Source organism: Accipiter gentilis, chromosome W (assembly GCF_929443795.1).
Source record: "Accipiter gentilis chromosome W, bAccGen1.1, whole genome shotgun sequence".
Taxonomy (NCBI): Eukaryota; Metazoa; Chordata; class Aves; order Accipitriformes; family Accipitridae; genus Astur; species Astur gentilis.
The window spans coordinates 8,820,568-8,963,247 of record NC_064918.1 but is presented as its reverse complement, the minus strand read 5'-3'; the positions used below and the strand labels follow the sequence as shown (position 1 = coordinate 8,963,247).

Genomic DNA, 142,680 nt, shown 5'->3' with positions numbered 1-142,680 from the left:
ATATGCTCAAAGGCTTGTTGTTGTTCAGGGCCCCATTCAAAATAGTTCTTTTTCCGCGTTACTCGATAGAGAGGGCTCACAAGCTGACTATAACCTGGAATATGCATTCTCCAGAACCCCACAAGGCCTAGGAAAGCTTGTGTTTCTTTCTTGTTAGCTGGTGGAGACATAGTTGCTATCTTGTTAACCACATCCATAGGGACATGACGGTGACCATCCTGCCATTTTATTCCCAAGAACTGAATCTCCTGTGCAGGTCCCTTGACCTTGCTTTTCTTTATGGAGAAACCAGCTTTCAGAAGAATCTGAATTATTCTTTTTCCCTTCTCAAACACTTCTTCTGCCTCGTTGCCCCACACGATGATGTCATCTATGTATTGTAAATGTTCAGGGGCATCGCCTTGTTCCAGTGCCATTTGGATTAATCCGTGACAAACGGTAGGGCTGTGCTTCCACCCCTGGGGCAGCCGATTCCAGGTGTATTAGACACCTCTCCATGTGAAATCAAACTGTGGCCTGCACTCTGCTGCCAAAGGAATGGAGAAAAATGCATTGGCAATATCAATTGTAGCATACCATGTGGCTGCCTTTGATGCCAGTTCATATTGGAGCTCTAACATGTCTGGTACAGCAGCACTGAGTGTTGGTGTCACTTTGTTCAGGCCGCGATAATCTACTGCTAACCTCCACCCTCCATCAGACTTTTGCACTGGCCATATAGGACTATTAAAAGGTGAATGAGTCTTGCTGATGACTCCTTGGCTCTCTAGGTGATGAATCAGCTCATGAATGGGAGCCAGGGAGTCTCGGTTTGTGCGATATTGCTGACAGTGCACTGTCCTGGTAGCAATTGGCACCTGCTGTTCTTCAACTTGCAGCAATCCCACAGTAAAGGCATCTTCCGAGAGGCCAGGCAGGGTAGATAGCTGTTTGATCTTCTCTGCATTTACAGTGGCTACACCAAAAGCCCACCGGTACCCCTTTGGGTCCTTGAAGTACCCTCTTTTGAGGTAGTCTATGCCAAGAATACAAGGGGCCTCTGGACCGGTCACAATGGGGTGCTTTTCCCACTTGTCCCCTGTCAAGCTCACTTCAGCCTCCAGTATAGTCAATTCTTGGCATCCCCCTGTCACTCCAGAGATCCAGATGGATTCTGTGCCCCTGTATCCTGATGGCATCAGTGTACACTGTGCACCAGTGTCTACCAAAGCCTTATACTTCTGTGGGTCTGATGTGCCAGGCCATCGAATCCACAACTCACATCATACATTATTTTTCCCTCAAGGTTAAATGTCCTTGAGGCACACACTGGGTCTCCCCATCCTGCCCGCATTCTCCACCAAAAAGACTGTGATGGGTTGACCCTGGCTGAACACCACGTGCCCACCAAAGCCGTTCTATCACTGCCCCATCCTCAGCTGGACAGGGGAGAGAAAAATATAACAAAAAGCTTGCGGGTTGAGATAAGGACAGGAGAGATCATTCACTAATTACCGTCACGGGCAAAACAGACTCAGCTTGGGGAAAATTAACTCAATTTATTACAAATCACCAGAGTAAGGTAATGAGAAATAAAACGAAATCTCAGAACACCTTCCCAACCACCCCTCCCTTCTTCCCAGGCACAACTTCACTCCCGGATTTCACCACCAAGCCCCCCCAGCGGCACAGGGGGACAGGGATGGGGTTTATGGTCATCACACGTTATTTTCTGCCGCTTCACCTCCTCAGGGCGAGGGCTGATCACACTCTTCCCCTGCTCCAGCGTGGGGTCCCTCCCACAGGAGACAGTCCTCCATGAACTCCTCCAACGTGGGCCATTCCCAGGGGTTCCAGTTCTTCACGAACTGCTCCAGCATCGGTCCATTCCACGGTGTGCAGTCCTTCAGAAGCATACTGCTCCAGCGTGAGTCCCCCACGGGGTCACAAGTCCTGCCAGAAAACCTGCTCATTGGGCTCCTCCCTCCACAGATCCGCAGGTCCTGTCAGGAACCTACTCCAGCGCAGGCTTCCCGCGGGGTCACAGCCTCCTTCGGAAACCCACCTGCTCCGGCGTGGGGTCCTCCACAGGCTACAGGTGGATATCTGCTCCACCGTGGACCTCCCTGGACTGCAGGGGGACAGCCTGCCTCACCAGGGTCTTCACCACGGGCTGCAGGGGAATCTCCGCTCCGGCGCCTGGAGCATCTCCTCCCCCTCCTTCTTCACTGACCTTGGTGTCCGCAGGCTTGTTTCTCTTACATGTTCTTACTCCTCACTCCAGCGGCTGTTTCCTCTCCATCCCAACTTTTTTCCTTCTTAAAAATGTTATCACAGAGGCGTTACCACTATCACTGATTGGCTCGGCCTTGGCCGGCGGCGGGTCCGTCTTAGAGCCGGCTGGTATGGGCTCGCTCTCTCTCGAACACAGGGGAAGCTTCCAGCAGCTTCTTACAGAAGCCACCCCTGTAACCCCCCCCGCTACCAAAACCTTGCCAGACAAAACCAAAACAATTATTTAAAATCATTATAAATATATAGATACATATTTTTAATAATACAAATAAAATTAAAATTTAATAATAATAAAATATTATCTACCATTTCTAGGTAAAATAGCATAGATACTGCCTATAATATATGATAATAGTGAAGATTCAAGTGCAAATACCATATTAACTTATTTGAGACGTACCTGAATTTTCAGCCAAAGTAAGCAGCAGAAGAATATTTATCCAGGTGACAAGGAGTTGAAGAAGATTTTAGACAGAAGGGACCAAAAATAAATACATAAATAAAAAGCACTACTGAGGCATTCGGGTTTTTTAGTATATAATAATTCAGGACCTCATTTTCAAATAACCTACATTCAGTGAATAGATAACTTACCACCTGGCTGACCATGAAAAGGGCTAAGCTCCCCAAGTAATGAAGACTGTACAACATATGTTCCAATTGCAAATTTGTGTTTAAAATTATTGACTTAAGCATGGGCTGAAGAATCTTGATGAATCCATGCCTGAATTAGGAACACAAAACTATGTTTTCTGAATGAAGAGTTCTGCCTGAGTAGCTCTAGAAGACCTGAGGCCTCCTGGCATTGTGTGTGGTTTGAATGCCACAAACCTGCCAATCCTCCAGCAGCAAAAGCATCTGCATTTATTTGTTGGACTTCTTGACAGTGACTAAAGTCTCCCTTTCCAGCTTTAAATTGACAAAGTGTCTATCATACCCAGCAGATTGCTTCCTAGCCTGATTTTCCACCTGAAATTGACTGTCTGAGCACTGTGCATGCTGGCATTTCCTTCCCACTGACGTGCAGAAAACAGACTCCACAATCAGTGAGATTGTAAAGTAGCTATGTTCATTCAGCGCTGGGCGGCACGGGGGGTAGTCCCACCAAAGTCGTGCGCGCGTGACTCGGCAGTTCGCCTCAAGTTTATACAGTCAGGTATTACATATTTACAATACGCCTATACATATGCATGACCTATCCCCGCTCCATATTAAAATTAGCTCCAAGAGGTCATTTCCATAGTCCCCTCCCAACTGCGCCTGTGCAGGGCCTCTTTATGGTGGTCGTCTGGTGGTCGCAGAGATGAAGATAGATGACTCCTCTTCATCACCGCTAGTAACCTCTTTCCTTGCGCAGGCTCAGTGATTTCTTGGTATTCACCCAAGCCACAAGACCAGTCTTAGCTGGCTCTTGGGGCCTGCTCCTGCTTCTTATCAAGGACTGTCTTTACCTCATTGGCTGGTTCTTGGCACCAGCTCTTCTTATCAAGGACTGTCTCTACCTCAGCTAATTTCAACAATGTAAGCACTAAACATCATCTTTCACCCCCCTTTATTATGTCTACTGAGATTCTTTTGACTCCCCTTGTCTCAGTCCCCCCTTTTCTAGAAAATAGTAAATTCTTTTACTATATTTAATCCTAGTACTTCTAATACATTATTTCCCTATCTAGCATCCTCTCAAAGTATTTGTTGGTCTCGAGTTTTCGTCGTAACTGATTCTTTTTCCATTCACTCTAAGAGTCTCCTGTACTCTTACAGCACAAAAGGCCACATCGAACCACTATGCAAAGGACCACAGACAAGAGAATGATGATTATTATAGTGACAAACAAATGCTTTAACCATGTCAAATTTGGCAACCAGGAGGTTAATTTTTCTAATATGCCTGTCAAGCCCCAAGAAGTGTCATCTTGGGAAACTTCATGTAGTATTTTAGTCCTTTCCCATATCTCCTCAAGATCTGTTTCAATTCGTTGGTTTTGATTGATATAGGTACAGCAAGTTCGGTTTATAACTACACATAAGCCCCCTTCTTTTGCTAAAAGCATGTCCAATCCCATTCTATTTTGGAGCACTACTTTACTTAGGGATTGTATTTCCAGTTGCAACCCTCGAACTGCATCAATTGTAGCACTTTCTATAATCTCTAATGTAGCAGATATATTCACGATAGCTTTCTCCAACTCGCTTACCCCTAAAGAGGGGATTAACCATCGGACAAAACTATGGTACCTAGTACCTCGAATAACTAGTGGGTTTTCAGCCCGTTTTACACGGAGCCAAGGTGTTCTCAAAAACCTTTGGGGAGGCGAAGCTCCCTCGAATACACTGGCCTGAGGTGCAAGGTATCCTCGAACACAGTGTCCCTTCCAGTTCTGAGGTAAACTCTTCCTGGCCCTGCCATCCCCACAGAGCCACCAGTATCCTGGCCCTGTGTTGCATCTTGGACCGAGATGCGTCTCCCTTCTGTCTTGCTCTTGCCCCTTCTTTCCTGGCCCACCCTTTGGTTTCCGGATATAATAGAAAGTGATACTTAAGTTTAGCCCAAGACGTTCTAATTTTCCTGTATCAAAAGTTCCCAGACTTTCCGCAAGGCTACAATTATCCATATCTCCCCAAATATTATCAGTAATATTTAAGCAACGGCCAGTAATTAAGAGCTCTTTAGGGTTGGGCACCTCCAAATCAAAGTTGGGTCCCCGCTGGGTATTTCCCTTTCCATGAGGGCATGATCCATTCCTGTCTGGCCCGTCTTTAATAAGAGATGTCCAATTTGTGGTCGGGATTCCTAAAAAGGGAAGTTCCATGTTCCCTCGAGGAAGGGGATTACATACCCAACAATCTGATAAATTTAGTACTTTTGAGATACTCTCTGTCATATTTAAATAAGTATTTCGATCCCAAGCCTGCCCCTTGGACAAGGTCCAACTCAGGAACATAACAATCAATGTCTCACAAATTTTAGCTTCAAAGGTCCTTTTTCTTGTGAAGTCCATTGTCCTTTGGGTGCCTTCTTCACCCTAGCGTGATGGATCCAGGCGTTCTGTTCCTTGATCTTAATCGCGGTGAAGGAGGTAAGTAGTACTTGAAATGGTCCTTCCCACTGCGGCTCCAGAGTTTTTTCTGTAAGAGACTTTACATACACATAATCTCCTGGTTGTATATTATGCACAGGCCCATCCAAACCTCTCCCTCGAGTCCCTACCGCATGCTTCCTGATTTTATTAAGTTGCTTACCTAATGCCACCATGTAAGAAGTCATAATTTCATCCCCTGCTTGTACAGACACCCCTCTCTGTATCCCATAGGGTTGTCCATACAGAATTTCAAAGGGGCTCAGTCCTTCTTTCGCCCTTGGTCTTGTTCGTATACGCAGAAGGGCTAAAGGGAGAGACTGAGGCCATGTCAAATTTGCTTCTTGTCCTAATTTCACAATTTGCTGTTTGATTAAGTGGTTCATTTTTTCCACTTGACCACTCGACTGGGGGTGATATGGAGTATGAAGCTGCCAATCTATACCCAAGTGGCGGCTAATTTGTTGTACTATTTTTGAGACAAAATGTGGTCCTCTGTCAGAGGATATGGTTGCTGGAACCCCAAAACGTGGTATTATCTCTTGTACCGGTATTTTAGTTACCTCCCGAGCTTTAGGTGTTCTTGTTGGGAATGCTTCTGGCCAACCTGAGAAGGTATCAGTTAATACCAATAAATATCGATACCCCCCTTTTCTTGGAAGTTCTGTAAAATCAATTTGCCATTGTTGTCCAGGCCCATTGCCTTTTCCAATCTGGCCCATTTCCAGCTTGGGGGTATTCTTAGGATTAGTCTGGAGGCAAAGATCACACTGTTGTGTCACCTGTCTCACCGTGGTATATAAATTTCTAGCCACAATTTCTCTTATCAAATGATTATACAGAGCTTCTGTTCCCCAATGTCTTTTTCTATGGTCCTCCTGTATCAAATGCCACAGTAAGCAAGAGGGAACAATTAGCTTGCCCTGTGGGGTATGAGCCCACCCCTCTTCATTATATGACCCTTCTAAATCTGTAATGAGCTTTTGATCTTCCTTAGTGTATTCTGGCTTACCTTTTAGGGAAATCTGCCTATCAGGAATTAAGGCCCCTTCTGTTTTTACCTTTGTTTTGGCCACTTGTTTTGCTTCTCTGTCCGCCAGCTCATTCCCTTTTTCCAAATCTGAGCTCACTTTCTGGTGTGCCTTAATATGCATAATTGCTACTTTCTTAGGGAGCTGGACAGCTTCCAGTAACTTCAGAATTTCTTCTGCGTGTTTGATATTTTTCCCTTGAGAACTCAATAGTCCTCTCTCCTTCCAAATTGCTCCATGTGCGTGTACAACTCCAAAGGCATATTTTGAGTCTGTATAAATGTTCACAACTTTGCCCTGGGCCAATTCCAGGGCACGCATTAGAGCAATTATTTCTGCCTTCTGTGCGGAGGTGTTCATGGGCAAAGCCCCTGATTCTATTACCTCTTGGCTGGTGGTGACGGCGTATCCCGCGTGTTGATTACCGTTCAGGACGTAACTGCTTCCGTCTGTGAACCAAGTTTCCCCGTTTTCTATGGGGCTGTCTTTCAGGTCTGGGCGACTGGCGTATGTTGCTTCGATGGTTTCCAAACAGTCATGATGTACCGGTTCTCCTGTGTTCCCACTGAGAAAAGAAGCTGGGTTGACAATGTTAGTGACTACAATCTCCACGTCATCCTGCTCTACCAATATAGCTTGATATCTCAGGAATCGTTGCGGAGAGAACCAGTGTCCACCTTTTGCTTCCAGTACTGCTGATACTGTGTGAGACACCAAAACAGTCATTTTCTGGCCCAGAGTAAACTTTCGGGCTTCCTGTATATTCAGTATCACAGCTGCAACCGCCCGCAGGCATCCAGGCCAACCTTTTGCAGTCGTGTCTAACTGCTTAGAGAGGTAGGCAACTGCCTGTCGATATGGGCCCAGGTTTTGTGCTAATATTCCCAGGGCAATGCCCTGCTTCTCGTGGGAGTAAAGAAGAAAAGGCTTACTCACATCTGGGAGTCCTAAGGCCGGGGCCGACATCAAAGCCTTTTTCAGTAGCTCAAAGGCTCGTTCGGTCTCCTTATTCCACTCAAGGTGTTTCTGTTCAGTGGCTGTCAGCGCATACACTGGTTTAACAAGCAATCCATAATTATAGATCCACAATCGGCACCACCCTGTCATTCCCAGAAAAGTCCGTAACTCTCTTACTGTCTGAGGTCTCCGAGTTTGACATATTGCCTCTTTACGGGCCTGTCCCAAAGTTCTCTGTCCCGCACTAATTTCATAGCCCAAATAATTCACTTTGCGTTGCATTACCTGTGCCTTTTTCTTGGATACCCGGTACCCCTGGAGTCCCAGGAAATTCAACAGACTCACCGTCCATGTCATACAATCTTTCTCTGTTTTGGTGGTGATCAGGATATCATCCACATACTGCAACAGCTTCCCCTCCTCAGACGGGGCTTCCCAGGATTCTAAGTCTTTTGCAAGCTGATTGCCAAAAATGGTAGGACTATTCTTAAATCCTTGTGGCAACACCATCCAAGTGAGCTGGGTCTTTCGACCACTCTTGGGGTTTTCCCATTCAAATGCAAATAACTTTTGGCTGGCTTCATGGAGAGGGAGGCAAAAGAAGGCATCCTTCAAATCTAAAACAGTAAACCAAGTCAATTCAGGTGTTAACACGGTTAACAGGGTATACGGGTTCGCCACTACTGGGTAAAGATCTTCAGTTATCTTATTCACTGCCCGTAAGTCTTGGACCACCCGATATGATCCATCGGGCTTCCGAACAGGTAATATAGGGGTATTGAATTCAGAGTCACACTCTTAATAATCCCAACTGCAAAAATTTTTCTATCACTGGCCGGATTCCTTCTCTGTCGTCTTTCTTTAGGGGATATTGTTTAATTCTTACTGGCTTTTGGCCTTCCTTGATCCTAACTTCAACAGGTGGAGCACTTTTCGCTCTTCCAGGTGCATCGGTAGCCCATACCCCCGGATACACTTGGTTTAAGATGTCCTCGTTAATGCTTCCTTCTAGGGGGAGACTGGTTAGGGTTAGGCTTAATATTTGAATATATTGCTGATCTTTTACCTCCAGAGTAATTTCTCCGTTTTCAAATACAATTTTTGCTTCCAATTGTTCCAACAAGTCCCTTCCCACAAGTGCCTTTGGGGAGTTGGGCATATATAAAAATTTATGAATGCCCCACTGTTTTCCTAATTTGTATTCTAAAGGTTTACAAAAATATGCCTTTTTACTTTGGCCAGTCGCTCCTTTCACCATGACATAATCATTTCCCAGGGGCATCAAAGCCTGATTCAGAACCGAGTATGTTGCTCCTGTATCTACCAAAAATTCTACCTCTTGTTGTGTTTTCCCTAGCTTAATTATAACCAGTGGATCTACTAGGGTAGATTCCCCAGGTTCCCGTCAGTCTCCCTTCACATGGGCTACCATTCTTGCTGTTTGAGCCCTCTGATCCTCCTTGTTCCTTGGGCATTGCCTTTTCCAATGACCAAATTTCTTACACAAAGTGCATTGATCCTTGCCCAGTTGGGGCAAGTCTCGTCTAGGCCCTCTTCCTCTTTCTTCCTGAATAACAGCCATTAATTTCCTTTGCCCTTGCCTATGTCCTTCTTCTCTGTTACTAAATACCCTCCATGCTTCATCCAACAATATTTCTAAATTCCTACTCTCTGTAGGGCGTAATTTCTGAAGTTTGCACCTTATATCCCCTGTAGACTGACCCAAAAAAAAGGACACTAATTGTTGTATTCCTACCTCTGACTCAGGATCCAGCGGTGTGCTGCGGCACATTACATCCCTCAGTCGATCCAGGAATTCGGATGGAGACTCGGAAGGACTCTGTTTAACTGCATATAAAGCTGACCAATTTATAGTTTTGGGGATCGCTCTCTCCATTCCTTTTATAATCCACTCCTGATACCCCTGCAATCTTTCCATATGTGCAGATCTATTAACATCCCACTTTGGGTCTTGGAGAGGGAAATATTCCTTAATGTCCCTTCCTGTGATCTTATAATGATCTTCAGCAAGGTTCCCTGCTGTTTTTAAAATCAGCTTTTTCTCTGTCTCGGTCATATATTCCAATAATAGCTGTATATCCTTCCAATCAGGGTTATGCTGTTTTACAATAAATTGGAAATGCTTAGCTACACTTATCGGATCTCTCCTATAATCTTTTGCAACCTTTTTCCATTCCCCTAGGTCAGCAGTAGAAAAGGGTACTTTAATTAACATCGTCCCACCATCTGGCCCCACCGCCTCTCAGAGAGGTACTTGTAAAGCTGTTGAGGTAGTTTTCTTCCTAGTACGGGAAGATACAGGACTGCTCGGGCGGGTCGGAGTTCTATCCGAGTCTGCATCCTGTTCCTGTGGTTGAGGGGGAGGCTTAAACAAATCAGTTAGATCTTGTTCTGGTACCTGATGAATTTTATTTGTCTTTGTACATCTTTGTCCAATACTACATGCCGAACAACACCGCCTCAGTTTACCTCTAAGCTCCTTGTTGTTCTCTCGCTCAAGTGCAAGCACCATGGGGTTCTGTGGGGGTACCATTCCACAGTCCCTTTGCCACTCCGGGTGATTTCGGAGGGTGAAAAACATGTCTGCATACGAAACCTCATCCCATTTTCCTTCTCTTTTTAAAAACAGCATTAGTTGTAATAGAGTATTATAATCTAGTGACCCATTAAGTGGCCACTTAGCATCACTTTCTAACTTATACAACGGCCACCATTGATTGCAGTATTTAATAAGGTTCTTTTTACTTTCCGTACCTCTGGTCCCAACAAGATCTTTCCAGTGGGCAATTACACAACCCAGAGGACTTTTCCTCAATATTCCTCCTTGATTGTTTCCCATTTTATAACTCCTCCTAATGATTCTTAAGTCTGATCTTGGCTTCTCCTTTTAATAAGCTTCCATGCAAATTGTTTCTTACACTTCTGTTACAGTCTTCCCCAGTTTTCCTCCCACACGTCCCAAATTTCTGGAATTAAATTTTCCTTTACACACCAATCTCACTATTTCGGATTCTTAGTGAGCTCTTTCCCAATCATAAAAGTGTGGAATTTAGAGAAAACACTCAAGGCAGTCTGGTTTCCATCTGCTAGATGTACAGTACCAGCTTCTCCCCCAAGATTTACACTTCAACAAAACCCAGGCTGAATGCTAATTATTATATAGTCCAGTTGCAAGCCCACATACAAAGCAAGGAATCACCCCTATCGATACATAAGGACATTCACACATTAACAAACATACATACACCTATAAATTTCAACATATCATTTCCACACACCCACACAAATTCTTTAACATAAATTTCCAAGCATTCACATCATACAAGCATCACTCCAGTTGACAACCTTCAGCAGCTGCAAAAATAAACCAAGCACAATTGCAAGGGAGTCCACTTACCCCATAAACCGAGTGCAATTGCGAGGGGGTGCGCTTACCCTTCTCCTGCCTCTTATATACCAGTCATCGACAGGTCTGTCCTGGCTCCCGATACTGGGATGCAGTGATCACCCCGGATTTGCTCGATCTACCCCCAAGATCACTAGCGGCCACTCTATTGGTCAGCAAATCCCCCCATACAGGGTACCCTCCTCCCATACAGGGACTACGCTGCACGCCAGACGTCTCTGTGCGATTTACCAGCTGCCCCGGCCCATACTTTTACAGGCTCCCCTTGTAAAACATACCGTTTGGTCCACGGCTCCGCAGGAGGTTGTTGTCTGCTCCCGCGGTGAGCGGCTGGCAGCGGAGGCTCCTCCGAGGAAAGTGCTTGGGGCGCGCCGAGGGGCGTCCGCTCCACAGTCGGTCCCGCAGCCGAGCAGAGAGTCTCCTGGCTGGCTCGCCAAACTGACATGCGGAAAACAGACTCCACAATCAGTGAGATTGTAAAGAAGGTATGTTCATTCAGTGCTGGGCGGCACGGGGGGTAGTCCACCAAAGTCGTGCGCGCGCAACTCGGCAGTTCGCCTCAAGTTTATACAGTCAGGTATTACATATTTACAATACGCCTATACATATGCATGACCTATCCCCGCTCCATATTAAAATTAGCTCCAAGTGGTCATTTCCATAGTCCCCTCCCAACTGCGCCTGCGCAGGGCCTCTTTATGGTGGTCGTCTGGTGGTCGCAGAGATGAAGATAGATGACTCCGTCACCGCTAGTAACCTCTTTCCTTGCGCAGGCTCAGTGATTTCTTGGTATTCACCCAAGCTGCAAGACCAGTCTTAGCTGGCTCTTGGGGCCTGCTCCTGCTTCTTATCAAGGACTGTCTTTACCTCATTGGCTGGTTCTTGGTACCAGCTCTTCTTATCAAGGACTGTCTCTACCTCAGCTGATTTCAACAATGTAAGAACTAAACATCTTCTTTCACCCCCCTTTATTATGTCTACTAAGATTCTTTTGACTCCCCTTGTCTCACCACCACCAAAGCTTTTCGTAAGTACCAAGTAACCACTTTAAAGCATGAGATAACTAATAGCAGTGGTAGTTCACTGGCTTTTGCCTGGCTTGCTAGACTCTAAAACAGCTTCTCTTTGCAAATCTAATTTTATAGCATTTTTACCTTCATTCTTGCAAGCAAACAGGTGCTTAGTGCTAGCTCCATGAAGTGCTCTGGAAATCTTGCAGATGTCTCCCATATCAAATATAAGCTACTTGCTTTTCCCTTCAAGATCAATGAGGGACATTAATCATATTACTTCGCATCCTGCCCAGCATCTCTCATCCGTTAGCAAGAATTTGACTCCTGCATCTGATCGGCCACTTCCTTAATGTCCTCTGTGGGCCTGTCATGTTTCCAAAAGGCAGCATTGTGCCTTTGCCCAAGCCCCTGCATTTGTAAGAAGTCCATAAAAATTTCCATATAATTCTCTGAAAACCTGTCTTTCAGAAATCCCCAGAGCAGACAAAGCTTTGCTTGCTGGAATGATGGCCTTGTTGACTAATCTTCCCTCTTCAGACCCTCTGATATTTCTATCTGCCTGTCTTTATCCATCACTCCAAAGACACAACTCCATTGCCTCTCACTCCAGTCCAGAGGTGTACCATTAAGCAAGCAGTGGAATAAAAGGAGAAGCACAACCAACATTTCTTCTTTGTGTGACAGAATTTTGAAAGACTGACTGACCTGTACTCTTGTTTGGAAAGAAAGAGCAGGTGCAGCACAATCCAGAAGGCATTTCAGGGCCATGAACCATGAGCTGAAGGAAGTATTTTTCTTGAGACCCACATGAAGACATCTCTGTCCTGTAGTGAAATAATAATTAAGGTGCAATCCTGACCTCAGTGCATCCTGGTGGCTAACTTGGAGAGTTCCTAATGCAGAATGTTGGCTGAGGTTAACTGAAGTTGGCTTTCATTTTCAGCAAACAAGAAATTAGCATGCACATGAAATTAAAATGGAACTTCAGGAAAAGTAACACCTTGAGAAAATGGCAAATATTTATGAACAATTAAAAAAACCAGAGGGGGCAATGTAAAAACCATAGAATTTTTTCATTTTTACTTATTTTAAATTAGCTGTTTTATTTCACCCTTTCTAATACTTTTCCTGTTTTCTTCCTGAAATTTTCATTTTCACTTTAGTGGGCAAAAAAGGCATGAAGTAAATGTTAAGTAAATGTTGACAGTTTATGTCTTTCATTTAGTCTCAAAGTGAAACATTGAAGTTTTGAGACAAAGAAGATTTTTGTTTGAAAACTCCAAAGTTTCTGCTCTGACCTAATCAATTTCTCAGTTCAACTTACCAAAACAAAAAAATCCATTTCTGATCCAGTTTTATGGTTAGTCCAAATCTGAGGCATCTAAATCTTCCTACACAGTCTGTTGAGGCTTTGCAACTAATGTTTTACCTCAGATGTAGCCGCCTTCATCTGTGCTGAGCACAACTGTAATTTAGAACAGAATTTATGAGCTCGGCCCAACTTTTGGAAAAGTTTAGCAGTATACTTTAATTACTGGGTTTGGGATAAGGTGATGGATTTCAACAAGGCATAAGAATTATGCAGGGATAAATATAGACTCTCAGGAAGAAAATACAGTGTTGGAGCGGCGGAGGAATGCACATAAGTCGACCCAATATGAGTGATAGAAGTGATTCAACTTTATTTGCACGGATAGCTCATATTTATACAGTTTGCGATAATTATGCCTACTAGTCCTAATACGATTGGTACATTGCTAATGTTTATTCATTACTAAAACACACCCACTTGTGGTTGGCAGCTACGCGTGTTCAGTAACTTTCTCATGAGAACTTCTTCAAAAGTGACTTGTGAAGTTATGCCAAGGTCACACCGTCCCTGTCTTTCTCCTGATAACAGCGAGACCAGCTGTTGTTTTTCTCCCAATATCAGTAAAGCCAGCTATTTTCAGCCAAGGCCTAGTCTTGTTGCTCAAACTGACATTCTTTCACACAGAACTCTGCTCGCACAACTTTTCCACAGGCTCATGTCCTTTTTCAGCAAGCCACTTCCCAACAATTCCCCCTTTTTCTTTTTGTGCGAGTAGAGCTTGGTGTGTCAGCTTTGAGACTCCTCTCATCATGTACCCATACGCAATTCTAACTATTACACAGATTAATATCAATATACCCAGCCATCGTAAGGCTTCCTTAATCAATGACATTAGCCATGGTGTTATCCCACCGAATATTGACTGTAACACCCCATCAAACCAATTAGTTTCTTGCTGGATCTTTGTGTATGTTTCTTCAGCCAATTTATCTGTTTGTGAATAGATTGAGGTAAAATTTTAACACCTGCTGTATTGCCCTTTGCAAAGATCTGTGAACACAATTAATTAAGCACAGTAAAAACAACATTATACCTAATAAAATACATAAGCACACAAAACCAGATTTGATTAATAGCTTTAGCTAGTGACACCCAAACATTCTTACTGTCCCATGGCGTTAACCGATGTGGATCAATCACCGGTGTCACTGTCATGCTGCTTACTACAGTCAGTGTGTTCCATATCAATCTCAGCATAAGGTTTCAAATTTATGGGTAAATCAGGAATGTATCTGCCAGACATGGAGGATGTGATTTTTTGTCCAATTGCTGTCAAGGCTTGCCGTCCCGGTGCACTTAGTTGTCTTGTAGAAGTTAAGCTATCGCTGCCCCTCAATAAATCCAGCAGCGGCTGTAAGTCTGTATTTGTAATACCACAACAAGGTCGAATCCACTGTAGGTCTCTGTTTAAATCTTTCTCCCTCTTTTTGTTTTTGAGCAATCCAGGCTTACTTAATAACTTGGGATGCCATTTTCCTTAATAAGCGGAACAAGGTAAAACTATTACAATAGCTACAATCACAGTAACTACAATAATGCCCATAATTCTTTGAGCCAACCCGTTACCCCTAATGACCCAGACCATGAGGACTATGAGGAAAATGAACCATCCATACATTCTTGTGCCATCTTGCTCCACGAACTCAGCCCAGCAATCGGTAGGTGCCAGCTTTCCGTGGGCGTCCCCACAGAGGCAACGATGGCCTCACCGTACACCAGCCCGATGCTCTTCGGAAAATCCCGGTATTTATACATTTGCAGAGGAACGGGTTTTAGCACACGTGGCCAGCGGGTGCCAAAAGTCCGCCTCGGTTGCAATCTATGACGCATGCGCTCGCTGGCCAGGCGCGCTGCACGAGTCATAGCCATCTTGTCTATTGGTTCGTGGGCTTTACGATACAGTTGCGATGCACAGAGAATCCTGACCTGTTATGTTAGCCAAGGTGACCTGTACATTAGTTTTTGGCTGAGGTGGTATTCATATTGCCACATCATCTATGATGCTCCAGATGATGATGGTCGTGCAAATTGAACAGGAGTCCGTCGTGGGCCTGTATCTGTGGAAACACAATCAAACTCGTTCCCAGGTTATTAATGGAAATAGACCTTACCCCTGATTTTGGCTTTAACTAACTTTTATGTTTACCCCACACTGTCTTCCCGTAATCACACTATGTTTAATCAAATTATGCTTAACACACTTTTTACCTAAAGCAAGTTCTATATACAATAAGGCACGCTGTTCTAAAAACCTCTCTGAAGGACTCGGTGTCCGCTAGTAATACTCTAATCGTTAGAATCTGTCGGATCAGTGGCTTCAGCACCCGCCGGTGCCGTGCCAGTTGCCATTGGGACAATTCTGGGTCCAGCATCAGTGCGAAGCCATGGCTTGACCCACTTAGCCGGGATCTCCCAGTAAGTTTTACTTCTGCTGATCCGCACCATTTCCCGGATTCTGGGTCCTTATACATTACCATGATTCCTGTACTTTGTTGCGTCCTTTCCGCCTGTAAAAGAACATGATGCACTACCATTGGTGGGTCTTTGTGATCACCTGTCAATCTAAGATAATTTAGCACAAATAAGTCTTTGGCCAATCGTTCCTCTGGGAGTAAGCCCTGGGTTCCCCCCTTTTGTTTTTGCAGCATGTTCTTTTAGGGTTTGGTTGGCCCATTCGATAATAGCCTGTCCTGTGGGAAGATGTGGAATACCGGTACCATGATGAATTCCCCACAAATTACAAAATCGAGCAAATCGTGTAGAACCGTAGGCTGGGCCGTTGTCCGTCTTGATTTCCTTAGGCACACCCAGTACTGCAAAAGAAGCGTGAAGATGTCATTCACTATGTAAGGCCTTTTCTCCAGTTCGTGCCGTGGCCCACATGGCAGCAGGATAGGTATCAATACACACGTGCACAGAACGCTTTGCACCAAACCACGTGACATGGGTGACATCCATTTGCCACAACTGCAATGGCAAAAGACCTCATCGGTTAACCCCACGGCCCAAGCCCAGCCCTTCCTTTTGACAATCAGGGCATGCTTTAACGATACCTTGGGCATCAGTAAGTGGTAAGTCAAATTGCTTTGTTAACATCCTAGCGGGTTGGTGCAAGAACGCATGTGATTGCCGTGCTTTGTTGAAAACGATTCCCTGGAGGAGGCTCCCGTGGCGCTGCAACCAATTGGTCAACTCTGTCATTTCCCGTTTCTCATCTGCACAGTGTTCTCATACCCAAGAGTTCTACCAGAGGCGTCATATTGCCATTAGTGATACCGCAAAGATTCCGCACCCACTGGATATCTCCCACAAGCTTCTGGACATCATGTAACATTGAAATTTCTCATGTTATTTGAACCTTCTGAGGTTTAACATTGCTAGCATTTATGTGCCACCCCAAATACTTCCAAGGTGCTGCCTTTTGCACCTTTTCAGGAGTGATTATTACTCCGCGATGGCTTAAGATGTCCTGAATTGAGTTAAAATCTCATCCTGTGGCAAGTTACTGAGGAAACTGCTTTCTTACAGGCTCTGATGCCCAGGCCACATACACCTGACACATCGTGGGGGAATTGCGCATTCATTGCGGTAACACGACCCAATGGTATCTCTTATAGGGATCTGCCTTGTTAATCGATGGTACCGAAAAGGCGAACCGTTCAGCGCCATCTGGGTGCAAACTTTTAGATTTATAATTAACAAATCCCATTCTTCTGGAAGCATAACTGGAGATGGCAAACCTGGCTGCAGGGCTCCCATACTGTGCATCACCACATTCACAGCTCTGAGATCATGTAACAGTCTCCATTTCCCACTTTTCTTGGGAATGGTAAATATTGATGTATTCCATGGACTAGTAGAAGGAACAACATGTCCCGCTCTCAATTAGTCTTCAACTAACCCTTGTATTTTTAGCAGCCTTTCAGAATTTAGCAGCTACTGATCAATCCAAACAGGTTAATCTGTTTTCCAGTTACTTTTCAGAATCGGCTACCCCTCAGTGACCGCTCCTAAAAAGAATGCGTCACTAACATTGCCTTCATTTGGCTCAATAAATCATGGCCTACGAGGCCAAACAATTCAGTTGGGGTAGTCATGACATACGGACACATCGTAATGTGTTCACCATCGGGGAACACAAATGTAATCGGTAGCTGACTTACTAAGGTGGCTTGTGTGCCCCCTATCCCTGCAATACCAAAGTTCGGATTGATCAATGGCCATGATAGAGGCCAAATGCATCGTAAAATAATCGTAACATCAGCTCCTGTATTGATTGTCATCGGTTTCTTGACGACAACTCCATTGGGCCCTTCCAATTGCACTACCTTTTCTGGTTTACCTCTTGTTGTGTCCATGGCAAAGTATACCTGCGGTTTCCCTGTGGAGCCGAATCCACCATCTCCACGTTGTACTTCACCTGGGTTCGGAACACACGACCTGAATGGAACTAATTGTGCTATTCTGGTACCTTTAGGAATAGAAACAGGAGGGATTACAACATGGATCATAATTTTCACAGTCCCACAATAATCTGCATCAATAAGCCCTGGGAGCACCAGAATTCCTTCTAGAGCTGTTGAAGATTGCCCCATTAAAAATGCACTAAGTCCAAACCCCAATGGTCCCTTTATGTTGACTGCGGTTTCCAGATCCACTCTGGAGCTTCCTGCAGTGGCGGATCTGGTGGTTGCAAGGCTGCCTGAGGGCTGGCAGCTCAAGCCCCTTGCATTCGTGTCGTCGCGCGAGGGGCCTTCGCAGTCGGTGTAAAGTTTCCCTTCTTCCTGTATTCTTGGTGGTATGGTTATCTTTCTTACACTTGTTGCAGCACTTACTGTTAACAGTACCTGTACATTTGCTCCTAATGCGTCCACATTTGCCACAGTTAGAACACTTGACCAAGGGTGTCTTACTGGCCTTGTGTTTCTTTGTAGCTCCTTGGAGAGCTGTGGCAGCATAGGCTACTTTCTGTGAGTCCACTGATCGATCCGTGTATTCTATCATATCAACGACGTCTGCATTTTTCGGCAAATTACACAATGCTTTGCGTGTCTTTTCAGTAGCATTTTCAAAAGCGAGTATTGAGGTATCAGCGTATCAGCAGAAAAAATGAATTGCAGTATTTGGTGAGTTAACGCAAATTTGATTCCGTACTGACTCACAGCATTCCTTAATTTCTCAATGACCTTCCAGTCAAACACCTCCCATTTTTTCTGTCCATTTGATGCAATAACTGGGAATGCTTGGAGCATAGTCCCTTCTATAATGGCATCTTTTATTACACCCCTCCAATGTCTCTGCCTTTCTTCTGCAGTGGCTATTACAAGCGGCTCCGCATCTATCACGGGTGCGGTTGGTTTCCCCGTCTCTTTTCCCCATTTCCTTTAACAATTCTAACATTGTCTCTTTTTGTTCTATTATTAGAGTAGCCAAGTCCTTGTTTGCATTATTTGAATCAGGGTGTATGCTAGGTATAATTTGTTCATGTTGAACGGTGGTATCTGAGGGCTGGTTTTTCGTAGGCAGATTTTTACTCACTCCCTGATTCTGTAGGGTTTCCTTTAATCGTACGGTTAGGGAGGCTTGGGAACTGTCGGATGGCTGATTAATATCGGCAGTCCCAGGGAGTGGAGCAGAAGTCAAGGGCACGAGAGTAGGCGAACAAGCTCCAAAAAGTCTCTCTCGCTGCATTATGTTTTTCTCCCCGCTTTTCCCTTTCGCTTGCGGTTGGAGAGAGAGAGCAGCAAAAGCAGACGCAGACGCTTTATGATCTCCTTTCATTTCTTACAGAGTTGTCTTAATCAATTTCCATAAAGTTGCAAGACCTTTAACTTCTTTAGACCCGTCACTAATTTCATCCCATAGGGAGGTTCCGATAGCATTCCAGGTACTAAGCTCAAAAGCTGTACCCACACTAATTGAAAGGTTTCTGTCCTTGCTTCATTAGTTTTTTAGCTGATTTATCATCGTCAGTTACCATATCCCATAATACGTCTCCTAATCTACACCATTCACTCTCCTCAAATAATAAATCCGGATTCTTAAAGCATCCCTTAACACGACCTAAAGCAACTAATCCCAAAACTTGCTTAACGCAATTTACCCCCCGCTTTTCTAAAAAGCACTGTAATAATTTTAGGGCTACCTCTTGATCCATTGCCGGCCGGCTTCTTGATACTCCTTGGTGCTGCCTTGATTAAGGCACCTCGGTTAAAAAGTCTTTGCAGCCTTTTTCCAGTAGCCCTCACTGACGGCGAACCCCTTTTGGACGGTCCAGGCACGAGAGTTAACACACCAACCAAGACGATCAGCGTTCGGTTAATCTTTTGCCCCCCGGTCGCTGCTACCGGTGCTTCTCAGTGTCCGTCGCTCCAATTCCCCTTTCTTCGGTCCCCGTTCGGGCGCCATTTGTTGGAGCGGCGGAGGAATGCACATAAGTCGACCCAATATGAGTGATAGAAGTGATTCAACTTTATTTGCACGGATAGCTCATATTTATACAGTTTGCGATAATTATGCCTACTAGTCCTAATACGATTGGTACATTGCTAATGTTTATTCATTACTAAAACACACCCACTTGTGGTTGGCAGCTACGCGTGTTCAGTAACTTTCTCATGAGAACTTCTTCAAAAGTTACTTGTGAAGTTATGCCAAGGTCACACCGTCCCTGTCTTTCTCCTGATAACAGCGAGACCAGCTGTTGTTTTTCTCCCAATATCAGTAAAGCCAGCTATTTTCAGCCAAGGCCTAGTCTTGTTGCTCAAACTGACATTCTTTCACACAGAACTCTGCTCGCACAACTTTTCCACAGGCCCATGTCCTTTTTCAGCAAGCCACTTCCCAACAAATACAGAAGTATGAGAGGTTATTAAACTTACAATGAAAGGTCTAGGAGCAAAAGACATGGTAAGTGATTTATCCTACAGCTAACGAGCATACTTTTTGTCTAGCACTGATTATCTCTGTACCTCTTTGAATGCAGAACTTGTACCAAAAAAAGTGAGGATTTTTTCACTTTCAAAATATACTCCTCCATAATACTTGAGAACTACTTAGGATGTATTTATGTATAGTTTAATTGTTGGAAATTTTTTTAATGCCTAAGAGCTCGTAAACATTTTAGAAAGAAAATCAAGAAATGGAAATCCATTTTAAAGAACTGCCTCTCAAGAAACTGCCAGGAAAACAGGTATATTAGAGTAAAAGTTATTTTATTTTATCAGTCTAAAGAGGAAGGATAGATCAAATAAAAAACATGAAGTGTAGAAAAGTGGAGTCACTTGTTGGTCTTTCTGGTTTACTACCAATTTTATCCTCATTAAATAGGATGCTGAAGGTGAAGTATATCTTAGAAGGCTATTTACTCAGAAAAGGAACGCTTTCTGACTGGAAATGAGAGTATTGCCACAGAAAGGACAGGAGTGGAATACCAAATGGTCCATTAGACCAAAGAGATAAAGATGTTTCTACCCTCAGCTATAGTGGGAGGTGTAAAAATGTAGCTGCCTTAGGCAAAGCATGGAAACTACAAGCATGGAAAAAAGCTTTTACAAAAAGATATCCTGCATTTTCTGGCTACTCCAAGCATCCCAAAATGACAAATCCAGTGACAGTCCTTATGACAAATAAAGTTTTGCTAGATTTTTTCATTACAACAGGTGACTTTTGTCTTCTTTTGTGAAGAGACCTTACAATAGACATTGAAGTCCTACTAAAGAGTGAGCACCCAGAAGCAGGGAGGGAGTTAGCTGCATGCCTGATGACAGGCATGGTAGAGTGTCAGAGAACCTGAGCCACCATGCTGTGCACAGCTTTTCAGTGGTCCAGGCACACCGGGGTATTGCCCACTACGCACCAGAAATTAAGAAGCTGAGAGTCAGATGAGAATAGCGGGAGTCACACCAAGAATTAGTACAGTGATCTTTTATGAATGAAAATGCAGCAAAGGAGGAATGTTCTCAACAGGACATACAAGTAATCTGTGGAGCAAACAGGTCTTCCCTAGCTCTCTATAAGGCAGAAGGAAGAAGAATGAAAATTAATTTCCTTTGACACACATAAACACACATAAACGTAGCCATATATGGCTATTCTCTGCTTGACTGATTTTTTTTCCCAACATTTTTATGCCATTGCTCTTCTTTCTTTGCAAGCCCCAGTTACTTGCAATCTGCCAAGGCAATTCACCTGATGTTTTTCTTGGGAGTCCTTTGAGAAAGAGCTGTGAGGTGGATGGATCTTTCTGTTGTCAGCATTAGCATGCACTTGGCTACTGTCTTTCCTGGGGAAGTCTGCCCAACCAGGTGATGGTATTTATCAATTGACATGGTAGCCTAAACAACCCTGGAAAAAACAAATGCTAATAATAACCATCAACTGGGTGGTTGCTTGTGACAGAAGAGTTCATCACATTCACAGTCTGCTCTCTGCACTCATCCGAGGACTGTTTGGGAAAGAGGGAAGTGGAGAGTGGACAGCACAAATTGCCACAGGGGCACAGCCCACAGTTTTCATAGCCACTATTTCATCCCTACTCAGTCTTGGGCAGGGAGTGAATACTGGGGATCAAGAATCCCTGGACTTATAGCAGATGATTGGGTTGACTGCACATCTCATGCATATTTGGTATCACCATATAACAGAAGAGGACCAAAGTGTACACTCTTGGTCAGGAAGGCTTTAATTGCACTTTTATAACAGTTGTTATTTATGTGTGGTTTTGTTTGCATGCCTTCCAGAGTGTGCAGCTATAACAACCAGACCATATTGCTCACCTAGACTTGGACTCTAACCCAGCTCACCAGAGGGAAGTCTCTGCCTAACAAAGTCATGCATAATAAATAAAAAGCCAGACAGGCTTCACAGTGCTACCATTTGGTTGACATAAAGAACGAGTACATTTCTTGTTCATGATGTAAAGGCCTATTCCAGACACTAACATAAACTCTCTTAATCATCAGAAGCAAAAATTTCTCCTGGATGTACAGGATAGAATTTTCATTCCAGTTTTCTGCAGTAAAAATTCAAGTGAGGATATGACATCACATTGCACACGTTATAAGGTATCACATGTTACATTATGTATAACATGAAAACTCCAAATTGTGAATGTATGATTGATATAGCCATTAGCAGAATTGCAATTAGAGGACATTTTAGAAGCCTTCACAACCAACAAAAGTTGAAAAAAGTCTGATAATCCCCATGTGCAAAATATTCCATGTGTGATAGCATGAAAGGAAGGGCTAGCCGTCAAGCAGGCAGAATTGCAGTATCTAGAGACAGGTCTCTATCATATCTCAGCCAACCCTTCAGGCCTTACCTCAGTTACCTTCAGAGCTGTTCCTCCTTGAAGCAACACTAGAGCGCAAAAGTAAGGGACAAATTCACCCTCCTCTCCTCTGTTTCTGTTTCCTTCCCTGCTTTTTATTTCTTAGAAAACAGTGCACATTCTTTACAAACAGAAAGATTTTCACATCAGGAAAGGGGCAATAACCCTGGGAAAAGAACTGACAGTGTATTTTCTAAGCCACATAGCTATAAAATCTCACTGGTGAGTTGGAGAAGAACAAAAGTTAACCTAGGAAATCAATGATGCTGGAAAACAGTAGGATTCTGAGCATCTCAAAGTTTAGAACAGTGATCTCCTGAATAACATCCATGAGGTCCTACTATTCAATATAAAATTTGTAAATACTACCTGTGCTCTCTGAATGAATACAGATTGATGCAGAAAGAGGTATTGCTTTCTGGAAAAGAAAAACCTGCAGTAAGCAAAGTGATAGAAAAGATGTTCCACTAAATTCTATTTTAATTATTTCATCAAAATACTCACAGCCTTGAAAGCTGGTCCTGCTCCATGCACATATTTAGTGACTCTTCAGAAAATATATGAAGTTATTTATGCAACCAAATGAAAATGGCATGCAGTTATATTAAAAACTTTTATGAATGAGAAATATACTTGGATAGGAGTAAAGCTATATATACAGAAACTACACCTGGAAACTATCTATTAGCTTGTAGTTTTACTTCATTCAAGCAATGGCCCCTGTTGTTTCTATCAGGGGTATCCTTTGGACTTAAAATAAACCAGGGAGGAGACCTTCTTTGCTCTTTAGAAGGCACATCTGAATCTGATGATTTTATTTATGTAATATGATACTGCTACAGTGGAGCAACATCACTGTGGTAGGTCTACTTTCAGTCTGTACCCACAGTTCAAGTCAGAAGTTGAAGTAGTAGATATATCTGGGTACCTGGGGCAACTGACTTGTCAAAAGACATCATAAAAGATTAGAAGTCCTCAACAAATTTTGAGATGTTCTATAATTTCCCTGAATTGCCCTATGTATTAAAAAAAAACAAGTCCCCATGTAGGGTTCAGTTATATGGAAGTTAGTTATTGGACCTGAAAATAGCTCATGGTCACAAGATTGTTCCAGGCGCCTTTAGAAGGCCTTGAACAGAATAAATAAGAAGATAGAAGAAGAAAGATCCCAATTAGGAAAACACAGGTGCACATTCCACGATAAAGGGAACTTGGCACAAACAACCTCAATTCAGGGGCTTATCTTGACCAATTGGACTAAGACAAGTCTTGTATGCTCTAATTAACACAACCAATTATGTCTTATGTTTGTGCGCGTGGACAGTACCGATGTAACCAATCACCGCTTATGCTTGTGCGTGTGGACACCAAGTGCTTGCATGTAGTAGCCAATCAAAGTCTCTCAACAACTTAGAGAACTGTATAAAAATGATTAGCTAAGCTCAATAAACTGGCGACTTTAATCATCACATTGGTGTTCCGTCGTCTGGGCCCCGCATGGATTAATCCCTAAACCTTACATCCCCAAACTTAAACCTCAAAAATTCTGTCTGATGCTTACTGCTTAGGGTCTTTGAAAATTATAAGCACATTAAATTGTTGGTCTAGTGTTTTTAAACTAATAATTCATTTTTATTTTACAGTCCATGCTTTAGAAAAGCTTTATGAACTCTCAACAGTTTTCCAAAGGCTGGTTACTTAGCAGGGTAGCTCATACTGCCTCATTATTGCAAAAAATGGACAATTTTTTGTAAAGTATTGCTGACAGCAGTTTTGTATATATTATTAGTAAACTGAAACTGAAGAAGATACTGGTTTTTTATGTCTTCCTCGAAACATTTCTTCATTGTTGCCACCAATGGGTATTGAGTTGCACAACTAATTAGTTGTACTAAAACATTCTGCTGTACGAGTTACTTCACCTTCTCTCCTTGTTTGTCATCCACCTGTTACAGCTTGTGTTTTCAAACTGTGCATGCTCTGTGACACAGGCTGGCACACACCATATGTTTGTGCAGCATCTACTACGATGAGGCCCCAACCTGGCTGAGGATTACCTGTGCCAATATTCTTTTGAATAATTATAAACCCTAGGCCTGTGAGAGTTCTTCAAAACCCAAAAATGTGCTATAGCAAAAGATGTAAATATTTTCCTCTGCTTCATTGATGGGATTTATTTAATCAAATGGTGCAAAAATTTGCATAGGCAGCACAGTTTATAAGACAGGTGCTTTTGTAAGAAATCAGAGCATCAGCTTAGAACATGAAATTTCTTTCTTGGGGAAATCCCAAAGATTTTATAATTGCTTGTGCTTCAACAGTGAAAAATTAATATTTCTGGATATTTTTCTTCAGGTGGTATTTGAAAAAAACATGTTATTTAGGAATAGAGAAAATATTTTTAATTATCTCAAATGGCAGCATGCATATTAACTGCATGTATGTAATTTAAAATAAAATGTTACTATATGGAAAAGTTTAATTATCACACTTTCATTAAATCAAGCAGATATAAACACAGAGGTCCTTGTTTTTCCAGCAAAAAATAATTACAAACAGCTCTGTCATGAAAGGTTTTGACATTCGCAAACTTCATTTCTGATCAAGTAGTGTAAAAATCTGAAGACGGAGACAGAAACAAGATACATCTCTCCTGATTTAATGACTAAATGAAAATAATCTAGGTGGTTCAAGGGGCATGTAAATTGATGCAAATGTTTGAACTTTAAGATTTACAATTGAGTATTAACTTTCTGCCTTTTGCTTTAGCAGAAAATATTTCTTTTGATCTGAAAAGGTCCTAGAAAGATGGGAAAAGACTGTGTAAAGCACCACCACATTTTCCCTCGCTGTGATGCTGATGTGTATTAGGTTTTGCTTCCCAGCCATATACATTTCATGTATAATTTTGTGTTAAGCCACAGCTCCCCTAGCTGCAGGTTTTGTAAGATTAGGGTTTTTTATTCATGGGCAGTCTTACGTGGTGAGAGCTGGAATTTCTTAAGGATTACTTTAATTTGCATAAGCTTTGGTTACCAAAGTGATATATGTTGGGAATTGGCTTATGAAAAAGGACATGGGTCTATAGAAAAGTTGTGCGAGCAGAGTTCTGTGTGAAAGAATGTCAGTTTGAGCAGCAAGACTAGGCCTTGGCCGAAAATAGCTGGCTTTACTGATATCGGGAGAAAAACAACAGCTGGTCTCGCAGTTATCAGGAGAAAGACAGGGACGGTGTGACCTTGGCATAACTTCACAAGTAACTTTTGAAGAAGTTCTCATGAGAAAGTTACTGAACACGCATAGCTGCAAATCACAAGTGGGTGTGTTTTAGTAATGAATAAACATTAGCAATGTACCAATCATATTAGGACTAGTAGGCATAATTATCGCAAACTGTATAAATATGAGCTATCCGTGCAAATAAAGTTGAATCACTTCTATCACTCATATTGAGTCGACTTATGTGCATTCCTCCGCCACTCCAACAGAGATCATCCAGTATTTTCTGGATTTCTTCCTTTAAACAGTCTCCTAGGCAGTTTCCACGAATAAGGGACAGCTGTGTGGAAAATTATTTTTTTATTTAGGAAAGTTTTTCTTAGATATATCTTATCTTTCAGCCAAAAAGGAGCAGTATCATACAAAGTCATTTTATACTTGCATAGTAAACATACCTTTGGCATGTGTGCTGCACTATAGATTGGCCCACTGTGAGACCATCTGATTTACTGGGGTTGATATCAGACAACCAGGTAGGTTTGACACATTTTGTCACAAACAATGCAAGATTGTCTAGACAAAGATGCTATCTCTGGCTCAAAAACAGTGTTTGCCTGTAGATCCTTGAGGTGCAGTGTATGCTTGTGTCTAAGCATATGTCAGCAGTGTGTGCTGGCATACTGGACTTTATTAACAAAAACACAGCCAAGGAAAGTGATTATTCATCTTTATCTGGTACTCATTAGATCACATCTTGAATACTGCTCCCAGTTTTGGTTCTCAGTACAAGAATGACATTGGTAAACTGGAGTGAGTTCAGTGGAGGCCACCAGAATGGTCAGGGCTGGACCACTTGCCCTATGAGCAGAAGCCTCAGGATCAGACCTGGTTCAACCTGAAGACAAGATGGCTTTGGGGGCACCTAACAGCAGCCTGGCCCTATCTACAGGGAGGTTAGCAAGAATACAAATCCTTGTTATGGAGGTGCGTGGTAGACGGACAAGAGACAACAGTCCCAGACTAAAAGAGAGGAAGTTCCAACTGGGTCCAAAGAAGCAAGTTGTCCAAGACTGTCCATGAGGGCAGCCAAGCATTGGAACAGGTTGCCCAGAAACTTGTGGAGTTTTTGCCATGGAGGTTTTAAAGACCCGACTCAACAGATTCCTGAGCAACCTGGTCTAAATGCTGAATTCACTGCTAACTCTAGTTTAAGCAGGATGTTAAAGCAGATGCCCACCTGATGTCCCTTCCAACCTGGAAGATCCGATGGAAGGCCATCTTCCAAGTTCTCATATGCTTAGCATTGGGTTATGCGAGCCACTGAATATTTGTCATTTTCTTAAGGAAGGTTTGAGTGCAGAATAAGTCCATGAAGAGTGTTGAAAATTATAATGTGGAAAAATACAACTTTGATTCCAAAATGCTAATGTTGAATGGATTAATGTTGAGGATTTCTTGGCTGGGTGAGGGCATGTGAGCAATCCAACCTTTAGCTGGGAACGAAGCATAAGTTTACAAAGTGCTGGAGCAGACAAGGACGCTGTGTCCTTGTACGCTGGGAAAAAGGAAGATAAGAAGAGCCTGACAAACAACTCCTGGATGCCGAAGAATGAGATAAGTAACTGCTGGACACCTCGTGAAGAAGCTTGCACAGCCAATAGAGGATAAGATAGTGTCGCGTGAACCGGGGTATTGTACCAATTAGAGTATTGTATAAGGCGCGTGCACAAGCACATAAGGTATATAACTGTGCTAAAAGTTGTAGTAAATGGACTTCACTTGATCACATTGGTCTGTGCGTGATTTCCCCTGTGGATCCTCCACAACAGATTAATAACAGGATGTCTTGACTGATAGCAGGAAGACTTAAGATTATGACTTTCAGAAGATCTCCAGCTCTTTTGACAGTCAAATCACATTTTGTTAGGAGCCAGTGTTGATTTAAGATTCTAACAGGAATGGTCCAAGTCTTAAAATTTTGGCCTTAAGTTCACATAGTCCATATTTTCATTTTAAAGGGCTGTATCTGATTAGTCCATCATGCATTTTCCTGTTTTTTTCAAATGTTTAATAATAGATGATGGACAAAGCTGCGTCAGATTAATTAGTCTTTTTGAGTGTGTGTGTGTGCATTAGCATTACTGAATGGTCTGTTACTTCTTAATTAATCCTACAACATACTTCTTTACATTGATTCAGTATCATGCAGGTGTTCCAAGTTCAGCTATTCAAAGTTATGATAGACATCCAAGTCAGATAAAAATCAGAGGACCAGAGTTAAATGCCTAGTTTCCCTATATAATCCATGAATAAAAGTAGATACTTCCATGAAAGGCAATCAGAACATCATTAGCTCATCTATATTAACTTGTTTAGCTTATTAGCTACCACCTAGCTGACATTTGTCATAACCCATTTCAGAGGATAGCTAATGTTACTGCTCTACATGGTAGCAAATGCCCCAATTAGAACAGGCCAGGAATTTTCCAATTAAATGGAATAGGTGTGAGAGGTTTTGCTGGAAAAGTGCCATATACTTGATGAAAATCATCAGGCTCAATACTCTTTTTTTCCCCTGAAATACAGCAGGAAGCCCTTCCACATAGAGGATCAGTACCCTGCAAACCTAATGAAAAGACAAAAGTCATGACTATAGGCAACATGATTACAGGGACTACCTTACTGGAGGACAGACATCTGCTAGCAGGTTATATACCCATAGCTTCCATTTCACCCAGAAACCAGTTCATGCTGATAGAGTGTGTATATTTTCCGCAAACTCTGGAGGTGTGTTTCATCTCAAGTATCTTTAGACACCTGCATGTATCAATATATCAGAGCTGCTCTGTTAGACTCCCTTCATTGTCAGCAGGGAGAAGCAGGGACCAAGAAAAATGATTGACCTGACCCGTCTTAGAGATCTGCTGAAGGACGAGATGACTCATACTTCAACAAAATTGTATTACTCTCCATGGATAAGAAAAAAAGTTTAGACAAGTAGCCCAGATGCAAGTAAATCCCACCCAAGAAAACAACACTGATCTATAAGTCTGGAACTAATAGAAGTCTTCTAAGAAAAGGGACATACAGCCTCATTCCTACAGAAGAGCCAGATTTGCAGTGCGCCTACTTGCCTGCTTCAGAGATTATTAAAACAAAACCCCCAAAAAAGCAGTATCATGGTACTATGATCAAAACCACAAGTCATACATTTGAAAATCAAACTTTTCTATGGGTTGAAGGTCTTCTTACATTGGTAAAGCCACAGGAGATAAGAAAGATAATATCTTTTTTCAAAATCTTTATATACCTGAACAATATTATATTAGCTCAATATCCCTGAACCTTTATTTGGCCACCAACCAGTGCAGCCCCTTCTGAGTACTATCAACTTTCCATTAACATGCAAAAGTATAGCTTGTGGCAAAGTAGGCAAAAAGAAGGAAAACATCTTTGGAGCTCCCCTTGCTTCTCTCTGGGGTGGTAAATTTTCTCCAAATCTGAAATTTGAAGGGTGCCACTCTAAGGACCAAAGAGTTCACAGCAAGTTCACAGCCATTCTTTCCATTCCTGCTATTTCATCATTATAGGTAACTGTATTTCCTAGAGCCTTTCTTGAGGAGTTATATAATTTGGTGAAAAACTGTCTTGATCTCTGCCTCCTTTTCTGTCTTCTTTTTTTTTTTTTCTCCAAATGAAAAACTTAGTTTTCTCTCTGATGGCTGTAGAGGAAAGTTAACAAACTTGATTGGGAGAAAGTGCTCAGTCACAATTGAAAGAAACACGCCCAGAAGTCCCATAGCTGCCCTGGTGGCCTATAAGGCTGCCAGGCAGTCTCCCAGCCCCAGAGCTCAGCAGCACGGCTTGCCTAAGCCCTCTGTCCTCCTTCCATAGTGCTCAGCTGCAAGATTAATTCCAGCTGCACAGAGTGATGCTCAGGGTCATCATAGCCTCAACACCACATCATGATGAAGGAAGGGACATGAAAGGAGTAGGTGGAGGTTGCAGGGGGAAATGCATACACTCCAAAAGAGAAGGGAAGCCAAAATGGTAGGGATGGACAATCTGACAAAATAACAGTGTGGTCACTGAACCAAAACATGACACAGTATGCACAGAAAGCTGGGGAGGAAAGGAAAAAAATTGCCCTGGCTGTCTCCATTTAAGAAAAGAGTAGAAGTTCAGGAGCCCTGGGTGCAACAGAGGAAGCGCAACAGCCACGTGGAGAGGTCATTACCTTCTCCACAGCTGACAAGAGTAACCAGAAAGCACAAACATTCAGCAAAAGGGAGGTCAAAGCTCCTAGCAGGTTCAGCCTTTCAAAAGATTATGACAATGACAACATTCAGCACTGCAGGCTGGTCTAGAAAAACAGCAGGAAGTTTCTCAATGATGTCTTCTGGATCTTCTTAATAAAGAGAAATTAAGCTTCTTTTTGAATACTGTAGTCACAGAAGAATGATGAAGAGTCCCCTCCTTTCTACAGGATTAAGTAAGGGAGAAAAATCTATTGGTCTTGTTTCTCACAAATTAGCTCACAGACATCAAAATAACAATGCAAGCACCTGCAAAAGTAATTACTCTTTTTCACCTGAGTGGCTAATCAACATATTGAGGCTGTGGTCACATATCCTGATCTGGCTGTAGCATAGCCAAGTGAAGAAGCTGCCACCCCCAGCTTGTTCCCAGATATCTGCCACCACCACTTTGCTGAAGGTTACTGATTTGTGGACCTGCTGGCATAACTATTCAGACAAGCACTCTCTGCCTCAATAAAAACAAGCCAGATGAGCTGAATTGCCATAAATACTAGGTCTCTAGGCTGGACTATTGTAACTCAGCTGGGTCCTGAGGTGATCACCTGGGCAGTCACACCAGCAGTGCTGGGGGTCTCGAACCTCAGCTACCTCTGGTCAATGACTGTTTCTGTATGGCAAACAGAGACCAACCCTTTCCCCCTCATGCTGCTGGATTCAAACATCTCCAAGTCTCTTCCCTGACAACACTATCCATACAAACTCTGTCTCTAGGGCTTTCCCAGGTGATATTAAAAATCTTTGTCTGACTCTCTGCTGCCTTGGCTGTCAGCTTCTTTGGTGTTTCTGCTGCCTCCAGCCTGCTCTCTCCCTGGTAGCTTATACCATCCTCCGGCAGAACCCTCCTCCCATGTAGCTCAGATCCCTGCAGCTGCTGTGCATTTTGAGTCATAGTTCCCAGTGCCTTGGTTGTCTTGCTCAGTAAAGGAGCTTAACTCCTTTATGGCAGGGTAGCAAAGTGCATGGGTTCTTCAGGGAAATAGTAAATTAGCTGGTCCTTACTCTGCATTGAAACTAGGCACAGAGAATTACTGTAAGGTGGAAATTTAAGTAAGTCTCTAGTCCAGGAGGTACAGTGGGATGGGTTTTGGGAAGGGACACTGAGAAATGTGCATGGGGCATTCCTGTGTTTAAGAAGTCTTTCCCATCCTTCCTGTGGTCTCATCCCCCAGCCACTGATGGCCGGCCTGAAGAAAAACAGACCATTTTTGCTCTCTTGTCTGAACTGTTCTTTCCTTGTGTCTGAAATAAAGCCTCATGGCTGAAACACAGTGTCTGCTGAGCCTGCTGGCACCCATCAGCCTGAGCCCACCAGTATGGGACCAGCCTGAACAGGGTTCCCCCAGCTCCCAACACTATAGTATAAGTTTCTGGCTCGTGATTTCACTTTCAAATGAGATACACAGTATAGTTAGAAGTGACAGTGAGAGGTATATATCCTCATGGAGGTGCATGCTGCTAAGTATTACAGCTGATTTCTCCCCAAAATTTTTCAGCACGTGCTTGCTGAGTTGATTGTTGTATCTTGATCGGTATGTTTTAATTAAGAAAATCCATACAAAACCCATACTGAATGTACACACTTGTAAATGAGGTAGAAATCAATAATACTGGTTTCTTCTAATTTTCTGACATGTTTGTATCTCCTGGCCTCAGTCCATGTTTAGTGTGAGAGGCTCCATGATTGTATTGGGTTTGTGTGGCAAGGTTTTAGTAGTGCTGGGAGCTACAGGGGGTAGCTTCTGTGACGAGCTGCTAGAAGCTTCCCCTATATCCGATAGAGCCAATGCCAGCTGGCTCCAAGATGGACCTGCCGCTGGCCAAGGCCGAGCCCATCAGTGACGGTGTTAGTGCCTCTGGGATAGCATGTTTAAGTGTTGGGAAGTGGCTTGCTGAAAAAGGACATGGGCCTGTGGAAAAGTTGTGCGAGCAGAGTCCTGTGTGAAAGAATGTCAGTTTGAGCAGCAAGACTAGGCCTTGGCCGAAAATAGCTGGCTTTACTGATATCAGGAGAAAAACAACAGCTGGTCTCGCTGTTATCAGGAGAAAGACAGGGACGGTGTGACCTTGGCATAACTTCACAAGTCACTTTTGAAGAAGTTCTCATGAGAAAGTTACGGAACACGCGTAGCTGCCAACCACAAGTGGGTGTGTTTTAGTAATGAATAAACATTAGCAATGTACCAATCATATTAGGACTAGTAGGCATAATTATCACAAACTGTATAAATATGAGCTATCCGTGCAAATAAAGTTGAATCACTTCTATCACTCATATTGAGTCGACTTATGTGCGTTCCTCCGCCGCTCCAACATTTAAGAAGGGGGAAAAAAACCAAACCACCTGTGCCATTGCAGCCAGACAGAGGAGTGAGAATATGTGAGAGGAACAACGCTGCAGACACCAAGGTCAGTGAAGAAGGAGGGGGAGGAGGTGCTCCAGGCGCCAGAGCAGAGATTCCCCTGCAGCCCGTGGGGAAGACCACAGTGAGGCAGGCTGTCCCCCTGCAGCCCAGGGAGGTCCATGGTGGAGCAGATATCCACCTGCAGCCCATGGAGGACCCCACACTAGAGCAGGTGAATGCCCAGAGGCTGTGATCCTGTGGGAAGTCTGTGCTGGAGCAGGTTTGTTGGCAGGACCTGTGGACCCGTGGAGGACCCATGCTGGAGCAGTCTGTACCTGAAGGACTGCAGCATGTGTAAGGGACCCACCCTGGAGCAGTTTGTGAAGAACTGCAGCCCATGGGAAGGACTCACATTAGAGAAGTTCATAGACGACTGTCTCCCATGGGAGGGACCCCATGCTGGAGCAGGGGAAGAGTGAGGAGTCCTCCCCCTGAGGAGGAAGGACTGGCAGCAACAAGGTGTGATGAACTGAACATAACCCCCATTCCCCGTCCCCCTGCGCTGGGGGGGAGGGAGAGAAATAGGGAGTAAAGTTGAGCCTGGGAAGAAGGAAGGGGTGGAGGGAATGTGTGTTTAAGATTTGGTTTTATTTCTCATTATTCTACTCTGACTTGATTGGTAATAAATTAAACTAATTTTCCCCAAATCGAGTCTGTTTTTTGCCTGTGACGGTAATTGCTGAGTGATCTCTCCCTGTTCTTATCTCGACCCACGAGCCTTTTGTTATATTTTCTCTCCCCTGTCCAGCTGAGGAGTGGGAGTGACAGAGCAGCTTTGGTGGGCACCTGGCATCCAGTCATGGTCAAACCACCACAACAATGCAGCACAAGGGGACACGGATAGAAAGCACTGGGCCTGTCATGACTGAATCTTCTGCGATGAGATTTCTTGCCCAGTTTCTCAAGTTCATATAGAGACTGAGGTGTTACCTGAACTTTCACGTTTTCTCAGAATTGAATGAAATTTCTCAGACTTCTGCAGTGCAGTCATCATTATTCTTTGTCATTGTGTAATCCCTCTTTGCTGAATGCAGCCCTATAAAGCTGTTCACCTCTAGTTCCCATTTGTTTTCATAAAGCCTATTTTCTTGAAAGGTTTCCTTGTATTGACAGCATATAGCATTTTCTCCCTGAGATCTTTTTCATTCTGACCTGAAAACTTAATGCTCATCTCTCTGTTTTTAATCTTTCAAGCTATATCAATGGAACATTCTCACGTGCTTTCCTCAGGAATTTTTTTAACTATTTGGTTTTGATCTTTCTGTGATTTTTATAAGATCAGGGCCAGGAAAACTTCAAACAACATACGGTGGTTCAGTGGTTTGAAACAGAGCTAAATTAGAACTGTATTTTTAAATACACAGATTGTGTGAGTTTCAATGAAGCTCAATGAATTTTACTTCTATATTTGTTTACTTTTGTTTTTATTTCACTAATCAACTCATGAAAATTTTTACTAAGCACAGGTCAATAGCTAAACTTTTTATGCGTCAGGTGTAAAAATGTAAAATCAATATAATCACTTTCTTGCTATCCTTCTCTTATAAAAGCACAGAGGGAATAAACATAGTGGAAAAATATAACAAACAGCATAGAATGTACAGAGGGAGTGGGAGCCAGTGTGTGATTGTTTGTTTTCATGCACTAAAAGCCTTTCTTCTTTCAGCTTCTGCTATCCCAACTCTACAAGAGTAACTTGTCCCTCTAGGGTTGCTCTTAAACTATGGCAAATGTGTGGCCACATGCAACTAGCAGGAAGGCTGCAAGTGAGAGACTCTATTCCTGTTGGGGGGAAAAGAGTGGTGGTGCTCTTCAATCTAAAAGGGAGTACTTGAGTGAAAGGACAGCTGACCCTAGGCTGAACTAACTCGTCAGTGTGAGTGGGTACTCACCTGAGTAAAATGTCTCTCATACTGGGCTCAGCTCTAGCAACTGATTTCTGGTGGAAATCTGCAAAAAACATAGCCACGCCTGATGAAGTCTGGCAACAGCATGCTCAGTCCTTCAGCATACACGTTGTCCTCAGGTAGTTACCTATGGGACAGAGGGGTCTCCGTAGACCCACACCTCCAGTGGTGTTGCTGGTATTAGTGTTTCTAGTATTCTTCGGTCATAAGAAGTAGCCTTGATAGGAGTCAGCATTAGTTTTTATAGAGCACTTGGCCACTGTCCAAGCCTACTATTTGTTTCTTTCCTGCTAGGTAAAAATCTTCCTCCCACCCTCAGCTTAGAATATCACCACTACAAGCTTCACATTAATTAATTTGATTTTGTAACACACCTAGTTTTTCTTCCAATATTCACTATCCTTCAGTGAAATGTTTCTGACATGGATTTCTTTTGGGGCGTTAACCTGACATCAAGAAATCCAGATAAGCACATAATAACTTGGCATGCTTTAGATCAACCTTACTTTCAACCTCTAAATTCAGCTAGATATCCCCATCTACTTTATGAATCAGTTCTGGGGACATTAATCTTTTGAACACAACCACAGTGCATAAACGTCAAGCACATCTGCACTGACATGGTCATGTGTTTGCTTAGCTCACCCTCTAAAGTGTTCACAGCACCCAATTTGCACATTATGCACATACCAGTCTATCAAGGCAGGATGACTCCATGCTTGAAAAATCCCAGGCTGCTGTCTTGCAGGAGCCAGTATGCCTGATGCACATGTATATTTTCCTAATTCTACCTATCCACTGGGCTTGTAACTGCCATTGAGAAGAGTTAGGCAGAATGAAAGAAGCATGGAGTACAAGGGAAGCAGAGCCTCTGAGGGCTGCTAAACTTTTAGCAGCTTGTAAGGTATCTCTGCAAATCAGTACTGGATGTGTGCTGAATAGGGTGAATAAACATTACGACACATTGAGCACCTTAACTACCATGCAGGATCTTCTACGTAGAGTACACATCACACATGAGAAACATACCATTTAACACAAGCTCTATATGTGATTTATATGATCTCTGGCAGATACCTTTCACACCAGAATTTAAGTTGCTGTTACAGATTATGACATGGAAATATAAAGTAATATAATGTTAGCGTAAAGATCTTGGCAAGATTAAAAAAAATACAGGTGTTTGTATTTTTACTATATTACTTCATTAAATTGTTAGTAAAAGTTCTGACATTATTTTGTTTTCCATTAAATCACTTATGATACTAAGATATTGCTTCTCTCTTATTTGTTTGTACTGTGGTTTTTTCTTCATTTCAGGCTCATTCTAAAAATAGAATTTCTTTCACTAGAGGGTTTCAGGAACAGGTTAGACAAATATCTGTTAGAAACTTGCTAGGTAGAAGTGATCCATTGCAGAGGGTTGCAATAGAAAAGTGATTGCCGCAACAGAAAAGTGATAGCCACCATAGGAAAGTTTCATCCAGGCTTTACTGCTACAACTTTTCTGTATCTCTGCCCCTCTCCCATTGCTTCACTGTTCCTCTCCTCTTTTTTTTCTTGCCCTGGGTTTGCTGCTACTCACTCCCTGGCCCCTACCCAGTTGCTAACACTGATAACACCAACTTTCTAGTCAGTTCTGGGATTCCTGCATCCTTGCCCAAAACCTAGATTCCTGCCACTACCCCCGGTCCTCTGCCTTGGCTCTTGCCCCCTCTTCACACTCTCTTTTCCTCATCAGTTTGTTTCCACAGGCACAGCAAGGGCCTGAGTTAAGAGGCCTGCATGGACCCAGCTGACTGCAGCCTGAGCTACCTGTGCTGGCATGTAGCTGAGGTCCAGCAAAGTCAACTAGTCAATGCTTCATGCTTCATGCCTCCTAAATAGGAACTGCAGGAGCTGGGTGTTGGGAAGTGGCTTGCTGAAAAAGGACATGGGCCTGTGGAAAAGTTGTGCGAGCAGAGTCCTGTGTGAAAGAATGTCAGTTTGAGCAGCAAGACTAGGCCTTGGCCGAAAATAGCTGGCTTTACTGATATCAGGAGAAAAACAACAGCTGGTCTCGCTGTTATCAGGAGAAAGACAGGGACGGTGTGACCTTGACATAACTTCACAAGTAACTTTTGAAGAAGTTCTCATGAGAAAGTTACTGAACACGCGTAGCTGCCAACCACAAGTGGGTGTGTTTTAGTAATGAATAAACATTAACAATGTACCAATCATATTAGGACTAGTAGGCATAATTATCGCAAACTGTATAAATATGAGCTATCCGTGCAAATAAAGTTGAATCACTTCTATCACTCATATTGAGTCGACTTATGTGCATTCCTCCGCCGCTCCAACAAATGGCGCCCAACGTGGGGCTGAAGAAAGGGGAATTGGAGCGACGGACACTGAGAAGCACCGGTAGCAGCGACCGGGGGGCAAAAGATTAACCGAACGCTGATCGTCTTGGTTGGTGTGTTAACTCTCGTGCCTGGACCGTCCAAAAGGGGTTCGCCGTCAGTGAGGGCTACTGGAAAAAGGCTGCAAAGACTTTTTAACCGAGGTGCCTTAATCAAGGAAGCACCCAGGAGTATCAAGAAGCTGGCCGGCAATGGATCAAGAGGTAGCCCTAAAATTATTACAGTGCTTTTTAGAAAAGCGGGGGGTAAATTGCGTTAAGCAAGTTTTGGGATTAGTTGCTTTAGGTCGTGTTAAGGGATGCTTTAAGAATCCGGATTTATTATTTGAGGAGAGTGAATGGTGTAGATTAGGAGACGTATTATGGGATATGGTAACTGACGATGATAAATCAGCTAAAAAACTAATGAAGCAAGGACAGAAACCTTTCAATTAGTGTGGGTACAGCTTTTGAGCTTAGTACCTGGAATGCTATCGGAACCTCCCTATGGGATGAAATCAGTGACGGGTCTAAAGAAGTTAAAGATCTTGCAACTTTATGGAAATTGATTAAAACAGCTCTGTAAAAAATGAAAGCAGATCGTAAAGCGTCTGCGTCTGCTTTTGCTGCTCTCTCTCTCCAACCGCAAGCGAAAGGGAAAAGCGGGGAGAAAAACATAATGCAGCGAGAGAGACTTTTTGGAGCTTGTTCGCCTGCTCTTGTGCCCTTGACTTCTGCTCCACTCCCTGGGACTGCCGATATTAATCAGCCATCCGACAGTTCCCAAGCCTCCCTAACCGTACGATTAAAGGAAACCCTACAGAATCAGGGAGTGAGTAAAAATCTGCCTATGAAAAAACAGCCCCCAGATACCACCGTTCAACATGAACAAATTATACCTAGCATACACCCTGATTCAAATAATGCAAACAAGGACTTGGCTACTCTAATAATAGAACAAAAAGAGACAATGTTAGAATTGTTAAGGGAAATGCGGAAAAGAGACGGGGAAACCAACCGCACCTGTGATAGATGCGGAGCCGCCTGTAATAGCAGCTTGTAATAGCCACTGCAGAAGAAAGGCAGAGACATTGGAGGGGTGTAATAAAAGAGGCCATTATGGAAGGGACTATGCTCCAAGCATTCCCAGTTATTACATCAAATGGACAGAAAAAATGGGAGGTGTTTGACTGGAAGGTCATTGAGAAATTAAGGAATGCTGTGAGTCAGTACGGAATCAAATCTGCGTTAACTCACCAAATACTGCAATTCGTTTTTTCTGCTGATACGCTGATACCTCAAGATATTAAACAGCTAGCACAGTTGATTTTGACTCCCGCCCAAATGTTAGTGTTTTTCCGGCAGTGGGAGAAGCTCTGTGATGGGGAACAAGCAACATCACGACAACAAACAGATCCCCTATGGGGAGTAACCACGCAGATGCCGATGGGTACTGGACCCTTTGCATCAGGGAACGCTCAGTTACAATGTGTCACTGAGGTTCATCATCTATCACAGATCTTGGCGTATCAAGCTTTTCTTACCATACCAGACAATATGCACAGCCATGCTTTTACCCAGGTGAAACAGGAGAATACAATTTATGACCACCCTGACATGAACGAGGGCATGAAAGAAAACATGTTCAAAATACTCGCTTTTGAAAATGCTACTGAAAAGACACTCAAAGCATTGTGTAATTTGCCGAAAAATGCAGACGTCGTTGATATGATAGAATACACGGATCGATCAGTGGACTCACAGAAAGTAGCCTATGCTGCCACAGCTCTCCAAGGAGCTACAAAGAAACACAAGGCCAGTAAGACACCCTTGGTCAAGTGTTCTAACTGTGGCAAACGTGGACACATTAGGAGCAAATGTACAGGTACTGTTAACAGTAAGTGCTGCAACAAGTGTAAGAAAGATAACCATACCACCAAGAATACAGGAAGAAGGGAAACTTTACACTGACCGCGAAGGCCCCTTGCGCGGCGACACAAATGCAAGGGGCTTGAGCTGCCAGCCCTCAGGCAGCCTCACAACCACCAGATCCGCCACTGCAGGAAGCTCCAGAGTGGATCTGGAAACCGCAGTCAACATAAAGGGACCATTGGGGTTTGGACTTAGTGCATTTTTAATGGGGCAATCTTCAACAGCTCTAGAAGGAATTCTGGTGCTCCCAGGGCTTATTGATGCTGATTATTGTGGGACTGTGAAAATTATGATCCATGTTGTAATCCCTCCTGTTTCTATTCCTAAAGGTACCAGAATAGCACAATTAGTTCCATTCAGGTCGTGTGTTCCGAACCCAGGTGAAGTACAACGTGGAGATGGTGGATTCGGCTCCACAGGGAAACCGCAGGTATACTTTGCCATGGACACAACAAGAGGTAAACCAGAAAAGGTAGTGCAATTGGAAGGGCCCAATGGAGTTGTCGTCAAGAAACCGATGACAATCAATACAGGAGCTGATGTTACGATTATTTTACGATGCATTTGGCCTCCATCATGGCCATCGATCAATCCAAATTTTGGTATTGCTGGGATAGGGGGCACACGAGCCACCTTAGTAAGTCAGCTACCGATTACATTTGTGTTCCCTGATGGTGAACACATTACGACGTGTCCGTATGTCATGACAACCCCAACTGAATTGTTTGGCCTCGTAGGCCATGATTTATTGAGCCAAATGAAGGCAATGTTAGTGACGCATCCTTTTTAGGAGAGGTCACTGAGGGGTAGCCAATTGTGAAAATTAGCTGGAAAACAGATGACCCTGTTTGGATTGATCAGTAGCTGCTAAATTCTGAAAGGCTGCTAAAAATACAAGGGTTAGTTGAAGACCAATTGAGAGCGGGACATGTTGTCCCTTCCACTAGTCCATGGAATACATCAATATTTACCATTCCCAAGAAAAGTGGGAAATGGAGACTGTTACATGATCTCAGAGCTGTGAATGCGGTGATGCACAGTATGGGAGCCCTGCAGCCAGGTTTGCCATCTCCAGTTATGCTTCCAGAAGAATGGGATTTGTTAATTATAAATCTAAAAGATTGCACCCAGATGGCGCTGAACGGTTCGCCTTTTCGGTACCATCGATTAACAAGGCAGATCCCTATAAGAGATACCATTGGGTCGTGTTACCGCAATGAATGCGCAATTCCCCCACGATGTGTCAGGTGTATGTGGCCTGGGCATCAGAGCCTGTAAGAAAGCAGTTTCCTCAGTAACTTGCCACAGGATGAGATTTTAACTCAATTGCAGGACATCTTAAGCCATCGCGGAGTAATAATCACTTCTGAAAAGGTGCAAAAGGCAGCACCTTGGAAGTATTTGGGGTGGCACATAAATGCTAGCAATGTTAAACCTCAGAAGGTTCAAATAACATGAGAAATTTCAACGTTACATGATGTCCAGAAGCTTGTGGGAGATATCCAGTGGGTGCGGAATCTTTGCGGTATCACTAATGGCAATATGACCCCTCTGGTAGAACTATTGGGTATGAGAACACTGTGCAGATGAGAAACGGGAAATGACAGAGCTGACCAATTGGTTGCAGCGCCATGGGAGCCTCCTCCAGGGAATCGTTTTCAACAAAGCACGGCAATCACATGCGTTCTTGCACCAACCCGCTAGGATGTTAGCAAAGCAATTTGACTTACCACTTACTGACGCCCAAGGTATCTTTAAAGCATGCCCCGATTGTCAGAAGGAAGGGCTGGGCTTGGGCCGTGGGGTTAACCGACGAGGTCTTTTGCCATTGCAGTTGTGGCAAATGGATGTCACCCATGTCACGTGGTTTGGTGCAAAGCGTTCTGTGCACGTGTGTATTGATACCTATCCTGCTGCCATGTGGGCCACGGCACGAACTGGAGAAAAGGCCTTACATAGTGAATGACATCTTCACGCTTCTTTTGCAGTACTGGGTGTGCCTAAGGAAATCAAGACGGACAACGGCCCAGCCTACGGTTCTACACGATTTGCTCGATTTTGTAATTTGTGGGGAATTCACCACGGTACCGGTATTCCACATCTTCCCACAGGACAGGCTATTGTCGAATGGGCCAACCAAACCCTAAAAGAACATGCTGCAAAAACAAAAGGGGGGAACCCAGGGCTTACTCCCAGAGGAACGATTGGCCAAAGCCTTATTTGTGCTAAATTATCTTAGATTGACAGGTGATCACAAAGACCCACCAATGGTAGTGCATCATGTTCTTTTACAGGCGGAAAGGACGCAACAAAGTACAGGAATCATGGTAATGTATAAGGACCCAGAATCCGGGAAATGGTGCGGATCAGCAGAAGTAAAACTTACTGGGAGATCCCGGCTAAGTGGGTCAAGCCATGGCTTCGCACTGATGCTGGACCCGGAATTGTCCCAATGGCGACTGGCACGGCACCGGCGGGTGCTGGAGCCACTGATCCGACAGATTCTAACGATTAGAGTATTACTAGCGGACACCGAGTCCTTCAGAGAGGTTTTTAGAACAGCGTGCCTTATTGTATATAGAACTTGCTTTAGGTAAAAAGTGCGTTAAGCATAATTTGATTAAACATAGCGTGATTACGGGAAGACAGTGTGGGGTAAATGTAAAAGTTAGTTAAAGCCAAAATCAGGGGTAAGATCTATTTCCATTAATAACCTGGGAACGAGGTTGATTGTGTTTCCACAGATACAGGCCCACGATGGACTCCTGTTCAATTTGCACGACCATCATCATCTGGAGCATCATAGATGATGTGGCAATATGAATACTACCTCAGCCGAAAACTAATGTATAGGTCACCTTGGCTAACATAACAGGTCAAGATTCTCTGTGCATCGCAACTGTATCGTAAAGCCCACGAACCAATAGACAAGATGGCTATGACTCGTGCAGCGCGCCTGGCCAGCGAGCACATGCGTCATAGATTGCAACCGAGGCGGACTTTTGGCACCCGCTGGCCACGTGTGCTAAAACCCGTTCCTCTGCAAATGTATAAATACCGGGATTTTCCAAAGAGCATCGGGCTGGTGTACAGTGAGGCCATCGTTGCCTCTGTGGGGACGCCCACGGAAAGCTGGCACCTACCGATTGCTGGGCTGAGTTCGTGGAGCAAGATGGCACAAGAATGTATGGATGGTTCATTTTCCTCATAGTCCTCATGGTCTGGGTCATTAGGGGTAACAGGTTGGCTCAAAGAATTATGGGCATTATTGTAGTTACTGTGATTGTAGCTATTGTAATAGTTTTACCTTGTTCCGCTTATTAAGGAAAATGGCATCCCAAGTTATTAAGCAAGCCTGGATTGCTCAAAAACAAAAAGAGGGAGAAAGATTTAAACAGAGACCTACAGTGGATTCGACCTTGTTGTGGTATTACAAATACAGACTTACAACCGCTGCTGGATTTATTGAGGGGCAGCGATAGCTTAACTTCTACAAGACAACTAAGTGCACCAGGACGGCAAGCCTTGACAGCAATTGGACAAAAAAATCACATCCTCCATGTCTGGCAGATACGTTCCTGATTTACCCATAAATTTGAAACCTTATGCTGAGATTGATATGGAACACACTGACTGTAGTAAGCAGCATGACAGTGACACCAGTGATTGATCCACATCGGTTAACGCCATGGGACAGTAAGAATGTTTGGGTGTCACTAGCTAAAGCTATTAATCAAATCTGGTTTTGTGTGTCATTGGCATTACCTGAACAGTCTTTTATTCTTATGTATTTTATTCTTACGTATAATGTTGTTTCTACTGTGCTTAATTAATTGTGTTCACAGATCTTTGCAAAGGGCAATACAGCAGGTGTTAAAATTTTACCTCAATCTATTCACAAACAGATAAATTGGCTGAAGAAACATACACAAAGATCCAGCAAGAAACTAATTGGTTTGATGGGGTGTTACAGTCAATATTCGGCAGGATAACACCATGGCTAATGTCATTGATTAAGGAAGCCTTACGATGGCTGGGTATATTGATATTAATCTGTGTAATAGTTAGAATTGCGTATGGGTACATGATGAGAGGAGTCTCAAAGCTGACACACCAAGCTCTACTCGCACAAAAAGAAAAAGGGGGAATTGTTGGGAAGTGGCTTGCTGAAAAAGGACATGGGCCTGTGGAAAAGTTGTGCGAGCAGAGTTCTGTGTGAAAGAATGTCAGTTTGAGCAGCAAGACTAGGCCTTGGCCGAAAATAGCTGGCTTTGCTGATATCAGGAGAAAAACAACAGCTGGTCTCGCTGTTATCAGGAGAAAAATAAAAACAGTGTGACCTTGGCATAACTTCACAAGTAACTTTTGAAGAAGTTCTCATGAGAAAGTTACTGAACACGCGTAGCTGCCAACCACAAGTGGGTGTGTTTTAGTAATGAATAAACATTAGCAATGTACCAATCATATTAGGACTAGTAGGCATAAATATCACAAACTGTATAAATATGAGCTATCCGTGGAAATAAAGTTGAATCACTTCTATCACTCATATTGGGTTGACTTATGTGCATTCCTCCGCCGCTCCAACAGCTGGGAGCAGGTGGATGACCATTTTTCCTTCCATGGCTACAGAGTGCTGTATGTGATAGATGAGGTAAGAGTTTATGAACTCAGCATGGCATTCCTAGTTCAGCAGCATTCAATATACTTTTCTCCTATTCTGTATAGAATGGCATACCCATTTCATAGAAGGTATCTCTTGGAAAAGTATAGGACAAGGGCAGCACACAGCTTCCAAAACTTACCAGGTCTAACTACTTTTTAATTCTGGTTTTGTCATCTTGCACTTTTGTGTCATGATATTATGCTTTTTTTTCTGAGCTCCCAGTGTCATGTAATAAGACGTAAAAAATAAATAAATAAAAAAATCAAGTCCTCCTGATTGAAGTCAAAACTCACTTTGAAGACTCAAAAGTTTGAAGATGGATTATAACAGATGTTTTATTATTGCAAAGATTCACTATTTTTAAGCAACGCAGAGATCTTGGCAGGCCCAACATGAACAATTTTGCAGGGTTTAGGTTTGACAGAATTGTAATTCCTCTTTATACACTTACCTGAGGGACTGGCACCCATAACACTTCTCACAACCCCAGGAAAATGAACTGTCCTGTAGAAGTGACAACTGTAGTAGCTAGAATGACCATTTTTCCTGGTGCTTTTATCTTCCTGAAAAGCTCATCAGTGTCATCTACAAAGCAGCGCTAAAGCTTCCTTCATATGCTGCCTTCATACTTTCACCCCAGTTGGTTGGAATTGGAATTGTCTTTTGACTATATGCTTGCATGCGGGAGGCTTCTAGCTCAAGGACCAATCACAGTAAAAATAGATACTAATGGTAAAATAGTTCTTTATGATCAAATATGATATTGACTTTTAAGTTTTATATGACTGATTGGACTTAGGAAAATAAATCATATTCTCATCTTCATATGGAAAGTGGTAAAGGACCATTAATCTACCTTATGCACGATGTCATTCCATTGCATTGCTTCTCTATCACAGCAATTGACTGCATATCTAGCATCCAAGATTAGATAATTTTTCACTTAGAAACTGAATGTTTAGAAGGATATGCATGACAAAATTATACTTCTCAGCAGGCACTTTTCATATACAGAGGCTATAATCCTTATTATTTCAGTACAACTGAGTGTATTATTTACACTGAGTGTATTTATTCAACTGACTGTTGAAAATTGTAGAGGATAAAGACATGATATGGAAATTGCCATGATAAATTATGACATGTCTTTAACCAAGGACTCATACCTTCTCTTCTGCTCCCAAGAGAATTGCAAGATGAAAAACCTATCTTTCAATGTAATGTAATGTAGTGAAATGCAATGTTTCCTCTATTTAGGGGAGCCAGTAGCTGCAAAGTCATTGCAGAACCACCTGTTTCCTCACTATAATTTAGTTGGCAGCTGTGTGCAGAGCTCCATGGGAGTAAGGTTTGTTTGGGCTACTGACACGAAAGGGATTCAGCAAGTGGGTTCATACACAGCATGAATCCGCACACCAGAGCACTCTTGAAGGGGAGAAACCTAAACAATAAACCTCACCCATTAGATGTGTACTGTGAGTAACAGAAACAGTCCTCAGGTAAACAACATTTGCACAGTGGAACAGGAGCTACCCAATAACAACTGTTTTTTCTATGCACAAAGTCACTCTGTTTAGCCTTTCTTACTCTCCCAACAGTGCTGAAGGAAAGGTTATTACTAATAAAAGTAAAATTACTAGGGCCATGTGAGCAAACACAGGAACAAATGCATACCCATATGGAAAGTCAGCACTAGAGCTGAAAGCTTATGAAAACACCTGCATCTAAATTTTGACCTTAGACTTTTCTCCTTGTTATATTTCCCCAGGCTTAGCCAAAACCTGCAAATAAACACTCCAATCAAACTGCAGGACTTCTCCAGGAATTCACCGTGTTCATCTGTTTGTGAATCAGTTACAGGCAGAATCAAGTAAACAATAAATACATGAAGATACAAATAATTAGACTTTACTGGAGGAAAAAAGGGCATAGCTTCTCATGCCAGGAATGTGGCGTATATTCTAAAACTGGAAGCATTTTTTACATTTATTCTGGGTGAAGGAAAAAAGGCAGCAGCTCAGCAGGCTTTCTGTGATTTCTTAACAGACATTTCATCATTTATTGTTTATTCCCTTTGTATTTCTTCCATAGAGCAGAATTCATGTAACTGTTCTTTATGTTATTATAATTTCCTCCTAGTCTGAATGTTCACAATGAAAGGGGTCCCATGGAGTTTAAAAGAAGATTCTTAATTCTGTCTGAAAAGTTGTTTGCTATTACTATTAAAAGAAACATTTTTGAGGACATACTCAAAGATTTTGAGGGGATTTTTAGGGTGAAGAAGACTAAAGGAAGAAAATCTACAATTATGTTAAAAAGTTGCTACAGCAAAGACATATTTTTATCTTGGTACCACTGAGGATGCTACAAGAAAAAGTTTAAATTTAAGCAAAGGGAAAAATTTGGTTTTGTATTTGTTCACATTATGAATTTAACAGCAGCTGGGGTATCATCGCTGCTTTCTCTATGTAGCCACTTTTATCCTGCTGTTCTCAGGAAGGGCTCTTTTTCTGCAATTCATCTACTGCCAGGTTGCTCCTTCTTCCACGTGCACGCCCAGAGACATTCTTCATTTCCCAAGCAGTCCCAGCCATTTGTGCTATTCAAAGGCAGCTCAGAAGTGTAGTTACACTGAAATGTTTTGTTGTGTATGAGGGCAAAGCAGCTGAAGTAGAAGGCAGTACAATTAAATATTTTGATGGTACTGAGAATGGAAGGTACTGTTGGGAAGGGATGGTGAAAAGGAGTTTTGTATGGGTGAGATTTTGATGGGGAAGGAAGTCTGAAAACTTAAGCAATAGACAGGATGAAGGAAGACAAAGGTCATTCTCAGGCTTTCAGGGAAATTGTGTGGGACGGGATTAGAAGGTTTTCTCCTCTGAGATGCTGTTAGTGGAGACAGCTTCCTCTCCTCATCCCCTCAGTCCTTCAGTATCACCCATATAGACAGCTTTCCTAGCACTGCAGGGACTCCCCATTCCCAGTCTAGTGTTCCTTGAGGGTCCCCCAGCCATCCTATCCTCTCAAGTGTTCTCTTTCCTCAGTTTCCTCACTTCTTCCATCTCCTATGCATGTTAAAGAAAGCTTCCTCTCCTCTGAGAAATCTCAGTTTTCCCGTATCATCCACCCAGCCCACCACATGACTTCAGACTAGGAGAAAATGGGCCATCTCCAAATGTGAGGTTGGGACACAATCTCCAATGTTGCTGTTCCAGCCCCTTCTAAGTACTGTGATGTTTTCCCAGCAATAGCTATTGTCCTACGCACCCTGATACCACCCTCAGCTTTAGCAACCAAGGGCTCTGAATACACAATGTGAACACTGACTGTTCAGATTAAGAAAATATGGTGTATAAGAAACTAGCATAAGGTATACACTCAGTTCATTCAAAATTGCATTCAAAGAGCAGTCAACAAATTTGTAACATTACCTAACTAGAAGGGTGTATTGGATGGGTCTCTAAAGGGTCTATTCTAAGCATAGCTCCATGTCACAGTCATGTCTGCCTTGGAAGAGAGAATAGCAAGTATGATCATCACATTTGCAAGCAATCTTTCCCATGTGAGGAGTGGTTACAAGCATTTCAAAGAACTAAAAAATTAAATTATCTAAAATAGCAGCTCAATAGCCTTATGTAGGAACAGTTGACTGCATGAGTATACTCATGTACTATATATGAATAAAGAAACAATAAAATGAGCAGATTAGGTGTGAAAGATTATTTAGCTTTTTTTTTTTTCTTCTTCTTTATGTCACTGTGGATAATATAAAAAAGGCCTTAAAGTTAAGCAAAAGAAATTCAGGAAAATATTTTCCAGTGGCAACTGTAGCTAGGTGCTGGAAGATGTACTTGGGGAGACCAAAAACTCTCCACCACTGGAGGTGTTTTAGCCATTGTTTGCCTCTGTTGGACAGAGGAAGAACAAGATAACCTCTCAGCGTGCCTTCCAGCCCTAATGTCCATCATGGTATGATCACAGTATTAGCAGAAAGCACAGCTTGCTGCTGCTTGTGAAATGCACCTCTCTTTCATACAATATTACAGCTCAGGAGCAGTGGGTTTTAAGTTAAATGCTAGTGTTTCAATTTCATATTCTTACCAGAAAGACAAAGTCAAGACTGAGACCGTGCAATCTGGAGAAAATTTATCTTCTGCAATCCTGCATAATATAAATGGTTTTATTTATCTGAACAATAATATAACATGATTAATTAAAATCACTCAAACCCTTTCAATAAATTCTTTTTGTTTATCATTAACAGTTTCAGCCTGGTTTAAGCTAGCAGGCTCCATGAACAAATCTCAGGCATGGTTTGCCAGTCAGTGTGGTCCAGGGACCATTCCCAATGCACAGTTTGTATGCAGCCCTCTGGTTTGGAGGTTGAGATGGTTTGTTAGACATGAGCCAGTCCATGGCAGTGGATCCCCATGCCCAGTAAATTAAACTTTTTTGTTAGTATGCCTTGTATAAATGTCCCTGATGTCTTGGCATAGTCATTGGCTTGAATGTCAGCTGATGCCTCTAAGTGTAAATACAAAAAATCAACATCGAACAAAACAAAATATACAATGTAAAGGGTTAGGTGTTGAATTTCACTACAGCAGCAAGTACAATAATCTCCAAATAATCTGCCTCACCATTTCTCCTACCATGGTTCCAAAGAATCTTCACAGTTCTGTTTATTTTTTAAATCCCACTCTTATGAAGTGCATCCACTCTCATGAAGAGATTATGAACAAGCAACCACAAGCAAACTTCCTAGATTTGCCTTCAGATTGGAATGTTTTGGCCATCTGTACATAACGGCTTTAAGGAACATTATTCAGCATCTTACTTAACAGATATTTTTAGAAAGACACATCAACAAAGGCACCCACTGAAAGTATAAACATTAGCTATGACGAAATGTATTTCAATACCCAGGCTCATGAAAGAAATGTCAGCCCTCACAATGTGGCTAAATGCACCATAGTCTTTAGGAATACTGCCCACAGCAAAGTACAGAAGCTGGTGGAGCCAGGACTCATCTGAGGGTCAGCTGCAATAAGCCTGAGCAATTATCCACTACATGCGAGAACATCCATGAAGAGCTTAGGCTGTGAAAGGTGTCTTCCTTGGGGGAACAACCTATAGATTGAAAGCTGCACTCTATATAAAGTCACTGTTCTCCACTTCATAGTACAAAAAAAAAAAAGAAAAAGAAAAGAAAAAAAAAAAAGAGGGCTATTTCATGACATTGAAAGGTAACGAAGGGATATTTAATGGCATTGAAAGGTAACAAATTCAAAACTGGGGAAAGGAAATGTCTCACAGTCTACAATTAGACACAGGAGGTGCCACAGCAGGTCACTCAAGCTATAAGACTACCCATATTCAAGAGGGAAGGTGACGTTCAAATAACCTTGGACATCCTTGTCATCATACTCTATTAACAAAAAAATTAGTATCAAACCACCTGCCTTGAGGTTTACATATATCTCTGTCTAGTCAACGTTGGGGTAAAACTTAATGCTGCAGAGCAAATTACCCCATGTCTAGGTATTGCCTGGTTCTTATATTTTCTTCTGAAATATTCATTCCTGGCCATCATCATGATGATGGACCAAATGGATATTTCTCCAAACCAGCACAGAAAAGCTTAATTTCTTCTGTCAGGAAACATATTTATAAGTCCTGTCACAAGTAAAACAGTCAATACGTACTATTAGGAACAAGAATTTTGTGGCACAGAAAGAAAATCTTCTAAATATGCTTTATATCTGTACTTCAGGTATATATAAATAATTATTCTGTTAGACACAGAAGATACAAATGCTAGCTTTCACCCTGATACATTTAATATGTTTCTGATTAAATAACCTGTCTACCATAATTGATTTTGAAATATAAGCAAACATTTAAAGTAAATAACTGAAGCCTGCACATTTCTAGGACACCCATCATCATGGTTTTTGTTGGCTGTAGACAAGACTATCCATGGAAATGCCATTATCATATTACCCTTCTGCAGTCTGCTTCGATTACCATTACCAAGCATTTTGCAAACTTTCAGTATAATATGCCACTGTGTAGCTTTGGAGAAGGATAAAACCTTTTTGTTACTCCTCCTCCCACAGTGTATGAAAAACTTCCAATTCTCAACAGGAGGAGCAGAAAGGATTACAGGCCACCATTACCTAGAAGTGAAATATTGATTCCAAGGATTTTGCTTTGATGAAAATTTGTGGTTGAAGTGCTTGGAAAACAAATGTCGTGACTGGCTTGCACATGACAAAACAAAATATCATGATTGGCTTCCTTCTCAGTGAACCCCAAAGGTTACATTGGACTAAATGTGCATGTAGTGAGAGACGCAGGAGAAAAGGCAGAAAGGATGTATCTTAAGCTGTAGGTCAAAGCTTCATTCACCAATGTACTGGTGAGTGAAGTTTTGCATATGTTCACACCACTCAGGGAAATGTGCTGGTCTCCATAGGCTCCCTGTATAATCAATGGAAATCAATCAAAAACTTAGCACTATACCAGCTACTAGGAAGACAATTAACTCTATCCCAGCAAAAACCAGGACACTTTCTGTAGTAGTTTAACCCCAGCCAGCATCCAAGCACCACACAGCCACTCACTCACCTCCCTCACAGTGGGATGGGGGAGAGAATCGGAAGGGCAAAAGGGAGAAAACTTGTGGGTTGAGATAAAGACAGTTTAATAGGTGAAGCAAAAGCCACAGACACAAGCAAAGCAAAACAAGGAATTCATTCACCACTTCCCATTGGCAGGCAGGTGTTCAGCCATCTCCAAGGAAAGCAGGGCTCCATCATGCCTAGTAGTTACATGGGAAGACAAATACCATCACTCCGAATGTCCCCCCCTTCCTTCTTCTTTCCCCAGCTTTATATGCTGATCATGACATCATACGGTGTGGAATATCCCTTTGGTCAGTTGGGGTTAGCTGTCCCTGTGCCATATATGTTATATGTATAACATAACATAATGGCAGCTCTTTCCTCCAGGATCCAACTGAGACTCCTCCCAGGCATCTCCCAGAGTCTTTTGGCCTCTGCTTTATGTACCTAAGATCTCAGGTAGCAGCCCGAGACTCCTCCAAGGAAGCTACCCTTGAGGTTTTTTTTTTTCTTTTTTGGAGGAAACTCCACTCTCCAGGATCGACCCATAACTCCTCCCAAGCATCTCCCAGAGTCTTTTGGCCTCTGCTTTACATACCTAAGCTCTCAGGTAGCAGTCCCAGACTCCTCCAAGGAAGCTAATCTTAAGATGTTTCTTTTTTAGAGGAAGCTCTGCCCTCCAAAATCCAGCTGTGACTCCTCCAGCAACTCCCAGAGTCCTGAGCTCTGGCGGCGGCCGCTCCATGGCCGGCTGACACACGCAGCGGCGGGCGGGTGGGGGGTTGGGCGGCGGGGGGAGGAGGGAGGGCGGGGGTGGTATCTTCTGCACCAGCGACCTGGCTGGTTATAGGCAAAAGCTGTGTCTGTGCAGGCGTCTCAGCATTAGCAGAAATGGATGCTTCATGTTTAGAATATAGCAAACGTCAGGCTAGTTCTCGCACAAGGAAGGTGCCAGCCCTGAAAGCTGATGCTGGTCTTCGCCATCCCTGTGCAGCCTATTTGCAGGAACAACAGCCCTGCGATCTGAGCATTCCCAATATACTAAACATCTTTTTGCTCCTGTTTACGGCAGTACCCATTACTGAAATAGCAAACGTCCAGCTTGTTCTCCAAGAAGGAATTTGTCAGCCCTTAATGTTGATGCAGGTCTTCACCATCCCTGTGCAGCCTATACCCAGGCACAACAGCCCTGGGATCTGTGCTTTCCCAAGAGACGGAACATCTCATCGTTTTCCTTCTCCGCAGTGTCAGTTTCCGAAAGAGCAAACATCTGGCTAGTTTTCCCACAAGTAAGGTGCCAGCCCTGAAAGCTGATGCTGGTCTTCACCATCCCTGTGCACCCTATACCCAGGCACAACAGCCCTGGGATCTGTGCTTTCCCAAGAGACGGAACATCTCATCGATTTCCTTCTCGGCACTGACTGTTTCCCTCGAGCATCAGATAGGTATAGCGACCCTATTCCTGAAGAGTCAGGTAATGAGCATCAGGTAGGGATACAGGGACAATCCCAGAGGGTGAGGTATGGAGCGTGGGTCTAAATTCAAGTGCGGGTAGGGAGAGCAAGTGTACTCGGAGCACCAGTAGGGCTTCCAGTACTAACCTGGAGCACCGGTGGGGATACCAGTACTACCCCGGAGTACTAGTGGGGTTCCGCGAGTACCCCAGAATATCAGTGCTGTTCCGGTAGTACTCCGGAGTACCAGTGGGAGTATAGGTAGTGCCCAGGAGTACTAGTGGGGGTACCGGTACTAGTCCGAAGGGGACGACAGGCCTACCCCGGAGCATCAGGTAGCGATAGCAGCCCTATCCCTGAGGGGCAGGTAAAGAGGGCGGGTCTACCTCTGCGCACCCATCGTGACAGTAGGTGTACCCCCAATCGCCAGTAGGGGTTCTGGCACTACCCCAAAGTACAGGTTGGGATACCAGGCATATCCCGGAGGGTCAGGAAGGGAGTGTGGGTCAAACCCCGAGCTATAGTAGGCACAGCAGGTGTACCCCGGAGCACCAATAGAGGTTCCAGTACTACCACTGAGTATCAGTGGGATTCCGGCAATACCCTGGAGAACAACTAAGGGTTCCGGTACTACCATGGAGCATTAGGTAGGGATACCGGGCCTATCCGGGAAGGTCAGGTAGGGAGGGCGGGTCTAACCCCGAGCGCTAGTAGGGACAGCAGGTTTACCCCAGAGCAGCAGTAGGGCTTCCGGTACTACCCCGGGGTACCGGTAGTACCCCGGAGTAGCGGCGGGGTTCCGGTAGTACCCCGGAGTACCAGTAGGGGTTTCAGTACTACCCTGGAGTATCATTGGGTGTTCCGGTACTACCCCGGAGCATCAGTAGGGGTTCTAGTACTACCATATAGCATTAGGTAGGGATACCGGGCCTATCCGGGAAGGTCAGGTAGGGAGAGCGGGTCTAAACCCGAGAGCTAGTAGGGACAGCAGGTGTACCCCGGAGCACCAGTAGGGCTTCCGGTACTACCCCGGAGAAGCAGGTGGGGTTCTGGTACTACTCCGGAGTATCAGTGGGGGTTCTGGTACTAGCTCGAAGTTTCGGAAAGGGACGACAGGCCTACCCCTTAGCATCAGGTAGGGATAGCAGCCCTATCCCTGAGGGTCAGGTAAAGAGGGCGGGTCTAACCCCGCGTGCCCGTAGTGACAGCAGGTGTACCCCGGAGCACCATTAGGGGCACCGGTTCTAAACCGGAGTACCGGTGTGGGTACTGGTAATATCCCGGAGTATCAGTGGGGTTTCAGGTACTACCCTGGAGTACCAGTAGGGGTTCCGGTACTCCCCCAGAGAATCATTGGGATTCCGGCAGTACCCCTGCGCACCATTAGGGGCACCAGTACTACCCCGGAGTACCAGTGGGGGTACTGGTAATATCCCGGAGTACCGGTGGGGGTACTGGTAGCACCCTCTAGCACCATTAGGGACATCGGTATTACCCCGGAGTACCGATGGGCGTATCGGTACTACCCCGCAGCACCAGTGGGGTACAGGTAGTACCCCGGAGTACCAGTAGGGGTTCTGGCACTACCCCGGAACATCAGTAGGGGTTCCAGTACTACCACGGAGCATCAGGGAGGTATACTGGGCCTATCCGAGAAGGTTAGGTAGGGAGGGCGGGTCTAACCTGTTGCACTAGTAGTGATAGCAAGTGTATTCCGGAGCAGCATAAGGGGCACCAGTATTACCTCAAAGTACCGGTGGAGGTACCGGTACTACCCCAGAGCGTCAGGTAGGGACGCCAGGCCTACCACGGAGCATCAGGTAGGGACGCCAGGCCTCCAATGGAGCATCAGGTAGCGTTACTAGGCCTAAGCCAGAGGGTCAGGGAGGAAGGGTGGGTCTACCCCCGTGCGCCCGTACGTACAGCAGGTGTACCCTGGAGCACCAGTGGGCATACTGGTACTACCCCGGAGTACTAGTGGGGGTAAACGTACTAGCCCGAATGTTCGGAAAGGGACGACGGGCCTACCCCGGAGCATCAGGTAGCGATAGCGGCCCTATCCCTGAGGTGCAGGTAAACAGGGCAGGTCTACCCCCACGCGCCTGTAGGGACAGTAGGTGTACCCCGGAGCACCAGTAGGGGTTCTGGCACTACCCCGGACTACCAGGGTGTGTACCGGTACTACCCTGGAGTACGGGTGTGCGTACCAGTACTACCCCGGAGAACCGGTTGTGGTACCGGTACTACCCTGGAACTTCAGGTAGGGATGCCAGGCCTGCCACGGAGCATCAGTTTGGGATACCAGACCTATCCTGGAGGTTCAGGTAGGGAGGGTGGGTATAACCCTGAGCGCTAGTAGGCACAGCAGGTGTACCCCAGAGCACCAGTAGGAGTTCAGGTACTACCCAGGAGTATCAGTGGCATTCCGGCACTACCCCAGAGTACCAGTTGGGGCACCGGTACTACCCCGGAGCATCGGTTAGGCATGCCAGGCCGAGCCAAGAGCATCAGGTAGGGATACCAGGCGTATACCGGTGGTTCAAGTAGGGAGGAAGGGTCTCACCCTGGGCCCTAGTACGTACAGCGGGCGTACCCTGGAGCACCAGTAGGAGTAGTGGTACTATCCCGGAGTATCGGTGGGATTCTGGCACTACCCCGGACTACCGGAGGGGGTACCGGTACTACCCCGGAGCACCAGTAGGGGTTCCGGTACTACCCTGCAGCATCAGGTAGGGATACCAGTCCTAACCCAGAGGGTCAGGTAGGGAGTGCGTGTGTAAGCCGGAGCATGCGTAGGGACAGCAGGCGTACGCCGAAACACCAGTGGGCATACCGGTACTACCCAGGAGTGTCGGATAGGGACGCCAGGTCGAAGACGGAGCATCAGGTAGGGATTCCGGGCCTATCCCGGAGGGTCAGGTATGGACGGTGCGTCTAAACCCCGCACGCACATAGGGACAGCAGGTGTATGCCGGCTCACCATCCGGGGTACCGGCACTACCCCGGAGTACCAGTAAGGTTAGCACTAATATCCCTGAGTACCAGTGGGTGTACCGGTAGTACCCCGGAGTACTGGTGGGGGTACCCGTACTACCCCCCCTCTCCTCTGCGTGCCCGCCGCAGCGTGTCTCAGCCGACCATGGAGCGGCCGCTGACAGCCGTGGCCGTCGCCGGTCCTCGGGCAGCACCGTCCGCACCCCTGCCACAGCCCTTTAATCCATACAGCCTCTTGAAACTGGAGACGGTGGAACTCTCCACACCACCCCCCTTTAATACATCCTGCCTCTCTAAGCCAAAGCCATCCGCGCCCGAGCCGCCTGTAATAGCCGCACAGATCGCAGGGCTGTTGTTCCTGCAAATAGGCTGCACAGGGATGGCGAAGACCAGCATCAGCTTTCAGGGCTGGCACCTTCCTTGTGCGAGAACTAGCCTGACGTTTGCTATATTCTAAACATGAAGCATCCATTTCTGCTAATGCTGAGACGCCTGCACAGACACAGCTTTTGCCTATAACCAGCCAGGTCGCTGGTGCAGAAGATACCACCCCCGCCCTCCCTCCTCCCCCCGCCGCCCAACCCCCCACCCGCCCGCCGCTGCGTGTGTCAGCCGGCCATGGAGCGGCCGCCGCCAGAGCCCCCGCCGCCGCCGGCCCCCCGGCAGCACCGTCCACGCCCCCGCCCCCGCCCTTTAATGCATCCTTCCTCTCGAAGCCGAAGCCATCCGTGCCTGTGATAGATGCGGAGCCGCCTGTAATAGCCGCTGCAGATGAGACGGAGAGGCACTGGAGGGGAGTAAACAAAAATGCCCTTGTGGAAGGGACTATGATCCAAGCAGTTCCAGTTGTTGTACAAAATAATGGACAAAAAAGATGGGAGATGTTTCACTGGAAAGTCCTTGAGAAATTAAAGACTGCTGTGAGTCAGTACGGAATCCGCTTATTGATAAAGCCAGTAAGAAACCCTTGGTCAAGTGTTTTAATTGTGGTAAACTTGGACACATCAAGAGCCAATGTAGAGTTTCTGCTAACAAAAAGACGGTGCAACAGTTGTAAGAAAGATAACCATACCACCCAACAATGCAGGAGGAAGGGAAACTTTACACCGAGTGCAAAGGCCCCTCGCGCGACGACACAAATGCAAGGGGTTTGGGCTGCCAGCCCTCAGGCAGCCTCGCAACCACCAGATCCACCACTGCAGGAAGCTCCGGAGTGGACGTGGAAACCGCAGTAGACATTAAATTGGTGGATGCAGGAGTCCGCTTGGTGGATAGCAACATAAAGGGACCATTGGGGTTCAGGCTTAGTGCATTTTTAATGGGGCGATCTTCAACAGCTCTAAAAGGAATTCTGGTAGTCCCAGGGCTTATGGATGCAGATTATTGTGGGACTGTGAAAATTATAATTCATGTTTTAATCCCTCCTGTTTCTATTCCTAAAGGTACCAGAATAGCACAATTAGTTCCATTCAGGTCGTGTGTTCCGAACCCAGGTGAAGTACAATGTGGAGATGGTGGATTCGGCTCCACAGGAAAACCGCAGGTATACTTTGCCATGGACACAACAAGAGGTAAACCAGAAAAGGTAGTGCAATTGGAAGGGCCTGACGGAGTTATCGTCAAGAAACCGATGACAATCAATACAGGATCTGATGTTACGATTATTTCACGATGCATTTGGCCTCCATCATGGCCATTGATCAATCCAAATTTTGGTATTGCAGGGATAGGGGGCACACAAGCCACCTTAGTAAGTCAGCTACCGATTACATTTGTGTTCCCCGACGGTGAACACGTTACGACACGTCCGTATGTCATGACTACCCCAAAGGAATTGCTTGGCCTCATAGGCCATGATTTATTGAGCCAAATGAAGGCAACGTTAGTGACCCATCCTTTTTAGGAGCGGTCACTGAGGGGCAGCCAATCCTGAAAATTAGCTGGAAAACAGATGACCCTGTTTGGATTGATCAGTAGCTGCTAAATTCTGAAAGGCTGCTAAAAATACAAGAGTTAGTTGAGGAGCAATTGAGAGCAGGACATGTTCCTTCTACTAGTCCATGGAATACACCAATATTTACCATTCCCAAGAAAAGTGGGAAATGGAGACTGTTACATGATCTCAGAGCTGTGAATGCGGTGATGCACAGTACGGGAGCCCTGCAGCCAGGTTTGCCATCTCCAGTTATGCTTCCAGAAGAATGGGATTTGTTAATTATAGATCTAAAGGATTGTTTTTTCACCATTCCCTTGCACCCAGATGACGCTGAATGGTTCGCCTTCTTCGTACCATCGATTAACAAGGCAGAGCCCTATAAGAGATACCATTGGGTCGTGTTACTGCAATGAATGCACAATTCCCCCACGATGTGTAAGGTGTATGTGGCCTGGGCATTAGAGCCTGTAAAAAAGCAGTTTCCTCAGTTGATTACTTATCATTATATGGACGACATTTTGATAGCAGGAAGGAACTTGCCACATGATGAAATTTTAACTCAATTACAGGACATCTTAAGCCATCGTGGAGTAATAATCGCTCCTGAAAAGGTGCAAAAGGCAGCACCTTGGAAGTATTTGGGGTGGCACATAGATGCTAGCAATGTTAAACCTCAGAAGGTTCAAATAACATCAGAAATTTCAACGGTGCATGATGTCCAGAAGGTTGTGGGAGATATCCAGTGGGTGTGGAATCTTTGCAGTATCACTAATGACAATATGGCCCCTTTGGTAGAACTCCTGAGTACGAGCGCACGCGCAGACGAGAAACGGGAAATGACAGAACAGAAAAGAGCCTTTGAATATATATCAAAGAAAATTGCATTTAGCTTTGCATCCAGATGCAATGAGGATTTACCAATAATATTGATGATCATTAATACAGGGGACTCTCAGAGACAACACCCTTATGCAGTAATTTGTCAGTGGGACACAAAGCGCTCAGATCCCTTGAGAATTTTGGAATGGGTCTTCTTAGCCATGTGACCGGACAAATGTGTTGTAACCTGATTGGAATTATTTGCACAACTGATCATTAGGGGAAGAACGAGGATTGTAGAGATTGCAGGGACGGAACCAGAAATATTGCTAATACCTCTGGTAAAATGGTATTTGGAATGGGGAATTCGGCATTCTGTAGCGTTACAAGTGTCAGTGGGGTTTGGAGGTATGATAAGTAATCAAGATCAAAAGCATAAGTTGTGGTCACTATTGGAACAGCAAACCTTTGAGCAAAAACCATGGAGATCGGAAACACCTGTACACAGGGTAACAGTGTTTACTGATGCTGGGAAAAAGACAGGTACGGCTGCCTGTACGTGGAAAGATGCTAACAATCAGTGGTGTGACCATGTTGAAAAGGGAGAGCCTGGGGATTCTTTACAGATGTTAGAATTAAAAGCGGTGATTTGAGCACTGCAGCATTGGGCTAAGGAGCCGCTGAATATCATATCTGATTCTCTTTACGTAGTTGGGGTGGTACAAAGGATGGAAAGAGCAATGGTAAAGGAGGTCACAAACAAAACATTGGGAATGCTGTTTTTGTCATTACTACGCTGCTTGAATTCTCGGAGTGTAGATTATTTTATAATGCATGTCATCAAAAACTACCAGGTTTGTCAGAGGGAAATGACAGAGCTGACCAATTGGTTGCAGCAGCATGGGAGCCTCCTCCAGGGAATTGTTTTCTAACAAGAACGGCAATCACATGCGTTCTTGCACCAACCCGCTAGGATGTTAGCAATGCAATTTGACTTACCACTCACTGATGCCCAAGGTATCGTTAAAGCATGCCCCGATTGTCAAAAGGAGGGGCTGGGGCTGGGCTGTGGGGTTAACCCATGAGGTCTTTTGCCATTGCAGTTGTGGCAAATGGATGTCACCCATCTCACGTGGTTTGGTGCAAAGCGTTATGTGCATGTGTGTATTGATACCTATTCTGCTGCCATGTGGGCCATGGCACAAACTGGAGAAAAGGCCTTACATATTGAATGACATCTTCACGCTTCTTTTGCAGTACTGTGTGTGCCTAAGGAAATTAAGACGGATAACGGCCCAGCCTATGGTTCTACACGATTTGCTCGATTTTGTAATTTGTGGGGAATTCACCATGGTACGGGTATTCCACATCTTCCCACAGGACAGGCTATTGTTGAACAGGCCAACCAGACCCTAAAGAGCATGCTGCGAAAACAAATGGGGGAACCCAGGGCTTACTCCCAGAGGAGCGATTGGCCAAAGCCTTATTTGTGCTAAATTATCTTAGATTGACAGGTGATCACAAAGACCCACCAATGGTAGTGGGTCATGCTCTTTTACAGGCGGAAAGGACGCAACAAAGTACAGGAATCATGGTAATGTATAAGGACCCAGAGTCTGGGCAATGGTGCAGACTCGCAGAAGTAAAGCTTACTGGGAGAGGGTATATCTGTTTGCTTACAGATTGAGACATTCGTTGAATCCCAGCCAAGTGGGTCAAGCCATGGCTTCGCGCTGATGCTGGGTCCGTAATTGTCCCAACGGCAACTGGCACGGTACCGGCGGGTGCTGGAGCCACTGATCTGACAGATTCTGACTAACAGAGTATTACACTTTAGAGGACTAGCGGACATTGAGTCCTTAAGAGAGGTTTTTGGCTAAGGCATTATAAGGAAGTATATGATTTACTGCTTGTAGAAGACTTAGGACAGCGTGCTTTATTGTATATAGAACTTGCATTAGGTAAGAAGTGTGTTAAGCATAATTTGATTAAACATAGTGTGATTACAGGAAGACAGTGTGGGGTAGACGTAAAAGTTAACTAAAGCCAAAATTAGGGGTAAGGTCATGATTTTAGTTAAGAATCTAGAAATAGGGCAATGGGAAGGTCCATTTCCATTAATAACCTGGGAACAAGGTTATGATTGTGTTTCCACAGATACAGGCCCACAATGGACTCCTGCTCGATTTGTACGACCATCATCATCTGGAACATCCTAGATGGTGTGGCAATATGAATACTACCTCAGCCGAAAACTAATGTATAGGTCACCTTGGCTAACATAACAGGTCATGATTCTCTGTGCATTGCAACCGCATCACAAAGCCCATGAACCAATAGACAGGATGGCTATGACTCGTGCAGCGTGCCTGGCCAGCGAACACATGCATCATAGGTTGCAACTGAGGCGGATTTTGGCACCTGCTGGCCACATGTGCTGAAATCCATTCCTCTGCAAATGTATAAATACCAGGATTTTCCAAAGAGCATCGGGCTGGCGTACAGTAAGGCCATTGTTGCCTCCGTGGGGATGCCCAAGGAAAGCTGGCACCTACCAATTGCTGGGCTGAGTTCGTGGAGCAAGGTGGCACAAGAATGTATGGATGGTTCATCTTCCTTATAGTCCTCATGGTTTGGGTCATTAGGGGTAACAGGTTGGCTAAAGAATTATGGGCATTGTTGTAGTTATTGTGATTTTAGCTATTGTAATAATTTTACCTTGTTTAGCTTATTGAGAAAAATGGCATCCCAAGTTATTAATCAAGCCTGGATTGCTCAAAACCAAAAAGGGGGAATTGATGAGGATTTCTTGGCTGGGCGAGGACATGTGAGCAATCCAGCCTTTAGCTGGGAACGAAGCATAAGCATACAAAGTGCTGAAGTGAACAAGGACTCTGTGTCCTTGTACGCTGAGAAAAGGAAGATAAGAAGAGCCTGACAAACAACTCCTGGATGCTGAAGAATGAGATAAGTAACTGCTGGACACCTCGTTAAGAAGCTTGCGCAGCCAATAGAGAATAAGATAGTGTCGCATGAAATGATATATTGTACCAATCAGAGCATTGTATAAGGCACGTGCATAAGCCCATAGGGTATATAATTGTGCTGAAAGTTGCAATAAATGGGCTTCACATGATCACATTGGTCTGTGTGTGATTTCCCCTGTGGATCCTCCGCCGCAGTCTTGCCCTCCCTACCTGACCCTTTGGGATAGGCCCGGTATCCCTATCTGATGCTCCGGGGTAGGCATGGCGTCCCTACCCCAAGCTCCGGGGTAATACCTGTACCCCCACTGTTACTGCGGGGTAGTATGCGTACCCCCACTAGTACTCCGGTGTACACCTGCTGTCCCTACGGGTGCTCGGAGTTAGACCCGCCCTCCCTACATGACCCTCTGGGTTAGGCCCAATATCCCTACCTGATGCTCCGGGGTAGGCTTGGTGTCCCTACCTGAAGATCCAGGGTAGTAGAGGTACCCCCACTGGTAGTCTGCTGTAGTACCGGAACCCCACTGATACTGCAGGGTAGTACCGGTACCCCTACTGGTTCTCTGGGGTACACCTGCTGTGTCTACTAGCGCTCGGGGATAGATCTGCCCTCCCTACCTGACCCTCCGGGATAGGCCTGGTATCCCTACCTAATGCTCCGGGATAGGCCTGGCGTCCTTACCTGATGCTCCAGGGTAGTACTGGTGCCACAACCGGTACTCTGGGGTAGTACCAGTACACCCATCAGTACTCCGGGGTAGTACCAGTGCCCCTAATGCTGCTCCGGGGTACACCTGCTGTCCCTACTAGCGCTCGGGGTTAGACCCGCCCTCCCTACCTGACCCTCCGGGATAGACCCGGTATCCCTACCTGATGCTCCAGGGTACGCCTGGCATCCCTATATGATGCTCCCTGGTAGTACCTATACCACAACCGGTACTCCAGGGTAGTAACGGTACTCCCACCCATAATCTTGTGTAGTACCGGTACACCCACCGCTGCTCCGGGGTAGTACTGGAACCCCTACTGGTGCTCCACGTACACCTGCTGCCCCTACTAGCACTCGGGGTTAGACCCTGCCCTCCCTACCTGACCCTCCGGGATAGGGCCGGTATCCATACCTGATGCTCTTGGGTAGGCCTGGCATCCCTACCAGATGCTCCTTGGTAGTACCTTTACCCCCACTGGTAGTCCGGGGTTGTGCCGGAACCCCCACTGATACTCCAGGGTAGTACCTGTACTCCCATGTGTGATGTGGGGTACGCCTGCTGTACCTATGGGCACACGGGAGTAGACCCCCCGTTCTTCCCTGAAGCTCTGGCTTAGGCCTGGAATCCCTACCTGATGCTCTGGGGTAGGCCTAGCGTCAGTACCCAACACCGGTACCCCCACTGGCACTCCGGCGTTGTGATGGGTTAACCCTGGCTGAACACCAGGTGCCCACCAAAGCCGTTCTATCACTCCCCCATCCTCAGCTGGACAGGGGAGAGAAAATATAACAAAAGGCTTGCGGGTTGAGATACGGACAGGAGAGATCATTCACTATTACTGTCACGGGCAAAACAGACTCAGTTTGGGAAAATTAACTCAATTTATTACAAATCAACCAGAGTAAGGTAATGAGAAATAAAACGAAATCTCAGAACACCTTCCCACCACCCCTCCCTTCTTCCCGGGCACAACTATACTCTCGGATTTCACCACCAAGCCCCCCCAGCGGCACAGGGGGACAGGGATGGGGTTTATGGTCATCACACGTTATTTTCTGCCGCTTCACCTCCTCAGGACGAGGGCTGATCACACTCTTCCCCTGCTCCAGCGTGGGGTCCCACCCACGGGAGACAGTCCTCCACAAACTCCTCCAACGTGGGCCATTCCCACGGGCTGCAGTTCTTCACAAACCGCTCCAGCATCGGTCCATTCCACGGTGTGCAGTCCTTCAGGAGCACACTGCTCCAGCGTGGGTCCCCCACGGGGTCACAAGTCCTGCCAGAAAACCTGCTCCATGGGCTCCTCTCTCCACAGATCTGCAGGTCCTGCCAGGAACCTGCTCCAGCGCAGGGTTCCCACGGGGTCACAGCCTCCTTCGGGAACCCACCTGCTCCGGCGTGGGGTCCTCCACGGGCTACAGGTGGATATCTGCTCCACCGTGGACCTCCATGGACTGCAGGGGGACAGCCTGCCTCACCAGGGTCTTCACCACGGGCTGCAGGGGAATCTTCGCTCCGGCGCCTGGAGCATCTCCTCCCACTCCTTCTTCACTGACCTTGGTGTCCGCAGGCTTGTTTCTCTTACATGTTCTCACTCCTCACTCCGGCGGCTGTTTTCCTCCATCCCAACTTTTTCCTTCTTAAAAATGTTATCACAGAGGCGTTACCACTATCACTGATTGGCTCGGCCTTGGCCAGCGGCGGGTCCGTCTTAGAGCCGGCTGGTATGGGCTCGCTCTCTCTCGAACACAGGGGAAGCTTCCAGCAGCTTCTTACAGAAGCCACCCCTGTAACCCCCCCCCGCTACCAAAACCTTGCCAGACAAAACCAATACAGGCGTACACCTGCTTTTCCTACTAGTGCTCGGGGTTAGACCCTCCCTCCCTACCTGACCACCCAGGATAGGCCCATTATCCCTACCTGATGCTCCGGGGTAGGCCTGGCATCCCTAGCAGATGCTCCAGGGTAGTACCGGTACACCCACTGGTAGTTTGGGGTAGTACCAGAACCCCCACTGATACTTCAGGGTAGTTCCCGTACCCCTACTGGTACTCTGGGGTACACCTTCTGTCCAAACGGTCGCGCAGTGGTAGACTTGCCCTTCATACCTGACTCTGGTTAGGCCCAGTTACCTTACATGATGCTTTAGGGTAGGCCTGTCATCCCTTTCCAAAACTTCGGGCTAGTACCGGAACCCCCACTAGTACTCTGGGGTAGTACCGGTATGCCCACTGGTACTCCAGGGCATTACCGGAACCCCACTGATAGTCTGGGGTACTACTGGAATCCCACCAGTACTCCAGGGTAGTACCGGTACCCCCACTGGTAGTCCGGGGTAGTACCGGAATCCCTACTGGTGCTCCAAGGTACACCTGCTGTCCCTACTAGCGGTCGTGGTTAGACCCACCCTCTCCACCTGACCCTCCGGGATATGCCTGGTATCCCAACCTGATGCTCCGGTGTAGGCCTGGTGTCTCTACCTGACGCTCTGGGGTACACCTGCTGTCGCTATGGGCGCGCTGGGGTAGACCTGCCCTTTTAACCTGACCCTCCGGGATAGGGCCGCAATCCCTACCTGATGCTCCGGGGTAGTTCTGTGGTCCCATTCCGACACTTCGGGCTGATACCGGTAGCCCCACTAGTACTCCAGGGTAGTACCGATGTGCCCAGTGGTACTCTGGGGTACTACCGGACGAGCACTGGTACTCTGGGGTACTACCGGAACCCACTGGTACTCCGGGGTAGTACCAGTACCCCCACTGGTGCTCCAGGGTACTACCAGAAGCCCTACCAGTGCTCTGGGTACACCTGCTGTCCCTACTAGTGCTCGGGGTTAAATCCGTGCTCCCTACCTGACCCTCCAGGATAGGCACTGTTTCCCTACCTGATGCTTCAGGGTAGGCCTGGCATCCCTACATGATGCTCCGGGATAGTACCGCTACCTCCAACGCTACTCCGGGGTAGTACCGGTGCCCCTAATGGTACTCCGGGTTACACTTGCTATCCCTACTAGCGCTCAGAGATAGACCATCTCTTCCTACCTGCCCCCCCATGATAGGCCCAGTATCCCTATCTGATTCTCCCAGCTCGGCCTGGCATCCCTACCCAACGCTCCGAGGTAGTACCTGTACCCCAACTGGTACTCTGGGGTAGTGCCGGAATCCCACTGATACTCCGGGGTAGTACCAGAACCGCCACTGATACTCTGGGGTAGTACCAGAACCGCTATTAGTGGCCTGGGTACACCCGCTGTCCCTACGGGTGCACAGGAGTAGACCCGCCCTTTCTTCCCTGGCCCTCTCACTTAGGCCTGGTATCCCTACCTGATACTCCGGGGTAGGCCTGGCATCCCTACATGACGCTCCAGGATAGTACTGCTACCCCCACAGGTAGTCTGGGGTAGTACCGGTGCCCCTAATGGTGCTATGGGGTACACCTGCTCTCCCTACTAGGGCTCGGGGTTAGACCCTCCCACCCTACGTGACCCCCCGGGATAGGCCCTGTATCCCTACCTAATGCTCTCGGCTCGGCCTGGCGTCCCTACCCGACGCTCTGGGCTAATACCTGTACCCCAACTGGTACTCTGGGGTATTACCGGAACCGCCACTGATACTCTGGGGAAGTACCGGAACTACTATCAGTGCCCCGGGTACACCTGCTGTGCCTACGGGTGCGCAGGAGTAGACCCGCCCTTTCTTCCCTGGCCCTCCTGCTTAGGCCTGGTATCCCTACCTGATGCTCCAGGGTAGGCCTGTTGTCGCTTTCCGACACTCCGGGGTAGTACCGGTACACCCACTGGTACTCCGGGGTAGTGCCCGAATCCCACTGAAACTCCGGGGTAGTACCGGAACCCCTACTGGTACTCCGGGGTAGTGCCAGAATCCCACTGACACTCCGGGGTAGTACCGGAACCCCTAGTGGTAGTCCGGGTAGTGCTGGTATCCTACTGATACTGTGGGGTAGTAACGGTATGACGACTGGTACTCCGGGGTACTACCGGTACCCCAATGATACTCCGGTGTACTACCGGAACCCCACCGCTACTCCGGGGTATTACCGGTGCCCCCGCCGGTAATCCCGTGTACAACCGGAAGCCCTACTGCAGCTCTGGGGTACACCTGCTGTTCCTACTAGCGCTCGGGTTTAGACTCGACCTGCCTACGTGACCTTCCCGGATAGGCCCGGTATCCCTACCTAATGCTATATGGTACTACCGGAACCCCTACTGATGCTCCGGGGTAGTAACAGTACCCCCACTGGTAGTCCGGGGTAGTACCAGAACACCCAGTGATACTCCTGGGTAGTACCAGAACCCCTACTGGTGCTCCAGGTACACCTGCTGTCCCTACTAGCGCTCTTGGTTAGACCCACCCTCTCTACCTGACCCTCCGGGATATGCCTGGTATCCCAACCTGATGCTCCGGCGTAGGCCTGCCTTCTCTACCTGACGCTCCAGGGTACACCTGCTGTCGCTACAGGCGTGCGGGTGTAGACCTGCCCTCTTCACCTGACCCTCAGGAATAGGGCCGCTATCCCTGCCTGATGCTCTGGGGTAAGCCTGTCATCCCTTTTGAACAATTCGGGCTATTACCGGTACCCCCACTGGTACTCCAGGGTAGTAATGGTGCCCCTGATGATGCTCCAAGGTACTGCCGGAATCCTACTGATACTCCGGGCTATTACCAGAACCCCCACTGATACTCCGGGGTAGCATCGGAAACCCTACTGGTGCTCTAGGGTATTACCGGAACCCCCACTGATGCTCCGGGGTAGTACTGGTGCCCCTACTGGTTTTCCGGGGTAGTGCTGGAATCCCACTGATACTCGGGGGTAGTACCAGAACCCCTACTGGTACTCCAGGGTAACCTGCTGGGCCTAGTAGCGCTCGGGGTTACACCCACCCTCCCTACCTGACCCTCAGGGATAGGTGTGGTATCCCAACCTGATGCTCCGTCTTAGGCCTGGCGTTCCTACCTGAAGGTCCGGTGTAGTACCGGTACCACAACCAGTACTCCGGGATAGTCCCAGTACCCCACCCATACTCCAGGATACTACCGGAATCCCTACTGGTGCTCCAAGGTACACCTGCTATCTCTACTAGCACTCGGGGTTAAATCCGCGCTCCCTACCTGACCCTCCAGGATAGGCACTGTTTCCCTACCTGATGCTCCAGGGTAGGCCTGGCATCCCTACATGACATTCCGGCATAGTACCGCTACCTCCAACAGTACTCCAGGGTACTACCGGTGCCCCTAATGGTACTCCAGGGTACACTTGCTGTTCCTACTAGTGCTCAGAGATAGACCATCTCTCCCTACCTGCCCCCCCATGATAGGCCCGGTATCCCTATCTGATGCTCCCGGTTCGGCCTGGCGTCCATACCCAACACTCTGAGGTAGTACCTGTACCCCAACTGGTACTCTGGGGTAGTGCCATAATCCCACTGATACTCCAGGGTATTACCAGAACCGCCACTGATACTCCGGGGTAGTACTGGAACCGCTATTAGTGGCCTGGGTACACCTGCTGTCCCTACGGGTGCGCAGGAGAAGACCTCAGGGTTAGGGCCGCTATCCCAACCTGATGCTCCGGGATAGGCCTGTCGCCCCTTTCCGAAAATTCGAGCTAATACTGGAACCCCACCGGTACTCCAGGGTAGTACTGGTACACCCACTGGTAATCTGGGGTAGTACTGGAAGCCCTACTGGTGCTCTGGGGTACAACTGCTGTCCCTACTAGCACTGGGGGTTAGACTTGCCCTCCCTACCTGACCTTCCCGGAAAGGCCCAGTATCCCTACCTAATGCTATATGGTAGTACCGAAACCCCTACTGATGCTCTGCAGTAGTAACGGTACCCCGACTGGTAGTCCGGGGTAGTACCGGAACACCCACTGATACTCTGGGGTAGTACCGGAACCCCTACTGTTACTCTGGTGTACTGCCGGAATGCCACTGATACTCTGAGGTAATACTGGGACTCGTTCTGATACTCCGGGGTAGTACCGGAACCCCTACTGGTACTCCAGGTACACCTGCTGTCCCTACTAGCGCTTCGGGTTAGACCAACCCTCCATTCCTCACTTTGCGGGATATGCCTGATATCCCAACCTGATGCCCCGGGGTAGGCCTGGCGCCTCTACCTGATGCTCCAGGGTACACCTGCTGTCCCTACGGGTGTGCAAGGGCAGACCTTCCCTCTATACCTGAACCTCAGAGATAGGGCCGCTATCCCTACCTGATGCCCTGGGGTAGGCCTGCCGTCCCTTTCCAAAACTTCGGGCTAGTACCGGTACCCCCACTAGTATTCCGGAGTAGTACCAGTATTCACACTGCTACTCCGGGGTAGTACCGGTGCCCCTAATGGTGCTCCGGGGTAGTGACGGAACCCCACTGATACTGGGGGGAAGTACCGGAACCCCTACTGGTACTCCGTGTAGTGCTGGAATCATACTGATACTCTGGGGTAGTAACAGAATGCCAACTGATACTCCGGGCTACTACCGGAACCCGACTGCTACTCCGGGGTAGTACCGGTACCCCCGCCGGTAATCCCGTGTACTACCGGAAGCCCTACTGCTTCTCCGGGGTCCACCTGCTGTCCCTAGTAGCGCTCGGGTTTAGACCCGCCCTCCCTACCTGACCTTCCCGGATAGGCCCGGTATCCCTACCTAATGCTATATGGTATTACTGGAACCCCTACTGATGCTCCGGGATAGTAACGGTACCCCCACTGGTATTCTGGGCTACTACCGGAACACCCAATGATACTCTGGGGTAGTTCCGGAACCCCTACTGGTGCTCCAGGTACACCTGCTGTCCCTACTAGCGCTCGGGTTTAGACCCACCCTCCCTATCTGACCTTTTCGGATAGGCCCGGTATCCCTACCTAATGCTACCTTTCCGACAATTCGGGCTAGTATCGGTACCCCCACTGGTACTCCGGGGTAGTACCGGTGTCTGCAATGATGCTCCAGGGTACTGCCGGAATCCTACTGATACTCCGGGGTACTACTGGAACCCCACTGATACTCCAGGTTAGTACCGGAACCCCCACTGAAACTACGGGGTAGTACTGGTGACCCTACTGGTGCTCTGGGGTAGTGCTGGAATCCCACTGATGCTCTGGGGTAGTACCAGAACCCCTACTGGTGCTCCGGGGTACACCTGCTGTCCCTACGGGCGCGTGGGGGAAGACCTTCCCTCTATACCTGAACCTCAGGGATAGGGCCGCTATCCCTACCTGATGCCCTGGGGTAGGCCTGTCGTCCCTTTCCGAACTTCGGGCTAGTACTGGAACCCCCACTGATACTCCGGGGTAGTACTGGTACACCCACTGGTACTCCAGGGTACTACTGGAACCCCTATTGGTCCTCCGGGGTAGTACCGGAACACCCAGTGATACTCCTGGGTAGTACCAGAAGCACTACTGGTGCTCCAGGTATACCTGCTGTCCCTACTAGCGCTCGTGATTAGACCCACCCTCTCTACCTGACCCTCCCGGATATGCCTGGTACCCCAACCTGATGCTTCGGTGTAGGCCTGGCGTCTCTACCTAACGCTCCAGGGTACACCTGCTGTCCCTACGGGTGCGCTGGGGTAGACCCGACCTTTTTACCTGACCCTCAGGGATAGGGTTGCAATCCCTACCTGATGCTCCGGGGCAGGCCTGTTGTCCCTTTCCGACAATTCGGGCTAGTACCGGTACCCTGACTAGTACTCCAGGTTAGTACCGGTATTCACACCGCTACTCTTGGGTAGTACCGGTGCCCCTAATGGTGCTCCGGGGTAGTGCTGGAACCCCACTGATACTGGGGGGAAGTACCGGAACCCCTACTGGTACTCCGTGTAGTGCCGGAATCCCACTGTTACTCCAGGCTACTACCGGAATCCCACTGTTACTCCGGGATACTACCGGAACCCCTACTGCTACTCCGGGGTAGTAACGGAACCCCTACTGGTGCTCCAGGTACACCTGCTGTCCCTACTAGCGCTCGGGTTTAGACCCGCCCTCCCTACCTGACCTTCCCGGATAGCCCCAGTATCCCTACCTAATGCTACCTTTCCGAAAATTCGTGCTAGTACCGCTACCCCCACTGATACTCTGGGGTAGTACTGGTGGCCCTACTGGTGATCCGGGGCAGTGCTGAAATCCCACTGATACTCGGGGCTAGTACCAGAAGCCCTAAGGGTGCTCCGGGGTACACCTACTGTTCCTACGGGCGCGCGGGGATAGACCCACCCTTCCTCCCTGACCCTCTGGCTTAGGCCTGGTATTTCTACCTGATGCTCCAGAGTAGGCCTGGCGTCCCTACCTGACCCTCAAGGATAGTACCGGTACCCCTATCGGTACTCCGGGGTAGTACCGGAACCCCTATTGGTGCTCCAGGGAAGTACCAGAACCCCCACTGATAGTCTGGGGTGTTGGGAACTGGCTTGATGAAAAAGGACATGGGTCTATGGAAAAGTTGTGCGAGCAGAGTTCTGTGTGAAAGAATGTCAGTTTGAGCAGCAAGATTAGGCCTTGGCCGAAAATAGCTGGCTTTGCTGATATCAGGAGAAAAACAGCAGCTGGTCTTGCCGTTATCGGGAGAAAAATAAAAACAGTGTGACCTTGGCATAACTTCACAAGTAACTTTTGAAGAAGTTCTCATGAGAAAGTTACGGAACACGCATAGCTGCAAACCACAAGTGGGTGTGTTTTAGTAATGAATAAACATTCGCAATGCACCAATCATATTAGGACTAGTAGGCATAATTATCGCAAACTGTATAAATATGAGCTATCCGTGCAAATAAAGTTGAATCACTTCTATCACTCATATTGGGTCGACTTATGTGCATTCCTCCGCCGCTCCAACAAATGGCGCCCAACGTGGGGCTGAAGAAAGGGGAATTGGAGCGACGGACACTGAGAAGCACCGGTAGCAGCGACCGGGGGGCAAAAGATTAACCGAACGCTGATCGTCTTGGTTGGTGTGTTAACTCTCGTGCCTGGACCGTCCAAAAGGGGTTCGCCGTCAGTGAGGGCTACTGGAAAAAGGCTGCAAAGACTTTTTAACCGAGGTGCCTTAATCAAGGAAGCACCAAGGAGTATCAAGAAGCCGGCCGGCAATGCATCAAGAGGTAGCCCTAAAATTATTATTTTTAGAAAAGCGGGGGGTAAATTGCGTTAAGCAAGTTTCGGGATTAGTTGCTTTAGGTCGTGTTAAGGGATGCTTTAAGAATCCGGATTTATTATTTAAGGAGAGTGAATGGCGTAGATTAGGAGACGTATTATGGGATATGGTAATTGACGATGATAAATCAGCTAAAAAACTAATGAAGCAAGGACAGAAACCTTTCAATTAGTGTGGGTACAGCTTTTGAGCTTAGTACCTGGAATGCTATCGGAACCTCCCTATGGGATGAAATTAGTGACGGGTCTAAAGAAGTTAAAGGTCTTGCAACTTTATGGAAATTGATTAAGACAAGTCTGCAAGAAATGAAAGCAGATCATAAAGCATCTGCGTCTGCTTTTGCTGCTCTCTCTCTCCAACCGCAAGCGAAAGGGAAAAGCGGGGAGAAAAACATAATGCAGCGAGAGAGACTTTTTGGAGCTTGTTCGCCTGCTCTTGTGCCCTTGACTTCTGCTCCACTCCCTGGGACTACCGATATTAATCAGCCATCCGACAGTTCCCAAGCCTCCCTAACCGTACGATTAAAGGAAACCCTACAGAATCAGGGAGTGAGTAAAAATCTGCCACGAAAAAACAGCCCCCAGATACCACCGTTCAACATGAACAAATTATACCTAGCATACACCCTGATTCAAATAATGCATACAAGGACTTGGCTACTCTAATAATAGAACAAAAAGAGACAATGTTAGAATTGTTAAAGGAAATGCGGAAAAGAGACGGGGAAACCAACCGCACCTGTGATAGATGCGGAGCCGCTTGTAATAGCCGCTGCAGAAGAAAGGCAGAGACATTGGAGGGGAGTAATAAAAGAGGCCATTATAGAAGGGACTATGCTCTAAGCATTCCCAGTTATTGCGTCAAATGGACAGAAAAAATGGGAGGTGTTTGACTGGAAGGTCATTGAAAAATTAAGGAATGCCGTGAGTCAGTACGGAATCAAATCTGCATTAACTCACCAAATACTGCAATTCATTTTTTCTGCTGATACGCTGATACCTCAAGATATTAAACAGCTAGCACAGTTGATTTTGACTCCCGCCCAAATGTTAGTGTTTTTCTGGCAGTGGGAGAAGCTCTGTGATAGAGAACAAGCAACATCACGACGACAAACAGATCCCCTATGGGGAGTAACCATGCAGATGCCGATGGGTACTGGACCCTTCGCATCAGGGAACGCTCAGTTACAATGTGTCACTGAGGTTCATCATCTATCACAGATCTTGGCGTATCAAGCTTTTCTTACCATACCAGACAATATGCACAGCCATGCTTTTACCCAGGTGAAACAGGAGAATACAATTTATGACCACCCTGACATGAACGAGGGCATGAAAGAAAACATGTTCAAAATACTTGCTTTTGAAAATGCTACTGAAAAGACACTCAAAGCATTGTGTAATTTGCCGAAAAATGCAGACGTCATTGATATGATAGAATACATGGATCGATCAGTGGACTCACAGAAAGTAGCCTATGCTGCCACAGCTCTCCAAGTAGCTACAAAGAAACACAAGGCCAGTAAGACACCCTTGGTCAAGTGTTCTAACTGTGGCAAACATAGTCACATTAGGAGCAAATGTACAGGTACTGTTAACAGTAAGTGCTGCAACAAGTATAAGAAAGATAACCATACCACCAAGAATACAGGACACCGACCGCGAAGACCCCTCGCGCGATGACACAATGTAAGGGGCTTGAGCTGCCAGCCCTCAGGCAGCCTCACAACCACCAGATCCGCCACTGCAGGAAGCTCCAGAGTGGATCTGGAAACCGCAGTCAACATAAAGGGACCATTGGGGTTTGGACTTAGTGCATTTTTAATGGGGCAATCTTCAACAGCTCTAGAAGGAATTCTGGTGCTCCCAGGGCTTATTGATGCTGATTATTGTGGGACTGTGAAAATTATGATCCATGTTGTAATCCCTCCTGTTTCTATTCCTAAAGGTACCAGAATAGCACAATTAGTTCCATTCAGGTCGTGTGTTCCGAACCCAGGTGAAGTACAACGTGGAGATGGTGGATTCGGCTCCACAGGGAAACCGCAGGTATACTTTGCCATGGACACAACAAGAGGTAAACCAGAAAAGGTAGTGCAATTGGAAGGGCCTGATGGAGTTGTCGTCAAGAAACCGATGACAATCAATACAGGAGCTGATGTTACGTTTATTTCACGATGCATTTAGCCTCCATCATGGCCATCGATCAGTCCTAATTTTGGTATTGCAGGGATAGGGGGCACACAAGCCACCTTAGTAAGTCAGCTACCGATTACATTTGTGTTCCCCGATGGTGAACACATTACGACGCGTCTGTATGTCATGACTACCCCAACTGAATTGTTTGGCCTCGTAGGCCGTGATTTATTGAGCCAAATGAAGACAATGTTAGTGACGCATCCTTTTCAGGAGCGGTCGCTGAGGGGTAGCCAATTCTGAAAATTAACTGGAAAACAGATGACCCTGTTTGGATTGATCAGTAGCTGCTAAATTCTGAAAGGCTGCTAAAAATACAAGGGTTAGTTGAGGACCAATTGAGAGCGGGACATGTTGTTACTTCTACTAGTCCATGGAATACATCAATATTTACCATTCCCAAGAAAAGTGGGAAATGGAGACTGTTACATGATCTCAGAGCTGTGAATGCGGTGATGCACAGTATGGGAGCCCTGCAGCCAGGTTTGCCGTCTCCAGTTATGCTTCCAGAAGAATGGGATTTGTTAATTATGGATCTCAATCATATGCGTTCTTGCACCAACCTGCTAGGATGTTAACAAAGCAATTTGACTTACCACTTACTGATGCCCAAGGTATCGTTAAAGCATGCCCCAATTATCAAAAGGAAGGGCTTGGCTTGGGCTGTGGGGTTAACCGACGAGGTCTTTTGCCATTGCAGTTGTGGCAAATGGATGTCACCCATGTCACGTGGTTTGGTGCAAAGCGTTCTGTGCACGTGTGTATTGATACCTATCCTGCTGCCATGTGGGCCACGGCACGAACTGGAGAAAAGGCCTTACATATTGAATGACATATTCACGCTTCTTTTGCAGTACTGGGTGTGCCTAAAGAAATCAAGACGGACAATGGCCCAGCCTATGGTTCTACACGATTTGCTCGATTTTGTAATTTGTGGGGAATTCACATGGTACCGGTATTCCACATCTTCCCACAGGACAGGCTATTGTAGAATGGGCCAACCAGACCATAAAAGAACATGCTGCAAAAACAAAAAGGGGGAACCCAGGGCTTACTCCCAGAGGAGCGATTGGCCAAAGCCTTATTTGTGCTAAATTATCTTAGATTGACAGGTGATCACAAAGACCCACCAATGGTAGTGCATCATGTTCTTTTACAGGCAGAAAGGACGCAACCAAGTACAGGAATCATGGTAATGTATAAGGACCCAGAATCCGGGAAATGGTGTGGATCAGCAGAAGTAAAACTTACTGGGAGATCCCGGCTAAGTGGGTCAAGCCATGGCTTCGCACTGATGCTGGACCCGGAATTGTCCCAATGGCGACTGGCACGGCACCGGCGGGTGCTGGAGCCACTGATCCGACAGATTCTAACGATTAGAGTATTACTAGCGGACACCGAGTCCTTCAGAGAGGTTTTTAGAACAGCGTGCCTTATTGTATATAGAACTTGCTTTAGGTAAAAAGTGCGTTAAGCATAATTTGATTAAACATACTGTGATTACGAGAAGACAGTGTGGGGTAAATGTAAAAGTTAGTTAAAGCCAAAATTAGGGGTAAGGTCTATTTCCATTAATAACCTGGGAACGAGGTTGATTGTGTTTCCACAGATACAGGCCCACGATGGACTCCTGTTCAATTTGCACGACCATCATCATCTGGAGCATCATAGATGATGTGGCAATATGAATACTACCTCAGCCGAAAACTAATGTATAGGTCACCTTGGCTAACATAACAGGTCAAGATTCTCTGTGCATCGCAACTGTATCGTAAAGCCCACGAACCAATAGACAAGATGGCTATGACTCATGCAGCGCGCCTGGCCAGCGAGCGCATGCGTCATAGATTGCAACCGAGGCGGACTTTTGGCACCCGCTGGCCACGTGTGCTAAAACCCGTTCCTCTGCAAATGTATAAATACCGGGATTTTCCAAAGAGCATCGGGCTGGTGTACGGTGAGGCCATCGTTGCCTCTGTGGGGATGCCCACGGAAAGCTGGCACCTACCGATTGCTGGGCTGAGTTCGTGGAGCAAGATGGCACAAGAATGTATGGATGGTTCATTTTCCTCATAGTCCTCATGGTCTGGGCCATTAGGGGTAACAGGTTGGCTCAAAGAATTATGGGCATTATTGTAGTTACTGTGATTGTAGCTATTGTAATAGTTTTACCTTGTTCAGCTTATTAAGGAAAATGGCATCCCAAGTTATTAAGCAAGCCTGGATTGCTCAAAAACAAAAAGAGGGAGAAAGATTTAAACGGAGACCTACAGTGGATTCGACCTTGTTGTGGTATTACAAATACAGACTTACAGCCGCTGCTGGATTTATTGAGGGGCAGCGATTGCTTAACTTCTACAAGACAACTAAGTGCACCGGGACGGCAAGCCTTGACAGCAATTGGACAAAAAATCACATCATCCATGTCTGGCAGATACATTCCTGATTTACCCATAAATTTGAAACCTTATGCTGAGATTGATATGGAACACACTGACTGTAGTAAGCAGCACGACAGTGACACCGGTGATTGATCCACATCGGTTAATGCCGTGGGACAGTAAGAATGTTTGGGTGTCACTAGCTAAAGCTATTAATCAAACCTCTTTTTGTGTGCTTATGTATTTTATTAGGTATAATGTTGTTTTTACTGTGTTTAATTAATTGTGTTCATAGATCTTTGCAAAGCGCAATACAGCAGGTGTTAAAATTTTACCTCAATCTATACACAAACAGATAAATTGGCTGAAGAAACATACGCAAAAGATCCAGCAAGAAATTAATTGGCTTGATGGGGTGTTACAGTCAATATTCGGCGGGATAACACCATGGCTAATGTCATTGATTAAGGAAGCCTTACGATGGCTGGGTATATTGATATTAATCTGTGTAATAGTTAAAATTGCGTATGGGTGCATGATAAAAGGAGTCTCAAAGCTGACACACCAAGCTCTACTCGCACAAAAAGAAAAAGGGGGAATTGTTGGGAATTGGCTTGATGAGAAAGGACATGGGTCTATGGAAAAGTTGTGCGAGCAGAGTTCTGTGTGAAAGAATGTCAGTTTGAGCAGCAAGATTAGGCCTTGGCCGAAAATAGCTGGCCTTGCTGATATCAGGAGAAAAACAACAGCTGGTCTCGCTGTTATCAGGAGAAAAATAAAAACAGTGTGACCTTGGCATAACTTCACAAGTAACTTTTGAAGAAGTTCTCATGAGAAAGTTACTGAACACGCGTAGCTGCCAGCCACAAGTGGGTGTGTTTTAGTAATGAATAAACATTAGCAATGTACCAATCATATTAGGACTAGTAGGCATAATTATCGCAAACTGTATAAGTATGAGCTATCCGTGCAAATAAAGTTGAATCACTTCTATCACTCATATTGGGTCGACTTACATGCATTCCTCCGCTGCTCCAACAAATATCAGCAGTCCCAGGGATTGGAGCAGAAGTCAAGGGCACAGGAGCAGGCGAACAAGCTCCAAAAAGTCTCTCTCGCTGCATTATGTTTTTCTCCCCGCTTTTCTCCTTCACTTGCGGTTGGGGAGAGAGCAGCAAAAGCAGCTGCAGATGCTTTACGATCTGCTTTCATTTCTTGCAGTTGTCTTAATCAATTTCCATAAAGTTGCAAGACCTTTAACTTCTTTAGACCCGTCACTAATTTCATCCCATAGGGAGGTTCCGATAGCTTTCCAGGTACTAAGCTCAAAAGCTGTACCCACACTAATTAAAAGGTTTCTGTCCTTGCTCCATTGTAGAAGACGCTTTAAACAAGCTTTATCATATTTTTTTGCCTCTCTCTGAGAGTATATGTTGGGGGAGCTTAACTACCACTTTTTCTTCTTCTTTGGAAAGCGTAGATCTCATCTCCTCCCCCAACCGCTCACCTCCTTTACAGGCGAGTCCTTTTTAATATCCGTCTCTGTTTTTTCAACCAGCCTCATAAACGTCTTTATGGCTGCCTTTCCCTCGCAGATGCTGTGAAACCCATGGTGCCTTTTATGACATAAGCTTATGATTCCTGCCTCTCTCAAGCAGCCCAGCGCTTTTCTTGTAAGCCCACTGGCATCCGCGGCAATTTCCCCCGCCTTTTCAGTTAGCATTCCCCTCTTGTTCCTTACCGGATCACGTCGGAGGTCGCCAAATGTAGGGAAATTCCATGTGGGGACGGATGACAGGACACCAATATGATGATCAAAGTCACCAGTTCATTTAGCCTAGCTGATCATTCTTATACAATTCTCTAAGTTGCTTAGAAGCTTTGATTGGCTGCTGCATGCAAGCATTTGGTGTCCACGCGCACAAGCATAAAATGTGATTGGTTATATTGACACTGTACATGCGCATAAACATAAAATACAGTTAGTTATACTCACTCTGTACACGCACATAAACACAGGACATAATTGGCTATATTAACTAGAGCATGCGAAACTTGTCTCAGTCTAATTGGTCAAGATAAACTGCCGAATTGAGGTTGTTTGTGCCAAGTTCCCTTTATCGTGGAATGCGCACCTGTGTTTTTCTAATTGGGATATTTCTTTTTCTGTCTTCTTGTTTATTCTGTTCAAGGCCTTCTAAAGGCGTCTGGAATGCTCTTGCGACCATGAGCTACTTTCAGGCCCAGTAACTAAGTTCCATATAATTGACCCCTAGACAGTGTGACCACCACCCCCCTCCACCCCCAGTATGGCCCAGTCCATCCCAGTATAACACCCCCCACGCATTGACACCCCCTCCGCAGTGTGGCCCTGTGAGACCAAGCCGACACCCCGCGCCTATACTGGGAAGAGGTGCTGTGGGCGTGGCCCAGGGGACTCGATGGGCGGGGCCCGGCGCTGTTGGGCGGGGCCTGTATGTGTGTGCGGGCCCATTGGGTATAACACGCCTCCGCCTCGCCCCACTTTCTGTTCCTCCTTTTTGCGCTTGCGTGCCGGTCCTTCACCCTTCCTCCCCCCACCTGCCCGTCCGCGTCGAGTCTTCCACTGTCCCGTCATGACCGGCGAGCGCCCGCGGCGAAAACGGAAGTTGCGTCGACTGCCTGAGCCCGGTACTACCCTTCCGCTTCTGGCGGCACCTCTAGTCATGGCGCTCTTCGAGCAGATGCGGGCTAACGTGGGTAAACTGTTGCGGGCATCGACCGGTACCAGCGAAACGGGGACGGGGGGCAGCTTAGGTGGACGGGGGGCATCGACCGGGGCCGGGGGGGGGGGGGGGGTGGGTTGTGGGGTGTGGGCGTGTGGACCGGGCCCCGGGGCCGGCTCATGGGCCGGTAATGACGGAGGGACCGGAGGGAGGATGTGGAGGGGGTTGGGGGTGACCGGGAGCGCTGAGGGGACCCCGGGAACAGTGTGTTGGGGTCGGCAGGGCTGAGGGTGGTCCGCGGGCCGGTAACGGGGGTCGGGTTTCCTGGTGGGGTGCGGCCGCCCCCTCCCCGCAGGTACGACCCGGAGAACCTGGCCACGCTGGAGCGCTACGTGGAGATGCAGGCCAAGGAGAACACCTACGACCTGGAGGCCAACCTGGCTGTGCTGAAGCTGTGAGTGGGGCCGGGAGGGGGACCCGGGGAGGCCCTGGGGGGAGACATGCCATGTCATTGAGACAAGGGGAGTCAAAGAATCTCAGTAGACATAATAAAGGGGGGTGAAAGATGATGTTTAGTGCTTACATTGTTGAAATTAGCTGAGGTAGAGACAGTCCTTGATAAGAAGAGCTGGTCCCAAGAACCAGCCAATGAGGTAAAGACAGTCCTTGATAAGAAGCAGGAGCAGGCCCCAAGAGCCAGCTAAGACTGGTCTTGTGGCTTGGGTGAATACCAAGAAATCACTGAGCCTGCACAAGGAAAGAGGTTACTAGCGGTGACGAAGAGGAGTCATCTATCTTCATCTCTGCGACCACCAGATGACCACCATAAAAAGGCCCTGCACAGGCACAGTTGGGAGGAGACTATGGAAATGACCTCTCGGAGCTAATTTTAATATGAAGCGGGGATAGGTCATGCATATGTATAGGCGTATTGTGAATATGTAATACCTGACTGTATAAACTTGAGGTGAACTGCCGAGTCGGGCGCGCACAACTTTGGTGGGACTACCCCCCGTGCCGCCCAGTGCTGAATGAACATACCTACTTTACAATCTCACTGATTGTGGACTCTGTTTTCTTCACGTCATCATTGTCCCCCTTTTCTCAACACACACACACACACACACATCCCTTCCCCCCCACAGGTACCAGTTCAACCCCACCTTCTTCCAGAGCACCGTCACTGCCCAGATCCTGCTGAAGGCCCTGACCAACCTCCCACACGCTGACTTCACCCTTTGCAAGTGCATGATTGACCAGGCCCATGTATCTGCCCTCCGGCCGGGGGATCTTGAACACCCCTGCCCCCAAACTCCCTCCCTCCTCCAGCTCCCTCTGTTCCTCCCCACTGGTGGGGTTCACCCCACGGGACCCCTCATCATCTGCCTGTTGACCTGGAGAGGTGAATTTAGGGGCTTGGGGGGGGGTGCTGATTTGGGGGAGCAGCTGCAATGGGGGGGGCACAGCTCCAGGTCCCTCTCCCCACATTTTCCTTGACCCCCCCCCTGGCCGCAGCAGGAGGAAAGGCCCATCAGGCAGATCCTCTACCTGGGGGAGCTGCTGGAGACCTGCCACTTCCAGTCCTTCTGGGTGATTCTTGCTCAGGGTGGGGGGCACCCCAAATCTAGGAGGAGTTGGGGCACTCCCCAGCTCTTGTTATCTGGCCCCCCCCAGGATTTTAACAACACACACACACACCCCTTCTGCAGCAAGCTCTGGCTGAGAACATGGAGGTGCTGGATGGGATCACTGGCTTCAAGGACCCTGTGAGGGAAATGGGGGGGGGGAGGGGGTTGGCAGCTGACATGGGGTCTCCTTCCGCAGTCATCTGCCAAATGGTGGGGATCACCTACCAGCACATTGACTGCTGGCTGAGATGCTGGGGGACCTCTTGGGTAAGGGGGTGACCAGAGGGTTTGGGAAGGGGGCTGGGGAGATGGCATGGGGACTGAAGCCCCACCTCCAGAGGCTTAGCTGATGGTTTGGATGAGCAAATACGGGTGGATGGAGCCGGAGCCTGGGTGGATCTTCATCTGCAACCAGGAGGAGAGCATCAAACCCAAGAACATCGTGAAGATTGACTTTGACAGTGGGTGTTGGGGAATGGGGAGACACCCCACACACACACACACCTTGGGGAGATACCCAACACCCCCCTCGCTCTCCTTCTGCAGGTGTCTCCAGCATCGTGGCATCCCCCCTCTGAGCCCCTTGTTTTTACCATCCTGTCCCCCCCTGTTTTAACTTTGGGCTCTGCCAGTAAAGGAGAAGCCTCCAGGGAGCTGTCGTCCATTTGGGGGAGCTGGGGGGTGACATCCCCCCTTTCCCTGGGGACACAGCTTGGTTTGGGGGAACATGGGGGGGCAAATTTCCCCCCTCTATAGGGTGGGAGCACTGTTGCTGGGAGAGGCTGTGCCCCCCCATGCCTATTCATCTGTGGTTACGCCCATCTACAAATATTAATGACCCCACTGTTTGCGTGGGGTGGGTCAAGTCTCCATGTGTGTACACAGAGGGGTTTGATTCATGAATATTAATGAGGGCGTCGGCCCTTATGGGTGTGGCTGCTGAAAGCGAGTGGTGCCAGCATCATGAATATTAATGAGGTTGCCCGCCCACTCGTACGTATTCAGGCGCGGCCTGGAGGTGTGGTGGGCGTGCCAGGAGGGCGTGGCGTGGAAGCTCGGTGGGTGTCTCCTATGGAGGGCGGGGGCGAGCGGCGCATAGCGCGCAGCGGTGGGCGTGCCGCCCCGGGCGTGGCGAGTGGCGCATGCGCAGTGGCGGTGGGGCGGGTGGCCGAGGGGAGCAGAGCCGGTCGGCGCGTCAGGAGCGGAGCGATTGCAACCGCCATGGTGGATTATCACAGCGCCGGGCAGCCCTACCCCTACGGCAGTAATGGGCCTGGCCCCAACGGCGATTATATGGCCCAGGAGGACGACTGGGACCGCGACCTCCTCCTCGATCCCGCCTGGGAGAAGCAGCAGCGCAAGGTGGGCCCGGGGGGGGGCTCCTGAGGCGTAAGGGGAGGGGAAGGCTGAGGGGGCTCCTAAGGGGTCAGGGACGGGGGGGATGGGGCTGAGGGGACCCCTAATGGGTTAGGGACTGGGGTGGGGAGGGTCTGAGGGGAATCCTGTGAGGGATTAGGGACTGGGGGGGGGGGGGCTGAAGGGGCTCCTGAGGGGTCAGGGACTGGGGGGGGGGGGGCTGAGGGGATCCCTGAAGGGTCAGGACCTGGGGGGGGCGGGCTGTGGGACCAGATGAGGGGTCACGGAGGGGGTCTTTGAGGTGAAGCAGGTCCTAAGGGGAGCCCCTGAGGAGGGGGCGGTGGGCCTGGAAATTGGGGTGGGGGAGGCCCTGGAGGGGCTCTTCCCGGGGAGGGGTGGGAGCTGGGGAGGGGGCAGATGCTGTGGCCTGGGTATCACAGACCCTATGGTAGGAAATAAGGGTGCTGGGGGGCTCTGAGAGGGGGGGAGCCATAGGGGAAAGACGGGGGGGCTGTGGAGGAGGGGGTGATAGGGACAGGGGATGCTCGGGGGGGAGCAACCCCAAGGGGATACCTGGGAGTGATGGGGAGGGGTGATGGGGTCCTGGGGCCTGAGGGATGGGAGGCACTGGGGGTGTGTGGAGCTGGGCAAGGGGGAAGAGGTTTGGGAGACCCCAGGGCACTGCGCTTTGGGGTGCTGGCACAGACAGCCCAGCCCCGAGGGTCTCTCCGGGGTGGTACCACCCTGGGGAGAGGTTCCGATGCCGGGGGGGGGGGGGGGGGGGGGGGAGCTGCAGAATAAAAACAGCCTTCCCCCGCGGCTGGCTTTGGAAAATCCTACCTCCCCCTCTCCGGGGGGGGCAGCTTTGGCTGGAGTGTGGGCCGGGGGGGGCGGCCAGAGGAGCGAGACGCAGCTGGAGCCTGGGTGTAAAAGTGTCCGGAGGGAAGGATCTGCTCCCTGGGGCAGGAATGGGGGAAATAAGGGAAAGGATAAAAGGGCACTGGGGGAGAGGTGGCAGGGAGGGGCAGGTCGAAAGGCACCGTGGGGAGAGGGTGATGCTCCCGGCATGTTCAGCGCCTCGCCACGGGTCTTGGTGAGAGGCTGGGGGGGTCCATCTGTGCCACACCCCAACGCTGGGACCCTCCGGTCCCTTGTGGCGTTGCAAAGCCTGCTCGCCGTGGCATGGCCAGGACCCGTCCCTCCAGCAAGCACCAGGAGTTCTGACCTGACACCACCTTCCTCCTGGTTAATAATTGGAAACCATTTGCGGGAAGGCAACGAGGTGGCCGTCTGCTATTTTTGTTTAATTGTCTTAATTGCAGGTTATTTAGGAGGGAGCAGGGTTTGTGGAGGGGGTTTCGGACCCAGTGGGCAGAGGAGGAGCTGGCCGAGGGGGGATGCAGCCACCTGAAGAGCAGAGTCCCCCCCCCTTCCCTGGGGCTGGGAGGAGTGGCGTGGGTTGCCACGCCAGTGTGGATACCTGTATAAACTCAGTGAATGCTGGGTTTCTGTTGCCATAGTTACGCTGGGTTTAAAAAAAAAAAATCATAGCTAAATGGCATAATTTTTGGCAAAGGAAGTGCGTGCCAGCCTCTTCCTCCCTGGAGCGGTGTTTTGGTCAGCCCTGACCTGCCGCTTCCCAGCAAGTCTGGGGCCGTAACATATGGGTTTTTGCTGTCGACCTCGGTTTTTAGGAACTTTTGGGTCTGTTGGTGCTAAATGCCCAAGTTTCCCCACAGTGAGGCTGGATGCTGGGGCTGAGCTGCTGCTGGGTTTCCCAGCTCTGCCTTGTCGCAGGCTCACATGGAGAAGGAGACACAATATTTAAAGAGGCTTTTGGCTGACGTGTGGCTCGGTAGAACCATTGTGGAGCTGTTTAGTCTCGAGAGGAGTGAGGCTGGGAGGGTGAATTGCGCTGTGGCTTGCAGCCCAAGCTGCCAAGCGCGGGTGAGCCGGCACGCTGGCGGATGGATGAGGTTTGTGAGCCAGCGGTTATAAATTCCAGCTGGTTCAAAGGCAAGGCCTTGTTAGCATTGGGTGGAGAGCTGGCTAATTAGCAGGCTGCAACCCCGTCCCCCCCCGTCCCCCCGTCCCCTGATTCGGCACCCAGCCCATCAGAAGCGTTTCCCGGGTCGTTCCCCAGGTCTGGCCATCCCCTTCTCCATCCTCCCCTTCTCCATCCTCCCCTTCTCCATCCTCCCCTTCTCCATCCTCCCCTTCTCCATCCTCCCCTTCTCCATCCTCCCCTTCTCCATCCTCCCCTTCTCCATCCTCCCCTTCTCCATCCTCCCCTTCTCCATCCTCCCCTTCTCCATCCTCCCCTTCTCCATCCTCCCCTTCTCCATCCTCCCCTTCTCCATCCTCCCCTTCTCCATCCTCCCCTTCTCCATCCTCCCCTTCTCCATCCTCCCCTTCTCCATCCTCCCCTTCTCCATCCTCCCCTTCTCCATCCTCCCCTTCTCCATCCTCCCCTTCTCCATCCTCCCCTTCTCCATCCTCCCCTTCTCCATCCTCCCCTTCTCCATCCTCCCCTTCTCCATCCTCCCCTTCTCCATCCTCCCCTTCTCCATCCTCCCCTTCTCCATCCTCCCCTTCTCCATCCTCCCCTTCTCCATCCTCCCCTTCTCCATCCTCCCCTTCTCCATCCTCCCCTTCTCCATCCTCCCCTTCTCCATCCTCCCCTTCTCCATCCTCCCCTTCTCCATCCTCCCCTTCTCCATCCTCCCCTTCTCCATCCTCCCCTTCTCCATCCTCCCCTTCTCCATCCTCCCCTTCTCCATCCTCCCCTTCTCCATCCTCCCCTTCTCCATCCTCCCCTTCTCCATCCTCCCCTTCTCCATCCTCCCCTTCTCCATCCTCCCCTTCTCCATCCTCCCCTTCTCCATCCTCCCCTTCTCCATCCTCCCCTTCTCCATCCTCCCCTTCTCCATCCTCCCCTTCTCCATCCTCCCCTTCTCCATCCTCCCCTTCTCCATCCTCCCCTTCTCCATCCTCCCCTTCTCCATCCTCCCCTTCTCCATCCTCCCCTTCTCCATCCTCCCCTTCTCCATCCTCCCCTTCTCCATCCTCCCCTTCTCCATCCTCCCCTTCTCCATCCTCCCCTTCTCCATCCTCCCCTTCTCCATCCTCCCCTTCTCCATCCTCCCCTTCTCCATCCTCCCCTTCTCCATCCTCCCCTTCTCCATCCTCCCCTTCTCCATCCTCCCCTTCTCCATCCTCCCCTTCTCCATCCTCCCCTTCTCCATCCTCCCCTTCTCCATCCTCCCCTTCTCCATCCTCCCCTTCTCCATCCTCCCCTTCTCCATCCTCCCCTTCTCCATCCTCCCCTTCTCCATCCTCCCCTTCTCCATCCTCCCCTTCTCCATCCTCCCCTTCTCCATCCTCCCCTTCTCCATCCTCCCCTTCTCCATCCTCCCCTTCTCCATCCTCCCCTTCTCCATCCTCCCCTTCTCCATCCTCCCCTTCTCCATCCTCCCCTTCTCCATCCTCCCCTTCTCCATCCTCCCCTTCTCCATCCTCCCCTTCTCCATCCTCCCCTTCTCCATCCTCCCCTTCTCCATCCTCCCCTTCTCCATCCTCCCCTTCTCCATCCTCCCCTTCTCCATCCTCCCCTTCTCCATCCTCCCCTTCTCCATCCTCCCCTTCTCCATCCTCCCCTTCTCCATCCTCCCCTTCTCCATCCTCCCCTTCTCCATCCTCCCCTTCTCCATCCTCCCCTTCTCCATCCTCCCCTTCTCCATCCTCCCCTTCTCCATCCTCCCCTTCTCCATCCTCCCCTTCTCCATCCTCCCCTTCTCCATCCTCCCCTTCTCCATCCTCCCCTTCTCCATCCTCCCCTTCTCCATCCTCCCCTTCTCCATCCTCCCCTTCTCCATCCTCCCCTTCTCCATCCTCCCCTTCTCCATCCTCCCCTTCTCCATCCTCCCCTTCTCCATCCTCCCCTTCTCCATCCTCCCCTTCTCCATCCTCCCCTTCTCCATCCTCCCCTTCTCCATCCTCCCCTTCTCCATCCTCCCCTTCTCCATCCTCCCCTTCTCCATCCTCCCCTTCTCCATCCTCCCCTTCTCCATCCTCCCCTTCTCCATCCTCCCCTTCTCCATCCTCCCCTTCTCCATCCTCCCCTTCTCCATCCTCCCCTTCTCCATCCTCCCCTTCTCCATCCTCCCCTTCTCCATCCTCCCCTTCTCCATCCTCCCCTTCTCCATCCTCCCCTTCTCCATCCTCCCCTTCTCCATCCTCCCCTTCTCCATCCTCCCCTTCTCCATCCTCCCCTTCTCCATCCTCCCCTTCTCCATCCTCCCCTTCTCCATCCTCCCCTTCTCCATCCTCCCCTTCTCCATCCTCCCCTTCTCCATCCTCCCCTTCTCCATCCTCCCCTTCTCCATCCTCCCCTTCTCCATCCTCCCCTTCTCCATCCTCCCCTTCTCCATCCTCCCCTTCTCCATCCTCCCCTTCTCCATCCTCCCCTTCTCCATCCTCCCCTTCTCCATCCTCCCCTTCTCCATCCTCCCCTTCTCCATCCTCCCCTTCTCCATCCTCCCCTTCTCCATCCTCCCCTTCTCCATCCTCCCCTTCTCCATCCTCCCCTTCTCCATCCTCCCCTTCTCCATCCTCCCCTTCTCCATCCTCCCCTTCTCCATCCTCCCCTTCTCCATCCTCCCCTTCTCCATCCTCCCCTTCTCCATCCTCCCCTTCTCCATCCTCCCCTTCTCCATCCTCCCCTTCTCCATCCTCCCCTTCTCCATCCTCCCCTTCTCCATCCTCCCCTTCTCCATCCTCCCCTTCTCCATCCTCCCCTTCTCCATCCTCCCCTTCTCCATCCTCCCCTTCTCCATCCTCCCCTTCTCCATCCTCCCCTTCTCCATCCTCCCCTTCTCCATCCTCCCCTTCTCCATCCTCCCCTTCTCCATCCTCCCCTTCTCCATCCTCCCCTTCTCCATCCTCCCCTTCTCCATCCTCCCCTTCTCCATCCTCCCCTTCTCCATCCTCCCCTTCTCCATCCTCCCCTTCTCCATCCTCCCCTTCTCCATCCTCCCCTTCTCCATCCTCCCCTTCTCCATCCTCCCCTTCTCCATCCTCCCCTTCTCCATCCTCCCCTTCTCCATCCTCCCCTTCTCCATCCTCCCCTTCTCCATCCTCCCCTTCTCCATCCTCCCCTTCTCCATCCTCCCCTTCTCCATCCTCCCCTTCTCCATCCTCCCCTTCTCCATCCTCCCCTTCTCCATCCTCCCCTTCTCCATCCTCCCCTTCTCCATCCTCCCCTTCTCCATCCTCCCCTTCTCCATCCTCCCCTTCTCCATCCTCCCCTTCTCCATCCTCCCCTTCTCCATCCTCCCCTTCTCCATCCTCCCCTTCTCCATCCTCCCCTTCTCCATCCTCCCCTTCTCCATCCTCCCCTTCTCCATCCTCCCCTTCTCCATCCTCCCCTTCTCCATCCTCCCCTTCTCCATCCTCCCCTTCTCCATCCTCCCCTTCTCCATCCTCCCCTTCTCCATCCTCCCCTTCTCCATCCTCCCCTTCTCCATCCTCCCCTTCTCCATCCTCCCCTTCTCCATCCTCCCCTTCTCCATCCTCCCCTTCTCCATCCTCCCCTTCTCCATCCTCCCCTTCTCCATCCTCCCCTTCTCCATCCTCCCCTTCTCCATCCTCCCCTTCTCCATCCTCCCCTTCTCCATCCTCCCCTTCTCCATCCTCCCCTTCTCCATCCTCCCCTTCTCCATCCTCCCCTTCTCCATCCTCCCCTTCTCCATCCTCCCCTTCTCCATCCTCCCCTTCTCCATCCTCCCCTTCTCCATCCTCCCCTTCTCCATCCTCCCCTTCTCCATCCTCCCCTTCTCCATCCTCCCCTTCTCCATCCTCCCCTTCTCCATCCTCCCCTTCTCCATCCTCCCCTTCTCCATCCTCCCCTTCTCCATCCTCCCCTTCTCCATCCTCCCCTTCTCCATCCTCCCCTTCTCCATCCTCCCCTTCTCCATCCTCCCCTTCTCCATCCTCCCCTTCTCCATCCTCCCCTTCTCCATCCTCCCCTTCTCCATCCTCCCCTTCTCCATCCTCCCCTTCTCCATCCTCCCCTTCTCCATCCTCCCCTTCTCCATCCTCCCCTTCTCCATCCTCCCCTTCTCCATCCTCCCCTTCTCCATCCTCCCCTTCTCCATCCTCCCCTTCTCCATCCTCCCCTTCTCCATCCTCCCCTTCTCCATCCTCCCCTTCTCCATCCTCCCCTTCTCCATCCTCCCCTTCTCCATCCTCCCCTTCTCCATCCTCCCCTTCTCCATCCTCCCCTTCTCCATCCTCCCCTTCTCCATCCTCCCCTTCTCCATCCTCCCCTTCTCCATCCTCCCCTTCTCCATCCTCCCCTTCTCCATCCTCCCCTTCTCCATCCTCCCCTTCTCCATCCTCCCCTTCTCCATCCTCCCCTTCTCCATCCTCCCCTTCTCCATCCTCCCCTTCTCCATCCTCCCCTTCTCCATCCTCCCCTTCTCCATCCTCCCCTTCTCCATCCTCCCCTTCTCCATCCTCCCCTTCTCCATCCTCCCCTTCTCCATCCTCCCCTTCTCCATCCTCCCCTTCTCCATCCTCCCCTTCTCCATCCTCCCCTTCTCCATCCTCCCCTTCTCCATCCTCCCCTTCTCCATCCTCCCCTTCTCCATCCTCCCCTTCTCCATCCTCCCCTTCTCCATCCTCCCCTTCTCCATCCTCCCCTTCTCCATCCTCCCCTTCTCCATCCTCCCCTTCTCCATCCTCCCCTTCTCCATCCTCCCCTTCTCCATCCTCCCCTTCTCCATCCTCCCCTTCTCCATCCTCCCCTTCTCCATCCTCCCCTTCTCCATCCTCCCCTTCTCCATCCTCCCCTTCTCCATCCTCCCCTTCTCCATCCTCCCCTTCTCCATCCTCCCCTTCTCCATCCTCCCCTTCTGGTGAGTTTGCCTCTGCAGTGGTTCTTCATCTCCTCCTCCTCTTCGGGCGAGGGGACAGGCACTGGTGCGCTGCCCGGAGTGGAAAGCTGCTGGCTACTCCAGGAATTCAGGGATCCGGCTCGCCTGTACATCCCTGCTCCCCTGAAGGCGAGGATGAGGCTCAAAGTCAGCCCTGATCCTTGCAGGAGGAATAGATGGTATTGGAAACGGTTCCTTTGTGGGTGTTGGAAGGACCAGTGCGCTTGTCTTCAAGTTAATTAATTTTTTTTTGAGCGGTTTTGTGTCTTTCTTGATCTCGAGGGAAGCTGCCGACATGCCAAATGTCTCGCTCAGCCGGGGCTGACTTTAGAGAAGGAAAGAGGCTGCAAGCTTCAAGCCTCAGATCCCTTAAACATCTGCTTTGCTGAAATGGAAACGACCGAGGCCTCATCCTGTCCCTCGTGGGGGGGAAGGCAGCCAGGATGGAAGGACAGGGACGTTCCTGCTTGGAGTGTGCCGGTGCAGAGCCATCCCAATGGCTGCAGTTTCGCTGCTGGTATGTGTCCAGTCCCTGGGGTTTCTCCTCTGGAATCTCAGCTATGTGGCTGGAACAACAGGGAACGATCTGCTAGTGTCCCTCCTTCCCGTCGTCCCTCCTTCCCGGCATCAGCAAACACACCAGAAAAAAAAGGGAAATTACTGCAAGCGCGCGGCCTTAAATAGATGTGCGTGCTCCTGGCTTCCTCCCGCTTCCAACGCTAGCGGTACTGGAAAAATAACTCGGGGAAAACACAATGTCCTTGAGGGGCCACAGGGTGATAATGAACCCACGGAGCAGTAATGAGCATGGTCTGGGAGATGCTTGTCCCACAGAGTGAACGCCCACTTCTCACAGCGTCATCTCATGTGCTGGAGTCATTAATTGCACCCACCGCTGGCTCATCAGATTCGAGCTGCCCTGTGCTGCTTAACCACCTCAGCGTGTTAACGAGGCTGGGCTCACAGCTGGGGCTGGTGTCTTGATCATGGCAGGGATGAACAGCAAGGACCAGCGGACAGAGTCGCTTGTGGCTCAAAGGGTTTAATGCCAAGCGGTGGGGGCTTCACCTTGCCTCCCCCAAGAGCACGGACGTGATGGAAGAGTGGCTGCTTCTCCGCTGCCTGGCTGGATTCTTGGTTTCTCTCCAAAAACAAAACATCCGGCCCTGAGAGCACTACGCCTCCTCGGAAAACATTGTTGGTATCCTTGACTCCCTCCAGTTCGTGTGCAGCGGCTTTCGGGCTCATGCCTGGAGCAGGATTCACCTTTAAACCCTCCTTTGGAGGAAAATGCTCTCTGCATCCCCGCTTTCCTCACCCTCAGCCTGTTGCTGGTGTTTTCCTGGTATCGGAGATGGCTTTTCTGGAAAAGCCCCTGCGTTGCGTTCACCCCCGTTTTTTTTTCCATGGGAGAGCTTGTATGTAAAAACCCCATGGCGATTCCTGGTGCCATGGTATAAAGATTCTCGTCCTGATGGCCGGGGTCGGGTGCATTTTTCTCCTGTGCTTAAGCCCCTTTCAGGCTTCCTGGCTCTCTTTTTTAAAAATAATCTGCCTACATAATCCCACTGAGGCAATTTTTCAATCCCAAATTGGATTTTTGACAGCAGATTACTTACCTGGTCATGGTGGTGGTGGCACATTAATGCCTGTTTAATGACGCGGACCTGCCGGGCAGGAGCCCCGGTTACGCAAAGAGCTGGGGAAGTGCTCTGGCAGAGCTTTCCATGGTGCCCAAACATGACAGCTCTTCTGAATGAGGAGGACTGATGACTGGGGATTGGAAAAGAAGGATTTGGGGACCCCACGCTCCTCCTGGGAGCCGCTCTGGCACTGCCAGGATGAGGGGTGCCAGTTGGTGGTATAAACAAGTGGTAACTTATCCATCTGGCCATTTAGCTTGGTAATACCTCTGCTTTTTCTCTGTTTTGGGGGGGGGGGGGGGGGGTTCTGTTGGCATGTTTGCAGCCTATGCTTGAGCTTCTCCTCCCACCTCAGGCAGGGTAGCTGCATGGTGGGCAACGCCCGGCTCAAGGAAAGGTGTGCTGGCTCTTGGCATGGAGCTCCTCATCCTCGTAGGAATGTGGGTACACCTGCTGGCCCTGACTCACCTGAGCCCTTATCTCCCCTAAAAACAGAAGCACTGAAGCCAACAGCATCGCCCTGGCTCGGACCGAGCCCTGGAGCAAGAGGAATTTTGCCTCTTTACCCCCACCCAGACCCTCAAAATCTGGCTGCAGCATGCTGGACCCTGGTGAGGGTTTGCCGTGGGGGGCCATGCCTCCCCCAGCTGCTTCCTGCCACTGTCCTCCTCCAAGTTAGCTGCCTTCTCCCCAAACAGTTGAGCCGAGAACCTAATAAGGGAAAAGAATGAGGAGAATCTCCATGGTCCAGCCTCCCCCCGGCCTGTCCGGTAGCCACAAATTAGGTAGAAAAACCAACCAAACAAACAAAAAAAAAAAACCAAAACAAACACCACCACCCCCCCACCCCTCCCAAAAAAAAAAACACCCAACAACCCACAACGAGGGAAATGACGAGTGACTGGAAATGCCCAGCAAGTCAGGAGCGGACCCGGGCTGTGCTGAGCTGGTAGCTACCCATGCGTCCTGGTGTTTTGGGATGCTACGGTGGCATCGCTGCCTTGAAAGGCAAAGCTTGGCAGTGGTCACCAGGCCCGGCCGGTAATGAAGCCCTACTAACGAAGGCATGACTGAGGATGGGATATGTTGCTCCTCAGCATCCCTTTTTTCCCTGTCCAGACAGAAATCCTCATTTCTCCTGATATTTGTAAATTATTTTTTTCCCCTCTGCTTCAGATCTGGAGCTGCTGCTTCTCAAAGGAAAAGCAGTTTCAGAGTCAAGCTGAGCCGCTAGCAACCATGATTAGTGATCCTGCTAGTTGCCAGCCAAGGCTGGGCTAATACAGATGGGTCCCTCCCAGACCTTTGTTTAGTCTCTGCAACATCTTAAGAGCAGGCTGATAACCTGGAGTGCAGGAATGATTTCCTGCCCTAATGAGCTTCCCATTGGTGGCCCAAAGGAAGGGGAGATAGTGTGGCCGAAGCGGTGGCTCTGCCCCGGTATGTTGGGCTCTGCTGGACCCCCTGTTGTCCATCCAAGCCCTCGGTGGGCTCCCTCGGGTATTTGCCGCCACTTTCCATGCATGTGGCTGTGTTCAGGCTGGTAATGCGTGCTCCCAGGCTGGATGGGGGTTTTTTTGCTTAAAACCCTGGAAATGAGACCAAAAGCGTCCAGCTGCTTGTGAGGGGTCTTGTTGCAACCTGCTCTGGAGGAACTGGTAGCATTATTGGGCTTGTCACTCCACAGTTGCCTCAATCAAGGTTGTTCTCGCCAGGGAAAGTGCTTGTGGGTGAGAAGAAACTGTTTTAAAAATTTAAAAAAAGCTATTCCAGTAGATTTCTAAATAAAGATGCTTATTTTTTTAAATTTTTTTTAGGACAGATTATTGTTGGCAGTGACCTAATGGAAAAATACTGATAGGGTTCTGCCCATAAATTTCCCCAAGTAAACAAACGCTCAGCCCTGTGCCATGGCCTCTGAGGACAGCAGAGAGTATTTCGGTCAGGTTTTCAAGTCAGTCTAAAGTCCATGTTGGTGTTTGCCTTAAAAGGAAGGAAGGTTGCAAAAATCCTTCAGGATTGTTTCCATCTGAGCCAGGCAGAGCCGATGCCACCCGCTGCGCTTGTGGGTGACAGGTGAAAAATAAAAACCCCCTCCCTGGCAAGCAGCTTCCCATAGGCAGTCCCCAGCCCAGCGTCTTGCTGGCAGAGCTGGTGACCGGCACTGCCATGGCTTTTCGAAGCCGAGTTTGGCTTGTATGAAAGGATACGCTCAAATGAACCCCTCTCCCTGCCAAAAGCCCCCCCAAATTCGGCAGGGGGAAGGCAAGGCTGGTTTCGCTGGGTGTGTTCCTCCCCCTGTTTTCTCAAGGTTTCCAGGTGTTGCATAAAATTGGAGGAAAATGGATCTTCCTTCCCCGAGGTGTGCTGGAGTCGGGTTTTCAGTGGGGTTGAGGGGAGGTCTCCCCCTGCCAAGGGAGGTTTGGCTCGGGCTCGGCACCCGGGGAAGGTGCAGGGCCACCTATTCTTCCCCAACAAAGGTGGCTTTGATACAATGCCTGGAAAGCATTTCTCCAGTGCCTCCGTGGGAAGGAAATTCCAGAAGCATATGTGGAATCTCCTTTTTTAGTAACTTTTATTCGTAACACATTGCTGCGGGAAAGCTGCTCTTTGCCCGCCAGCCGGTCCTTAAGCTGGCTTCGTTAGGCTTGCCTCATCTCATCCGGCTCGGCTCCGTCCCGAGGCTGCCCCATACAGTGAGACATGCTCACCTGAACCGGTTTTTGGGGTCAATTTGATGGGGTTTAGCTAACAGGCTCCGAGTGCCTCAGTGCTGTCCTGCTTAGGGGGTAGAAGCTTCAGCTCCAGGGGTGCAGGTCGCCCCAGTTGGGAGAGGGGGACCTGGGGGGAGAGCAAGGGTTCAGCCTGGCAAATAGCCCCCAGCTCGGTGCTGTGGTTGCCCGGTAGCCGTCAGAAAAGAAATTCATGGGACTTGGAAGAGATCCATCATCTTTTGAGGAAATGAGCTTCTGGGGAGGTTTTGGGAGAGCTCGAAGGCTTTTTATTGCTTTGCGACTATCTTTAACTCCTTGGCTGTTTCCATAGTGTTTTGGAAACAAGGACAAGCTTTCGGCGCTGCCACAGAGAGGGGGGAACCTCGGCCGGGGCTGCAGACAAGCCTGGGGGCTGCAGCACGTCAGCTCGGCACGCCAGGTGGCTTCAAAAAGCACTGGGGAGGCCATGTGCCGAAAGGCAACTGTCACCACGGCCGGCTGTGACAGCTCCTTGGCCAGCAGCAGCAGCCTGATGTATCACGCAGCAGCTCGGCCCTGGTGCCACACGGTTTACTATTTTTACGCAGAGCAGCATCCTTGCAAAACCGGAGCCGTACAAGCGAGCGCCTCGACGGGGCTGAATCACTCCAAATGTAAAGTGGAAAAATTCCTTCAGAGGTGGAGTTTTATTTCTGTTTTTACGCTTCGTTTTTTTGGGGTTTTTTGGATGTTTTTTTTTTAGCAGCTGCATACGGGTGGGTTTTGCCACGCTGGGCGTGATTCAGCTCTTGACTCGCCTTTTCCACGTGCCAGGGCTTGCTTCGCAGCTGGTCTCTCCATTGAGTTTCCCCCAGCTGGCATTGCGGCATGATCCAGCAAGCTCGCCTTGTTCAGGGACAACACCCAGGCACGCCTGGCAGAGGCATGCAGCGGTGTATGATGACTGTCATTGCTGAGCGGTTGTTCAGGGATGTCTGATGGGCGTGAGGTCCTGATAAGCAGCCCAGGAACACCAGCTGCAGATTTACCTCTCTTGCCCTTATACAGACATCTCCGCTCTCCTTGCTGCTGGGATGCTGAGGTAGCCACACCGCCAGCCCCAGGGCAAGTCATGGAGGTGACCTAGCACATGTAAAATCCCAGCAGAGGAAAGGTGACTTTTTCCCAGCCGCTGAGCTGCCTGGCATGCTCTCGGTGCCATGGGGCTGCTCCTCTGCGGCACAGGTGAGCTTGTCCAGGCTGTCCCAGTCTCTCTGCCAGGACACAGGCTGCAAAAACAGCTTTAACAAACAGAGCCGCTGCGTTTCCCCCCTGAAGGTGACCCCGCTTTCCTGTTTAAGGTCAATCCTAGCGTATTTGTATGTCTGACACCACAAAGCCGGCATCCGGCTCTGGTGAGAAGCGGGCACGGATCCTGCAGCATTCAGCTAGGTGGATATGGCACTGTGGCGGCCGGACAGTGTTTCTTCTCATAAAATCCTGCCCTAAAAGCAGATATTGGGGTGGAGCGAGCCCTGCTCCTCAAACTGCCGGCTCCGGGGGTCTCGGTGCAGGATGGGCTCAGAGTCGCCTCTGGATTTGGTTCCCAGCCTGGTCTGCGTTTAACCGAAACCCGGCTTAGCACAATCCTGACCCCCTTGCAGCCGACAGTGCTGCTCCTGAGCCCAGGGGAAACACTTCCCCCTGGTCCTGGTGGGATGAATGGCTTGTTAAAAGCTGTCACTGCAGCATTCCCTGGCTGTGAGCTCACCGCAGCCCATGAGCCAGCCTTGAACAATGCTCCCCGTTCACCAGGCGGCAAGGAGACAGCGGAGGGAGGGGGGGGGGACCTGGGTCCATGGATGGACCAACAGGACCATCCGAAACCGAACCGTGGCCAGTGGGTTCACAACAGTCTTGGATTGCAGACAGAAGGAGCAGGAGTGATTGCGATTTCACAGCATAAACTTTGCCACTTGATTGATGGTGGTTTATTTTCCCCCCATGGAGCCAAGGTGCCGGCATCTATGAGCGCCAATCCAGAGCCTGAGCCTCCAGCTTTTTTGCAATAAAAGCTGCGATTTCAGGCCGTAATTTGGCAGCACTAACGGCTCCGGGTGGAGCAACAGGAAATATCTGCTTTGTGCGTTATTACCTAGGGCTGGGGTCCGCAGGGGAACCCCGGCTGCAAACTGGGAGCCGGCAGCACCTTTAATGTACATGAATGCCCGGTTCCCCTTTGGGAAATAACACCCTGCTCCTGGGGGAGACCGAGATGCATCCCAAAGCCTCGGCGCAGGAATATGCATTGTTTGCAGTTCATCATCTTGACCTTCGCCAGCCTCTGCTAGCAAATATTTGCTGCTGAGCACCTAAGGAGGGGGACAAAGTGGAAAAACCTCTCCCCTTGCTGGCAGAGGCGTTATTGCAAACCCCCCCACCCCACACCCCACCCCCAGCTCCTGGAGTGTGGGTGGACAGGGCTGTCTGCCTGTTTTGCAGGCAGCTGCCATCCAGGACATCCTTCCTCCTGCTTGCTTGGCAGAGTCTGGCAGCTTTCATGGGGCAAATCCCCCCATGGGTCTCCAGTGTCCTTGCAGCGAGCAACCCACCAGAAAGAAAGCAGAGCCGGGGTGTAGGGTTTAGGGATTAATCCGTGCGGGGCCCGGACGACGGAACACCAATGTGATGATTAAAGTCGCCAGTTTATTGAGCTTAGCTAATCATTTTTATACAGTTCTCTAAGTTGTTGAGAGACTTTGATTGGCTACTACATGCAAGCACTTGGTGTCCACACGCACAAGCATAAGCGGTGATTGGTTACATCGGTACTGTCCACGCGCATAAGCATAAGCGGTGATTGGTTACATCGGTACTGTCCACGCGCACAAACATAAGACATAATTGGTTGTGTTAATTAGAGCATACAAGACTTGTCTTAGTCCAATTGGTCAAGATAAGCCCCTGAATTGAGGTTGTTTGTGCCAAGTTCCCTTTATCATGGAATGTGCACCTGTGTTTTCCTAATTGGGATCTTTCTTCTTCTATCTTCTTATTTATTCTGTTCAAGGCCTTCTAAAGGCGCCTGGAACAATCTTGTGACCATGAGCTATTTTCAGGTCCAATAACTAACTTCCATATAACTGAACCCTACATCTCCCCCTCTCTCACTTTTTTTTTTTTTTTTTTTTGGATAGCATATTGCTGTCTTGTTCCGCAAACTTAGCCCAGCAATCAGTAGGTGTCAGTTTTATGTGGGTGTCCCTATGGAGGCAACTATGCTTTTGCTGCACACCAGCCTGATGCTCTTCGGAAAATCCCGGTATTTATACATTTTCAGAGGAATGGATTTTAGCACACGTGGCCGGCGGGTGCCAAAATCCACCTCAATTGAAAACCTATGACACATGCACTCGCTGGCCAGGCGCACTGCACAAGTCATAGTTATCTTATCAATTCGTTCATGGGCTTTGTGATGCGGCCGTAATGCATTGAGAATTTTAACCTGTTATGTTAGCTAAGATGACCTACGCATTAATTTTTGGCTGAGGTGGTATTCGTATTGCCGCACCATCTATGATGCTTCGGATGATGATGGTCGCATAAATCAAACGGAAGTCCATTGTGGGCTTGCACCTGTGAAAACATAAGCATAATCTCGCCCCGAGGTTATTAATGAAAAATGGACCTTCCCATCACCCTATTTCTAGATTGTTAACTGAGTCTATGACCTTACTTCTAATTTCAGTTTTAACTAACTGTTTAGCAAAAATATTTTTTTTTTTTTTTTTTTTTTTTTAATGAATGACTACATATCAGGTATCTGAAAACTACTTCCACACTCGGCTTCTGTGAGTAATGTTTCGCCGAGGACTGATTAACATTAAACTATATATATATTTACTTATTCTCTACAGCACTTATTCTAAACTGCTTAGCCTCTATACAATTAGTTATAGGTTAGTAGGTTAGTTGATTATGATTAGTTGAATGTCTGTTACAGTGGTTAAAAAAAAAAATTTTTTTTTTTTTTGTTTTTTTTTTTTTTTTTGGTGATTAACTCTCTTTTCTACCCACTCGCACTAAAATACATATTCAAAAATGATATCATACTCCATGTTTTTTACACGCATTCTTAATCTCCACATTGACTGCCAGTCTCTGTCGTGATTTGTCTAGTCGGTCTATCTAGGGCTTCAGGACCTGCTGACATCTCCGCTGCCTCTTGCTCTTGCTCTTCTGAGTTGTTTATGGCATCTGGTCGCTCGATCCATGGCTTGACCCATTTCGCCGGTATCCAATGGGGTTGTTCGTTACCTGTGGAAACACAAGCATACCCTCTTCCCCACGTAAATAATTTGCAAGGTCCTTGCCACTGCTGTAAAACCGGATCGAATACTGAAACTTGCGGCTGATTTTTATCAACATTTTTGTTCCCACACATATGCCTATTAATTGGGATCTGATCCTCAGTACCACGTGGCTGTAGCCAATTCAAAACATACAGTGCTTTACTTATTAACTCTTGGGGAGTACAGTGCCGCATATCTTCCCCCGTTTTTAAAATGTTTAAACGATCCTTTAAGGTCCGATGTGCATGTTCAACAATAGTTTGACCAGTGGAATTGTGGGGTACGCCAAAATTATGAGCTACCCCCCACATCTGTAAAAATGTTTCTAATGACTGTGAGTGATATCCCGGGCCATTGTCTGTTTTAATTTCTGTTGGCACTCCCATGGCGGCAAATGCTGCCAAAAGGTGCTTAATTACGGCTTTAGCATTGGTTGATATATGAACAGTAGCCCACATAAGGTTCGAATATGTGTCAATAGATACATGAATAAATTTATATCTCCCAAAACTGGGATATTCCGTAACATCTGTTTGCCAAATTTGCAATGGTGATAATCCCCGGGGGTTCACCCCCTGTGGTTGTAAGTTTGGAATATTCGCACAGTCTGGGCAAGCAGCAAGAATAGCTCTGGTTTGCTGCAATGGAAGATTAAATTGTTTACTCAGCGCTTTTGCCGACTGATGATAAAATTTATGGGATAGCAGTGCTTGTCCAAACAAATCAGGTTTGGGTGTATTAAAATAGATGTTTGCATTGGCTACTACCAGTTGATCCGCGCGCGCATTACCTTCCACAATGAATCCCGGCAGCGTTGTATGGCTACGAACATGATCGATAAAAAATAAGTCTGTCCGTTCTTCTAGTAACATCCATAATTTTAAAAGTGTCATAAACAGCTGCTTATTGTTTACAGTTTTTAGTAGGGACCTATGCATACGTTTGACTATCCCCACGACATATTGAGAATCTGAAATAATGTTGACAGGTGTTTTATCCCATTTTTTAAAAACAGAGCATACGGCTAATAGCTCGAGCACTTGTACTGACCACTCTGACAGAATGACTTCGGATTTCCAGGATCCGTCCTGTAAATATACAAATCCTGCTTTACCTGTCTTGCTGCTAGCATCAGTAAAAACGGTAATGGCTTCCAGCGGCTTATTGCTGCAGATAGAGTGCGGTTCCATTGTTAACATTGTTTTAAATAATGGGTGGGGGGGGTAGTGATTATCTACTTCCCCCTTGAAGTCCAGCAGAGCTACTGCAAGGCAGTCATTTTTCATCATGTCATTATTCACAATATCAAGTGATACAGGTAAAATGATTTTGTCCATTTGCTTCCCTGAAATTTGTATCGCCCTTACCCCTGCTTTTTGAATGCACATCCCCAGAGCTTCAATTCTAGTGACTACTGTTTTTGACATGCTAGCAGGCAAGAATATCCATTCTAGTATTACCAATGGGTTTTGTTTTTGCTGCTCATCCCACTGACCCAGAATTCCCGCAACTTCCTTGTCTGAGTTATATACATACAAATTTATGGGCAAATCAGGGATATATCTGCCAGACATAGATGATGTGATTTTCTGCTCAATTGCTGTCAAGGCTTGCTGCTCTGGCGCGCTTAGATGTAGTACAGAAGTTAGGCTATTGCTGCCCCGCAATAAGTCCAACAGTGGTTGTAAGTCTGTATTGGTGATGCCACAATAAGGCCGGATCCACTGCAGGTCTCCGACAAGTTTTTTGTACATCATGTACATTTCGTATGTCTTTGTGTAGCGATAGCTTTTGTGGATGTACAGAGGCTTCTGCAACCTCTCACAGACCCCAGGAAAGTTTGACCGGCTGCTGTTAGTCCGTGCCGGCACAGATCGAGGCTGCGTTGCTATGTGTTGAGGGCACGCACGTCTCAAATGCCCTGGTTGACCGCACCGATGACACGCGGGGGGGTCTTTGTATGGGCCGTAGTCTCCTTTTCCCTGTCACACCATCAGTCGTAATGCTACCGCGAGTGCTACAGCGTGAGCTTCAGCATGTATTTTAGCTTTCTCTTGTTCTTGTATTATAGTAGCCAAATCCTCGTTTGCATTATTTGAATCAGGGTATATGCTAGGTATAATTTGTTCATGTTGAACGGTGGTATCTGGGGACTGTTTTCTCATAGGCGGATTTTTGCTCACTCCTTGATTCTGTAGAGTTTCCTTTAATCGTACAGTTAGGGAGGCTTGGGAACTGTCAGATGGCTGATTAATATCGGCAGTCCCAGGGAGTGGAGCAGAAGTCAAGAGCACAGGAGCAGGCGGACAAGCTCCAAAAAGTCTCTCTTGCTGCATTATGTTTTTTTCCCCGCTTTTCCCTTTCACTTGAGGTTGGAGAGAGAGAGCAGCAAAAGCAGACGCAGACACTTTACGATCTGCTTTCATTTCTTGCAGAGTTGTCTTAATCAATTTCCATAAAGTTGCAAGACCTTTAACTTCTTTAGACCTGTCACTAATTTCATCCCATAGGGAGGTTCCGATAGCTTTCCAGGTACTAAGCTCAAAAGCTGTACCCACACTAATTGAAAGGTTTCTGTCCTTTTTAATATTTTTCTGTTTTTTGAACCAGCCTCATAAATATCTTTCCGGCTGTCTTTTCCCTCGCAGATGCTGCGAAACCCTTGCCGCCCTTTTTATCAACGTAAGCTTACGATTTTACCTGCTTTTCCTGAGCAGTGCCGGTGCTGTCATTCAAGCCACCGTGGTCCGCGGCAATTCCCCCGCCTTTTCAGTAGCGTTGCCTCTTTTTCCTCTTCGGATCACGTCGGAGGTCGCCAAATGTAGGGTTTAGGGATTAATCCGTGCGGGGCCCAGACGACGGAACACCAATGTGATGATTAAAGTCGCCAGTTTATTGAGCTTAGCTAATCATTTTTATACAATTCTCTAAGTTGTTGAGAGACTTTGATTGGCTACTACATGCAAGCACTTGGTGTCCACACGCACAAGCATAAGCGGTGATTGGTTACATCGGTACTGTCCACGCGCATAAGCATAAGCGGTGATTGGTTACATCGGTACTGTCCACGCGCACAAACATAAGACATAATTGGTTGTGTTAATTAGAGCATACAAGACTTGTCTTAGTCCAATTGGTCAAGATAAGCCCCTGAATTGAGGTTGTTTGTGCCAAGTTCCCTTTATCATGGAATGTGCACCTGTGTTTTCCTAATTGGGATCTTTCTTCTTCTATCTTCTTATTTATTCTGTTCAAGGCCTTCTAAAGGCGCCTGGAACAATCTTGTGACCATGAGCTATTTTCAGGTCCAATAACTAACTTCCATATAACTGAACCCTACACCGGGGATCCGCCAGTGCCGCGGGGTGGCTTTTGTTCCCAGCAGACGTCGCGGTGTGCCAGCAGGGTCCCCGTTTCCCTGTTTATTCTGCAAAATAACACACAAACCCTTAGTCCTGGAGTTTGACAACAGCACGAGGGAGAGGTGGACTTGGGGCGAGGGGTTGGAGATGGGGACAAGCGGCACCAGGCTGGGGGGACACAGTGAGTATGGCCCCTGAAAAGGGGGAGTTGGTGCATCAATTCACAGCAAGGTGTGGTTTCTCTGGTCCCCGGCCTGACTGTCCTTCCTGCCTTGTCCTCGCAGACATTCACAGCTTGGTGCAACTCCCACCTGCGGAAGGCTGGCACGCAGATAGAGAACATCGACGAGGATTTCCGCGATGGCCTCAAGCTCATGCTGCTTCTGGAGGTGATTTCAGGTCAGTCCCCCCCACTCTGTATTTTTGCCAGGCAGGACGCATTGGTGCGACCTCCCATCCCTCCTGTCTGTCATCGTCGATGTCCCCTGTACCTGTACTATTCATAGTGTGCAGAAGAGTCCCTGCAAGGTTTATAAAGTGGCATTTGAGGATGGTGGTGGGTTTGTTGGTTTTTTTAACGTGCCAATATACCTCAAAGCAAGTCTTTTGTCCTGTGGCCTCACCTCTAAACACTCATCCTTCTCCCATATTCTTTCACTGTTAACCTTAAACAAAAAGCTTTAATCCCGCTGGCTTCTCCTTTCCAGGGGAACGATTGCCAAAACCGGAGCGGGGAAAAATGAGAGTGCATAAAATCAACAACGTGAACAAAGCCCTCGATTTCATCGCCAGCAAAGGTGTCAAGCTGGTCTCTATAGGAGCTGAAGGTGAGTCTGGACCTCCGGCACGTCTCGGTGGCCCAATCCAGGCCACGGCGGGTAGCGGGAAAACTTGCCAGCCGGCACCACCACTGGCTCCTCTGTGTCACCATGACCTGTGGTCTCTGCCCACTGCCCCGCAGCATGACACTGCAAGCTGGTGCAGGGACCCGATGCTGGCACCTGAACGATGTGCTGGCAACGCCTGCCTGTGATTTGCCTGACTTTACAGCAGCGGGCGCAGCGGGAGCTGGTATTTTGAAGGCAGTATTACACACCCCGGGTGGCGGGTGAGTCATGGCGCTGGGCGGCATACCTGGATCATTGGCATGGGTTTATCGCTGCGGCCGCAGACTGGTCCGCAGTTGAGTCAGCTGGGAGGTGTCACCAGTCTTGCTGCTGCAGGGGAGTCTGTGCACGCCGTCCAGGAAGTGCCAGGCAAGTGCTGCTCACCGTGTTGGAGCTCAGAGGTTAAAGGTGGTGCAGGCTCCTTCTCCAAGGTCACTGCTATTTTGGGGAGGCTGTTGCACAATGCAGTTTTGCTGGACTCATCAGAAAACAGTGGCTCCTTCCAGCCTGCGCCCCAAGCCTGGACGAAGTGAGACTTGCTAGGCAAAGCGTGAACTCCCCCCTCTCCTGCGGCAAGCTCTGGACAGGCTGCAGGAGACATCCCAAGGTGTTTTGGTTGATTTTCAGCCTGAGGGCAGGGAGGTGTGACGATCAGTTGAAGGCTCTGCTTCCTCTAGGGCCCATCTCATGGGTACCTGCTGCTGCCTTGACTAATTGCCATTGGTGATCGGGTCAAAAAAAAAAAACCCTCTAGAAAAGTCAAATATTTGCAGCTGTGTTGTTCCAAATCATTCTGCCTGCTGTTCCCTTTGAGCCTTGCCCAGTGTTCGTACTGGCAGGAAAAGTGTTATGGTTTAAAAAACAAAATTCCTTCCATTAGATGAGGATCTCTGATTTTCCTCAGTCGTGGGGTTCTCCAGGGCCAGGCCAGCTCCTGACTCTGCCCCAGCTGTGTCGATTTGGTCTATCCCTACGAAAATCAACCTGGGCAAACGGAGCAGAAAAAAACCCTTTGCTTCAGCTTTTCTCTGGTTGCACACAAAGCAGAGCGTGTCCTTTGTCTTGGGGAACGGGCTTGGTGTCGCCTTTGCACCAAACACATGGACGTCGAAGGGTTCACGTTGCAAACGCTGGCTTGATGTGGGAGAGGATGCGGTGCAAGCTGGGAGCCTGCTGCTAAAGAGAAGCGGGTTAAACGCTGGATTTAACTCCCTCCCTCCCTTGCTCTGAGGTCTCTGTGCTCCTCCCTGGGGCTGGGGGAGAGGATTTCCCAGTCTGCACAGCAGCCAGGACCGCTTGCCTTGGGATTTACTCGCCACTGACAAAACCCAAGGGCTGGCCCAGAGCTTTGGGGTGGTTTTTGCAGGGGACAGGGACCCATTTGGCAGCGGCTCACCTTGCAGAGCCAGTTTTTGAATAGGCTGGAAGACCGTGGCTCGCTCCGTGGTTACATCTTTGAAGTCTTGTTGGCTGGCGTCACTTGCCTGCTGGGGAAGACTGCCTGTTCCCAAAAATGGTGCATGTTCCAACTGGTGCTGCATTAAAATACAAGATGCGAGGGCGTGGTGGCGGTTACAACAGCCGTTTATCCACCAAAGTCTCCCACGTGTCAGCTGAACGGTCACTGCAGGCAACTGCTCCTTGAGTATCTTGACTTAATCCCTCAACCTCCCCCCAAAACAAGCGCTTGGGTTGCTCAAGAGATGAGAAATGTCACATCTGCTTGTTCAAGGAGATACCTTCCAGCCTCCCCAGCCAGGGGTGAGCCAGAGCTTCTCAGGAACCATGGTTCGGTTCTCCTCAGCGGTTGAACGAGCTGTCCCATCAGCTTGGGATGCGGTGGACTGTGGCAGGTCACCGTCCGGACCCGCTGAAGATGCAACCGGCACGAGGTCTGGCAGAGACAGAGCTGGGCATTAACACCACCATTGTGAAACTGGGTTTGCAAACACTTATTTTGGAGGACGCTTGCTCCGGTTCTGGACTTATTTGGTCACAAAAGACACGGGGCAAGGATACGATGTGTTGCGGGTGAAGAGCGAGCTGCGTGCTACAAGATCATTGCGTAGCTTCCGATGTACCAGACAAATGTGCGCAGCGAAATCAAAGTGTGGGGTGGGTTGGGTGGCAAGCCCAAATTTGGGCTCCGGGGTGCTGTTCTGGCAGCTCCTGCCTGTTTCTCCGTACCTGAAGGCAAAGCGGGGAGGGGAAGAAGTTGCTGCCTGCCTGCCGTTGGCATTTGCTGGCATCCCGTTCTGAAGATCTGACGAGCTCCTGGCCTGTCCTTGCAAGCTGCGAAGCAATCGGTGTATCTCTGGATGTGCTGGAGGGGCAGTCCTAGTGTTGGGCTTCCCGATGAGGTGCCAGAGAGACACAGACCTTCCCCACTGGCTCCCTGCTCCCGCATCTCTTGGAGTTACTCTGTAGATGGGAAGGGACATTGGTCACCTCCGGCTGCGGGGAGCTGAATGTCTGTTTTTAACCTTTGGCTTTCAGAGATCGTCGATGGCAATGCGAAGATGACGCTGGGCATGATCTGGACCATTATCCTCAGATTTGCCATTCAGGACATCTCAGTGGAAGGTAAGGGGCAGAGATACATGCACCATAGGCGGCATCGCATGCCGAATCCGCTCTCCGAATCTGCTGGCAAGGCTGCTCCAGCTGGTTCGTGAGCTGCCATGTCCCTTTGCAGAGACCTCAGCAAAGGAGGGCTTGCTACTGTGGTGTCAGAGGAAGACAGCTCCCTACAAGAATGTCAATGTGCAGAACTTCCACATCAGGTAACCCTCCTTGATGGCCGCCTTGGCTCCAAGATCTGCTCCTTATCCAGGCTGCCTTTCCTGGAGAGGTTTTCCAGGATCGGAGGAAGATGCACAATTCATCTTGGCCCTTCTACTGTAAATTAGTGAACCGAGGAGGGGTGGACAAGAGGGATGTCGGGGGACCCGTGTGTGTGAATTTAAGCCCTGTGCTGGCACAGGGATCTCACTCTCCCCTCCTCTCTTGCAGCTGGAAGGATGGTCTTGCTTTTAATGCCTTGATCCACAGACACAGACCGGAGCTCATCGAATACGACAAACTCAGAAAGGTAAAACTCGGTGGTAGTGCAGTCTCTGCTGCTTTTCTCGACTGAAAACTGAGCTTTGAGCTGGCAGAGAAGCACGGCTGTCCATCCACCCATCTGTTTAACTGCCTCAGCAAGGCATCTGGGCTCCCTGCAGCCCTCTTCATTAGCTCGTCTCCTCTCTCTAGGATGACCCTGTGACGAATCTGAACAACGCCTTTGAAGTGGCGGAGAAGTACCTGGACATCCCCAAGATGCTGGATGCAGAGGGTAAGCTCTCCGGGTGCTTCGAGCTGTAACGTGCTGCCGAAGGGTGATGTTGTCCACGTGCCATAAACATCCGGGTCCTTGATGGAAGATCCACTCCTTCGGGCACCAAGGAAGCATGCCGGCAGCCAGCCTCACTTGGAGCAGGGGAGGGGGGTGGTTTAACGTCAGGGGACCGTATTTAAAACACTCTTCTGCCCATACAGGTATATTTATCTGGCTTTTAAGCGCTGCTTGTTTGTGGATTCCAGCCTAAAGAGGAGCTGGCTCCTAGGCACAGCGTGGAGAGGGAGCCTGGCTTGTGCCATAGGTGGTGAACGTCCCCCCTCAGTCTAACCCTTGTTCACTTGCAGACATTGTCAACACAGCTCGCCCCGATGAGAAAGCCATCATGACCTATGTGTCGAGCTTCTACCATGCCTTTTCTGGGGCTCAGAAGGTACCAGAGGCGGCTGTGTCCATCTTGCTGTAACATTTCCAACTGCAGCATCCTACACTCATGTGACTTCTCTTTCAGATGGCCGTTTTGTCTCTTGTTGATTTGGGAACCAGACCTCAGCTCGTTCACATGGGTTTTAAAAGCCGCTCGGCTTCCCCAAATCTGTCTGTAATGTGATGCTAGCACAGCTGGGCCAAGGGGCTGGCAGAGCACCAGCCCGGCACTAACCTGGGGCAGAAAGGAGCTTCCTGAAGCTGCCTGATGAGTCTTGGGAGCTCAGATACATCTCAAAATGAAGCCTCAGCACTTTGCAAGAGGCTGAGCTATTAAGCAGGGGAAGCACAGTGGCAAAAATAACCCCGTCAGCCAGCTCTGGTTTGGATCCCAGGTCCCAGCAAGCGCTTGTTCCCCTCTGCCGCATGCCTGAGGGAGGTTGAAGATTGCCGTGCTGCTTCTTCACCCTCTCTCCTCCCTTTCTCTCTGCGCAGATATTGTAGGCACTCTCAGGCCCGATGAGAAGGCCATCATGACATATGTTTCCTGCTTCTACCACGCTTTCTCGGGTGCTCAGAAGGTGAGCTTTGCCAGGTGGAGCTGCATGCTTGGGTCAAGCCACTACTAACATCGGACCTTCGGTCTCCTGAGGGTTGTTGCACTGCTGCACGGCTTCTGGAAGCATAAAAACGGGGCTGGCTTTAGCTCCGCTTCACTCGGGAAAAGGGCAAAGCATAAGCTCCTGTCTGGGAGGAGAGCTGGGCTGGCTCCTGCGCTGGAGAAGTCTTTCCAGGCTTAGTGTAGATGGGCTTTTGTCACCGTATGGGGCAGGAGGTAACCTGGGTAAACCGAGAAGAGCCCAAGTCCTGGTTTGCACTGTGACCCGGGTTTCTGATGCATCTCTTCAGCACAATCCGGGCTTGCGAGAGCTCAAGGCAATGTCTTAAATCAGCTTTACCCAAGGGCTTGGGGAGGGGGGGCTGGTGTTCCCGCCAGCCCAGTCTGAGACCTTCATTAGGGAGACTCATTAGACCAGTGCTCAGAGCCAGGCATGAAATCCATCATCCTGTCAGGGTGCTGCCTGTCACCGTGGGATGCCTGGGGAGGACTCCTGACCTATCTCCCCACTCAGCACCATCGCTCAGCTGCCCTTTCCTTTCCTTCCTAAACACCTCATGTTAGACCCAAAGGGGGGTGGCTCGCAGTGTGGTGGGTGCATTTTGAGACATTGCTGTTTCGGGTGGATCAGCAATTACTATTTTGTGCTAATCGGAGGGATTCAGGAAGTGAGTGAGCCTTTCAGACAGCTGGTGGCTGAGAAAGCTGTTGGCATGCAAAGAGCTGGGGCTGAGCCTCAGCTTGTGTGGGAGCAATCCAGGTCTTGATCCACACAGCTGAATTGTGGTCAGAGCCCCCCCGAGTGTGGCCAGCACCGAGCTCTCGACGGCTGCCCCACAGCATAGGCTGTTGCTGCTGCCCCCAAAGGGGGTAAACCCAAAAGGCAGAGACCCTGTCTCTGCATGGCTCCACCACCAACAGCTGCTCTGCAGGCACTGGCATCACAGGTTTTACACTGGCTGGAGGTCCTGCACAGCTGTGGGATGGTTAATGAAGGTTGGGGTTAACTTACTAGCTGCATGAACCCCCCTGCAAATCCCAACCTGGCTGGTGGTTTTTATTCTTGCTGGTCTGCTCCTGGCCGGCATGCCCTCCTCATCAGCTGGCCTCGATTAGCTGCGGGAACATGTGCTGTTTTCTTCTGCGCTGTGCTGGGAGACGGCAGCGCCTGGCTTCAGTGGGGAGCATGGCTAATGTGGTTAAGCCGCACCCAGGGCAGCAGGAGGAGCAGCCCGGCACTGTATCCCATCTCCCTCCTGGCTTTTCCTTGGGTTTTGGACTTCTGATGCCTAGCTTTTCTCTTTTTATTTATTTATTTTTACTTTTCCCCTGTGGCGACTTGTTTTTCCTCTTCCCCATCCTTCTGTAGACCCTCTCCACTATTTCTGTTGATGTCTGGCTTTCAACTCCTCTTCTTGGACTCTTTCTGTGCTGCCTACCAAGGTACTTGATCCCCCAGGCTTATCTTTTCTGCCTCCTCCTCACCCTCCCACCCAGTGTAGAGAGGATCTGCCTTCATGGAAGAGCAGAAGACCGAAGGATGGTGCTTAGAGATGGGTAACAAACAAACAAACAAACAAAAAAGAGGAGCAGCCTGGGTGTGATGGGCTTTTCTCCTGCTCTGTGGAAAGCAGCGCCAGACCCTGGCAGGGCAGTGCGCCTCCGGATAGAGAGCAGGGAAGGAAAAACACCGGGGCAGCGTGGGTCTCGCTCGTGATAGTGGCATGCTCGGCGTGGCCACGGGCTTTGAGGCTCCGGCACTCGAAACTCAAGTTTGCCTTGTCTGTGAAGCCGTTAGTAAGGTTTGACCTGTGATGCTCGTGTGGAGGTAGCAATGCTGGAGCTGCGCTGGAAGTTGCCCGTGATGGTTTTGGGGAGCTCGGCTTTCCGCAGCCTCAAAGCCAGGCTGCGTCTCCCCTGCACGGTGCTCAGAGATCCTCTGCGCCCAGCCGGGCTGCCGGAGGGGGATGCTCTGCAGCTCCCAAATCCCCCAGGCCAATCAGAGCACTGCTCCAGCAGAATGCGTCCGGTTGGGATGGGGATGTGTGGGTTGGGGCACAGCAGCCTTCTGCAGCTCTGAATCCCTCCTCGTGCTGCTCTTCCCCTCCAGGCCGAGACTGCGGCAAACCGCATTTGCAAAGTGCTGGCCGTCAACCAGGAGAACGAGCACCTGATGGAAGATTACGAGAAACTCGCTTCTGACGTAAGCCACCCGGCTGCCCCATCACCAGCGGGGTTGGAGGGACCCGTGCCCCCTAAAACTGGCCTCCCTCTGCTGTTCTCCACCCCTGCCCATCATATCCCATTCCACCACCCCCCCCCCAGCTGCTGGAGTGGATCAAGCGTACCATCCCTTGGCTGGAGGATCGCAGCCCGCAGAAGACCATACAGGAGATGCAGCAGAAGCTGGAAGACTTCCGTGACTACCGGCGCGTCCACAAGCCCCCCAAAGTGCAGGAGAAATGCCAGCTGGAGATCAACTTCAACACCCTGCAGACGAAGCTCCGGCTGAGCAACAGGCCTGCTTTCATGCCCTCCGAGGGGAAGATGGTCTCGGTGAGCAGCTCCTGGAGCATCCTGCACTGGCGGGGGGAGTAGAGCTGGGAGACCCAGGGGTGATGAGGTGGGAGGGGGGGTCCACCTGTTCTGAATGCTGCAGTTGAGAGCGTGGAAGCTGGACCTGCTCTCCTGTGCTCCCAGAGGGGTTTTGGGGATGGATTTCTCTTCAGCTTCTCCCAAAACCTGCACTGATGTAAGATGGGGCTCCCAAAGTGGTCAGAACAGCTTCGGAGGGGCATGTGCCTCTGCTGCCATCACCGTGGGGAGGAGGGGACCCAGCTGCCAGCGGTGGTGACAATGAGGAGGTGGGGGAAGAACGGTCATACCCACCCTGACAGACCCCTGAGCCTGAGGCCCCTCTGCCTTGTCCCCAGGACATCAATAACAGCTGGCAGCACTTGGAACAAGCCGAGAAGGGCTACGAGGAATGGCTGCTGAACGAGATCAGGCGGCTGGAGCGGCTTGACCACCTGGCCGAGAAGTTCAGGCAGAAGGCGTCCATCCACGAGGCCTGGACCGAAGGTAGCGGGTTGGGGGGGCACTTTTCAGTGGTGGAGGGACGGGGAGGTTTTGCGTCCATTGCAGGCGGGTCACCCTGAGAGCAACAAAGCCCTTGGAAAGTGCCTCGACCCTTTTAAAATCCACAAGCCACCCCGCTCCTCTGGGAGCAGGAGGGACCGTCCATGCTGTAGACCACAGCAGCGGGGCCAACATGGTGGCAAGCTGCTGGTGTGAGTGACCAGGGTCCCTGTCCCCTGCCCCTGCTCTAAGAGCAGCATGTCTCAGAGATGCTCTTTGTTATTTCAGGGTTTCTGGATACATATCAGCTTAGGCAGGGGGGGAAAGCTGTTTGGGGTCCGCCTCAGTGCCTCTCCCAGTGCATTCGGAGGGGGAAAAAGTGTCAGCCCCACCGGGGAGGTGACAGCCCTCGCTCCTCTGTCCTTAGGCAAGGAGGCCATGCTGAAGCAGAAGGACTACGAAACTGCCACCCTGTCAGACATCAAAGCACTCATCAGGAAGCATGAAGCCTTCGAGAGTGACCTGGCGGCACATCAGGACCGCGTGGAGCAGATTGCAGCAATCGCGCAGGAACTCAAGTATGTCTCCACGCCCTCAGGGACCCTGGGACACCCTGAGCTTTGGCCCTTTTTTCCTCTGCTCTCTGCAAAACCTTTTGTACCGGGGGTCTTGCGGCAAAACCCGGACTGCAGCTCACCTTCGAGCACTGCGCTGGTGGCTGCCTTCTCTGCACAGTGCCCCTATTGTTCTGCCCGTCCCTTCCCCCTCCTGTTTTCTCCGCTGCTAGAATACGGTTATTGTAAAGCAGCCTGGCTCTTTTTTTTTTTCTTTTCCCCAGTCAGATAAACTTGCACACAATTAGTACACTGAAAGCCAAAGGCAGGGCCAAGCCATGAATGGAGCCCTTATTCCAGTGGCCCAAGTCACCGACAACAGGGACACACAGCTGGGGAGCATGGAAAATGCCACAGCAAGGAGCGAGGCAGAGGCTGAGGAGCCGCAGTGGCTCAGGCAGGAGCCGGTCTTGTGCATGCTGGGCTTTTAATGAGCCCTGGCGTTGCCAGAGCTCACCCTGCTCACCGCCTCGGCGGGGGCTCCGAAAGCCGCTGGAAGGGCCGCTCGTAGCCGAGCGTGTCCCTGCATCAGGATGTGGCCAGCCATGATGTGGGGGGGCTTAGCCTGTCCCAAAGTGGCTCTCATGGTCCCTTCCAGCCCCAAACTCTGTGGCCCCCCCCCCCCCCCCCGCTGCGTTTCTTCCCCCTGCTAAAGTGAGCTAGATTACTACGACTCGCCCAGCGTGAACGCTCGGTGCCAGAAGATCTGCGACCAGTGGGATGTTCTGGGCTCCTTGACCCACAGCAGGAGAGAGGCTCTTGAGGTAAGCACAACCTGTCTCCTTGCTGGCTCCCTGCCCCAGATGGGGACAGAGGGGACAAGGCCACCATGGTGGGAGGGGTTTCTTCCGCTCCTATCTCCTCCTGGCCATGTGCAGAAAACAGAGAAGCAGCTGGAAATGATCGACGAGCTGCACCTGGAGTATGCGAAGAGAGCGGCCCCGTTCAACAACTGGATGGAGAGTGCCATGGAAGACCTTCAGGACATGTTCATCGTCCACACCATTGAGGAGATCGAGGTAGGAGGCCGTGGGAGGAGAGGTGCGAAGGCTCTGTAGCCTTCAGCTTTCTGCAGAGACATTTGCCTCCTGTTTTGAGATGGCTGCTTGGCCATTTCTTGTGCGAGCTCTGGAGTCTGCAAGATCCAGGGAGCTTCTCTTGGGGGGGGGGGGAGGATGAGCTAGTATAAAATCACTCTCACAGCGGCTCCCCAAACCTGGCCCCAGGCTCTAACCTGGATCCCATCTCCCACAGGGACTCATTGCTGCTCACGACCAGTTCAAGTCCACCCTGCCCGATGCCGACAAGGAGCGCGAGGCCATCCTGGGCATCCAGAGGGAAGCACAGCGGATCGCGGACTTCAACAGCATCAAGCTCTCTGGGAACAACCCCTACACCTCTGTCACCCCGCAGATCATCAACTCCAAGTGGGAACGGGTAAGTGCCTCCTCCAGCATCAGCACCATGTGTAGCCAAAGCACCAGCAAGGCTGTCTGTTGGTATGCCAGCAAATAATAATGAAGGCTGTGAGGCTGTAGCTCCTGCTCCCTCTGCAGCCAGATGCTCCACAAGCTCCTTCCCCTTGTGCCTGGAGTACCGTGGGTTTTCATGGCTGTGCCTTTCTGTAGCTGCCTTTCTGAAATACCTCGATCCCCACAGCCCTGGCAAAGGTTTGTCCCTGCTGCCACGTGCGCCCACGGCTCTTCCAGCACCATCCCCTTCTCCTCGCAGGTCCAACAGCTGGTACCAAAGAGGGACCATGCCTTGCTCGACGAGCAGAGCAAGCAGCAATCCAATGAGCATTTACGTCGGCAGTTCGCCAGCCAGGCCAACATCGTGGGGCCCTGGATCCAGACCAAGATGGAGGTGAGGGCTTGGCCGGCGCTGGAGGGGTGGCTGGCAGCCGTTATGCCGGCGGCTGGTGGGCTCCGCTGGAGCCGGAGTGCCATCTGCCGTCCAGATGTCTGGGGAAGGTAGAGCTGCAGCCCTGGAACCTCCCTTCGGAGCAAGAGCTGCCCTGTGTCTGCATTGCCCCATCTCCAAAAAAGGACGGAAAGTGATGAATCCGTTGATAAGATCAGCCCGGTGCACCCCGAGGCTCATGCTTAGGCTTGCTAGCAGCTGTCAGCCCCCCACGTCAGCCATGGATGGATGGGTTGGTTCAGAGCTTGTGACATTGCTCCTGGCATGCCCAATCCTGACCTGGCCCTGCTGGGGTTGTTTTCCCCAGGAGATCGGACGTATCTCCATCGAGATGAATGGCACGCTGGAGGACCAGCTCAACCACCTCAAGCAATATGAGCAGAGCATCGTGGACTACAAACCCAACATCGACCTGCTGGAGCAGCAGCACCAGCTCATTCAGGAGGCGCTGATCTTCGACAACAAGCACACCAACTATACCATGGAGGTGGGTGACCTTCGCCCACCCAGACTTGAGGATGGTGAAGGGAGAGCTTTGAGCCTTCCTTGTAGAGCTGAGCCAGGCTTCAGCTCTCTCCCCCTGGTGCGCCCAGAGGGTTCAGTGACACCCAAAGGTGCCCTCTCCCTTCTAGTTGGAGCCTTGCAAAGCCTGGGCTTGAGTCAGGGTGCTGGGGTGGCACCAGTAGCTGCTTCCCATCCAGTGACTCCTGCTTCCCTGACCGCAAGAGTCACCATCAAATGGTGGCACGCCTCAACTCGACAAGCTGGATTGTCCCTTCCCCGAGACCCTCACCTCTCCTCTTGCCCTCCAGCACATCCGCGTGGGCTGGGAGCAGCTCCTCACCACCATCGCCCGCACCATCAATGAGGTGGAGAACCAAATCCTCACCCGTGACGCCAAGGGCATCAGCCAGGAGCAGATGCAGGAGTTCAGGGCTTCCTTCAACCACTTCGACAAGGTACCGGGGCACCTCGAGCGTGCCAGGGTGGTGCTGTCGAAACCTGCCTTTGCGTCTCAGCTGTCAGCTTCCCCTTGGGGTGGGGGGTGCAGAGGGAGCTGATGCGCTGGCCCTCATCATGTCCCCACACACACAAAGCTGCTGCTGCTCTTTCAGAGGAGCAAGACCCATGGGATTATTTTCTCCCCCGGTGCCAGGATGCAGCCCTGGGATGTGGTGGGGGTGGCAGAGCCCTGCTTTCAGCCTCCTCTATGCAGCAAAGCCAGCGTGCCTTCCACTAACGGTGTGTCTTTCCCCCCTCCTGCCGCACCCCCGGTGCATGTCTCCGGCCCCCCCGTTCCCCCCCCTCGCCCTCGACGGCCGGCATGGCTTCCCCCCATGCTGCGGTGCAGGACCACAGCGGTGCCCTGGGACCAGAAGAGTTCAAAGCCTGCCTCATCAGCTTGGGATACGACGTGGAGAATGACCGACAGGTACCCAGCCTCACCGCCCCGTGGCTGCAGATGCCATTAACCTCTCTCCTTTCTCTCTTCCTCCCCATCCCGTGGTCTTCCTCCCCATCCCGTGGTCTTCCTCCCCTTCCACGCTCCTCCGCTTGCGTCCGTGCTGGATTTCCCCCTGTGACTTTCCTCCCCTGTTGACTACTGAAATGCCTCCTTTGACTGAATCTCTGCCTCTCTCTCCTCCCTTCCTCCCTGCCCTCCTGGGTTTTCCTTCCTCTTCCTCTCTGTCTCTGCATGTGCTCTCCGTCTCTGCCCTCTGCGGCCGTCTCTCTCTCCTCTTCCTCCTCTTCACCCTCTCGGAGTAGAAGTGCACAGGAAGCATGGACACCGATGACTTCCAAGCTCTCCTTATCTCCACGGGATACAGCCTGGTATGCTATCTGCTATTTCCCCCCCTTTTTTTCCCCACTTTTTTCCCTTTCTGATCTTCTTTTCATCGCCTGAGAACCTCCAGGGCTGCCGCTCACTGCAGGGTGGGTGAGAGAGGGCTGGGGGCAGGAGGGGATGGTGCCGAAAGCCAGGAATGACACCAGATGCTTTGTTTGTGCCGTGGCAATCCCTGATGACTCGGGAGATTCCCTTCCTGTGCAGCTGTAGATGGCAGAGGGGTCTCATGGTGGGCTCAAGCCAGGTCTGGCAGCCATCTCCGAACACCAGAGAGCCCAGCAAAGGTCCGATGTGCCCTCTCACCACGGTCCCCCTCCCACTAGGGTGATGCCGAATTCAACCGGATAATGAGTGTCGTCGATCCCAACAACAGCGGGATCGTCACCTTCCAAGCTTTCATCGACTTCATGTCCCGGGAGACCACTGACACGGACACGGCTGACCAAGTCATTGCCTCCTTCAAAGTCCTGGCTGGGGACAAGGTGAGGCATGGTGGGGCGGCTGGCGACGGGGATTGTGCCTGTGGTCTGTGGATGCTCATCTCTTCCCCCCCCCCCCCCCCACCCCAGAACTACATCACTGCCGAGGAGCTGCTGCGAGAGCTGCCCCCTGACCAGGCAGAGTACTGCATCGCCCGCATGGCTCCTTACCAGGGCCCCGACGCCGTCCCCGGAGCCCTGGACTACAAGTCCTTCTCCACGGCACTCTACGGCGAGAGCGACCTCTGAGCCTGGCCGCCACGGCGGCAGCAGCACTGGTGGCACCAAGCGCTGGCGCTTCCTGGCAGGAGCCAAGCCCCCGTTTGTTTTTTTTCCATGCTCTGCATCCACACACACACCAACACCAGCTGTTCCCTCCGTCTGCAGGGTCTCCCCAGGGAGGGGATCACAGAAAAAGACACAGCTGCCCCACCATCTGGTTATTGTGTATTATACTGACCACATACCTATGCAATGATTTATTTTGGGGGTTTTTGTTCAGTTTTTTTTTTCACTTTGCTCTGCAGGGAGGGTAGGCTGCAAGCTGGCAGGGAAGGAGGGGTTCTCACCTTTTAGTTGCTTTGGGTTTCTTGGCAGGGGAGCAGTGAGCCTTGGCAGCTCTGGCTCAGATGTTTGTTTTTTTAATATAAACCCCTTCTATTTTTTCAACTGATGGAACAGGACAGCCGCTGGCATGTTCAAAGGGAGCCCCTCCTCCTGCCCTGCCTCTGCCCTCTTTAATTTATGCCTCTCCATAGCAGAAAATCTGAACAGGGTCTTTGCGGAACTGGCATTGGCCCCTCTGCTCCAGCTTGGGGGGGGGGGGGAAGTCTCGCCCCAGCGCAGCCCCCTCCCCAGCACATCCCTCCAACCTTGGAGCAGGTTTTTCTGAAGACCGAAAATCTAAAAAAAAAAAAAAAGAAAAAGAAAAAGAAAAAACCAAAAAGCCTGATTTTTAAAAATTTAAATGAAAGCCAGAAGGTTCCTATTTACTTTATTAACTTACGGATTTATTATATAAATATATATTCACCTAGCAGCATATATTACTGGTTTTCTTTGGCATGTAATTAAAATATTGCTGATAACTGTTAATGATGGAGACCATACCCTTCCTCACTGCTGTCATCCCTCCTGTCCTGGGCTGGGGGAGCGCAGGGCCCCCCCCCCATGGCTGGGACACCCCCCCAGGGCCGCCACTGGCTTCACCCACCTCTGCTCCAGTCTGTTTGGAGGATCCTGGGGCACAGGACAATAAAAGGTGTCAGATTTTTAAGGGCAATGAGATGCATCTTTCTCCTTCTGGATGGCTCTGCCAGGGGGGAGTATGAGGCAGGGGCTGTCTGGCCCTAAAATCCCAGGAATTTGGCTCAAAAGCCCTTAGGAAGCAGAACCCTCCTGGAAAGGTTTCTGTCCTGGTTTTGTTTTTTTTTTTTGCAGATTATGGCTGAAATGGAGCAAAAAGCCCTGGCCAGCAGGTCTGGAGGGGTGGGAGCTGCTGCCACATCCTGGCTCTGCCCCATAACTTCTAGGAGTCCCGGTCCCCCAGCCAGCTGCCCTTGGGGCAGGTGCTGGGGCAGCTCATGGTCACCATCATCCCATGTTCCCCCTGCAAGGAGTGGCTGTCATGGGGATGGGACTGTGGGGCTGGGATGGGGACAGGTCCTTAGGGGTGGGGACAGGACTGTGGGGTTAGGACCATGGGGACAGGTTTAGGGGGTCATCATGGGGGACCATGGGGCTGGGGGGGGACGGACACCGGGACACACAGGACCATGGGGCTCAGCACTGCAGGAAGGTGATTGAAAGGTGACTGGGGCTGGGACAACACCTGTCCTCCTGCCCTGTGGGTCTTCATGCAACATGAACCCTTATGCAACTTCCATCCATGTGCGATGCTCACCCTCCTGCAACACAACCCCCTCATGCAATTGATTCCCCCTCCTGCTCGTGCAGCACCCACCCAGATGTGACACCCACGCTTGTGCGTGCCCCCCCTCCCGTGTACTCACGTCAAAGTAGCAGCTGCGCTGGAAGGGGTTGTGGGGCAGATCCTGCTCCTCTGCCCTCCAGACACCGACAACCCCCCACACTCCCCAGCAGGCTGTTGAGTACCACCACCCCCTCGCCCAGGTGCAGGTTCAAGTGCAGCAGCATGCCCCCCCAGGACCCGCCCGCAGGTTGATGTGGAACCTGGGGGGGGGGGGGGGTGGGGGTGGTGGTGGTGTGTGTGTCCCTCCCCCCCATTACCTTTCGGCATCGGGGGAAGAATGAAGCCCTTCACTACAATGATTTTCTTGGGGATGAGCCCTCCCCCCGGATGGTGGCCACGAAGGGCACAGGCTACAACGGACAGGAAGGGGGCTGGGATGGGGACAGGACACACACACACACACCCCCCCAACCACCCTGTGTCGTGCGTGTCCCCCAGCCGGGGCTGGCGCGCCCCCCCCCCCCCCCCGGGTGAAGGGTGGCTGTAGAAGAGGGTCAGTGAGGGACAGGGCAGGGGGTCTGGGCTGTGCCCTCCCCCCCCCCCCCCCCCCAGCACTCACCGGCAGGTTGCTATGATGGTAGGGGATGGTCTGCGGCCTGTCGGGGGGGGGGGGCAAAAGACATCTGGGTCCTCTCCAGGGTGACACACCCCCCACCCCCACGACTCACTGGCGTGGTGGGGAGATATATGTATGGTCCCTGTGGAGAGACAGGGCAGAGGTGAGGATGGGGGCAGGAGGGATATGGGGATCGGGGGAGGTGTTGGGGGGGCCAGATCCCCTGATTCCATCCACCCACCCTCCCCCATATACCCCTATAACCATTGTGTGCCCACATATCCACTTTGGGACACCCCCCCCTCATATACCCCCTGCATGCTCATATCTCCCTCTTGGGACCCAATATACTCCCCCTGTATGCCCATATAACACACACACACACACACACACCCGCCCCGGGACCCTGTGTGCCAATATATCCCCTAATGAGACCCAATATACTCTATTTAGGACCCCATATAACATCTTGTGCCCATATTATCCCCTTTGGGACCCCCCCCATATATCCCCTGTGTGCACATATACCCCCACACACACACACTTTGGGGCCCCATATATCACTGTGTGTGACCTTGGAAATCCCATATAGCCCTTTTTGGTACCTCCTGTAACCCCTTGTGTACACATATATCCCCTTTGAGCCCCTCACACACACCCCCATCTGAGCCCTTATATCCCTCTTTCAGACACATATATAATCCCATGTGAACATATAGCCAACTTTGGAATTCCATATATCCCCCTTTGGTACCCCCTATGCCCCATGTGTGTCTATATATATATCCACCATTGGAGCGCTATATAGCCCCCTTTGGGACCTCATGTCCCCATATACCCCTCCTTTGAAACACTATATACCCCTTGTGTGCACATATATCCCCTTTTGGAACATCATATACCTCCCCTTTGGGACTACATATAATTCTTGTGTGACTGTATTGCCCCCTTTGGGGCACCCCCCCCACCCCCACCCCCCATATATCCCCTGTGTGCCCCTGTATCCCCCTTTGGGACCCCATATATCCTCTATGTGTGCACATACGCCCCTCTGGGATTCCATATAACCCCTTGCATGCATGTATATTCCCCCCCCCCTTTGGAACCCCATATCTCTCCTATGTGTGCATGTATCCCCCTCTGAGACCCCATATAGCCCCTGCGTGTATACATGTACCCCCCCCCCCCCCCTTTGGGTCTCTATATACCCCTGCATGCCCATATATCCCTCTCTGGAATGTCCATATACTACTGTGTGTCCATATACTCACCCTTTGGGACCCCCCCCATATACTCCCTACATGCCCATACGTCCCCTTCATCGCCTTTTGAAGCCCAATGTATCCCCTGTGTGCCCATGCAGGTCCCTCTTTGGAACGCCATACCTCTTTGGGACCCCATATCCCTCCATTTGGGACCCTATATACCATCTGTGCCCTTATGTCCTCTTTTGGAACCCCATATATGCCCTGTGAGCCCCTATCTCCCCATTTGGGACCCCTTATATCCCCTTTGGGACCACATATATCCGCCTAGGAACCCCATATATGCTCTGTGAGCCATTATATCGTCCTTCAGGACCTCATATACCCTCTGTATGCACATATATCCCATTTGGAGACCCCATATGCCCCCTGTGAGCCCTTGTATCCCCCTTTAGGACCCCATATATCCCCAGTGAGCCCCTACAGCCCCCTTGAGACCCCCCCAGACCAGCAGAGCCCACCACCCCCCTCCCCCATCCCCGCACCTGGTAGGCGTGGGGGGGGTGATGGTGATGACGATCTCGAATGGGGTCCCAGGCATGAAGGGGTGGAGGTCGTGGCACTGCTCTGGCCCCCACTGCCCCCCTATGGTGGCTGTTCAGCACCACCTGCCCCTCCGTCCCAAATGGGGGTTCAAGTGCAGCACTAGGTCAGCCCCTCCCCTGCCCCACTCACCAGGTTCACATGGAACCTGCAATGGGGGAGGGCACATCCATCCCTGCATCCCCCCTGCTCCCCATCACCAGCAGCCCTCCACCCCCTGCATCCCCCTCACCAGGCTCGCCCCAAACCTGAGAGGACACGCAGCCCCCCCAAACCTGTCACCCATCCCCCAGGCTGTGCCCATGTCCCCTCCATTTCCCCCTGTATCCCTCATCCTCCTCCATTTCCCCCATAACCCTTCCATGTCCACCATATCTCCCCGTGTCCCCCATATCTCCTCCTACCCATGCATCCAAGAGGGTGCACATGCGCATGCAATGGGACAGCAGACACACACACACCCCCCAGGGTCCCTGTATCTGTCAGCGTGAGAGGATATAACACCTTGCATGTAGATGGTCATGCCAGGCCAGAGCCCCCTCCATCACAGAGGCCACGTATAGCAGTGGCTTGGGGTGGTGGGGGGAGCATGAGGTCAGCAGGGTCCCCACCATGTCCCTGGGGGGGATGGGGACAGGACCCCTGGGACCCTGACCCCTAGGTCCCCATACTGGGGGGGGTGACAGGACCTCTAGGGATGATACCAACCAGGTTGTAGGCGGGCTGGTAGCTGGGCACAGGGATGAAGGCCATGGTGACGGTGATGCCGGTGACGATGCCAGGCTGGATGCAGAGCCCACAGGCGCCAGGACTTTTATAGCTCCAAATCTGAGGTAGGGCCCCTTCCCTGCCCCACCTGGACACCTGGGTTCTCACGCCAGCTTGGGGTGGGGGGGGTACAGCCCAGACCCTGGGGCCTCAAACCTGGGGGGGAGGCTGACCCACCCCCCTGGGTGCTTGGGGTTCCCCCATATCCACCCCAGGAGGGCAGGTCCCAGGTGGTGGAGGCAGGGTGGGGTCCAGACTTTGACCCCCCCCAGATGCAAGGTGGGGGGGGATCCTGCCCAAGGCAGCAACACCTCAGACTCTGCCCCATGCCAGGCAGACCCAGGCATATAGGTGTCAGGTGGGGGCAGGAGTGGCCCAGATGTGCTGTGGGGTCCAGGGGGGAACATTGGCCTTGGTCCTCAACCCCCCCTGGCACCCCAGGGTCCCCATCACCGCTCCCAGGGGATATAGGGACCCCCCTCCCAGATCAATGGCAGCCCCCCGGGGTCCCATCCCTCCCCACATTGCCCAAGGATAAGGCAGGACCAGGGGATGTGGGGACAGCCAGGTTTATTATGGGGGGGGCCATGGTGGCCCTACAGCTTGGAGAAGGGGACGTCCTCGGGACCCTTCTTCTCCATCGCTACCTGCACCAACTTGAGGATGTCCTCAGTCTGCAGCATGCTCATGTTCCAGGTGGCTTGGGGATAGGGACAGGGATGGGACAGCCTGGGGGTCTAAGACGTCCCTCAGTGTCCTGGTTTCAGCTGGGATAGAGTTAATTGTCTTCCTAGTAGCTGGTACAGTGCTGTGTTTTGAGTTCAGTATGAGAAGAATGTTGATAACACTGATGTTTTCAGTTGTTGCTCAGTAGTGTTTAGACTATAGTCAAGGATTTTTCAGCTTCTCATGCCCAGCCAGCGAGAAAGCTGGAGGGACACAAGAAGTTGGCTCAGGACACAGCCAGGGCACCTGACCCAAACTGACCAGTGGGGTATTCCATACCATGTGACTTCACATCTAGTATAGGGAGTGGGGGTGGGGAATCACCACTCAGGGACTAGCTGGGCATCGATCGGTGGGTGGTAAGCAATTGCACTGCACATCATTTGTACATTCCCATCCTTTTATTATTGCTGTTGTCATTTTATTAGTGTTATCATTATTAGTTTCTTCTTTTTATGTTCTATTAAACCATTCTTATCTCAACCCACGAGTTTTACTTCTTTTCCCAATTTTCTCCCCCCTCCCACTGGGTGTGGGGGGAGTGAGTGAGTGGCTGCGTGGTGCTTAGTTGCTGGCTGGGGTTAAACCACAACACTCAGGGACAAAGATGGGCACAGGGATGGCAACAGCACGGAGACAGGGAAGTCATCACAGTCAGAGAGGGGGAACAGGGACGATGAGGGAGGGAGTGTCACCTTTTGAGGCCAGGGGTCTCGGTAGGAGGGGAGGGGACTGCTCACCACATAACAGAGGCTCTTGGGGACAGGGTGGTCCCATGAGCAGAGCAGGTTCACCTTGGTGCCCTGCACTGCCACAGGGCTCTGGGCTGCAATGGCGGTGGCCACTTCCAAGGCTCCCTGCAGCAGCATCTCCTTATCAGCAAACACCCAGCTGTGGGCAAGAGAGGGGCTGCCAGTGGGGATGGGCACCCTAAGGGGTGCACTGGGGACAGCCCCAAGGATGGGGTCACCTCCGGGGGGGGGGGGCTGCAGTACCTCACCAAGCTGGAGCTCTGCGCTTCAGGGGCCATCATCTTGTGGGCGGTGAAGGCCAGTTCGTTGACAAGACTGCAGGGGGGTTTGTGGGGTGAGATGGGGTCCCCTTGAAGCCCCCTCCCCTGCCACCAGCCCCCCCAGTGTCCCCCTCCCTGGCATCCCCCCACCCACCTCTGGCTCCCCCTGATCTTTGGGAGATGTTAGAGAGTGCCCACATCAACCACCAGCCTGATGTCCACCTCCTGTAGGCATGGGGACACGCGAGGGGGCACAGGGACGTCCAAGGAAGGAGATGCGGAGGGGTGGGGGGGGGTAGGGGGACAGCCGAGGTGCTCTGGGGACATCTGAGGGGTCCCAGGGACACCCTAGGGTCCCCACCCACCTATCTTCACCAGGTGTCACAGGCAGAGATGAGATCAACACCTGCCAGGAAAAGACCCTGAGCTGGTGGGGGGGACCCCAGCCCAGCCCCCCCCCCCAGCTCACCTGCACCGACACAGGTGCCACGCACGGCTGCGATCACTGGATCACTGGCTTCGGGCACTACAGGAGAAACGGGCATCAGGGAGGTTGGGGAACAGTCTCTCCCCCCCCCCCCCCAATCCATCCATCCACCCACCCTTCTCCAGCACCAAGAAGGTCTCCTGGTACTCGCAGATCTTCCGGCACAGGTTCCAGGCCTTCCTGGCCCTGTCCTCACCCTCCACCATCATGAACTCGCTGCCCATCCTCATCAGGTCAATCCCTGCCCAGGGCCATACCTGGGCCCAGGCCCCCCCCCCCCCCCAAGCCCCCCAGCCAGGGCTGAGACAGCCCTAGGCCTCCTGGTGATGCCAAGATGCCCCTGATCTTCCCTGACTGGGGCACAGGTACCCCCAATCCTCCTTGGCTGGGGTAGATACCCCCAGTTCCACCCAGCTGGTACCAAGATGCTCCCAGTCTCTTCCAGATGGGTCAAGGCACCCCCCCCCCCCATTTCCCCTGATGGGGCTGAAACAACCCCCCAATTCTGAGATTCCCCCCCAAATGAGCCAAAATCCCCAACCCCCCCTCACCAGCCGTGAAACACTTCCCAGCACCTGAGATGACAATAGCGTGACAGGACGAGTCCTGGCCAACGTCCTGGAAGCACTCTACCATCTCCCTGTGGGAATGGGGACAGTGGGGACAGCTGGGGATGGGGCCTGGGGTGCCATGGGGGAGTCCCCAAGTGCCCCCATTACCTCCAGAATGCCATGTTCACAGTGATCCTCTTCTCAGGGTGGTGGAGCTCCACATGCAGGACACAGTCCTGCTCCAACATCACCCACAGCATCTCAAAGCTGTGGCCGGGCAAGCACTGCTCTGCCGCCTCCACCAACATCAGTCAGGCCAGCACCCAAAGTGCTGCAGCACCCAGCCTGTCACTGGGGCACTGGGACCCACTGGGGAGGGACTGGGAGTCCCTGGGGAGGGGCAGGGACCCACTGGGGAAGGAGAGGGAGTACCCAGGGAGGGACTGGGAGTTGTGGGAGAAGAGCTGGGGGCACTGGGACACACTGGGGAAGGACTGGAACCCAATTGAGAAGGGCTGAGGGCCACTGGGGAAGGATTAGGGGGGGAGGCACTAGGATCCACTAAGGAAGGACTAGAAGGCACTCAGGGTACTGGGAAAGGACACCAGCATCCAGAGGGGCCTCAAAGGGGGCACGGGAGGGGTCATGGGGACCCCGGGGGTCAGGGCACACAAAAAGGGGAGACTCGGGGGGGCCGTGAGGTCAACTGAGGGTCAAGGTTAGGCTAGGGGTCATGGGGGGCTCTAGGCCACGCCAGAGGGTCCCCGGGGAGGGGGGGGTGTAGGGTAAGGTTAGGCCAGGGGTCTCGCCCCCCCCCCCCCCCCCCTCACATCTCCCCAGCAGCCCCCACAGCCCCGCTGCCATCGCCTCCATGCAATCCTCCACGGGCCGAGGACAATGAAGACGATGGCTAGAGCATCGCCCCTTCCCGCCACATGACCCACCCGCAAGAGGGCGGAGACTTCCGCCCCCCTCCCGAGGCGGAAGTGCCCCTCTACCCTCCTCCCTACCGAGACAGAAGTGCTCCCTCTTCCCCCTCCCTACCGAGGCGGACCCCGGTGCTGGGGGGGGGGGGGGGGAGGTGCGTGAGGGGTGTTGTACAGAAACCTCCCCCCTGCAGCTACACCAAACCCCCATAACTCCACCATTGCCCAGTATCCCCCCAAAATATGGGGGGGGGCCTACCCCTCCTCCCCCCACCACCCCAAAAGGCCCGGTTTGTTTCCCAAACGAGTTTATTGAAAGGGAGGAGGTCACCGGGGAGGGGGGGCACTGAGCACATGTACAAACATTCTCCTTAAAAATGGGGGGGCTGGTGGAAAGAGGGGGGATCACCAGGCAGTCACTACTGAACATCAGCCTTTAAAAAAACAGGGGTTTGAGGAAAAAAAACAGGAATTGGGGGGGGGGGGACCCCCCACGGGTGGGGGGGTCCTGGTTAGGAGGCGTGCTGGGCAGTGGAGAAGCAGAGTTTCAGCGTGTAGGGGTATGGCCCGTCTGGGGGAGAAAAGAAGGGGGGGGGGTGTTAGCGGGGTGCAGGTTGGAAGGGGGGGCCCCCCTGCCCCCCCCCCCGGGGGGTGACTTACTGGGGTTCTTCATCTGGTAGTGGTTGAGGAAGCCGAGGGTCTCCAGGGCATCACTCTTGGAGTCCCACTCCAGCAGCCCCGAGGAGCTGCGCTCGCCTGCGGGGGGGTGTCCCTTCCTCAGCCCAGCAGCTGCGGCGGCCATGCCGCCCTGCCCCCCCGCACGCCCCCCCCCGGGGCAGGGAGCACCCCCCAGGCAGCCGCTCCCTGCCCCCCCACACTTACTCTTCCCCGAGAAGACCTTGACAGAGGAGGGTCGCTTCACACCCAGCTCATCACAGATCTGGGGCACGGAAGAGAAAAAAAAAAAAAAAAAAAGGGAGGGGGGATGAGGAGGAGGAAAAGGGAAGATGAGGAAGAGGAGAGGAGGAGAAAGCAGCAAGGAGGAAAAAGAAGACAGGAGGAGAAAAAGGAGAGAAGAAGGGAGGAGGAAAAAGAGGGAGTGGAAGAGAAGAAAAGGACAAGGAGGCAAAGGAAGAAAAAGACAAGGAAAAAGAAGGAGAGAAGAAGCAGGAAGGAGGGGGAGAAAAAAGCGGACACGGGAGGAAGAGGCAGACGCAAGGAGGAGGAGGGCAGGTGGGGGTCCACCCCATACCTCATAGAAGTTGTCCTCAGTCACCTCCAGGGGAGCATTGAAGAAGTGGAGGACGTTGCTGGGGTGCTGGATCCTGTTCTTGGCCGCCTGCTCGGGGGTGGAGAAGCGGTTGTTGCGGGAGCCGCTGAAGTCCTTGTAGCTGCAGGATCCGTCCTCCAGCCCGTAGGACTGCCCAGGCATGATGGCCTGCTGCTTGGAGACGCTGCCGGGGCAGGGGGGCAGTGCTCAGCATGACAGGCAGGGCTGCCCGTCACTCCCCCCACCCTGGCCCAAGACCTACCAGACATTGAGCTTCTGCCCGAACATGAAGTTGTTGTTGAGGTGGGTGATAGCCCGGTCCACAGCATAGCCATCTGCCATCTCCACCATGGCCGCCCCTGGCTTGCTCTTCATGAACTTCACCTGGAAGGGAAGCAGCGTAACAAACGATCCCCCCCCCACCACCACCCTCCATGCCCAACCCCCCCCCATTTACCTTCTCCACATTTCCATAGAGGCAGAAGATGTTAAAGACACGGTCGCAGTTCATCTTAGACTGATCCAAGCCATAGACCATGAGAACGGGGCTGTCAGCGTGGGGGCCATACTCCAGTGGTGGCGGGGGTGGTGGCGGGTGCCCGTACTGGGGGCCATACCGGCTGGGTCCCCGGCGGTGCCCCCCCACTGGAGGGCCCATCCTTCTCCCTTCATAGTGGGGCGGTGGGGGCCCGTAACCCTCGTCGTGGTAGTGCCCATGGTATCCGCCATGGGGGCCTCCTGTGTGGGTAGATGGTTGGAGACCCCCCTGGTATCCCATGGCTCCCCCCCCCCCCCAAGGGTGCCATACCGTACTCCGCAGGGTGGTCTCCCAGGAGTGGGGGCTGCCGCTGGCGCTTGTTGGGGTTGCCACCTGGGTCTCCTGCGGGTGGAAGGAGAGGTTAGGGTGGTCTCATTGGGGGGGAACACCACTCTCCAGGGTGCCAGGGTGCCAGGGGCCCCTCCAGTCCCTGACACCCAAGCCTGGCCCCGGGGAGGCTTTGGGGATCCCCCAGCTACCCCAGGAAGGCAATAGTGGGGCTGGCTCCGAACCCCTGCGCCCAGCTCCCAAACAGGACCCCCACATCTCCTCCCTGCGGGGACTGAGAGCCCCGGCTGGAGCGAGGGGGCTGATCCCAGGAGAAGAAACCCACCCCTACCCCCAATCCTACCCCCTCCCTCCTGCCCACCAGGGACCAGCCCTGGACCCCCTAAGCTGACTAGGAGGGAGGTACGGCGAGGGGAGCGCCCCACTCCGTGCCCCCCAGCCTCTGAGATGCTGCTAGTTTCTACACAGCCATTTAAAAAAACCCAAAAACTAATGTACAAAAAGGAAAAATAAAAATGTAAATTAAATAATAAAAAGTGGCAAGACATCTCCCCACCCTGACAAAATGGGAGAGGGAGCAAGACTGGTACAGGCAGCAAAGCAACAGCAGTAACAGGTTAAAACGAGCCATCACATACAAGGCATAAACACGCTCATGTCACCATACAGTTGCTTTTCTCTTCCCTTTACACAACCGGGTTTCATACAGGTTTATTCCAAGTCAATTACAAAGATTGAAAAGGGCTACTTACAGCGGGAGTACAAAGTACAATGTCCATTGTCATATAAAAATTCTGTATTTCTCTTACCATTGGACGCTTCAAGAGTGAGTTAGCACAGTTCTGAAAGATGGCGTCCCATCAAACATACACTGCGACCCTGCATCACATGGTTTCAGAGTCATAAACACAGGTCAAAGGCACAAAACCGCTACAATTTTTCTTTAAAAAAAAGTAAATTTTTTTTTTTTTTAAAAAAAAGGTCTCACAGATGTTTTGTCCTCAGAAGGTACCGAGAGAGAGGACATAAAGGTGTGATAAATTAGTGTTCCTCCGTGTTTCACCTCCTGCAATTTGTGTTGTGCTGTAACAAAATGGTGCTTCTGGCTCTGTGTAGCTCTTTCCCATGTGCGTGTCTCCTCTGTAATGGAAATGTGTCTCGGCTCGAGCGCCAGCCTGTGCCAGACCCACACAGCCCCAGCTACAGCCTCCTAGGGACCTGTGTGCCCTTGGGGTTGGGTTGCTTTGTGTTGGCTGGCTTGGTGGTGTTTTTTTTGTTTGTTTGGTTGGTTGGTTTTGGTTTGGGTTTTTTTGTTTTGTTTTCTCCACTTGGCGCTGATATGGTGGCAGTTGAGGACTGCAGGAGAAACAGCATAAAGCAAAGGAACTGCCCTCCCAAACCAAACCGTGCTGAGAGCAATCCCTTAGATCTACTCCGGTCTCCGGTAAAAGCGCTGCTGGGCTTGTTTTGAGGACCCTCTGGGCTGTGTTTTCTAGTTCTGTGTACATTCGTGGGTTCGGTTTGGTCTGGTTTTGGTAAGTAAAGGTAAATGTCTGCTGTGGCATGCTGCGCCTCTTTCTCTCTCTGTGCTGTAGATAGTCCTTGGGCCACGGTGTTGTGTCCTTGATGTAATGAGCTCAAGCTGCTGCTTGTTTCTGGATGCTGCGTGTTTTCTCCAGTAAAGGTTTCTACACTGTGTGGTGTGAGGAATGTGCAGAGGCAGGTCACGGCCCGTTCGGGACTTCCGCTGTAGTACGGTCCCCAGGGTTATGTGCAAATGACTGCTCGGAGCTGGGAAAGGCCACGTTACCGCACCCCCCCACCCACTTCCCAGTGAGCCCCCTCTTGCCCCTGCGGCTCTGCACATCTTCTACATATGTACCTGGCAGGAGAGCTCTGCCCCTGCCCCTGCCCCTCACTAAGTCATGTAATGCCATTGCTTGCATCAGCACCTGAACGGCTCTGCAGCTTTGAAAAGCGGGGATGTCCGGCAGACGGCAGCTCCCGCAGCGAATTCCAGTCCCCACGAATCCCCCATGCCTGCCATCCCCCCTCCCCCATCCTTGCTTTGAGCAGTCAAGGTCACCCGGCACCAGTACCCCAGCTTTAAAACATGAAGCATTTGACTTAAAAAAAAAAAAAAAAAAAAAAAAAAAAAAAAAAAAAAGAAAACCTCAAAAAATCCCCAAACCCTGTCGCCAAGCTCCTCATGTGGGGCTGACCCTGCACAGCCTGACATGGAGGGCATCAACAGCTGCATCCAGCCCCAGCATCCAGCTGGGAGTGGGAGATGTCCACTCCCGTGAGCACAGGGGTTTTTTTGGGGGTGGGGGGTGTCTTTTTTTTTCCCCCCACCCTGTCTCAAGCTCAAGGGAGCCGGTGTCTCCCCTCTGGTTTTACAGATGGGCCAGGTGCCACCCCCCCACCAGGCCAGGGGCATTTCCAACTTGCCCCTCAGCTCCAGGAAGGTGATGCAGCCCCAATTTGGCAAATCCAGTTCGGAAGATGAGGCACGCAAAGAGCTGGCAGCGGGGCATACACAATAAAGCAATGGCACTTCCCCCCCAGCCACCGAACCACCAGAAACTCATTAAATATAAAAAAAACCAACCAACCGCATATCACTGGTGCAGACTCCCCCTCGCTTCACACACCTGACACCGACGCTTCCTGACAAGCAATGCGCAGAACAAACCACCGAGAGAAATCCCCAGCCATCGCCACTAGGTCTTTCGACTCAGTTCGACCCCACCCCGAGCCCCCTCCCCATTGAGCCCATGCCAGCTCCAGCTAAAGGTATGGGCAGGCGAATGGCATTACATATTGTGGGTCGGTATGAGAATGCTGTGCCTGACCGCGTGTGTAGGTATAAAGCGCTTCATCGGAGATTACCTTGTCCACTGAGGTTGGGGTTGGTGTAGTCCCAGGTATCCTGGTCGTTCTTGAAGACATTGAGGCGTGTGGGCTGCGAGAAACACCCGGAGAAGCATCAGGCGTCAGCGGCATTACCCCACAAGGGGTGTGCGCTGCCGGTGGGGACACTTACCTTGGCATATTCGATCTTCAGCGTGCAGCACCCAGAGTAAATGTCGGCCCCGTTGAGGGACGCCTTGGCTCGCTGGGCACTCTGCACCGAGTCAAACGTTGGCAGCGTTAAGGATGTTTACGGAAACTAAAGTGTCTTTAGGGAGGGTTTTGCTGTCTGGGAGGACGGAGCCAACCATGCCGTGTGTCAGGCATCACTCCCTGAGTACACGGATAATTTGGGAAACCCTCAGCTCCCTCCCTGTAGCTGGGCAGGACACACCAGAGTGTGGCTGAGGCGACCAGTCTGCAGCAGAGCCAAACCAACCCACAGCAAAAAAAAACACAAGAAAGGTAGCCCCAGGCTCTTGGGACACAGAAGGATATTCCACCATGGCCTGGACGCCATTTTTCCTGAAAATAACGATCCTCTGCACGGGGCCACAGGGGTTACAGATGGTGTAAAGCACATCCTGTGGGACAGGAGAGGTGAGAAAGCGTGAGGGACCTGGCTGAGGCACAGCAGCAGTGCCCCAGAACCCCCCTGAGCCCCCCCAAAGCAGCATATGCCAGGGCCGGGAGAGATCTGCGTGCCCAGCTCCGCGTTCCCAAAACCCTCGGGATCCCCCGGCGCATCACCCACTGTCGTGATGGAGTAGATGGGGTTGAGGATGGTGAAGAGCAGGACGTTGTTGACGCCCCTGGAATCATCCGTGTCCCCGGGACGGGATATCTTCTGGCTGGTGGAGTAGTTGACGAAGGCGGGGTGACCAGCGATGTAGATCTGGTTGTCAGCTGCGTAATTAACAGCGTTGCAGGCACCAAGGATATCCTCAAACTCCACCAAGGCTTGTCTCTTCTTGGGCATCACCACCACGTAGCTGGAATGGCAAAGGCCACGGTCAGACCGACACTGCGACACCACCACTGCGTGCGTCCCCCAATGCATCCCCTCACCTGATGGGGCCAAACTCCTGCAGGGCCTCCACAAGATCAGCCTCGACGACGCCGTCAATCAGCCCCCGGATGTGCACCACCGGGGAGGCAGGTGTCTTGTGGGGGTCATCGTAGTTGTCCTGGCAGGAGAGAAGGAGTCAGCTCAGTACTTAGCCACGGTCGGCAGAATCTCAGCACACCCTCTGCCCATCACCGCAGCTCAGAGTCCTGCCTCAGCAGTTAAAGGAGGGAGCAGTTTTGAACTTGGTGCAACCAAAGAGCCCCCAGCGCTGCTGGGGGATGCAGGCAAAGAACCTGCAGACCCCTGCCTCCCCTGAACCTGACCCCAGAGGCTCTGCAGGCCCCCGGGGTCCAGCCCTGCCCCTCAATAGACATTTCCCCTCTCCCCGATGGTGCTGAGCACTCCGTAGCCTGACCACGCCAGGGCAGACCCCGTCCCCACCCCAGCCCTGACCTAAGCCCCTCCGAGGCCTTGACCTGCCCCATGCCCCCCCCAGGCAATCCCTAAGCCCCTAAACACCCCACACACCTTCTCCTAGTCCCCCAGACCTACCCTGCCCCCCATTTCCAGCCCCCTCTGGCCCAGCATGCCCCTGCTTTGACCACCCCCCCCCCCAGGCCCCCCCAAGCCCTGCCCAATACACTATATTTACCCCCCCCTCCGAGGGACACATTTTACTCCCTCAGGTCTCGTCCTGCTCCCCTACTCGTCCCACTCAAGCCCCACCGTGCCCCCTCCCAGCCCGGCCCGGTACCACCCCCCCACCACGATGCCCACCCCCTCTCCCAAGGACTCCGCCGTCCCCCGGCCTCCACCCGACCCCGCTCACCGCTCCGGCAGAGCCGGGCCCGCCGCCAGCCCCCCCCGGCCCACCAGCCCCATGCGGCGGTGGCTCTGCATTCTCCGTCTTCTGGCGCTTGGGAGCGCGGCCGCCCTCGCCGTAGTAGCGGGCCGAGCCGCCGCCGCCTACCGCCATCTTCCCCATCTCGCCCCCGCGACCGCTGCCCTCCGCGCTCTGCGGACCCCGCCACCGCCGCCGCGACATGGCGCCTCACTCCGCCGCACCGCCTCCGCCACGCCCCTATTGGGCCGCCCCCCCGCCACTCAAGGCGGGGCTCCCGGCCCATTGGCTCACGGCGCTGCCTCTCCGTCGCCAGCCCCGCCCTCCACCGCCATTGGGCCCGCCTGCCCGCCAGCCCCGCGCCCATTCGCCCGCGCCTCTGCCCGTCAGCGGCACCGCCGCCTTCCATTGGCCGCTGTCCGCGTCCGTCCGCCCGCCCACCGAGCTGGTTGGCTGGAGCGGCTGCCTGTCTCAACGACGCCCCGCCCTTCTTCATGTCTCAGCACTCAGACTCCGCCTTCGTCTACCGCCTCTCCGGGTGCTCCCAGAGGGCCTTTCGGCAGAGGCTCGTCAGGCTATTGGTCAAAGTCAACGCCAAGCCACCATTCTGGGCTCTAATTGGCTCCTCTCATGCCCCTCGCAGCCTCTCCAGCCTCTCCCGCCAGGACAGCCCCCCCACCTACTGGCTAACCCTCCCGTCTATCAACCCCCGCGCCTGCCGCCCCGCGCTCTGATTGGCCGCCTCCCCCAGCCTTCACTTCGGATTGGCCCGCGCTCGTTGGCGCTGGCCCTGCCCACCGCACCCCCTCAGGTAGGGACCCCCCCAGGGCCGGGCAGGACGCAACCAGGTTTTAGAAATAAACCGCTTTATTACACAAATACCGGGAGAAAGCAGTAAAATGGGGGGTTTATGGTCTCCATGGCGACGGTGGTGGCCGGGGGGAAGCCCCCCCCCCAGGCTGTACGCTGCTGCCGGGGACGGCCCCAGCACACCCCCACACCCAGTTCCCGGCCCCGTTACACCCCGGTACCCCAGTTCCTGTCCCCATCACCCCACACCAGTACCCCCCAGTAACTGGGGCCCCCCCCCCACGCCAGTACCCCTCAGTAACCGGGACACCCCCCCCCCCCAATGACCCTGGTTCCTGGCCCCAGTAACAGGGACCCCCCCCCCTTCCTGCCTCCACTGCTCCCTGGTGGGGACATGGAGGGGCCCAAACTGCCCCTCCCACCCAAACCCTGCCGCCCCGCCCGCCCATGTCTGTGTCCCCCCCGGCCCCCAGAAGGGAACAGACAAGGCTGATAACCCTCTACGGCCATTTAATGTCACTGCCCCCCCCTACGGCATGGGGTCCCCGCTGCCCCCCCAGTGCTCACCGGTGTCCCCTGGGGCCTCACACTCGCCCCCCCGGGCAGTCTTGGTATCAATGGCAGCGTGCTCCCTCCTCACCAGCTCCTCCAGCTCCTTCTGCGGGGGGGGGCACACGACGGTGAGCGAGGAGGAGGGTGCAGCTGGGATTGGGGGGGGGGGGCGCACAGAGGCCAGGACACCCCCCACCCCACCCCACCTCCCAATCACCACCTACCTTCCAGCCCAGCAGCTCGGCCAGCGCCAGGCAGCCAGCATCGCACTCCCCCAGCCAGGCCACGTCCCTGCAGGGACAGAGGGACCTGTGGGAGGGGACGCAAGCCGAGGAGGGGGGTCCCCAACCCCCCAGTAGCCCGCCTACAGTGTCTAGACCTAGGGGTGCTCCTCCGTGAAAGCCAGGCATCCCCCCCCGGTCCTCCCCCATGCCCCCCCTGTCCATCACAGCCCCCCCCCCGTGCCCCCCCGTGCCTGTAAGCCTTGTCCGAATCAAAGTCCATGCCGCAGCCGAAGCCCATGAGGGACGTGAAGGGGTCACTCTGTGGAGGGGGGGGGGGAAACGAGGGTGATGGGGGGGCGGGGCAGCAGCACCTGTCCTCCCCAGTGCCCCCCAACCCCCTTTGTCCCCCCCCGTCCCCCCCCCCCCGGCTTGGTCCATTTTCATTAATAACCTGGGGGCAAGATTATGCTTGTGTTTCCACAGATGCAGGCCCACAATGGACTTCCGTTCAATTTGTACGACCATCATCATCTGGAACATCCCAGAGGGTGTGGCAATATGAATACCACCTCAGCCAAAAAACTAACGTGTAGGTCACCTTGGCCAATATAACAGATGAAGATTCTCTGTGCATTGCAACCGCATCACAAAGCCCATGAACCAATAGACAAGATGGCTATGACTTGTGCAACGCGCCCGGCCAGCAAGCGCATGCATCATAGGTTGCAACTGAAGCAGATTTTGGCACCCGCTGGCCACATGTGCTGAAACCCATTCCTCTGCAAATGTATAAATACCGGGATTTTCCGAAGAGCATCGGGCTGGTGTACGGCAAGGCCATCGTTGCCTCCGTGGGGACACCCACATAAAGCTGACACCTACTGATTGCTGGGCTGAGTTTGTGGAGCAAGATGGCACAAGAATGTACAAGATGGTCCATCCTTGTATGTTGCAATGTGTTTAAAAATTAATTGATAGATCAAGTAAGGCTGTGTTAGTTGAAACAAACAAAAAAAAACACAAAAAAGGGGGAGATGTAGGGTTCAATTATATGGAACTTAGTTACTGGGCCTGAAAGTAGCTCATGGTCACAAGAGCGTTCCAGACACCTTTAGAAGGCCTTGAACAGAATAAACAAGAAGATAGAAGAAGAAAGATCCCAATTAGAAAAACACAGGTGCACATCCCACGATAAAGGGAACTTGGCACAAACAACCTCAATTCAAGGGCTTATCTTGACCAATTGGACTGAGACAAGTTTCGCATGCTCTAGTTAACATAGCCAATTATGTCCTGTGTTTATGCACGTGTACAGAGTGAGTATAACTAACTGTATCTTATGTTTATACACGTGTACAGTATCAATATAACCAATCACATTTTATGTTTGTGCGCGTGGACACCAAATGCTTGCATGCAGCACCCAATCGGAGCTTCTGGGCAACTTAGAGAATTCTATAAGAATGATCAGGTAAGCTCAATAAAGGGGCAACTTTAATCATCATATTGGTGTTCTATAGTCCGGGCCCCGCATGGAATAACCCTACCCCTACACGGGTGCCAAAATCCACCTCAGTTGCAACCTATGATGCATGTGCTAGCTGGCCAGGCATGCTGCACAAGTCATAGCCATCCTGTCTATTGGTTCATGGGCTTTTTGATGCAGTTGCAACGCACAGAGAATCTTGACCTGTTACGTTGGCCAAGGTGACCTACACGTTAGTTTTTGGCTGAGGTGGTATTCATATTGCCACACCATCTAGGATGTTCCAGATGATGATGGTCGTACAAATCGAGCAGGAGTCCATCGTGGGCCTGTACCTGTGGAAACAGAATCATAATCTCACCTCCAGGTTATTAATGGAAATTGACCTTCCCATTGCCCTGTTTCTAGATTCTTAACTAAAACCATGACCTTACCCCTAATTTTGGCTTTAGCTAACTTTTCCTGTGGAGAGAGATTCCTTTTTCTTTTTTTTTTTTTAAATGAGCATTAACAGATCTAGTCACCATCATTCGCGAGCATCGAATCATACATGGGATAATAGCAAGAGTATGAATATAGGAGCCACCAAGAAAATCAACCACTTTAATATTTGCCATATCCAAGGCCCAAACCCCAATGATTCTAACCAGTCACTAAACGGGTCAGTATAGTATCCAGTCTTGTTTAGGTTCTCTTCTAATTGATTTAACTGTTTCTGAATGCTTATAGAATGGTCCGGCAGGTTCATGCAACACATTCCTTCAAACTCCTTACACCCATGTCCTATCTCCACAAATCAAAAACACTCCTGGGGGCAACAACTGTTTCCCCCTGTCATGGTTTCAGCCCAGCCGGTAACAAAGGATCACGCAGCTGCTCGCTCACTCCTCCACCCCCCTCCAGTGGGATAGGGGGGAGATGGAGAAAAGAAAAAAACCCTGGAACCTCGAGGGTTGAGATAAAGGCAGTTTACTGGGACAACACAAAGAAATTACAACAACAACAACGGTACTAATGAAAGAGTATACAAAAAGAGTGATGCACAGTGCAACTGCTCACCACCCGGGACCCGACGCTCCGCCACTTCCCCCACCGAAAGTCCAGCCTACCCCCCGGCCCACTCCCCATTTATATACTGAGCATGGTGAGGCAAGGCGACCCGGTTCGGAGAAGACACGACGGCAAAACGTACAGGCCATTCGGGCTAGTCACACACGGACACCAATGTGGTGGATGGCGAAAAGCGTTTATTCCCCGTGTTGCTTCCTTATATAGCCACGGTGCGCTTGCGTCACCACTGAACTGCTATTGGTTAACGTAACTGGAGGGGGTGGGGCCCTACCTTTCCATACACCGCGAAATCTTCCGATCGGGTTACCTGTCTAACCACATTTTCCCCCCCCTCCATGAACAAATAAACTTATATAACTGTGTTAGTAACAACAAGCAAAGACAGACCATTGACAGATACACAAAACTGCAACTATAATACGTTAGTTACTTATAATGCGTTTCAAGCGAATTGTTATAACTAAACAAGCTGTCTTTGTTCTAAGTACATAACATCAATTTGATTTAGGCGGGCTTTAACAAATTGAGCTAGCTTGTTTAAAAGGCAAGGACCGATTATAAGCGTGAGAACAATAACGATAACTGGTCCCATCAAAGTAGACACAAGGGTGACGATCCAGGGGGATTGGGTAAAGAGCGAATTAAACCATTTTGCTGAGAATATTCTTTGCGGTGTCGCTCCAGCCTTTCTTGGAGCTCTGCCATAGATTTTTTAATTATTCCTGAATGGTTGGTATAAAAACAGCACTCTTCATTAAGGGCAGCGCATAGACCTCCTTGATGCATAAGTAGGAGATCCAGTCCACGCCTATTCTGTAACGCCACTTCAGATAGGGAGTTAAGGGACGACTCTAGGAAGGAAATGGATTGCTGAATTTCGCGTAAGTCTTCATCAATAGTCATCTGCAGTTGCGTCAGGCTTTGTTCCTGGGATACTAACGCTGCGATGCCTGTCGCTGTACCTGTCGCACCCAAACTTAAAAGCACCGCGAGACTAATAGCGGTTACTACCTCCCGTTTCTGTCATGGGAGATTTTCCTCAAAGCTGCGAAGTACTTCGTCATCGGAATGGTACAGGATTCTAGGAATAATAACAACCTGAACACAAAAGTCGTTAGCTTCATTAAAGTCTTTGATGGAAATGCATGGGGTGACACCTGTGGAGTTGCAAGCCCATACTCCTGAAGCTGAGGGGACAGCCCAGGAGTAGGTCCTATCCAGGACAACAGAGGTATTGCAGATATGTCTGTTACGCTGCACTATCTGTTGATTGCCTACGCAAACTCCCTCACCCAAAACTCGTTCTAGCGTGATCCCTTTTCGAGGAGTATTCCACAAGCATTGACTGGGGCTACTTTCTTTGGAGTAACTGAACTGGGCACTAAGGGCTACACCTTCGTAAAAGGGCGGAATGGCGTCATAGCAAAGCCAACAAGAATCGGTAAGGTCTGGCTTTGTTGCGTTTAGTGATAAAAATGCTGCATCTAGCATGCGGTAAAATAAGGTAAAAGGGGTCGTTTGAGGCACTCTATAAGGGGGTGCTAAAACCGTATTAGGTTCTGGCGTAGCGCCCATAGGGTCAGGTGCTGGGGTGTTACTTAAGCTTTTACGTTCTTGAGCCATAATTTGGTTAGGTCCAATGGCAGTATGATGCTGCGGTGGAAGTCTAATAACTTCTACGACCGCACTTGGGTCTTGACCCCATTTGTGAATGAATACTGACCACATTTTGCCCAACGTCCAGCCTACATCTTGGGGTCGCAAAACTGTTACATTTAAGTGGGAACAACTTCCCCTTTCACTAACCATCCCGTCTGCACCAAAGGTGGGTTGTTTGCATTCTTGCGGCCAGTAGCTTACGTACAGGAAGTTATCTCTCTTGGGCGGTTTCCACCGATTACTAGTTACGATAGTTTCACAGCCCGAATATCTGCAGAACCAATAACCGGGATAGGTACAGTAGCTTTTCCCAGGGTTGGAACCGGGACACCAATACGTTTGCCAGTTAACGCAATTCTCTCCTTGAAAGTTAAATATGTCTTTGAGACTAACAATAAAACTAGGGGTGTTAGACACGACTTGTGCTATTACTCTACCGTCTGTAGGGTTGCGGAGTGTCCAGGTGCATGGCTGATAGGGGTGAATGTCCGATCTTGCCTGTACTGTATAAGTTAAGCTCAGGAACAGGGAGACACAGAGGCATAGATGCTGTCGCGGGATCGACGGTGTTCGCTCTGGTGGTGAAATGTGAAATTGACGAGAGGAATCACAGCTGCAGACCTGTTAAAAGAAACTCAGAAGTTTCGTTAGTTTCGTTACGCAACGCAGGTTTTATCGACTTTAAAGGACACCACTTAATAATGTTGTCTTTTTCTACTGCTGCATACCCCCGACCTGTCAGGACTAACTTCCATCCTGACTCCCAATTTCCTAGCTCATTTTTGATACTAACTGGTGGACCTTCTTTTAAGGCTTTGGTGGCCCAGTGCTTTTGGGAAGGGGTCTGTGTTTGATCTCCCCTTGGAAATTGGTTTAACGCTAGCATGGCGGTGGCTAACAAGCGTGGTTGTTCCGGTGGAGGGATATTATTGGTGAACCCTTCTGCTCTGGCTAGGGTCTCTAGCTTAGATTTTAGAGTTTGATTCGCCCTTTCTACGATGGCTTGTCCTGTGCTATTGTAGGGGATGCCTTGTTTTAAGGTGATGTTCCATTTTGTGGCGAACTCTTGAGTCGACTTAGAAATGAAGTTTGTGCCATTATCTGTTTTAATTTGTTTTGGAATACCAAGCCATGCCATAGCGGTTAGCCAATGCTGGATTGTCGCTTTAGAGTTCGTTTTCGCATGCTGGGTCGCAACAATCATGCCGCTATATGTGTCGACTGTTACGGCGAGCCAGACTCTGGGTTTTAACAATTGGCAGAGGGTAAAGTCTGTTTGCCAAATCTCCGAGGCCCTAAGACCTCTGGGGTTAACTCCGCTGGACCACAGGGGTGCTTTTTGGCAATGGGGGCAGGTGGCCACTATGTGCCTGGCGTCTGCCATTGAGATGTCGCACCTTTTGACGAGTGCTTTGGCTCCGACGTGCAGTGACTCATGCAGTTGTCGCGCGTCTCGCAGAGTCCAGAGTCCCTTTGCTGCGGCATCGGCTTTGTCATTGCCAATCTGATAAAATCCTTTGACAGGGTCGTGGCTGTTGACATGTATAACTGACACAGTACCTTGACGTGAGAAAAGTGCTTCTTCGATCATGGCTGCGGCAGGGGATGCTGAGATGCCTGGTCCGGACATTGCTTGGCAAAGTCTGGCAATGAACATGGAGTCTGTTACGATGTTAAGGTGATCAGATTGAAACAGCCAACACGCCAAAACTACAGCAGAGGCTTCTAATAGTTGGACTGACAGCGACATATCTGTCATTTTGATACATTGCCACTGTTCTTGTGCTCGCCACACCACGGCTGCGGTAGAGGTGGTTGAGGAAGCGTCGGTGAAGACGGTCTGTCCTGGTAGTGGTCGGTCTCTGACCTTTTGTGGAAGGTCGATATCTACTATTGCTAACAGCTGAGTCCATGGGGGTTTTGTGGAATAACAAAGCTCTCCTACGAATCCAAAAAGGGCCAAGGCAAGATGCTCTGAGACTGCCACTGATGATGTTGGGATTTGTTTCCGGAAAGGTAAGTATATTTTTGCAGGTTCAAAGCCCGAGTGACTTAGGGCAAGTTTTCTGCCCTTCATAATGAGGTTTCCAAGACACTCCACTCCCAGGGTAAATGCGCGTGAGGCTTTTCCGAGGGCTATCCATTGTACTGGCTTAGCTGTATCAGGGGGTCCTTGTGCTAGTGCTCCCACTCCTCCCTCTTTGGTGAAATGGACGTAAAGGTCCAATGGTAGGCTTGGATTCCATCTGGAGAGGACTGCTGTAGACAGCTGTCGTTCGATGAAATCGAGTGAGCGCGTGGCTTTGTCTGAGAGGGTCTTTTGTTCCCATGGATGCTTGCCGCTAAGAAGCTCGTACAGTGGGGACATAACTTCTGGTGGGATGAGGATGACGTTGCGCAGCCACTGCAAAGATCCTACTAGCTGCTGTGCGTCGTGAAGCATTTTGATACTACAGCGAATTTTAATTGCTGGGGGTGTTACATGAGAGCTGGCGATTTTTACACCTAAAAACGTAACTGAAGGACCTCTTTTTATTTTTGCTTCAGCTATTTCAAAGCTGTTGGCCTTTAGAACCTTGGAGATTGCTGACACGAGGCTGTCTACGAGGTCTGACGTTGGAGCTGCAATGAGAATATCATCCATATATTGGATAATGGTAGCTTCTGGGTTCGCTGATCGAACGGGCACTAGGGCTCGGCCTACAATAATTTGGCATATGGTAGGAGAGTTAACCATTCCTTGGGGAAGAACCTTCCAGTGGAATCGCAAACTGGGTTGCTGACCATTAGGGAACACAACAGAAAAGGCAAATCGTTCTCCGTCTTGTTCGTGTAGGGGTATGGAGAAGAAGCAGTCCTTGATATCGAGTACCGCACAAGGTTGGTTCGTTGGAACGAAGGAGTTAACGGGTAGTCGTGTTTGTACTGGGCCCATGGCCTGGATTTTTTTGTTGACAGCACGCAGATCGTGGAGCAGACGAAAGCCTTCACCGCTGCGTTTCGGTATAACAAACACTGGTGTGTTCCACGGGGAAGTAGATGGCTCGATATGCCCTTTTTCTAATTCTCGCTGGAGCAATTGAAGGAGGATTGTCAATCGAGGCTCGGGGATGGGCCACTGCTCGACCCACACCGGGTCTGACGATTTCCAGGTTAGCTTGATTGGAGGTGGAAGGTATGCTGCAGTGGCCCTTAAGGTAAATTTGTCACTCTGACGTTCAGCCGGGATAGAGCATCTCGTCCGAGCAAAGGTGGGACGTTCGAAAGAACGTAAACATGTATTTGGACTTCTGTTTCGGGCCTTCTTTTATCGTGGAGGGTTATTGATATTAATTCAACGCTTTTCTTTGCGATGGAAACTCCTCCTACTCCGCCTATGGTGGGGGCATCTTCTAACTTCCAGCCTGGGGGCCAAAGCGTCTGCGGAATGACTGTTACATCCGCGCCGGTGTCGATCAGGAAGGGAACACTGATTGCGGTATCACTGAGCCGAAAGTGGCTTGAAGGGCTGTTACCGGGGATTATGTCGGAGTTGTAAAAGTACTGCCGGCAAATTCCCCATATTATTGGCGGGGTATCGCATTGTACTGCCAGGGCCACTCGAAGGTTTTGGTCTCCAATTTGTCCTTCGAAGTTGCGAAGGTAGTTAGGTCTGGCTGGGTCATCAGCTGGTGGAACGACTGCTGTGGAGGCATTGGCTGGGCCATAAAGTTGGTGGCTTCTCGAGGAGGTAGTGGATTCGGAAGCTGCTCGCCCCATGCGGGGTTCGCATAACTGGGCCGCTGAATATCCCAGCTGGGAGGGGGCCTCGTGCGGCCCGCAGGTCCCCTCCCCTGCCCGTTTCCCTGCTTTTTTAGCCTGCATTCTCTGGCGATATGACCTTTTTTGCCACAAGCCCAGCATGGTCCTCTCGGCTTGCCTTGGGGTGGGGGATCAGGCAGTACCGGTTGGCTGTGGCCATGGCGACTTTGGACAGCCATTACTCCGGCTACGGCAGCGCTCACTGCAGCGTGAATTGGGGTCAGATGCTCTTCCCTTGCCACATGCTTGATCATTGCCGCAACACTAGAGCCTGGTGGCACCGATCGCAAAATTTCTTTGGTAGTTTGGTTGCATTGTTGTCGCAGGCAGTCGGCGACGACTGGGCCTTTGGCTTCTGCTAGCAAGTTGGAAGAGTCTACGGCAGCTTGGAGACGGTCTACAAATTGGGTGAAGCTTTCGCTTTCACTTTGTTTTATGGTAGACCACGGGGCTGGCTTAGCGACTATCCCGCAAGTGGTACGGATGGCTTCCCTAGCTGCGCGAGTTGTAGCCGCGATTTCTGGGGCTCTCATGTTTTGGGCTTGTGCCTGAGGAGTGACCATTGTTGGGTCTCTGCCCATTAACCGCTGTAGGCTAGAGTTTCGCAATGGGTGGTCGTCCCCGGCAACCTTGGCCAGCATATTTGAGCAATTATCCTCCCATTCTTGCTTAAATACTATCATCCCTGCGCCATCGAAAATCATTCTGCACGTTTGTTTAATGTCAAAAGGGAGCATATCATCGTTGCCAAAAACACTGTCAATTAGGGTGGAAACCATCGCGGAGTTTATTCCTTTTTCCGCAATTGCTTTAACGATTGCTTGTATGTCTTTAGGGTTAACCGGAGAGTAAGTCTTTTGGCCGTTTATTTCCCTGACCGGGAAAGCTAGCGCTGTGGGTGGGGCCCACTCGGCACACGCCCTTTGAATTTTTTTCCAATCTGTGAGCAGCGTAGATTTTTGCAAGCTTTTCTTGACCATATATGACGAGGCCAAGCCTTTAAGTTTGTTAGAGCTTGCTTGCATTTCCTCGTTATCCGAGTCGGAACTTGGGCTGGATGTATAACGCTTTGCATCCCGCACGCGCCGCCGGCCACCCCCGTCGTCCTCCGAGTCAGAGGTGGAAGTCGAGTGGTCCGAGACTTCCGGGCTACGGTATCTTTTGTTTGGGCTCCGCCCTCTCCCCTTTCCGCGGGCAGGCTTCTTCCCACCCCCTCTCCGCCTCCCTTCCGGGGAGTTTCTTTCCTTATAAGGAAATGCCTTGGGACGCGCCCCCCGACTGGGCCCCGGGCTCCCCTCCCTTTTTCCGTCCGCGATCTCCTCCCACTTTTCCCTGGATTCCCGACTGCGCATGTTTGTGGCGGGAAACGGCTCGCCGCCCCGCCCCTCTCCCTCTTCGCCAGCGCCATTTTGTGGCGCATACGGTGGCGGTCTTTCGCAAACCTCCTCGGGACCCTCGTTGTTAAACGCGTTCTCGCGCACATCGACATTATCACATTTTTGCCGCTGAACCTGTTTTACGGCCAAATTGGGGGTAGGACTGGGGGACCGAGACAACGATTGCGGGCAATCTTTGTCTTCGGATTGTCATAAATTGCGACCACAAGGGATCATAATCCAATTAAAATTTTATTAATTATAGCAAGTAGAATATGAGCAAATACAGCGCTGGACGGCAGGGGAGTCTGCGCTCCACCAACTGCCGTAACTTTTGGTTACAGTTACATTCCTTATATACATTTCATGTACCCTTTTCTTGTAAGTCTCCGCCTTGTCCTGTTTCTTCTTTCTTCACTGGTGTAAGTCTGTTACCATGCAGATTCGGTAGATCTTCTCAAGGATGACTGTCCTTTGATATGGAATGTCTTTTGATGTGGAGAAATGCAGCTGTTGTTCTTCCTTTCCTTATCTAGGGAGTGATGACTGTCCTTTGATATGGAATGTCTTTTAATGTGGAGAAATGCAGCTGTTGTTCTTCCTTTCCTTATCTAGGGAGTCATAGCCATTACTTTTTCCCCCTTATCTAGTAAGTTCTAGCAAGTGCCCTCTTCCCGGGACCTCCACACATAATTCGAGCAAGTCTTGTCATTTACACAAGGCATATGTTAACTCTCAACATCTCTTCCCCCTTCTTGATTTCCTGAACAAATTTAACCCGTTTATTACATAAGCGATCTCATGTCTTTTTGCAGTTTAATCTTTATACTGGGTTTAACATAAATCTTAATAAACAATATCATATTCATAGTTTCTCACAATCCCCCCTTTTTCTTTTTGTCCTATTATTGTTTATTAGACGTTACTTTCACTTTCGGTACTGTAAGCCAAACTTTTCTCATAATCCCAACATTTATCATAACATTCACAAGGTAATACTTCACAATTACAATATGTATAGTTTTCACGTGGCATAACGTTTTCACAACAATCTTCATCCTCATTAATAGGTACACTCTTATATTTTGCCCCAGACCTCGTAGTTAAAATAAGCAGTTTAGCCATGTCTAACCGTTCTTTAATAAAGTGTAAAATATAGTGTAATATAAAAGGCCCAAATACAAGTCCCAAAATCAACATAATAAGCGGTCCTGCTAAAGCAGACAACAAAGTGGTTAGCCAAGGTGAAACATTAAACCAGTTTTCATACCATGATTTGTTCGCTTCGCGATCCTTTTTACGTTTGTCCAATCTTTTTCGGAGTTCAGACATGGTGTCCTGGACTACTCCCGTGTGATCAGCAAAAGAAAAACACTCTTCATTGAGAGCTACACATAACCCTCCCTCCTTTAAAAACAATAGATCTAATCCTCTTCTATTTTGCAGCACTACCTCTGATAAAGATTTTACTGAAGTGGCTAAATTTTGGATAGATTGTTCTATTTTTGCTAAATCCTCATCTACAGCCATCTGCAAACTTTGTAATTCCTGGCCTTTTACTAGGGAGGCTATGCCTGTACCTGCTCCAACTCCGCCCGCTATCAGCAGTGTAGCCAGGGTTACCACTGTAATTGGCTCTCGTTTTTGTCTATTCAGGTCTCCTTCAAAGTGGCGTAGCACTTCCTCAGAGGTATGATAGATCAGACGAGGAACAATAATCACCTGTATGCAAAACTGAGATTGATTAAACACGTTTAGGGATAGGCAGGGCGTTACTCCAATGTCTGAACAAACCCATTTAGCTCCTGGTGTCGGGATAGCCCATTTGTCCCTTTGATTCTTATGTTTCTCTATGTTGGTGTTAGTGACTGTTCGGTTGCACAAAGGCTGGTACTTTTTGGGCACTGTACCTATACATTTTCCTTGGCCTGTTACTAACTGAATAGTGATTCTTTGCGTATGATTCTTCCGGTCATCCCATGGACATTCTCGTGGGTTTGAACCATTAGACCATTGAATCTTACCTGGTTTTCCAATTGCCTCAAAATATGGTGGTCTAACATTATAACATAACCAGCATTCCTTAGTTAAATTTGGTTTGCTTTCATTAAGGGCACAATAAGAGGCTTGCATTAGATTCCATAAGGGGTCTTTGGATTCTGACAACTCTAGATCCCTGGATAAGGAGAATTCAGTCACAGTATCATTAGTTGTTTCCGAAAGAGAGTCTGGAGAAGGGGTTACAACAATTACGGGGGCAACTTTTTCTTCAGAAGAAGTGGGTGGATTCAGGACCAGATTTGGTCCTATCGACAAAAGATCATGAGGAAGTTTTTCTTTAACTATTCTAAAGTAACTTCCCCTATCCGTTCCGTGTTCCCAATATCTAATTCCCCAGATACGGCCAATTAACCATGTGTCATCTTGGGGTTTTTTTATGGTGATTTCAATTCTTTTACAGGACACTTCGACACAGGGTTTTATAGGGTCTCCACTAAAATCATGTGTTGGGGGAGTGCAGCCTGGGGGTCCCCAAGTTACATCTATATATTTATCTCCCTGCGTTTTCCAATTTGAAGCAATAGTTTCACAACCCCAATAGCCACAGTAAAAATGACCTGGATAATTACAATAACTTTTGCCAGGGTTACTTGCTGGACATATATAAAATGCCTTGCATTGGACTTGAAGCATTGCTGTATCTCGGGGGCCCCCTTCTATAGGTATCAGGGAATATAGATGCACGGAGAAGTTCTACTTTCCTGGACCGATCTGAGTTTGAATTAATTTTGATTCTGGTAAATTATATAATTTCCAGGCCATAGGTTCATGAGGGTTTCCATTTGCTTGGGTCATTATCAATAACCAAACTAATGGTATACCAGGAAAAAGGGTGTCTGTCAATTTTGTCAATTTAAGTTTATTTTTACCAGTCCTGGGGAAGTTCGACCATTGCTGCTTTTGTGTCCCATTGTTTTGGTTCTTTTCTCCACAGTTTGTTCCTCCTCTGCCTTGCCCGTCGACTCGGTTGCTTCGAGCCACGGGGTATATCATCTTCTCGGCAGCAAGGGAATTCTTCAGGAGAACAGCTGTTTGGGGCTTTCTGCCTGTTTACATAGGCTTCCCACCTTGCAGCTTTGACTAATGGGACAAAGCAAGACACAGTTAGTATTTCCCTTCTGCACTTTATAGCCAAGATTTCAGCTACAAAGGGGACTGGTTTGTTGGAATGGTAACAATAATATTGTGGGTTTATTCCTTTAGCAAAAAAATTTTCCACCATTCATGGGATTTTCAAATAATTTCTTGTTTAGACTCTAATTGTTTTAGTTTCCATTCAGTGAGAGTTCTTTGGATTTTTCCAACACTGTGTGCAAACTCCTATAGGAGGGTATTCATATTCACAGTGTGTCCACCATTTATTCTGGCATACCTTACACCTGAAACAAGCAAATGGATAATAATTACAGTTCA

At 49.9% G+C, this 142,680-nt stretch overlaps 5 protein-coding genes across 9 annotated transcripts; 2 read left to right on the top strand and 3 right to left on the bottom strand.

Moving 5' to 3' along the window:
• The first annotated feature begins 77,095 nt into the window (after window positions 1-77,095).
• Window positions 77,096-79,559, top strand: LOC126035389 (eukaryotic translation initiation factor 3 subunit K-like). The gene is given in 7 exon segments (XM_049793948.1): window positions 77,096-77,340; window positions 77,343-77,355; window positions 77,653-77,751; window positions 78,443-78,563; window positions 78,813-78,887; window positions 79,007-79,063; window positions 79,122-79,559. Coding segments are annotated over 7 exon segments (549 nt in total). The 5' UTR covers window positions 77,096-77,207; the 3' UTR covers window positions 79,173-79,559.
• Window positions 79,560-79,723: 164 nt separating this feature from the next.
• ACTN4 (actinin alpha 4) lies at window positions 79,724-113,427 on the top strand. Of its 4 annotated transcripts, none has more exons than XM_049793554.1 (22): window positions 79,724-80,287; window positions 99,551-99,665; window positions 99,974-100,093; window positions 102,650-102,736; window positions 102,849-102,936; window positions 103,166-103,244; window positions 103,409-103,490; window positions 104,415-104,500; window positions 106,649-106,741; window positions 106,864-107,094; window positions 107,472-107,619; window positions 108,044-108,194; window positions 108,886-108,994; window positions 109,109-109,249; window positions 109,485-109,667; window positions 109,962-110,096; window positions 110,461-110,640; window positions 110,966-111,112; window positions 111,505-111,585; window positions 111,921-111,986; window positions 112,326-112,484; window positions 112,572-113,427. In XM_049793554.1, exons 1-22 carry the CDS (start codon window positions 79,889-79,891, stop codon window positions 112,728-112,730), a joined length of 3,039 nt encoding a protein of 1,012 aa, XP_049649511.1. In that variant the 5' UTR covers window positions 79,724-79,888; the 3' UTR covers window positions 112,731-113,427. The 4 variants fall into 4 exon arrangements, with proteins under 4 accessions (XP_049649511.1, XP_049649510.1, XP_049649513.1 ...); XM_049793553.1 differs by lacking the exon at window positions 104,415-104,500 and adding an exon at window positions 103,841-103,926; XM_049793556.1 differs by lacking the exon at window positions 111,921-111,986.
• Window positions 113,428-114,281: 854 nt separating this feature from the next.
• On the bottom strand, window positions 114,282-117,591 carry LGALS4 (galectin 4). The gene is given in 11 exon segments (XM_049794199.1): window positions 114,282-114,574; window positions 114,576-114,640; window positions 114,643-114,692; window positions 114,752-114,798; window positions 114,801-114,850; window positions 115,027-115,070; window positions 116,781-116,958; window positions 116,961-116,986; window positions 117,300-117,379; window positions 117,381-117,407; window positions 117,547-117,591. Coding segments are annotated over 11 exon segments (834 nt in total). The 3' UTR covers window positions 114,282-114,352.
• Window positions 117,592-118,183: 592 nt separating this feature from the next.
• ECH1 (enoyl-CoA hydratase 1) lies at window positions 118,184-120,690 on the bottom strand. Its single transcript, XM_049793970.1, is given in 8 exon segments — window positions 118,184-119,223; window positions 119,328-119,399; window positions 119,499-119,569; window positions 119,692-119,750; window positions 119,814-119,861; window positions 119,947-120,072; window positions 120,383-120,471; window positions 120,551-120,690. Coding segments are annotated over 8 exon segments (915 nt in total). The 3' UTR covers window positions 118,184-118,913.
• Window positions 120,691-121,784: 1,094 nt separating this feature from the next.
• Window positions 121,785-128,462, bottom strand: HNRNPL (heterogeneous nuclear ribonucleoprotein L). 2 transcript variants are annotated; one of them, XM_049793680.1, is made up of 13 exons: window positions 128,216-128,462; window positions 127,386-127,504; window positions 127,072-127,309; window positions 126,816-126,901; window positions 126,451-126,547; window positions 126,297-126,369; window positions 123,387-123,458; window positions 123,036-123,316; window positions 122,841-122,962; window positions 122,561-122,762; window positions 122,191-122,248; window positions 121,969-122,097; window positions 121,785-121,879 (listed from the first exon to the last, which is right to left on the bottom strand). In XM_049793680.1, the coding sequence occupies exons 1-13, from the start codon at window positions 128,429-128,431 to the stop codon at window positions 121,821-121,823; spliced, it is 1,752 nt and encodes a 583-aa protein (XP_049649637.1). In that variant the 5' UTR covers window positions 128,432-128,462; the 3' UTR covers window positions 121,785-121,820. The 2 variants fall into 2 exon arrangements, with proteins under 2 accessions (XP_049649637.1, XP_049649638.1); XM_049793681.1 differs by having other exon boundaries at window positions 121,969-122,064.
• Window positions 128,463-142,680: the final 14,218 nt, after the last annotated feature.

Coding starts and splice junctions, on each gene's coding strand:
- HNRNPL (XM_049793680.1), bottom strand. CDS start 128,431: ATGTCGCGGCGGCGGTGGCGGGGTCCGCAGAGCGCGGAGGGCAGCGGT. Junction 123,459..126,296: donor CCCCAACCTCAGTGGACAAG/GTAATCTCCGAT, acceptor TTCCACCCGCAG/GAGACCCAGGTGGCAACCCC. Junction 121,880..121,968: donor CTACCAGATGAAGAACCCCA/GTAAGTCACCCC, acceptor TTTCTCCCCCAG/ACGGGCCATACCCCTACACG.
- ACTN4 (XM_049793554.1), top strand. CDS start 79,889: ATGAATATTAATGAGGTTGCCCGCCCACTCGTACGTATTCAGGCGCGG. Junction 109,668..109,961: donor TCAACTCCAAGTGGGAACGG/GTAAGTGCCTCC, acceptor TTCTCCTCGCAG/GTCCAACAGCTGGTACCAAA. Junction 110,641..110,965: donor ACACCAACTATACCATGGAG/GTGGGTGACCTT, acceptor CTTGCCCTCCAG/CACATCCGCGTGGGCTGGGA.